The following is a 136,698-nucleotide window of genomic DNA, read 5'->3' as shown; positions in this document are numbered from 1 at the left end:
CACACACACACACACACACACACACGCTTCACTGTATATTTTCTGCATAGATTATAAAACAACTCGTTGCTTTACACCAGAACACTTCGACATGTGGTGGGGGAAACTGAACTCAAACTCACAATCTGCTGATTACTCATCTCACAGAGCCACAGCTGTCCTGCATGAAAGCTCTGTCTAATGAAGGAACAGGAGGATTCCCTGCTGTAACTGGAGTTTCCCTCAATCCTGAACTGACCAGCTTCCCTCCCTGGCCTTTCTTCACACTTAGATTCTCACTCTGCCCTTGTTAGCCAACAAGTATTTCTTTGAAAACATTTTTCTGAACAGGGGAGCAGAAAAATTCCTGATTTGTGACGCAGCATTCTTGAAAACCCCCCCAGGAATTTGTGAAAAATAAATTCCCAATATAAAATGTCTATCCACCCACAAGTGAAACACATTGATAAATATTACACATTTTTTTCTTACAAGTTTTTAATATGTTGGAAAAATTCTCTTAAAGACTGTGCTTCACATGTACAAACTGCAAACACATGCATCACCATATGGCAATTGCTTTATGTTGTAACATGTGAAACTAATGTGGAAAATATTCCACATATTTTGTCCCATGTGGAATTTATGTCATGCAGTAACATCTAAAACACATGTGGAATAAATCCCACATATAAAACGCTTTCCCACAAATTACACATGTGAAAATTATAAGGTAATGTATTTATGATGCTCATGAATGATACAGCATATTAATAACATAAAAAAATTTTCATGTGAAACATTTTCCCATGTTTCACAATTATATTGTGAAGTCACAAAGTGTTTTGCATGTGGCAGCTACGTGTTGCACATGTGAATCATATGTCAAACTCATCCCACATGCAAAATGTTTTCAAGATGTTTCACATGTGGAATGTCATCTTCAAAAGAAAAATTATGTTTCACATACAGAATTTTTTTTTGACAATGTGAAGAAACATGTTTTATAATCACGTGTGGAACACGCGGATGCATTTTTATATTTTCATGAAATCATGACGAGGCGTGAGCCTCCTGTGTTTTATTCATAAGGGTGAATAGGGTGCAAGAAAGTTTTATTTAACTCCAAACTAAAACTTTAATTATATAACAAACTCTACTATCAACATTTGCTCACTTCTATCTCCTTTATATAACATTTAGCTTCAAACTGCTGGGGAAAAAAAATTCCCATGTCATCATTTTTGTGGACTTCCAGGATAGGACCGTAAAGAACGACCTTTTCCACTTCACTGAAAAGCAAACGTCGGCTCTATAGAAAAGGATCTAATGATCCTGCGCCTGTCATAGCTGTTCTTTCAGACAATGCAAACCTGCTCTTGAATGGGTTGAATGGAAAAAAACTTTTTATCCAATTACAATTCAATCTTAAATGATGATGAAAGTCCGTACTCAAAGTGCATACTACTGTAAGAGGCATTTATCTAAATGATACAGACTGCATTCTAATAGCAGAGTCGTACTGGAAGCAGGAGACTTTTAGCAGGGCAGTATGATGTGATCGTCAAGCATAAAGAGCACAGCAGTGCACCAGAGAGCATAAATGAATACCTCTGAGTTGCTGTTCGCAATCGCAAAACTTTAATAATGATGCAACAGCCTCACAATAAAACTTGCAACTAAAACAATAAATGCATCCTTTATATAGAAGACAATATTCAGCCCTGCTTCAGAACAATATTGCACAGTGAGAATAGATTTCTCTCAGATTTAAAGCTGAAGCTAGCACTCGGTTCTTTCGCTTCTTACATCATAAAGTGGGAAATTACAAACACCCCAGAGGCATTTAAAGTTATGTTATTTATGGTGATGCTGTAGCTTCAGAGGGGGAGAGGATATTTATACACAGATATGTGACAATATAATGTAAACATATGATTTCCGAGGATTTATTTTCGTGGATCCAACATCCATCACGGTTTATGTCATCTAGAGACCTGCTTTACGACGCTTTTCCTGATTCCATACATGACCGCGCTATTAGTGACTCAATAACCGGCCATCCAGCGAGGAGACAGTAATATCCCCGACACAAACCGGACTGGAGAACACTCCCCTCTACAGCACACAGGTGAGTTCAAAAGGGCTTTATGGCTGTGGTATCGGTGATAAGATGTCCCCAAAGACACACTGGCTTTCTATGAGCTGAAGTGATGGCATCATCAAAAAGAGGCAATAAACAAGAGCAGCCTCTGCCGTTTCATTGGTGGTGGAGCTCCAGCGCTCAGGGGGGAAACCCTCGGCACTCAGACTCAATCAATACAAAATGCTGCACTCCACAGCCATGCACTCACGTCCTCTGGCCCACCGTCACGCTCAGAGTTTAACACAGAAACACAATGGCTACAGCGAGCACATTCAGTCATGGTTTAAAAAAAGTACACCCTCCATTTTATTTCAAAGATCAGGAGAAAAAGGTGGGGGTCCTTTCAAGGTTTGCTTTAAAGGTGACCTATTATGCCTCTTTGAAAATGTTAGTGTACCAAATAATTTAGATAATGAGGCTCAGTTCTGCCTATGTTAGCCTTTTTTATGGCCTCTTGTCACTTTAAATCCAAATAAACTGCTGCTGGCCACAACCCTCAACTCAACATTTACTCTCGCATGTGAAAATAGCTACAAACAGATGCACATTTATGCAATTGTACATCTTTGAAAAGCAGAAGTAGAGCCTCCTGCACAACAAACAAGAATCCAGTAAGTGTTTTCTCTATGGTAAGTCAACAGCAACCTCAATGGCTGTCTTTTTCAGCAGCCATTGAGGTTGTATGATGAGGGGAAGTGAATGGTGATTTGAGACGTTACATTCTGGAGGTTTTTGAAACGACTCATTTTCCAGACGCCAAAGAATATTAATGTTGTTCCAAAAACTGTCTGGGTGTTTTGTTTAAAGCGTTTGGGCTGTTTTTCAGAAGCAGTAGAACCCTAAACACAAGGAGAAAAATGTGAAAAGTGTAAACTTTGCATAATAGGTTCCCTTTAAGTATTCAGAAGCTTAAAACTGATTCACTACTGTCAATAACGCTTTTCCTGATTCAACAAAAAAGTCCAAATTTAAAAGCCATGAGTGAAAAACTGAGCGCACTCCATGGTTCATGGAGTGCGCTCAGTCTACTTTGAACGAAAGTAGTCCTTATTTACTCCACTTATCTTTGTTTAACATTGTTTCTTTGTTAATCTTTTATGACTGATCAGATCAGATCAGGCCAGACAGATGGAGTCACATTTGACTGTGGAATATTTGAGTATTCAGACTAGATCAGGGTCAGATCAATGACTCCAAGGCGTCCAGGTACTGTTGCTAAAACAAAGTCATTTTTCCTTCCCCACTGTTTTTGATTACTAAATTAGGTCTTTGGGCTTCTTCAAAGATTTCTAGATCATTAATGGACTTTTCTCTAGTGATGGCTTTCTCTAGGTCTGTGGTTCAATCACATGCAACTCTTCTTATTGTGATGCCATACTCTTTTTAGAGGGAAGGACATTTGTTCTGGCCACTCTTTTAAACAAAGACTTGGCACTTTAACATTTAACATGCTCACTGAATCCTCCAGAGACTAACATGGATTCCTAGATGTTTCCACAGCTTGTTAGAGTTTTGCATTATCTGGCATTGTAGTGAATTGCTGCAAGGTTCACTTTCTTTCCATCTTGACATTTTACTAAAAAATTATCATTTTATTATTGAGGTGGTCAAAACTTGGCATCCTACTTTGTTTTGTACAACTCAAGCTTTGTCTTCTTTTTTTTTCTTGAAAAAATAATGAAGGTGGAGAATCTGCTCATTTGCTTTGATTTAAATTTTCACATAAATTAGAAACTCTGAAATATTATTTTTATTATGTCTCCCGGAAACAGTCCCAAAATGAATAGAAGGTGAACTTTCTTTTAAGTATGACTACACGCCTTCTCAGAGAGAAGGTCCTTGATCTGACCAGCTGCATCAGCAACAGAAATGGTAATTTCCGTCTCAACGGCAATCAATTAAATCACTCCCACAGAGAATTACAGGAGATAGAATATGACATTTGGAGGTAGAGTTGAGGGGGATTTGAAAGAGTGCAACCTGATCAAGAAGAGAAGCCAACTGAGAGCAAAAACAAGAATTCTAGTTGAAAAAGAGGCGATTTAATGTATTTCAAAGCTGGCGTTTTTGTTTGGGTTTGTTTAATCCACTGCGTCTTTAAGAAGTGATGGCTTAAAGCCGACACTTTGCTAAATGCAGGACCCCTAATTTTCTCGACCCTGAGCTGCTGCAGCGTGATTTGTCTCCTAATAGCACCTGAGAGGTAGCAGAGTCTGTTAACATTTTGTAAAATCTCAAGAGCCCTTCTCTCTTACAGTCTCTAAATGGCTTTTGCTATTATTATGACGGTAGCGAGCGAGATTGATCTGTCCTGATGTAATCTCACAATGGTTGAATGGGTCTGGGTGGGTGTGAGCTTCCTCAAATTGACAAGGTAAGATGGAGTCTTCAGACACTCTTGACACCTCTACAATCTGACTGCCTCACATTTAGTTGGGCAAAATATTTCTTATAAACACTTGCATCTTGTGATCCTGTTGCAATTCTGTAGTAACTAACTCCTGCGTTCAACTATCACAACTTTCACCTCATTCTTCTAATACCTGGTTTTCCAAATTTTACGTTTTTTAAAAGCTTAACTTTTTACTGATATTTTTTTTCCATAGAAAATAAATGGGGAGTTTTTAAATCAGGTCTAAACTTGGACAAATGAAATGGGGTTTTTTGGAACATAAAATTCTCTCACATTTTTGAAGTATCTGTGTTGCTTTTATCACCCATCACAACAAAAACCACACTTGGGTTCAATTAGCCACCTTGGATTGATTTTCTTATGATTTATTAGTTCCCCAAGTGCTCAGGATATTATTAGCCAACTTAATCACAACTTATGACATCAATTCCCCATTCAGATTCAGGCATCTAGCATCCTGAGCTGAGTAAATCTTCACCACAGCAGTCAGAACATTTGCATAGACTTGGAATAGACTTATTTTTATTTTCAGACTAACATTTGCTGGGTGAGTCACCTTTGTTTAATGTTTTGTTTGAAAGCTATCAGCTGTATCAGACATTATTACATGAGAATAAACCTCAACTACAGTAATTATACATGCTTAGCTAAGAATTCTTGGATGAACATTTACAAAATGTTTTTCCTTATCTTGAGCACAGCTGTCATCCTCAAATGTAATAAACATTTTGTGGTAGGACAAAGTTTGTATTCCCAAAGTAGTAACGAAAGTGGTCACTTATGGAGTAATCTGTATACATAAACGCAGAGATAAAGTTCAGTTTGTCATCTTCATATTTCACCATATCTTCATAAGCATAAATAACATTTTTATTTAATAACTGTAAAGTTGAAAAAGTCCATGAAAAGTATTAACTTAAGCGGAGCCATTGTATTTTTTTGGAATGTATTTAGAAGTTCTTAGCAAAATCTGAAATTATTTTGTACAATTCAACTGTCATTTCATGTTCTTAAGTTAATGCAGGCTCATTATTTTACCTCACAGCTTTCACAACGCATTTTTGCAGAAAATGCAATTTTTCTAGTGAAGCTTTCAGTTTCCCCTTTTTTATGCCTACCGGCAGCTCTGTAAATCTATGACGACGGTGTGGAGACACACTAGTGGGTGTAAGGCGAGATGAAAATCCTCCCAAGGGCCCTGGCGCCCATGGCTGGAGCTTTGTTAGAAGTTTAATCAATCAGCCACAGTGCCTTAATTAATCGGCATGATGAACAGGAGAAATAATTGGGTTTCTGCCAGACGGGAATCTGTTGCAATCTAATGTCGGCCAATCGGGATCCAATTTGTTATTACAAAGCTGATCTGGACGACAAAACACTTGCGGGATCAAAGTAGGATAAAAGCACAAGACAACGGATGTAATGTGCCTTTAAAGGTAAACTTTTGACAGGAAACACGAGGTCTGAACCTCTCCAGCAAAGTACTCAATGTGTTTAAGATACTTAATTGGATCTAAACAATATCAGAAGGCTCATCAGTCTTAATAAAACCCAGGATATAGGCTGGAATATGCTACTGAAGCATAGTGGTGGAAGAAGAATTAAATCTGCTCATCCCCAGATGTTTCTGAATCAGGAGAAAGCTAATGAGGGGTGTCTAGTTTTCCAATAACGCAGCAGATGCCATTAACTGTAGCCCGCTCTGACAATACTGATCAGCCCAGACTCAGTTCAGACCAGGTAAGCAGTGTCTGCAACAAATGGAAGAACACTACAGCCTCTAAATAGCCAAGAAGAAGCCAAAATAGTTGAGTCTACACCACTGGAGCCAAATGGAAAAATAGCTTAGGCCTCTTATTAATGTCACAGTGGCTAGGCGGCAATTCCCCCAGGCTCTGTGTACCTCAGCTTGTTAATGAGTCACTGCTTATCAGTCAGCCTTGTTAACAGGCAGAGGCCTCTCATCCAAACCGCCTACCGCTATTGTGTGCTAGCTGTAAAGCGTATTAGCCAAATATTCCCCCATCTTGGCACACAGGAAGTCAACAGCAAATAACAGCAGTGCACACAGGAAGTGGGCTTTGAGCCAATGAGAAAGGCCTGGTCCAATGGGGAAGGAACCCATTTTGTCTGAGGATAAAGTGAACCGCTGGCAGACATGCAGTGTCTTCCCGCCTGTAAATCTTAGCACACAAACAACAAGTCCACACAGCTCCCATCCTTTAATCTTTATTCATTACCGGCCTCAGCTGGAGACATCAGGAGTCATTCAGTGGCTCCGACCAGCAGAACTCGTAGAGTAAATAAACAATTAGGCATGTTTCTGGTTACAAAAGCAAACTTCCTGCTGGGGTATGCCGTGGATTCTAAGAGCCAGGTGGCTGATGGGAGGTCGCGGCACGTCACTCTGCTTGTTGTCGACTGAACCGACCCTCTGCTCTCCACCACAGCCCCGGGGTAATTGGGTCAACATTACAGAACCAGGGCACAGCCCGGCCAATTGCATGCCTAATCTGTGCCCTTCTGAGAGGCACTTTCCATCCACATCGCATGGCTGCACATCCAGCTGTGGAAATGGATATGTCAAATGGCATGCAATTAGTGTCTCCCCGATTTGTTCGGTTGCTCTAAGGAAGCCCGCTCGCAGATGAGTCGAGAAAAAGACTCAACTGTCCTTTTCATGACTTGACATTCATATGAGAAAGAGATGAGGAACTTGGGAGTGAGCGGTTGGTCAGGAGTCATGACACAGATTCAATGGAATGCTTTAAAGGGGCAGTATTACGTGAAATAGACCTTTTTGAGTTTTGCATTATTCCCTTATCAAAAACATATCTGGAGTGTTGGCTTGATTCTTTAATCGCATGTTTGAGAAATCTTTAAATTTCCCATGGCAGCCATTCAACTGTGCAAAACACCTGCCTGGACCTACCTCCTCCTTGGACATGCAGTTTCTGAGGTTCCAAGTTTCCACCTCATGGTGCAACCCAACCCTGCAACTCCCCCACTCCGCTTCTTCAGACTAGTGGCAGCAATTAGCAAACACCTGATTAAACTGCACATCTGCAACGTTAGTAAAAATGCTTAGGGGTTAATAGAAGAGCGCTGTTGTGATAACTTCCTAAAGGCGCATGATTTGTTTTAAATCATAATATTTAGTAAATACGTAGCTCTTTTATAACAACTGACAGCAGCGTAGCTATTTGATTGTGCTATAAAATTACACTATGTGAATAAAATAACATTTTCAGATTTTTTGCTCGTGTTTGTTTGAGACAAAAGAGTCCTCGTAAATTTAATTTACTGAAGGCTCAAGCAGCCAAGCAGTAATGGGCTCCCCTGCTTTCAGAAGGCTCATCTGCTCCAACATTGATTGCTGAGCTAATCATTTTTCCTCTCTGATACATAATGCTGAATTATTTATGTTAAGTAGACCATTCTGTTCCAGGTCCTCCTTGCGTGGACTTCTCCATAATGAAGACCCATTATCTGACTACTCAACCACTCTAATCCATCTTCTACTTAACGGCTCTGCCGCAGTGCCACAACAACACCAATCAGACTGATCGGAGCAGATGTGAGCGATGGACACGTGCTCAAAGCTTACGCTTCCTGCTTAAAGTTCAGCCCGGCTGTTTGGGCATTACTCACATGTCAACTGCAAAACTGCGCACACAAGATTAGCATACAGTGGCTTTGAGAAGGATTCATCCATCTTGAACTTTTTTCACATCTATTAATGCTGCACCCACAAACTTCAGTGTATTTTAATCCTGTTTTAGGTGACAGACTCAGGAAGTAGATCATCTGTGAAATAGAAGGAAGTAGAGAAATAGTTTCAAGAGTTTTTAGAAATAAAAACTGACAGCGTTTAGTCTGAAACCGTTAGATGAAATCTGAAGCGGTGTAAAACAGTAAGCCGTCACTCTGCGAGAGGCAGAGGACACCTTGGACAGACCACCAGTCCATCACAGGCCAAGAAAATAATCATCCAATAACACACTCATCCCTACAGGCAATTTATAGTGGCTAATTATGCTAACATGCATATTTTGCATCATAGGAGGAAGCTAAAGTACCTGAAAGGAACCCACACAATCACCTAGGAGATCAGCTGAAGTTATGGGTAAGGCTGGGCGTGATAATTACTGTCACTGACTACTTCTCTCACACATTTTACAAAAGCTCAACAGACACAACCTAACAACCCATTTCCAGGGCGCCCAGCCCTTCAGGTAGAAAAGAGAAACTCCCCAAGGCTCTCAGCAGTTTCTCCAGGTTCATCAGTGTTACCGCACCTGATGTTTTGCAGCACCTTACTCAACTAAATCAGGTTTGTGGATTTGAAATGCTCCCTTAAGATTTATTGAGGGCAATTACCTTTGTTGTCACATGCATCTATGAAAACCCGTTGCAGAAAGGCCCTGAAAACAGAGCTAGCAAATGCACCACTGTGCAGCCATTCTGATACCTATAAAAAATAAACAGTACAATCCGATTCATTCAGAAGCCTCCAAATAATTATTTATTATTTCAAACTAATGTTTATTGAGAACATTAGTGACCAATCAATACTATGAAGACCAAGGAATACAGCAAACAGGTCAGGGGTTAAGATTTGAGAATGTGCTAGAAAAATGTTAAGTCCCGTTGAGAAAATAAAAACGTCTGGCTCAACTGTAAACCTACCGAGGTTAGGCCAAGGAAGTGGCTGAGTCAGTAGGAGAATCAGCCAAAATGCCTCTGTAACTCTGTGCGTCTTAGGATGGGAATGTGTAACCAGGGCAACTTTTAGTCACACAGTTTGCCTTCAATGAAAAGAGAAGCACAAAGAAATCTATAATATGTTGCATTTATAAGACACCACATACCATCTAAGAGACACAAAAAATATGTAAAAAAAGATTCTCAGATCAGATGTTTGCAAAATCATTTGGTCCATCCCATAAGATCTCTGTTGTGAAACATGGTGTTGGTAGCATCATGCTGGGGGATGTTTTCTCTAGCAGGGACAGAGAAACTGATTGAGGTTGTGATGGGAAGAGGAAATATAGAGTAATTCTGGAAGAAACCCTGTGAGAGGTTCAGGGGCAGGAATACTTCTGCAAGGCGCTGTAAGCGTGTATAATTTTTTATCCATAACTAAGTTTGCCATTTCATTTTGTATTCAAAACACTGAGACATTGTTCACTTTGTGAAATATTGTGATTCTATTGTCTAACTTATTCTAAGTGATTCTGACTTATTTCAAAGTAATTGTATTAAGTGAATTTGATTTTAATTAAAGTTTTATACAAGAAAAAATTTCTGCTGCACTTTAGATTAAAACATGCAGATTAAAGCCGCAGTAGAGGCCAGCGCTCCATCCCTCATCCCGCGTTTCACTTTCACTCTTTGACGTGTTTTCTCATCTCCTAAATGCTGTCAGACGTCTCAGGCTTAATTACTCTCGTTGACTGACATGATAATGTAAAACAGTGCTCAGGTGAAACTAAAGCAAGAATTGGTCATGCATGGTCAGGCCTCCCTGTGGGCACACCTTAATCAAATGTGACACGCTTCTGAACGGGAGCCAGAATCATTTTGGGGCCCAAATAATGAACATCTACCTGGGTTTCAATGACGAGCTACACGTGTCTGGGTCAGCAAACTGACAAGAGTTTGATATTTCATCATCAGAGGCTCAGTCTGGGGTGGCCATTTCTCCTCTCCTCACCGCGCTCCGAATTTCTTACTCATCTTAGCACAGCCGGATTGTCCACAGGAGGAACACATTAATAATCTTAGCACAGAAACTAAACAGCATTTAATTCAAAAGAAATTAAAACATTGCTCATATGGATAAATGATGTCAAAAGAATCTCAAAGATGTGCGGGTGTGCGTATCGTACTCATTTATGGTGTGATTGCAAAAAGTGTGTAGGCGAGATCAGCTGAATGCAGAGGGCCCTTAAGAGCATATATTCCAAATGCAAATCAGGGAATATCTCTTAGAAGGCTCCTTGCTTGCTGAAATCTCTCTGTTCTGTGCCAAACACTCTGTGCAATTAAAACTCCAACTGTAATGAGAAAATGGCAGCAACATTCTACCTGTGTCAATCAATTTTCAACGGCTCGAGGGCCAATCACTGCTCGCCATTTTCTGTCGGGTACAAGCTGCCCTCTGAAGGTTGTGTTACCGGCAGGCAGTCACTTGAGAGTTATGTAATTGGGAAGCACATTGGACAGTGTATTCCTGCTCACTTGGTACTCGCAGCGGGGATGATATCATTACAAAGTGCTTCTCTCATCAAATCCTCTCTTACCATCCGCCTCAGCCGCAGTTACAGTTTTAGCCATGACGAGTGCTCTGTATCGGAGCTGCACAGTGTGTGGAAACATGTTTGGCTGCAATCTGAGAAAGCACAAGATGACCGCCTTGTTTTTCCAGGCTATATGAAGCTTCAACAACACAGACGGTTTACAGAGCATCAGAAACAATATTGCGAGATACTGAGAACTAAAGACATAAACTCAGACTTTGTTTGCTTTCTCTTTGCTTTCTCGTCTCTTTGGAAAATTCATTCCTTTTGAGCTTTTTCATATTTTGTCACTTTACAACTCCAAATAATTTTCATGTATTTTATTGGGATTTTGTTAATATAAATTAGAAATGTATTCAGTGCATTTTTTTCTGCCCATTTACTCTGTAACCTCCATATAAAATCCAGCAAAACCAATTGCAGGTTCATAGTGGAGGTGGGCAAATCTGTTGTCCTTTACCGAAGAGTGGCAAAAATAGTTCTTTTTATCTCTAAAACACATGTTCCCAAAGGTCTTTTCACACCTCATAGTTGATTGGGGACCAAAATTGCACAGAAACCTCAGAATAAGGCATGAGTGCAACTTCCTTTTCCATAAAATGTAAACACAAATGGAGTTTAGATTTCTCTTTTGTTTTTGTCATAAGACCACAAACCATTTCTCCCACTAGAACCAGGCTTGTATTCTGGTTCTAGTGGGACCAGAATACAAGCCTGGTCCCACTAAATGAGGTAAATACAACCTCATTTAGGTTGTATTTACCCAGAATGCCCTGTGCTAAATACACAGGGCATTCTGAGTGAACTGCAGTAGTTTCCAGGCCACTTGCATTCACATATGCATTGGAACCGCACCAGAGTTTCACTTCAATCTCTGAACCAGAGTTTGCTTTTTGGACCACATCAAAGTTTGATTATGCATTCACACCTCCCCAAACAACTGTCTAGTTAAACAAACTAGAGTTTGATTAAAGTGGACCAAACAGGGCTGCTGTGAATGCACACTGAGTCACCACCAAGCTACATGTTTCAGATGGGTGCCTGCTCCAGCACACATGATTCACTTTCCAAGCAAGTTCTACAAAAGCCTTTAATATGGAATCAAGAAGAAAACGCCAAGTCAGAAAGGATAGTGAGCTCTAAGGACAAGCTTTGCATCATTCAATGAGAATCTTTTCTCCAGGAGAGACAGTGAAGCTGATGGGAATATTGGAATAAAACCTGCAAACAGCTTGAGACTAGATTCCACATCAGCAAGAACAAACCTACAGCCAGACTTACAATGAAATGGTTAAGATCAAAGTACATTCATTCAGTCAAAGCCCGGACTCAAAGCCAACCAACAATCAGGCAACACTTGAAACTTGATCTTCACAAACACTCTTTGTCCAGTTTAGCTAACACTGTTTTGCAAAGCAGAAAGAGGAAAAACATCACTTTATAGACGCGGTGATAAAATAAGACCAAATCAGAACTTTCTGATCAACGAGCAAACTAACCCTGCACTTTACCCTTCACACATCCTCCCACAGATAAACACGGTGGAGGCAGCATGATGCTTTGTGAAAGTTGTCCATAAAATCTAAATGACAATATTTGGCGAGACACAAAAATGTACTTTTAGCTTGAGCTGTTTCACAAAGACAAAAAAAAAACCTCTCTAAATTGGATTTGCTGATGCAACAGCAGTGAATATTAGTTCAACAAAGTACTTACAGAGTTTCACCATTAAGGTTAGTGAAACAAAATTTATGCCACACATTTTTCAAGTTTTGCGTGGCACTGTATTTGTGAAAAACAAGCTTAGGTGAAACTGTACCACTCCTGCAATGAGCTTGCATGCAGGCTGAACTCCAGCTCCATGTGGAAGTCATACACACGTTCCTCAAAAAAAAACACAACTGCACAAAATTCCACTGAGAGTCTGGGAGTGTCCCATGTGCTTAATAACGGTCCTCTGCTTCCCTTTTCATAATACAGGAAACAACAAGTGGACAGTGAGGCAGCTCCACCAGAGGCAGAAGGAGAGGGTCAGAGAGGTCAGAGGCCAAAGGAGAGACACTGCGAGAATACAAGACAGACAGATGAAGAGGAAGAGAGAGATGTGCTTACCACTGACAATGTTGCTGTGAACCGCAGCTGCGAATAGTGCAGTCAATAAGCTGACAATCCATAGAGCAGAAGGGGCTGATGGGAAGGCCATGGTCCGGCACGCAGATCCGCCTGTCTCACTGAAAGCTCAGGAGGGCAGAGGGGCTCTGGAGTGTCTCCTGCAGGAGGGGGGACACAATGGAGATGCTAAAAACAACAGGCAGACCGGGCAGGCCAACTGACCACTAATTGCGTCCCCAGCCGCTGAGTGAATAAACGCTTGGCCCACCCGTTACTCACGCGTCGCTCCGGGTAGCCATCGATCTGCTTTTGTCATAACAAACTGAGAGAGAGGGAGACTGAGAGAGCAGGAGGAGGAGGGGAGGGGGTGATGAAGCCAAGCTGCAAGAAAGGGATGGAGATGGAGAAGGGGCGAGTGGTGTAAGGAGAGGAGGAAGAAGAAGATGTCTTATCCTCTTATGTTGGGAATTTATTGCGCCTTAACGAGCTCATGCGCGCAACTGGAAGTGAGAGATTTGCGTGTTTCTGGATAGCTCATGGCCGAACCCCCACTAATTAAATGTAACGCAAAAAGGAAGCGCTGCCTCGGTCAACAAACAGGAGAGAAGAGAGAGGAGGATAGCAGAGATGCACCTGCTGCCCGCTGAGAATTAGCGGTGTGCTCGGTGCGCTCTGCTCGGCGTTGGACACGAATGTCGGGCATAAAATCAGCTCCGGCGCTGCTCCTTTCCCTTCCCGCTCTCTTCCTCACATATGAAAGCACACACACACACGCACCTTCAGCTTCCCCTTTCTCACATTTCTTAAAAATAGCTGCAGCCCCGCGCGGAGGTGAGCCCTCTGTCCATCTGCGGCGCGCTCACCGCTGAGAGCGAACCGCGGCGGTACTTAGAGCCAGCGGGACGGGCGCGGAGAGAGGAGAGAGGGTGGGGTGCGGGGTGGTGCATACATGTGTGCGCCTGTGTGTGTGTGCGTGTGTTTGTGTGTGTATCGGGGGGCGCCCAGCATTTTCCACGGAGTGGGATGTGTGGGAATGGAAGGAGGAGGGAGGGAGGGGTTGTGGGTTATGTTTATTGTTACTCCAGCCCTTCCTGTTGAGTGATGGCGAAAAATAAAAACAAAACTCAAGTGAATGCATGGGAAATGACCCACACGCTCTCTCTCTCTCTCTCTCTCTCTCTCTCTCTGTATATATGGGCGTGCTGAACTCAAGTTCTCGCTGGGCACTTGTGTTGAAAGTAATAACAGAGGCGATAATTATCATAACAATAGCTGACATTGGCAGCTACCTGCATTGTTGCGACGAGTACCACACAAATGTTTCCAACATCTTCTTCCGTACTTGGAGAAGGAAATATAAACCCTCCAGTCTGCCGCCGCCGCCGCCGCCGTGATGAGATTCACTCCCAGCGAGTTGTGATGCTTATTTTTTTTCCCACAGAACATCGTAGCCAAAACAACCGAGGAGCGCGCAAGAAAACGCACATTTTTGGAGTAAATTACCAAGACACGCAGAGACTCTTCGGATCTGGCTCTGCGTAATGCGCGCGTACACATACACACACACATAGACACACACAAAGAGAGACATTCCTGGAGACGGAAAAGCGTCAGCACTGACAGGTGTCTCCTGTCCGCCCAAACATGCAGTCAACAACAGCCAAACCCCCGAACCACAACACAAACTGAAGCAGCGCACGGTTTGAACGCACACACCGTTATATTCCTCCTCCGGAGTCCGGTTCTGTTGCTGGTTTCCAGTAAGGTCCCTTCCAATAATGACTCTCCTTCTGATGCGCAGCTTTCTTTAATTTTTTTTTTCTCTCCCCCACCGCTGTGCCTTCTCTCTTTTTATTTTCTTGGAATAATCTCCCAGCTTCTTCTAGTTTCTCCTGCTTTGTTCCTTCGCTCTTTCCCCACTGTTTGTAGGCTATCTCTGCCTCTCCACGGTTACCGTTCACTGCAGCAAAAACAGACTGTCTGAAAGACGGAGCGGGAGGGGAGGGGACAAGGAGGGAGGGGGAGAGCTGGAGAGGGGGAGGGAGGGAGCGAGGGAGGGGATTATAATACGATTTGGCCCACACCGCCGGGATAACAGGCCCAGAGCAGGGGCCTACTGGCTGAGAGCAACATGAAGGAGATGGAGCAGATATGGGAAGCGTGATCTCAACGCAGCGAAATATCACCATAACGTCCCTGTAAACACTCCACAGTGACTTTATAGTGACCTTATCAGGCTTTGAGGAATTTTATCACTGCTGTAGAACAACACTGTGACACCGACGCTCACTTTATCTACAGTTTGGATACAGAGTACACTGGAGAAAATGAACTGGTAGAATTTAGCTACTAAAACTGATGTAACAGTTTAAACAGAGTCAAGGTCTTTGGAAAGGGTCAGTAAAGCTCAAGGTTTGAGAATGGATGTTTTATAAACACTACGTAAGTTTCAAAAATGAAAATGATTAAGCTTTATTTTATTGGTTGTATTTTTTTCTGAACAAAACCTACAAGCATCTGTTAAAAAGGATGATGTCATAGCTAGTCTCTAGCTTAAAGATATCCAGCTATGTGTTTTTTTTTTTCAACACAACACAAAAATAAAACATTACAATGAGCAAATACCTACGGTTTGTATGACTTTTGACAAAGATAAGAATAACACACTCATCTCCGTCTTATAATATGGAAAATCACAGCCAGATGTAACATTGCAAACAAAGCCAGATGTTTGGATGGGTTGTCAATTTTCTTTTTCATTTGCATACCTAAAAAAAACATGTTTTATCCTCGTTTGTTTTGTTTGAAATATGCCAAAAACATTGCCCCTCTACGTTTTGTAGGAACGATAAACAACAGTGTGAAGATACACAAACTGATCAGTATCTCTCACATCTGCTGGTGGTGAACATCCCTCTGCTCCGGGGTTGAGTCCAGATCAGCTGGGAGATGCTCAGTCTTAATAAAATAAACAATGAAGGACGATAATCATTCTCAGCTCATTCCTGTTCAATTGTTAGTCATAAAGGACAGAGTGTAGAATCAACTCTGCTCAAGGAGACCCCATGCCAGTTTTTTTTTTTTTTTTTTTTTTTTTACATATTTTATGTAGATGAATAGAATTCCACCAATGGTGTTCTTTGTGATAGAAAACAAAAAAACTATATTGAAAAAGGTGTCATTGTAAGACACTGAATTCATAAAAAAAAACAGTTATTAGTAATTAGCACCACACCTGCTTGGTTTGCAGTTGATGTGTCGTCCATTGGCTACACTGAAGTAGCTTTAAGCTCAATGAAAACTTTCATTTTTGTTCAACACATGTTTCGTCATCACAAAACTTCACTTTAAATAAGTTGATATATTCATTCAGAACCCATATAAACATATCCTCAGTCTTTCCATCCCTGCTGGATAAGAAGAGCAATGATTGACTGAACCAACATCTTCAGCTAAATGCTAATCTAAATGTTCAGGTTTCTTTCACACCAATAGTTAATGCTATTAGAAGTTGTCCCTGCCAAATAAATAATAAACTTTACTGAATATTACGTTTACAAACTCGTATGATTAAAATCTCAAGGATTTCAAGGGCAAATATTAATTTAGCCCAATTCGCTAGTAATTGTTATAGTGTAGACACCTATCTGATGGATTTAAGCCTACACAGTGGTTCATTTCCTAAAATGAAGAGGTCATCTGCTGCATATTGTCATGGCTCTCAGTGGGGGTATGATGTTTCTTATCAGCTGATATAGAGCCATTACCCATTTCTGGTAGATAGGCTCCTTATTATCTCCCACAGGCTTCATAATTTGCAATATGGTAATCATGCCACTCAGTCTTTAGCCTTGGGGGTCTGTCCTTAAAAATGCATAAAAAGTCATGTCAAAAAAACTGAATGATTCTCAAATATGCCGCTGAATGATTTTATGTTTACTTACTTTATTTATTTATTTTTTACCAGCAACAACTTGTTTGCACATTTATTTAACAAAGGGAACTCCTTGGAGATCTGACGTTTCATAGGCTACTGACATTTCATGCATGTGGCCCGTTAGGGAATCAGGAGCTATAACAGGGGTGGAGGGACGGAGGGGAGGCAGGGTTGTTCAACTTGCCAGAGAGGGATTAAGGATTAGTTTTACTGGCGGATTAGGTTTTGCATGTGGGGAGGCATGATGGGGTTAAACGTGGATGGTGGCGGCTGCAGAAAAAAAAAAAAGGAATCCTTGAGGGGGAGGGAGGGGGAAGGGGGGTTTCAGGAAAATACAAAATAAGACGCAACAAAAGGCGAGCCAGAACGAGAGATCTTTAAGGAACCAGCCGTTTTCCACAATGTAGAAAAATAAAAGAAAATGAAACGCAGATGCAGATTCTAGATTTTGGCAATGTGCTGTTCTAAAGATAAAATCCACCTTTTTACTCTTGTTTTAATACATTCCACAGAGGTCAGCCCTTTGATTCCGCTAAATTAACACAACATTTCTATTCGACAATCTTAAAACGGCACCATTTCCTGTCACAGTGACACTTCATCTCTCTCTCTCTGCGCAGTTACACCATATTTGAGAACAGAAACGCAGCATCTGGCATCATTAAGCACTTGTTATGAGGGCGGAAAAGGCTTTAAATGCTTTGTTGCTGGCGCTGCACATGAGGAGCGGACAGCTCCAGGTGCTGAAACGGTGACTTTGCCTCGGTGAGGCTGCACTAAACTGACTTGTCCTGTTGTGTTTGTGTGATGACTGAGTGCAGTTGAGCATGCAGCCCCAGGAGCACGAAAAGGTGTGCTGTACTGGTACACTAAAAGCCGTATTGTAAGGCTTTTTGTCATCTGCGTACAAGCTTTTTTTAATTTGATATGATTCATAGACCGCGTTGAATCTTCCTTCATCTTCTGTTTCCAGCAGACTGAAAAACCTTTTACAATACATCACAGATGCAGAGGCTAAACGACACATTTGCCTTGATTCAAATTCATCACTCTACCTCGTCCTAAAAAATTCTGTACCAACACATACACATCTCTGCCGGGACTCGAACCCGGAGCCTCTGGATTAGAAGTCCAGCGCGCTATTCCATTGCGCCACAGAGACTGAGGCACATTTTTTTCTTCATCAAAACCTGCTTTATGCTCCCCCACCCATCGCTGTGCAGCATCCGCTCCATCCCTCAGCATCAGGACCGCAGCCCTGCACATTTTCCGCTACCCGCCGGTAGGGGGTGCTGCTGCAGCCACATTTCCACAATGCCGTCATGAAACAAGCCTCTACTGCTTGAAGACATGTCATCTCTTTGAAATATCATAATACTTAAATTACTGGAGTCTAGATGAAGCATTGTACGTCTATCAATGGTTATAAGCCAGTGAGTTATTTTCTTGAAGTGAATAAAAAGACTGCTTATAAGCTTAGTTTTAGATTTATACAAAAACATTTTAAGCATTTATATTTCAAACGAGCCGTTTTAAACTCTAACCGGCACCTCATAAAAGTATTCATAACATCAGAGTAACATTATGTCTTAGAAGTTCTCTTAGCTCTGATTGCAGGGTGTCGGACATGTAAATGGCTTCCTACATGAAATCTAATCAAAGCTACAGGCAGTTTTCAACCTGAGCTGGAAATCCACTGGGACTACAAATTACTTTTGACATACAACAGGAAATTACTTAAGACCTACAGCTCCCTGCTAAAGTATTCATATCTCTTCTTCCAGTTTCGTCTAGAAATCATCCCCCCCCCCACTATTATTTCCAAAATGGCTCAAAGCTCCATCAGACTGAATGGAGAACATCTGTGAACATCTATTTTTAAGTCATGTCCCAGATTTTAAGTTGGATGTCTGGACTTTAAATTGTCTATTCTAACATATGATCCTGCTTTGGATGGAGTCTGGTTTGACTCCATCCATCTTCTCCTCAACTCTGACCAGCATTGCTGTCGCTCCTGAAGGCAAACATTCCCACAGCATGATGATGCCACCACTTTATCTCATTTGGTCCGAAGCCTTTCCTCCGTATTTGCAGTGTCCACTCCACTAAACTGCAAAGGAGATTTTATTATTCCTTCCTTTCATCAACAACTTTCTATTTATGTTATTTACAGGGACAATGTACATTTCATTTATTTTTTTAATCATGCATTAATGGTACCTGTGCAGCCAAAACTGCTAATTTCCATCTGCAGTTCTTGGACAGGTTGATGTAGTCAGTTGTGGTTTGACAGACCATAAATTGGTGAAAAGCCAGTATAATTATTAATTGCATACATGTCTTATAATTCATTATTCAGATCTCACTAAAACCAAACAAACAAACCAAACTACAAACAGATAATTCATAAAATAATTTCATTGTCATTGTCTTCATCAATAATGAGTAAAAATTCCGCTTCCTCTATAAAAACAACATTTGAGGATAAAAAATAAATAAGTTGTCCACACAACAGATTTCACTGGATCACTGTAGCTCCTCCAGAGTCAACATGAGACTTTCTGGGTGTTTTCAATTCCTGTCATACTAGGTGGATGACTGTGTATACAGATATGTTTTCTGTTGTGTACTTTACACTCTTCATTTTCTTTAACCTAACATGGTGTTAACTTCTTCACAAATATATTCCTAACCTGTCTGCTGCGTTAATCTGCCAACGTCTACAGCCTTTATAATGGCAGATGCATGTATCCCGAGATTAAATTACACATATTTGTGTTTCTACCAATGACCTCAGAGAGTAACTGGACACAAACACGTCTCAGTTTAGATTTGATACAAAAATAAATAAATAAAATACCTTCATCTTCAGAGATGTGGACTTTTATTTCTTAAACCACATAAAAATCAGATACACACCTTTAATTTTTTTAGGTTGCAAGATGACAGAATGCAACAAATCTAGAGATATAAATACTTCTGCTGTGTACTGTCGTTCATAAGTAATTTTCCATTGCATATTAATAGTAATTTGTAGTCTCGGTGGATCTCCAGCGGAGGTCAAAAAGTGCCCGTAGCTTTGATTAGACTCCATGTAGGAAGTCATTTACATGCCAAACTCGCTGCAATCAGACCACACATACAGGAAGATCTTCAAGCGATAGCGTTACACAGATAATTATTTTAAGCTGGCAGCGGTTAAATATAGACACGTTTGGCCAATTATGGAGGTGACATGAATCTGAAGGGAATTCAGCACCATCAAAAGCACAAACACTTGAGCTTTACAAACTCTGACAGTCACTGCAGAAACGCTCTGGTTTGCTGCGATAAATACGTTCAGATCAAGAAGAGTTTTCCAACAGGAAACCTAAACTACATCCAAGGTGACATGTATTCAATTTGAGTCAACAATAATAGGTTGTTAAACCAATTCTGCTGGACTAACTAGACATCTTCCTTCTGTTTCTTTAGAATTTTTGTTGATCTAAACAGATTTTTGAGCCAGCTTGTGCTTTGCTCGCCTCAGAATCGTCACTTTTACTTATTATTCCCCCCCCCACCCCCCCCATCTGCACTTTTTACTGTTTACTTCATAAATGGGGTTTGGATCTGACATAACATCAGAACTCTCTTTCATTCTCACTGCAGGACAAAAGCTGTTCAGCTCCTGTGCTGCTCAGAGGGAGGTAGAGCCAGAGGCAAGCTGCTGGTGAGGAGCAGGTTCACACTCACAGCTTCCACCACTGGCTCAACACTCCTCTTCCTCTTCCCTGATGTTTGAAAAATGCATCCGAGCATCTTTAGGCTGTGGAGAGGCAATAAACCGCTCTTCAGACGCAAATATTACAGGGCTCACCCTGCACAGACTGGCAACGTCGCAGCTCTTCGGGCAGGGAGAAGTGATTAATGAATTTGACGTCACAGAGTGATTAGACAAATTACATAAGGAGATAACATGTAGGGCACGTATAATTTTAGCTCGTGGTTGTTATTCACACCCAGACCAAGTGTGAGGTAAACTGGGTCATATTTGCATGCACGCTGCCTTATGTCACTCTGGATGACCCAAAGGTTTTCGGCACAATTAAATGCAAGAAAAAAATACTCAGCTTCTGGCTACAGCATAATATTATCCTTTATTTTTGATGAAAAAAGGTTAATAGCAGGCCACAATGTATAAACAAAACTTTTACACTTCATCTAGTCCATGATCCCTTCACATCAAAATCAAAGCTAAGGAGGTGATGACAGACAGGCCGATGACTGTGTAGCCGGTGCGGTAGACCTCAGGAATTTTGAAGCCTTTCCCGATATCCCAACACTGTAAAAAAAAATAAAATAAATAAACGCATATAAAGCAAGTCATAACGGAAAAAAGCATCACCAGGTTGTATATCAGAATATGCAATCAGCTTTCTATCAAAGGAAAATTAGATCTCCATTTAGACTGAATGAGAAATCATGACAAAATGCAAAAACAAAACAATTACAGCGTTTTATCAGCTAAAGAATCTGAAACAGAATGAAAATGGTAAAGGAGTATATCAGGAGGAATCAAAGTCCAATATTTGTCGTCTCACCAGGTGGCGGATGCCGTTGTAGGTGTGATAAGACAAGGGAAAGGCAATGCCGAATTTTGCCAGCCCAATTAGGAACGGACCGACGGACAACGAGTGGATCAGGTCCAAGTAGTGGGTGTAGTTTCCAGGCAGGATCAACGCTGCCATGGCAAAGGCTGAAATGGCTGGAAACAGACAGAAGTGAAGAAGAATAAAAATATAGGAGCTTAAAAATAAAAATAAAAAAAAGGCAATGTGCAGCGTTTCAACACATTTCTCATGTCAATTTTACAGCTCAGGCTTCAAATATGTAACATGTAAAAATCATTGAAAGGAAGGGAAGACGGATGGACAGCAGACATGTATATCTGGATGATGAGAAATGGGTGAAATAAAAACTGGTTGGAAGTGTCATTCAGAGAAACATGCAAAAATAAATCGGCAGCATTCTGTTATCATTCCCCTTCCATGCGAGGAATGAGGATGTGTTCCAGTTAAATACCCGTCAGCACATTTACAGGTGAAAAACCAACACACACACACACACACACACACACACACACACAGAAAACAACTCAGCCAATCAGAAACAGATCATGCACACAACCCCAAAAAACATGGATGAAAAGATGGAGGACTGATGGATGAATGTAGGGATGACTACAGAGGTGGACAGAGGAATGAATGGACAAATGCAGATAATGGATGTATGGCTAAGCGTAAGAGCGTAATGCTATTTACAGAAAGGCAGACGGAAGAATAGATGTATGAATGGATGAGAGGAAGGACAGAGAGATAAATGAATCACTGGATGCACGGATGGTAAAACAAAAGGACAGATTGTAAAATGAATTTATAAAAAGCAGGCTAGCAATTATTAATTGATAGACTAATGTAAGGAGGGATGAATGGATGCTGAATCAATGAAAGGATGCATGTATTAATGCATCTACAGGATAAACAGAAGGATGGATGGAGAGAAGGGCAGATTGGTGATGATTAATAGATAGATGGAAATGATGGTAGATTCATTCATGAATTATATTTCTATGTATATCCTTTATAATATAATCAAGGGTTAAAAAACATTTATAAAGTTGGCATCCGTACCAGGAATAAACTATAGAAACAAACCCCCCCATACTCTTATTTTCTTTCCATAATTTTCCACACTGGCTCATTAGTCCTACATTGTTTTATTTCACATGACTATGAATGAGTCAGACGGCCGGCCTGTGATTTCCTAACGCACAGAGTTCCTCAATTCTGGTTTCTTTATCACTAAACTTCAAAATGAAAACCAAACAGAGGCTCTGAATCTGACCATCTACACACTGCCAGTCTATTACAAAACACTGAATGCAAATTTGCCCCTTGGCTTCTATTGGTTGTGTCTGAATAAATAAAAACTAAATATCTTTCCATTTCCTTTCTGAAAGAAAAAAATAATAGAATGGATATTAAAGTAAACACAAAGCAGAGCTCTGAACGAAGGAAGGAAAACAACAACAAAACAAATTAAAAGCAAGACCCTTCACTCAACTCTGCCACAGTAAAATAACGGCTGGAATATGTAAAGTAAGTACAGTTAAAGCAAAGAAATACAGCGTATAGAGCTGATCCACAGTTGGTGACAGTTTTAGTTTGCTGGCACATATGATATGTTGACAGAAGGTTGAATGGAATAAGTGAGTGATAGGGTGTGCCACTGCAAGTGGCAGCCCAGAGAACTGACCTTTATTGAATACATAAACATGCAAAACAAAACTTAACTCTGCTTTTACAGCGCCTTTCATCAATGTCAGTGGCTCTTTTGTGCAGCATCACCGCCATTCACGTTTAACGCTTTAGAGCAGGGATGAGACTAAGAGCCGCTAAACTGCCTTTTCACATCCACAGGTTTAATTGAACAACATTTGCCTTTTTTATTCTAGTAAATGCTCTTAAGAGAAATCAATAGCGATGGGAGTAAAATGCCCTGAAGAGATTTTCAGGGTCAATCAGGAGTGACTGCAAAGCACAGCCTCACTTTGATATTAGATTTACAGCAGAACAGACTCAAACTGGATAGGAAGCAGTCTGTGTGTGTGTATAATAATTTCTTTATGGTAAAAACCAAGCACCACTTAGAGGAAACAAGCTTTACCTCCACTGAGTCCCACTCCGGTTCCTCTGTGTGTGATGGACATCATCATGGGAATGGACCATCTGTAACAAACACAGGAGCCACATGTTTACCATAGCTGGCAGGTAAAAATGTGTATCGATACAATAGAAATTCACTAAAAAGTTATTTTACTGCAGAACATGTTAGAACATGTCAAAATGTTAAACCTTTTTATGACAGAGATCCCTACAGATGGTGATAGATTTCAAATGAATATTTCTAAAAAATGTTGATCAATATTGCTCACAGCTAATGGAAAAATTCATTTTGAACATACAATATTTTTAAAGGGGGTTTAAAAAGCCAAAGTTCCATTAAATGGGCGGTATTGTGTATTTTAAAGCACAATCACATAACTATGTTACCTTCTGTTATAAAGATGCTGTATATCTCAAACATGACTGAAAAGAAATTTGACGCCTTGAAATTGGGCTCAGTGTCTTTAAGAAGCTGCTACTCTTTCCAACATTCGGCCTTCAGTACGTCATCACAACAATGCTTCTCCATTAGGCTGTTTAAGACTGTTCTTAGGAGAACTGGACATATACCAGGCTCCACCAGGTGCTATCTATTTGCTGCTGCCACTAGTTTGTAGGAGCTGAGTGGGGCTGGTGGTGCTTTGTGAGACTCACACAGGGGATAAAAGAGTCAAAGCAACACTCCAGATATGCTTTTGAACATAGGAATAACATAATAAATATAGTGTAAAGACTAAAAAGTGGATTTTCCAGAATACACCTCCTTTAACAGTAACTTTGATACTGCTTTTGATGCTCTCTATTGTTCCTCCAAACCCTGGGAACTTGATTCCCAAATGAAGTGAAAATATACTTTTATCTGAAGACAAGATTTAAACCTTAAATAGGTTTTAATTCACTATTATCTAATGTCTGTAGTCTTCCCTGTTGCTTGTGCAACTTCTTTCATCACATTTTCTCCTTCTACTAAACTTTCTATGAATACATTTAGATGCAGCATGTTGTGAACAGACAGATTGTTTAGAAATGACAATTGTCCAGTCAGTAGTCTCTCCCATGATTGTGTTAGTCAAACATTGTCAGAATACACAAATTCTTAAATCAATATCCTTTTTGTATTGGATGTAAAAAGGTAATATTGTAATTTTCTGAGAAATATATGTTGGGTTTTTATTAGTTATCAGAGTTAACTTCTTCAAATGCATCTCTCTATGTGTGTAAAAAAATCCACGTGTTTCACTTTTTAACAACAAAAGTAAATGAACTTTTTGATATATTTGCAGTTTATTGTGATGAGCTTGTAGGTGGGAGTGAAACAAACACCAAACAAAATCTCAACTGACCTTCACAGATATTAAAGGTGAAACACCAAAACAATGACAGGAGTTGTACAACAAAACTAAAAGCCATGACAGCAACTTTCTCCACAGGCACATATACAAGTGAATGACAGATAAAACTTCTCTATAATTATCTACATATATTTATTATGTTTGTGCCAAAGGCGGTGAAGGAATCTGAATCCAACTATTAGACCACAGCAGGTAACAACAATACATTTTTATAAATGTCAGTGCAGGTGATAAATGTCTCTCTTCATTAAAATGAAAACAGTGAAAATAAATCCAGAAAAAGAGCTTTGTGAAAACTTACAAAACACTTATTAAAAGTTTTCTTAACTGCAGATTTTATTATGCTAGCGACTGGCTATTAATACATTAAGATGTTTATTGCTCTAAACATACAGCAATGCTGCCGCCTCCTGCTGTTTAATTGGCATTAAAGACAGAAAATGCTGCTGAAAACCAAAATGAACCTAATGGTGTTATTATTTTTGCCTTATTCTTGGTTTGCACAAGATCTGCAGTGCGTAAGGAAATAAAGATTGCGATACATTATTTAAGCAGCACTAATGAGGTCAGTCTGACACCTTGGTAATCTTAATCTGTTTGGTTTTCTGAGCAGCCCACACAACACAAAGATTAGGTTGTACGTACTTGTAAATTGTGATGTGTGGAGACATGGGTCTGTTTAATCTGGAGTTTTTGGCCCAAAACTTGTTCATCTCCTCTTTAGCTGTGGTTCCCATTGGAGCAGCACTGAAACAAAGAACAGATGATTTAAACAGAGGCTTGCAGCTGCTTATTTCACACTTTTCATGTGTGGACACCGGATTGTGTACTGGTCATTTTGGCCCGTCTTCATTTCATTACTTTAACTTTTGGTGAATTTGTACTTGAATATTCCGGGTATGAAATGGAGCAATCTACTGCTCTGACTGTGAGCCAGTTTATATCTGCCAGGATGATTATTCATACCGGCTTTATATCAATATCAGACAAGAATGTGGTCACTTTGTGTTATTCTGGTTGTATTTGAGATCACAAGCAGTCATGAGCCATTTCATATCGGTCAACAAGCCCAAATAAATGGTATTTAAGCGCAACATAAAGTCCTTATAAAGTAATTTAAAGCAATCAAGTTTATTTGTGCATTCACATTTTAGCAACAAGGCAGTTCAAAGTGCTTTACATTATAAAAAACACAAAAATAGAAAGTCATAAAAGACACCAAAGTCAATAACTGAGAAACCAGTAAATATTAAATTTTCTTAAGTGTCATTGTTACATAAATTTGTTGGTCAATGTTTTATTTATTATATTTCAAAGTATAAACATGTGGAGTTTAAGTCAAGGTTTAGTTATACGATGTCATTCTAAATTATATCATATAATTCATGTGCTTTAAACATTTTTATGATCATTATTCTCCTTAAGGTTTTTTGGGGGGTTTTTTTGTTTGTTTGTTTGTTTTACTGGCTTTAAAAAAAAAAAACCCACTAATCTCAAGCCAAAAGAAAGAGTTCCAGAGTTTGGAGCCACTAAGCAGATCCTCAGTCTCATTTTGTTTTCATCTTAGCTGCTCCAGGTCTCAGGACCTCAGGGAGCCGCTAGGAATACACAGTTGCAGAAAGCCTTTGATAGAACCTGAAACCTGTCTGTGAACAGCTCTCCAAGTCAGGAAAATCATCTTAAAGTGCACTCTAAAATGAACTGGGAGCCAGTGTAGCTGCATCTAGATTGGAGTCACATGTGAAAACTAAAAGGATTTTGTCATCTTTTGTCATTTTGAAAAACTTGCAACTGTTCGAGGGAGGTTTTGCCAAGAAGTGTTTATAATGCATCGCTATGAAAAGATGAAAAATAAAGCATGAGTGATCATCTCAATCGCAGGGTGCGAGTATAAACGAAGCTTCATTTGTAAACATTTTTCAGATGATAAAAACAGGAACGAACCACAGACTCAAAATGTATCTAAAGAAAAACAAGAACCAATGGTTAAGCCAAGATTCCTAAAAAAAAGAATTGGCTGAAAAGGCCAATTCAAGACTCAAACTGAAAAGCAGCTCAGTGGTTTGCTTGGATCAGTAGATCTTTTCACAAAACATTTTAAGATGGACTTGAGACAAATTTGTATAAGTTGTGATGTGTTTGAAATAGGAGAAATGACCGATTAATCTAAACATACCTGACAGGTAGTGACAATGCCATTTGTGGTGATTAATCAAAGGAAAAGCCAGTGTTGTGGCTCGAGGATGTGATGCAATTATAGTGTATGGTTCATTGTCTCAGCCAGCTGTGGGATTTGAAGTTATAAACAACAGAACTGTTTGAGGGAAATAGGAGGAAGGATTTTGAAGCAAGAGAAACTCTTTTGTTATTGTTTCAAAAACAATAGTACATGGAAACACTTCACATCCACAGTTCCACCTCATGCCTCCTTTGGTTCCATAATGTCAAACTTCTTTATAAAATATGAACCCAGCAATTTATACCAGACAGAGGCATCTCAAAGAGAAGTGACATCCAGGAACTGCTTTAGTGAAAGAGGCTACTGTAAGAAATGAAAGATTATTCAAGTGGATTTTCACACAAGCTCAGAACTTACTGTCTATACAGGACATGGTAGTGAGGTTTAGAGAGACAGACACCCTGTCGGCCCAAAGTCCTGCAAATAAAAAAAAGAGGACAATGTTAGGAGTCACAGTAGGAACAGGAGGATCAGAGCTGCTTTCAGTTATACACTGCAAATGAAAATGAACACACCATGTAATACATATTTATAGGACAACATAATGTAAAGCAGCTTAATGCTTTACATTGCAAAACTGTTCTTTTTAATGTCCATCTGCGTGACTCGTCCTATATGTTTAAATTGTACTTTCTTTCAAAACATTTGACTGAAATAACAAGCGCAGCTCACTTCTTACTCAGATCAGAAGGAGACGAAGTAGTTTAAAAGTATGAGCATGTTTTAAAGTTAAACACTGATTATCTCATATCACTTTCCTCTGTTCACAAAAAGATTTTAGAGGACATCCTCTTCAGAAAAGCCTCCAGCCAGCAGGCGCATAGCTTCACACACAAGGAAACAAACCCATTAAAAGCATGTGGATAAACTCCAGCGGACTAAACGTGCATCTAATCGCACAATCAGCCAGTTATTGTATTCAAAGTCCACTAGAATGCTTCTGGAAACATGTAACATTATCCAGTTAGCTAGCTATATCGCATAGCATTCTTAAAAAACGTTCCATTACGACCGGGAATTTGAAGTCACACTGCAGCAAATGTCCTCACCCTTAACGAATTTACGTCCTGTGCAAGTTATTGTGACAAGCTACCCAGGGAAAACTATGAAAAAAGCTGTCCCCGAGCCCATAGTTACAAATGACAGACGTACTGACCTTAGAAGTAGCGCCATGTTGGTCAGGCAGTGAGCGGAAGTGACGATGCGGATGTTATTGTTCCGACCGGGGTGTTTAAAACAGGAGGCAGTTTAAGATAAAACGAAAACAGTTTCTTTATGCATGTGAGCTTGTACTTTTTAAAACTGCATAATAGTCGTATCTAGACAATTAAAATGGATAACATTTTAAAATATTCATTTAAAAATATCAATATGCATGTATTTTATTTTTCAATATGTATTTTATTTTTGACCACAGTTTAATCCAAAAGATTCCAGAAAAAAAATTATTTGCAACCGTTACAGAAACTGTATTAAATTCCAAAATATAAGAACAAAAAAGTAAATAAAATTTTGGTGCATTTTTTTACTGTATAAAACATTGTCAAGTTTTAAAGAATAGTAAAACTGATGTTCTATTAAAAGGATATTAGCAGTTAATATTTTACCTTCAATGCATAGCTGTCATAGCATTGCTGCTTCTTATGAATACAGATTAGTTGGACCCACCAGATTAAGAAGCTCTAAGGGGCAAAACCAAAAGGAAACTTCTACCATTTGGGAGATGTCCTGCAACTTTTAGTCCTGCCAACCTCATTATTTCACTCAGGTGTGCTGAAGCAAAGACACATCTAAAAGTTGCAGGACACTGTACCCAGAGGCTTAGATTCGATGAAATTAAATATGAATAGGAAATTGGAATATGTCCAAATGTTGCAGGACACAGGAAAAGACTAGATTTTTATACTCCTATTTTAAACAAAGTAACATTTGGACATTTAGTCATTACTAAGGAGATGATTATTTAGATGCTAAATGGAGTTAGGAGGTGGCATGCACACAATAATCGTTATGTTTGACAGAAACGCTAAAAATGTAATATGTAAAGCATTTCTGGTCTGAGTAGATACCCAACAGTCATCTAGAGCAGGTTAAAATGAGCAAAAATGTTTAATAAAATAGTGTTAACTTAAATCACTCAGTTTTGCATGCTTCCTTACTTTTCTATGACGTTCGTTCTTAGTCGGATCTTTTTATTCTCATCATTGGTGGTGTACAGTCTTCATTTCCTTTATAAGTAACAATCAATAGCACACAAGATGAAAGCTTAGAGGTTGATAAAATATTTTTCTGAGAAACCATTTGATGCTTTTGAAACTGGAGTGGTTTTAAGACAGTCTAAATCAGCTTCCAGCGCCTCTCAGTCTAATCATCATCCGCTAATCTGGAAGAAATCAAGAGAGTTATGTGCTGCTGGTTGGGTACTAACAGTTTCTAACATTTTTATAGGAACCACACTTCAAAGATTTTAAAGATCCACACTTTTAGAAAATAAAATAATAAATTGAATGTAAAATTTTTTAATATTTTATGTACACTGAATGTTTTAAAAGGGTAATCAAGTTGCAGCAAGTTAAACTGGATCCAGCCAGCATGTGTATGTGGGCCCCATCTGGGTTTATTGCAGGTTGAATAGGGTATTAAATGGACCTTGAGGAGGACAACGATTTCAAACAGATGTATTCCTCTTTTATTGAAAACAGACTGCTAATTAGATTGATCAAGCTGCAATTGTCCATAGCTTCAGCATTGCAAATTTAATAAAAATAGTGAAAGTTCGTTGATTATCTTTCAAATATGGGTTTTTGTTTTGAATAATTTCAAGTTAGTGATGTTATAAAAAGGTTGTGATTAAAATAAATAAAGCTAAAGTTAAAACAGACAACATAAATGCCTGTGCTATGCCTCACTGTATAGATTTGAGCTTTAATTTGTATAATCTGTAGTTAAATATGTTTCTTGAGCAGTTTTTACTATTTGTGTCCCTGTGCACATACAGACCCACATGAAGGACAGTCTTGGCGTTTCAATATAAAAGTTTTCTCCTAGAGAATTCCCTGAATTTTTTTAATAATTGGAAATATTTCAAGCATGATTGCTCATATGAAAAAAGAGCAGCCTAAAGAGGATGAGTCTTGGGATGGTTTGAAGCTCCAAGAAAGTCTTTGTTGGAAATATCCACCAAGGAATATTTTTTCCTTTTTTAACTTTTAAAGAGTTATTTGTAACGTGAAAAAAATATATATTGATGAAAATAAAATAGGAGAGGTCATTGTAACACGAATATGCCCCGGACCTACATGTTTTTGTATTTTGCAGCATTTAAACTAATAAGACTTCTACTTTATTTGATGCGTTGTTCTTGGAAATATTTGGAAGTGAACACAATCTTTAAATAAAATGCAAACAGGTCTATAAAGTGGGGGGCTGGGGGATTCTATACTGTTTTTTACATTCATATCTTACCAGTTTTTAGAATAAGGAGCATGAAGACGTACATGTTGTATTTCAAGTAGAGCTCAGTACAACTGCAAAAAAGTGAAGACCAGGAAAAAATCATCACTTTCCACAAATGACCTTCATTTGTTGGTAGGTATTGTAAAAGTGGTCCTCTATAAAAGTGTTCACACACACACACACACACACACACACACACACACACACACACACACACACACACACACACACACACACACACACACACACACACACACACNACACACACACACACACACACACACACACACACACAGAAAACAACTCAGCCAATCAGAAACAGATCATGCACACAACCCCAAAAAACATGGATGAAAAGATGGAGGACTGATGGATGAATGTAGGGATGACTACAGAGGTGGACAGAGGAATGAATGGACAAATGCAGATAATGGATGTATGGCTAAGCGTAAGAGCGTAATGCTATTTACAGAAAGGCAGACGGAAGAATAGATGTATGAATGGATGAGAGGAAGGACAGAGAGATAAATGAATCACTGGATGCACGGATGGTAAAACAAAAGGACAGATTGTAAAATGAATTTATAAAAAGCAGGCTAGCAATTATTAATTGATAGACTAATGTAAGGAGGGATGAATGGATGCTGAATCAATGAAAGGATGCATGTATTAATGCATCTACAGGATAAACAGAAGGATGGATGGAGAGAAGGGCAGATTGGTGATGATTAATAGATAGATGGAAATGATGGTAGATTCATTCATGAATTATATTTCTATGTATATCCTTTATAATATAATCAAGGGTTAAAAAACATTTATAAAGTTGGCATCCGTACCAGGAATAAACTATAGAAACAAACCCCCCCATACTCTTATTTTCTTTCCATAATTTTCCACACTGGCTCATTAGTCCTACATTGTTTTATTTCACATGACTATGAATGAGTCAGACGGCCGGCCTGTGATTTCCTAACGCACAGAGTTCCTCAATTCTGGTTTCTTTATCACTAAACTTCAAAATGAAAACCAAACAGAGGCTCTGAATCTGACCATCTACACACTGCCAGTCTATTACAAAACACTGAATGCAAATTTGCCCCTTGGCTTCTATTGGTTGTGTCTGAATAAATAAAAACTAAATATCTTTCCATTTCCTTTCTGAAAGAAAAAAAATAATAGAATGGATATTAAAGTAAACACAAAGCAGAGCTCTGAACGAAGGAAGGAAAACAACAACAAAACAAATTAAAAGCAAGACCCTTCACTCAACTCTGCCACAGTAAAATAACGGCTGGAATATGTAAAGTAAGTACAGTTAAAGCAAAGAAATACAGCGTATAGAGCTGATCCACAGTTGGTGACAGTTTTAGTTTGCTGGCACATATGATATGTTGACAGAAGGTTGAATGGAATAAGTGAGTGATAGGGTGTGCCACTGCAAGTGGCAGCCCAGAGAACTGACCTTTATTGAATACATAAACATGCAAAACAAAACTTAACTCTGCTTTTACAGCGCCTTTCATCAATGTCAGTGGCTCTTTTGTGCAGCATCACCGCCATTCACGTTTAACGCTTTAGAGCAGGGATGAGACTAAGAGCCGCTAAACTGCCTTTTCACATCCACAGGTTTAATTGAACAACATTTGCCTTTTTTATTCTAGTAAATGCTCTTAAGAGAAATCAATAGCGATGGGAGTAAAATGCCCTGAAGAGATTTTCAGGGTCAATCAGGAGTGACTGCAAAGCACAGCCTCACTTTGATATTAGATTTACAGCAGAACAGACTCAAACTGGATAGGAAGCAGTCTGTGTGTGTGTATAATAATTTCTTTATGGTAAAAACCAAGCACCACTTAGAGGAAACAAGCTTTACCTCCACTGAGTCCCACTCCGGTTCCTCTGTGTGTGATGGACATCATCATGGGAATGGACCATCTGTAACAAACACAGGAGCCACATGTTTACCATAGCTGGCAGGTAAAAATGTGTATCGATACAATAGAAATTCACTAAAAAGTTATTTTACTGCAGAACATGTTAGAACATGTCAAAATGTTAAACCTTTTTATGACAGAGATCCCTACAGATGGTGATAGATTTCAAATGAATATTTCTAAAAAATGTTGATCAATATTGCTCACAGCTAATGGAAAAATTCATTTTGAACATACAATATTTTTAAAGGGGGTTTAAAAAGCCAAAGTTCCATTAAATGGGCGGTATTGTGTATTTTAAAGCACAATCACATAACTATGTTACCTTCTGTTATAAAGATGCTGTATATCTCAAACATGACTGAAAAGAAATTTGACGCCTTGAAATTGGGCTCAGTGTCTTTAAGAAGCTGCTACTCTTTCCAACATTCGGCCTTCAGTACGTCATCACAACAATGCTTCTCCATTAGGCTGTTTAAGACTGTTCTTAGGAGAACTGGACATATACCAGGCTCCACCAGGTGCTATCTATTTGCTGCTGCCACTAGTTTGTAGGAGCTGAGTGGGGCTGGTGGTGCTTTGTGAGACTCACACAGGGGATAAAAGAGTCAAAGCAACACTCCAGATATGCTTTTGAACATAGGAATAACATAATAAATATAGTGTAAAGACTAAAAAGTGGATTTTCCAGAATACACCTCCTTTAACAGTAACTTTGATACTGCTTTTGATGCTCTCTATTGTTCCTCCAAACCCTGGGAACTTGATTCCCAAATGAAGTGAAAATATACTTTTATCTGAAGACAAGATTTAAACCTTAAATAGGTTTTAATTCACTATTATCTAATGTCTGTAGTCTTCCCTGTTGCTTGTGCAACTTCTTTCATCACATTTTCTCCTTCTACTAAACTTTCTATGAATACATTTAGATGCAGCATGTTGTGAACAGACAGATTGTTTAGAAATGACAATTGTCCAGTCAGTAGTCTCTCCCATGATTGTGTTAGTCAAACATTGTCAGAATACACAAATTCTTAAATCAATATCCTTTTTGTATTGGATGTAAAAAGGTAATATTGTAATTTTCTGAGAAATATATGTTGGGTTTTTATTAGTTATCAGAGTTAACTTCTTCAAATGCATCTCTCTATGTGTGTAAAAAAATCCACGTGTTTCACTTTTTAACAACAAAAGTAAATGAACTTTTTGATATATTTGCAGTTTATTGTGATGAGCTTGTAGGTGGGAGTGAAACAAACACCAAACAAAATCTCAACTGACCTTCACAGATATTAAAGGTGAAACACCAAAACAATGACAGGAGTTGTACAACAAAACTAAAAGCCATGACAGCAACTTTCTCCACAGGCACATATACAAGTGAATGACAGATAAAACTTCTCTATAATTATCTACATATATTTATTATGTTTGTGCCAAAGGCGGTGAAGGAATCTGAATCCAACTATTAGACCACAGCAGGTAACAACAATACATTTTTATAAATGTCAGTGCAGGTGATAAATGTCTCTCTTCATTAAAATGAAAACAGTGAAAATAAATCCAGAAAAAGAGCTTTGTGAAAACTTACAAAACACTTATTAAAAGTTTTCTTAACTGCAGATTTTATTATGCTAGCGACTGGCTATTAATACATTAAGATGTTTATTGCTCTAAACATACAGCAATGCTGCCGCCTCCTGCTGTTTAATTGGCATTAAAGACAGAAAATGCTGCTGAAAACCAAAATGAACCTAATGGTGTTATTATTTTTGCCTTATTCTTGGTTTGCACAAGATCTGCAGTGCGTAAGGAAATAAAGATTGCGATACATTATTTAAGCAGCACTAATGAGGTCAGTCTGACACCTTGGTAATCTTAATCTGTTTGGTTTTCTGAGCAGCCCACACAACACAAAGATTAGGTTGTACGTACTTGTAAATTGTGATGTGTGGAGACATGGGTCTGTTTAATCTGGAGTTTTTGGCCCAAAACTTGTTCATCTCCTCTTTAGCTGTGGTTCCCATTGGAGCAGCACTGAAACAAAGAACAGATGATTTAAACAGAGGCTTGCAGCTGCTTATTTCACACTTTTCATGTGTGGACACCGGATTGTGTACTGGTCATTTTGGCCCGTCTTCATTTCATTACTTTAACTTTTGGTGAATTTGTACTTGAATATTCCGGGTATGAAATGGAGCAATCTACTGCTCTGACTGTGAGCCAGTTTATATCTGCCAGGATGATTATTCATACCGGCTTTATATCAATATCAGACAAGAATGTGGTCACTTTGTGTTATTCTGGTTGTATTTGAGATCACAAGCAGTCATGAGCCATTTCATATCGGTCAACAAGCCCAAATAAATGGTATTTAAGCGCAACATAAAGTCCTTATAAAGTAATTTAAAGCAATCAAGTTTATTTGTGCATTCACATTTTAGCAACAAGGCAGTTCAAAGTGCTTTACATTATAAAAAACACAAAAATAGAAAGTCATAAAAGACACCAAAGTCAATAACTGAGAAACCAGTAAATATTAAATTTTCTTAAGTGTCATTGTTACATAAATTTGTTGGTCAATGTTTTATTTATTATATTTCAAAGTATAAACATGTGGAGTTTAAGTCAAGGTTTAGTTATACGATGTCATTCTAAATTATATCATATAATTCATGTGCTTTAAACATTTTTATGATCATTATTCTCCTTAAGGTTTTTTGGGGGGTTTTTTTGTTTGTTTGTTTGTTTTACTGGCTTTAAAAAAAAAAAACCCACTAATCTCAAGCCAAAAGAAAGAGTTCCAGAGTTTGGAGCCACTAAGCAGATCCTCAGTCTCATTTTGTTTTCATCTTAGCTGCTCCAGGTCTCAGGACCTCAGGGAGCCGCTAGGAATACACAGTTGCAGAAAGCCTTTGATAGAACCTGAAACCTGTCTGTGAACAGCTCTCCAAGTCAGGAAAATCATCTTAAAGTGCACTCTAAAATGAACTGGGAGCCAGTGTAGCTGCATCTAGATTGGAGTCACATGTGAAAACTAAAAGGATTTTGTCATCTTTTGTCATTTTGAAAAACTTGCAACTGTTCGAGGGAGGTTTTGCCAAGAAGTGTTTATAATGCATCGCTATGAAAAGATGAAAAATAAAGCATGAGTGATCATCTCAATCGCAGGGTGCGAGTATAAACGAAGCTTCATTTGTAAACATTTTTCAGATGATAAAAACAGGAACGAACCACAGACTCAAAATGTATCTAAAGAAAAACAAGAACCAATGGTTAAGCCAAGATTCCTAAAAAAAAGAATTGGCTGAAAAGGCCAATTCAAGACTCAAACTGAAAAGCAGCTCAGTGGTTTGCTTGGATCAGTAGATCTTTTCACAAAACATTTTAAGATGGACTTGAGACAAATTTGTATAAGTTGTGATGTGTTTGAAATAGGAGAAATGACCGATTAATCTAAACATACCTGACAGGTAGTGACAATGCCATTTGTGGTGATTAATCAAAGGAAAAGCCAGTGTTGTGGCTCGAGGATGTGATGCAATTATAGTGTATGGTTCATTGTCTCAGCCAGCTGTGGGATTTGAAGTTATAAACAACAGAACTGTTTGAGGGAAATAGGAGGAAGGATTTTGAAGCAAGAGAAACTCTTTTGTTATTGTTTCAAAAACAATAGTACATGGAAACACTTCACATCCACAGTTCCACCTCATGCCTCCTTTGGTTCCATAATGTCAAACTTCTTTATAAAATATGAACCCAGCAATTTATACCAGACAGAGGCATCTCAAAGAGAAGTGACATCCAGGAACTGCTTTAGTGAAAGAGGCTACTGTAAGAAATGAAAGATTATTCAAGTGGATTTTCACACAAGCTCAGAACTTACTGTCTATACAGGACATGGTAGTGAGGTTTAGAGAGACAGACACCCTGTCGGCCCAAAGTCCTGCAAATAAAAAAAAGAGGACAATGTTAGGAGTCACAGTAGGAACAGGAGGATCAGAGCTGCTTTCAGTTATACACTGCAAATGAAAATGAACACACCATGTAATACATATTTATAGGACAACATAATGTAAAGCAGCTTAATGCTTTACATTGCAAAACTGTTCTTTTTAATGTCCATCTGCGTGACTCGTCCTATATGTTTAAATTGTACTTTCTTTCAAAACATTTGACTGAAATAACAAGCGCAGCTCACTTCTTACTCAGATCAGAAGGAGACGAAGTAGTTTAAAAGTATGAGCATGTTTTAAAGTTAAACACTGATTATCTCATATCACTTTCCTCTGTTCACAAAAAGATTTTAGAGGACATCCTCTTCAGAAAAGCCTCCAGCCAGCAGGCGCATAGCTTCACACACAAGGAAACAAACCCATTAAAAGCATGTGGATAAACTCCAGCGGACTAAACGTGCATCTAATCGCACAATCAGCCAGTTATTGTATTCAAAGTCCACTAGAATGCTTCTGGAAACATGTAACATTATCCAGTTAGCTAGCTATATCGCATAGCATTCTTAAAAAACGTTCCATTACGACCGGGAATTTGAAGTCACACTGCAGCAAATGTCCTCACCCTTAACGAATTTACGTCCTGTGCAAGTTATTGTGACAAGCTACCCAGGGAAAACTATGAAAAAAGCTGTCCCCGAGCCCATAGTTACAAATGACAGACGTACTGACCTTAGAAGTAGCGCCATGTTGGTCAGGCAGTGAGCGGAAGTGACGATGCGGATGTTATTGTTCCGACCGGGGTGTTTAAAACAGGAGGCAGTTTAAGATAAAACGAAAACAGTTTCTTTATGCATGTGAGCTTGTACTTTTTAAAACTGCATAATAGTCGTATCTAGACAATTAAAATGGATAACATTTTAAAATATTCATTTAAAAATATCAATATGCATGTATTTTATTTTTCAATATGTATTTTATTTTTGACCACAGTTTAATCCAAAAGATTCCAGAAAAAAAATTATTTGCAACCGTTACAGAAACTGTATTAAATTCCAAAATATAAGAACAAAAAAGTAAATAAAATTTTGGTGCATTTTTTTACTGTATAAAACATTGTCAAGTTTTAAAGAATAGTAAAACTGATGTTCTATTAAAAGGATATTAGCAGTTAATATTTTACCTTCAATGCATAGCTGTCATAGCATTGCTGCTTCTTATGAATACAGATTAGTTGGACCCACCAGATTAAGAAGCTCTAAGGGGCAAAACCAAAAGGAAACTTCTACCATTTGGGAGATGTCCTGCAACTTTTAGTCCTGCCAACCTCATTATTTCACTCAGGTGTGCTGAAGCAAAGACACATCTAAAAGTTGCAGGACACTGTACCCAGAGGCTTAGATTCGATGAAATTAAATATGAATAGGAAATTGGAATATGTCCAAATGTTGCAGGACACAGGAAAAGACTAGATTTTTATACTCCTATTTTAAACAAAGTAACATTTGGACATTTAGTCATTACTAAGGAGATGATTATTTAGATGCTAAATGGAGTTAGGAGGTGGCATGCACACAATAATCGTTATGTTTGACAGAAACGCTAAAAATGTAATATGTAAAGCATTTCTGGTCTGAGTAGATACCCAACAGTCATCTAGAGCAGGTTAAAATGAGCAAAAATGTTTAATAAAATAGTGTTAACTTAAATCACTCAGTTTTGCATGCTTCCTTACTTTTCTATGACGTTCGTTCTTAGTCGGATCTTTTTATTCTCATCATTGGTGGTGTACAGTCTTCATTTCCTTTATAAGTAACAATCAATAGCACACAAGATGAAAGCTTAGAGGTTGATAAAATATTTTTCTGAGAAACCATTTGATGCTTTTGAAACTGGAGTGGTTTTAAGACAGTCTAAATCAGCTTCCAGCGCCTCTCAGTCTAATCATCATCCGCTAATCTGGAAGAAATCAAGAGAGTTATGTGCTGCTGGTTGGGTACTAACAGTTTCTAACATTTTTATAGGAACCACACTTCAAAGATTTTAAAGATCCACACTTTTAGAAAATAAAATAATAAATTGAATGTAAAATTTTTTAATATTTTATGTACACTGAATGTTTTAAAAGGGTAATCAAGTTGCAGCAAGTTAAACTGGATCCAGCCAGCATGTGTATGTGGGCCCCATCTGGGTTTATTGCAGGTTGAATAGGGTATTAAATGGACCTTGAGGAGGACAACGATTTCAAACAGATGTATTCCTCTTTTATTGAAAACAGACTGCTAATTAGATTGATCAAGCTGCAATTGTCCATAGCTTCAGCATTGCAAATTTAATAAAAATAGTGAAAGTTCGTTGATTATCTTTCAAATATGGGTTTTTGTTTTGAATAATTTCAAGTTAGTGATGTTATAAAAAGGTTGTGATTAAAATAAATAAAGCTAAAGTTAAAACAGACAACATAAATGCCTGTGCTATGCCTCACTGTATAGATTTGAGCTTTAATTTGTATAATCTGTAGTTAAATATGTTTCTTGAGCAGTTTTTACTATTTGTGTCCCTGTGCACATACAGACCCACATGAAGGACAGTCTTGGCGTTTCAATATAAAAGTTTTCTCCTAGAGAATTCCCTGAATTTTTTTAATAATTGGAAATATTTCAAGCATGATTGCTCATATGAAAAAAGAGCAGCCTAAAGAGGATGAGTCTTGGGATGGTTTGAAGCTCCAAGAAAGTCTTTGTTGGAAATATCCACCAAGGAATATTTTTTCCTTTTTTAACTTTTAAAGAGTTATTTGTAACGTGAAAAAAATATATATTGATGAAAATAAAATAGGAGAGGTCATTGTAACACGAATATGCCCCGGACCTACATGTTTTTGTATTTTGCAGCATTTAAACTAATAAGACTTCTACTTTATTTGATGCGTTGTTCTTGGAAATATTTGGAAGTGAACACAATCTTTAAATAAAATGCAAACAGGTCTATAAAGTGGGGGGCTGGGGGATTCTATACTGTTTTTTACATTCATATCTTACCAGTTTTTAGAATAAGGAGCATGAAGACGTACATGTTGTATTTCAAGTAGAGCTCAGTACAACTGCAAAAAAGTGAAGACCAGGAAAAAATCATCACTTTCCACAAATGACCTTCATTTGTTGGTAGGTATTGTAAAAGTGGTCCTCTATAAAAGTGTTCACACACACACACACACACACACACACACACACACACACACACACACGCGCACACACACACACACACGCACACACACGCGCACACACGCACACACGCACACACTATACTAAGCAACACTTACTGTCCAAAGTTAATAATGCCCAGGAGCAATATTACATTGAATGTTTAATATAAACAGCACAATACTTATAGTAGGTGAAAAATTGCACTGTTAATAAGCGACTTTGATCTATGTTAATGTACATTAAAAATGTGTTGTATGATCAATCCCATGGCCAACCAAACATTAGTTTAGAAAATGGTCCATGAGAGGGAACCCTGCTTCCATCGCTATTACTCATAAAGGGACAAAAGGTCGTTGTGGATAAATTTAAGAGATCCACAGGGACTTTCTGGAGTGACCTGGAGGAAGCAATTCATGCATGTGAAAGGAGAAAGCTGATGTGTTCTGTGCAATGTACTTGCAAAAAAAATGAATGATAGTCAACAACAAGGAATCATAGACAGTAATCCATTTTATTTGAAAACTTTCAAACTGATGAAAATCATTCAGTTGCTTTTCACTCAAAGGCCACAATACATCACTTCAGGAAGAGTTTACGTAAGGCACAAAGGTGCACAAGAACATCATCTTGTTGTAAATGTTTTCTGATGAAACAGGAGAAAGGAACAACTCACAAGCCTTTTTTCAGCAGTATTTTATGATAATCGGATTTGTGAACTGATCCATGCAGTATTACATCTGACAGACACACACGCAGTTTCACCCTCACAAAGCCCGGAAGTAAAACACACACACACACGATGCAAACTGACATTTTCAGAATGTTAATAATACGTCTCCTGCTCCACCCAACCTGGAAGAAACCAAGAGAGACAGAGAGAGAGGAAAAAACAGAGGAAAAGTGTCAGGGCACAAAAAAAATGACAGGTTTCATAATAACCCATTGTATCGCTCTATTTGTATTCATCTCATTGCCTTTCTCTTCGTACATTTCCAAATGAATCCCCTTATAACTCAGCGTCTGATCAGCAGCCCGTGACACACAGATTAACAGAAATGATTAACTGTCAGCATGGATTGTATTTGTCTGCCCACGTCTTGCCCCTCATCAGCTGAGACGCTCTGGCAGAGAGCAGATTTCTAGCCATTGTAAGGTTTCCATATCGTATGGATGATCTTCGGGGCATATCTCAAGAGTCTTCATCAGCCTGCTTTAATTTCCTCTCCAATCATTTAGCATTGGCTCTGTTGATGGGTGATCAGGTATGTTTATTTCCTGGCCTGAGTTTGACATATTGGATATTAGCTTGTTGGCAAACAGGATAACCAGTGCGCTGTGCTTCAACCCAGAATACAGCCGGAAGATCAAATTGGCTTGCCAGAAAAAGATTGTTCATGTCAAAGTCTGGGCTTTAAACTTCGACTTGTTTAAATGAGTAGCTGTGTTTCCACAACAAATCTGCAAAAAGCTTTGACAATATTTCGCTGGTGTCGAAAAAATGCAATTTTGGTGTTTCATTTAAATAAGAGCTGCAGTTAAAATCACACGTGAATAAGTTTGGTTACACAATAACTTTGAAATAAACCCGTTTTGATAAAGAGTCATGACTTGAAGCTGCTAAAGAAAATCTATGAAGCTACTAAAAAAATAGGGTATTCGCAAGAGGACCTTCCACTCATAACTTTATCAATGATACAAATGGAAACATGCAAAAAAAAAAAGGTCAGCAATCACAATAATATATCATTTAATTTTAGTGACCAAATTTGTTGAAAAATGTCATTGTTTTATTTTATTTTTAAAAATGTCCCTATCAGAACCAGACTTCTCAAGGAGAGAGCGAGAGAGGAATTATAAATTCAAACGTTTATACCAAGTGGTTGTTTTGAAACTTTATTGGTTGTATATTGTACAATCATCCCATCCTGAAAAGCAGAACAGTTCAATAAAATAATAAAAAAATATATTCTTGCTCAGGATGAGCGTTTCCTTCTCACCAGAACCTTCCAGCAATTGGCAAACCTCTGTGGGGCAAAACAGATTCTTCAGTTGTAGGGGCAAACAAAGAGGAGCTGAAATAATTTCTGCCTGACCCAAAAAGCCTTGACATCCATCAAAAAGGCTTAATGACCAGAGACATTGTAGGACAGGGGTCAGCATTCTGCGACCCCTGTCCTAGATGGAGATGGAGAAGTGCAAGAGGAAAGAAAAATCTAAACCTGGCCAATTTTCCGTTGAAAGGTCTGAATTCAGCTCAAGATTTCAACTGGGCTAGACAACTATGTGTTTTGTTTTTATTTTACTTACATTTCTTTATTCTCAAGACCGCAAACAGTGATCTAAAAAGTTATTTAAAACTCTTATCACAATCTGGTGCCAGTTGTCTCGAGCTTGAGATCAAATTAAATTTCAGCCATCAAGAGGATGTTTGAATTTCACCAACAGAGACTTTCTCGTTTATAAGCTGTGCTTTTATGCTCCTTTTATTAAACAGGATTCCTGAGCAAACTGTCCTGACACAACAGTACATTCAAATGCTATTTTGTTAGAAATCAAACTTGAGAGACAAACAATAATCATTCCAGTGTTGCACAGGCAGCAGCTTTTATAGCCTAGGAATTGTTCAGGATTGAATCGATTGCCTTCTGCTCGACTCCTGGTGGTTTTCAGTTGCATTTACCAACCATCAGGCTTCTGGGTTTTTTTTTTCTTACTACAGCTTGGATTGATAGAAACTTTTAAATGGAAAATGAGTGCAGATCCTGTTTCACAATGCATCCTACAATTAACAATGATGCCATTCATTCATGTCAGAGACTAAAGGTAGGTTACTCCCTTTGCTTTATTCACGCAATGGGACTTTTCAATAAGACAGCTGCAACCGGTGCTGAATGTTCCTGCATCCCAACCAGTTATCTTTTGCATTTCACCAAAATAAAAGCTGACAGTAATCATCAATAATTGTGACTAATTTCTCAGCAATTCATCACTCAGTTACATCATATTTGTTATTCATTCTGGTTCAAACTGAGAAACAATGACACAAGAACAAACTGCAGCAATTTTTGCTTGATTGACTGATGATTTGTTTCTGCTATAGACGCCAAAAGAAAACATGACAAATTCAGTGCAGAGAATAAGTATTTGATTCCTTGCTTATTTTCTACATTTGCTCACTTGCAAAAAAAAGCATGTTATAGTGGTTTTATTTTATTTTAAAAAGACAGTATTAACATACATTTCTGACAAGAATGCATTACATAAAAATGGGTTTGCATATAATCGAGGGAATAACAAAACCAGAGTTATGCCACCCAGAGATTGGTTATGTTACCATGTTACACACAGATGAATCAGCTATTTATTAGCATATATGCAGCACACAAGTGCACAGAATCAGTTTCTTTAACTCCAATCACCATGGACAGATAGAGGAGCTGTTGAAGGTAGATGGGTACCGTGAACATCAGCCAGAGTTTCTTGAGAAGGTGAGAGCTTTTAAGACAATTGGCTCACTTTAAATGGACCAAAGTTTGTTTCACCCATTGGGCCAGACCTTTAGTGCAGGTGAGAATGCAATAATGCAAATCCTCAATCAACCAAACCAAGACTCACATTTTGAGGCGGTCTTTGTTTCCAAACAAACTTTGGTACGGTTTGCCAAAAATTTATTTATAACATGGGAAAAATGTGGTGTTATAAGTGAAATAGATGCCAGTGGTTTTAAGGAATTGTTTACTTAAAACAAGCTCATGTATCTTGCTAAAAAGTTGCTTGTACGTTAGTTTTTCTCATTTGAAGTGTACTAAGATATTTTCACTAAAAACTAGATCAAAAGTACTTGGTAAGATTTTGTGTTTTTGCAGTGCCTTGATAAGACCCAACAGCAGGAAATATACGTTTCTTTGGACTTCATGATTCACTGATGGGCATTTTGGTCAAAGCAAGCTCTTCCTTGTTGCTAATGCTACTACTGGTTGTACAAGTTGTGATAAAATCGCACCATTTTCTGCTTAGTGATGCTGCTGCCAGCATGTTATGGGTCAGGACACACAGAGGATCTCCCTGATTCAGCTTGCAGCAGCATATACCGACTCTGTTCCAAAACAAGAAATACCCCCACTGCGATATCCGTGGTTAATGAGCTGCTCATTCAAAGTGGTATTGCAGTTATGCAGGACTTCCATATTTTTTTTTTTTTTTTTGTCCAGTGGGAGCAATGATCGTCACCAGTGTTTGCAAATTATAGTCCACTTTCAAATAAGCACAATGTGAAACCAAACCATGCAAAATGAAAAAAAAATTAAAAGTCTGCTTTCGGTCCAGACAAAACAAAAGAACCAAAGGACTTTTCTGGTGTGAATACACCCTAAAACGACCACCAGTCACCCTCGGTCTATATCTCCATGCGAGGAGGTCAAGGGGTGACAATATTCATAAGAAAGGTAATGGGTGCTGCAGCTATATGGAAAGTTACAGGACCACAGTGACCAAGAACACCGCAGGTAAAACATGGTAATGGACTGAAAATTTGCATCCTATTCATGAAGAAGGCAAGTACAGACATTTCTTTGGTTTACCTGTGAACTTCTTAATGATTCAGAGAAGAAAGAATCTGCTGTGGTCAGATGAGACCAAAGTCCAGCTATTTTGCATCATCTCAACTTGCCGTGTTTGGAGGAAATGAGTTGATATGACCTCATGGAAACATTGTTCTCTGACTGTTTTTCTGCTAGTAGCATATGATGACTTCCCCACATCTATTGAACAGTGTGATTTATAATGAAGTCTGGGAGGAGAACACCAAAGATGGGTCATGGATCAGTGTTCCAGCATGACAGTATAACCTGAGATACACTGCTAGGAAAGTAAAGATGGAGCCAGAGAGGAGCCACTCTACCGTTATGGAGTGTATGTTCAGTTGGTGGGGTAAAAAAAAAAACTTCAGTCTAACAGAAAATCAATGATGTGAGTAGAAGCTTCCAGTTGCCAAGCAGCAGGCAAGTAACCTAAAGGATTTAGAGAGTTTCTGTACAGAGTAGTTGGTTAAAATCCCTCCTGAGATGCATAAAAACCTGGTGACCACCTACAGAAAATGCCTGAGTGCTGTGCTCACCACTGAGTTCAGATTGGACAAGAAATTAAATATATTTCAATCAATAACATACAAACACTAATAACTTTTATGTGATGTACTTTCTCATAATTTCTGTTGATATTCTGTACATGAAACAACCATATTATGTCCTGATAGTTTTTTGTTCCTAAGTGAGCAACCTTGTATATCAACAGGGAATCAAATACTTATTTCCTTCACTATAAATCATGGTTTGCCATCTTTGTAAGCATTTTGATATGTGAATTCCTTATGGAACGGTGTGCAGTGTTTTCTCAGAAAGGATAAATGATTACCTTAAATTAGAAAAGCAGACTAATCTGTCCAAGATTATCAATGGCTTTAAATATATAAATCTTTGAATGGATGCTAAAATTAAAGTTTTTGTACATGTTAACAAGTAGGTGACCATTTCATAAAGTTTCAGATTTATATTGATTTCAGCACTACATTCACACAGAGGTGAGCATAACTGCATGCTGCTGTAACCCCCACCAGTATATTTATGTATGTTTCATTTCATTCTGTTTTTTAGTTGTGCCTGATTTCCTGGGATGTTTCTCATCATCCAGCTGAAAATAAGATCTAAAATCCAGTCTTGTAATTTGTCAAAGTGTCCTTGAGCAAGACATTGAAAGCTATTGCTGCCTCCAAGAAGCTTACAGGTGGATAAATGAGGATTTGAACATTTTAATTATTGGCTGAAAATACTTTCATAACAAAGTGCTGTGTCTGTTTAATCACATCTTCTAGAAAGTACTTGATAAATTGCATAGCAGCATACACAGCACAACATCTGCTGCAGAGGGGATTTATGTGCATGGAGACTTTAGGACTTTAATGCCAAACCGAGCAGCCATGACAGTTTCAAATTAAAAGAGGAAAGTCTTATTTGGGGCATATTACACAGACAGTTTGGAAAGCTGAGACACGAGCAGTAGACAAGGGCCACAGTTTTAGTGGAAAATAGCAAATGGGCAAAAGGGATGTTAAACTGTTGTTTCCTTACTTAATTTTTCATCCAATAAAAACAAACGAGCTGAAAACCTTTTCATCCTTAAAACTGCTTACCTCCTGGGCGCCTCCGCAGAATGAATTTACGGACTTCATCGTAAACAAAAATGAGCAGGCTGTAGGGAAAGGCACAGAACCACCACAGAATCCTGAGAGCAACAGGAAAAATGGAGTCAGGGAGGAGGGAGGCGTACGCAGACAGCGACGAGTCAGAGGCACAGTGCAAATTGTTAAACTCACTGCAGTCATTTTTGAATATTAAGGGGCTAACAAGGTGGTGTTTAAAAAGACCAGAGACTTCATTTGAAGTTGAGAGTAACAGGCTAATGGCAAGCTATTAGGTCTTCAAGGGGTTATTTTTCGGTTCAGTGGAGATGCGTGTATACGGTGCATACTTTATGGGGTACATGCGCAGGGCCACGTCCATCCCAGGGCAGTAAGAGAGGAAGGCAGCCAGGGACGTCTCTACAAACAGGCCGAAGATCAGGATCCTGTTCCTGTTGCACACACATCAGGAAATGTGTTGGAAGTAGAAAAGACAAAATGTACGTACCACTAAGAACACGGCCTGAAATAAAGAAACAAGAATTTGGCATAAAATTAACTTTTTTTCCTGGGTTCATTACTTTTTTTCTTTTTGCATAGTGAAGAAACATTTGCTTGCTTATTTTCCATCCTGTATTTTTACATCAAGCACATTCAATTGTGTCAATTGCCCTATAAATTATTCTAGTAATAATATTCTCATTATGTTTTGTTATTATTACTTATGTGCATGAATTCCTTGTAAGACAAAACTAACTTACAAGCAACTTTTCTGCACAAAGTAGGAGCCTGTTTTATGTATACAATTCCTTAATATTTATGAAAAAGTGTTAGTTATAAGTGAAATAATCTGCTGGTGTAACAAGCCATTTTTCCCATATTGTATGTGTTTTGTTCCACTGGATTATTACCTTTTCATCAAAATTAAGGCATTACTGATTTAAAACAAGCTCCTACATTTTGCTGAAAAATAACTTCCAAGCTAGTTTTGTCTGATTTCAAGTGTACGAAGATATTTGCGTGAGAAACTAGACCAAGAAAACTTGATAAGATTTTGTGTTTTTGCAGTGCGATATTGGTCCAATTAGTAAAACCAGGTTGATGATATTGATTTCAATCTATTTCCCATTTATGTGTCAGGCAGTGGATGTCCAATTTTGGTCATGTGACAAGCACAGAAGCAATGTCATTGGGATGACCATTTCCCAATGTTGGAAGGGTGGGGAAAGTGATATAATATAAAAACATATTGATTATTGACCATAACAGCAATACTGATACATTTCAGCCCATATTTTTATATCGTTACATCCCCACCAATAATAAAAAGGAGACTACACAATGAAACCAACATCCAGATCATTAAGATCCCCAAAAGTCAGTACTTTCCATTATTTAAACATTTGTGCTTCACATGCTCTGCTTCTTTCATCACAATAAAACCGATAACAGCTCTGATGATTACTTACTTCATGCCTTGCTGAATGAGTGAATTCCTCCTGGTCTTGCAGATGATCAGATCAGCCCACTGGACAACCACAATGCTGGCAAAGAAGGCTGTGTGGCAGGTGAATTCAATGATCTTCCTCTGTTCATACGTCTGCAAAGTTGGAAAAGCAGGTTTTATTTGTTTTATATGAGCAAATATTCATAAAGCCATGCTGGCGACTATGTGCTCCTGCTCCTTACCCACTGCTGCCCATAGCTGTCCTCCAGGTCATTGAATTCACGGTCATCCCAGCTGATGCGGATGCCCACCAGGTCTTTAGGGAGGAAGCCGTTTTCAGCCAAGATCACAAAGTAGGTGAAAAATCCGGCCAGAGCCTGGATCATACCTAGAGGGAAGAATAACCACTTCTTAATAAGGCACCAACACTAATATATTTTAGTTACAACTAGCTAAAACTATAGTATTTCTTTTTTTTACCAGTATTTCATGTTCTGGGTACATATGATAATTTTGCAAATATAAATCTGTGTTTAATGCCCCTTTACAGCAACAGATAGACTGTAATGTAAAGAAAATAGAGACAAATGTCATGTCATGTTAGCATAGAAAATTCATTTATTGTCCATTAGTTGCTCCAAACACAATTCATCATGATTAATATGGTTGTCTCCAGGTTTCTCACAAGTCTGTCAGAAATTAAAATCATTTATTTCTATTCACAATTATATTCTGTCAGGTTGTATTGACCTGTATGGAAAACACTGGAGGAAATCTGCAGAAATGTCTTTTGCACTGTTTGTACAATCATTTTTGTTCTGCTGTGGCTTAAAGGTGCCAACTGATTGAAGTTATTTTTTAATTACTCTTCAACTGCACTTACACCAGCTGGCATATTTACAATATTTACATATAAACTCTGCAGTATTCAAACTACTTACATTTTGTCACATTGGAATCAAAATCTCCTTTTATTAGGATTTTATGTGATAAACCAACACAAACTTCTTAATTGTGTCGCGATAACCAAATTTTTGCAAGTAAAAATATAAAAAATGTGGTGTGTGTTTGCATGTAGCCCCCTCAGGCAGTGCTAAGGGGGCTACAGAGCCCATTTTAAATTGCAACTGCAGCTGGGAGCCTTTTTGGGTTATTCCTCGACCAGCTTTCTACATTTAGAGTCTTTTCCCATGTTCCTCTTTGCGAAATAGCTCAAGCTTTGGCAGGAGGGAGAATGTCTGTGAACATTAAATTTCAAGTCCTGTCAAAAGTTCTCAACTAGATCTGTTCTGGGCCAGAGGTTCCCAACTCTGACAAGAAAAGCCCACAGATTGTGCAATGGCTACATTTTCATGCACTGAGTTTACATCTCGCTGCGTGAGAAAGCTTATGCTTACAATCCTGCTGTGATGATCAGTTAATGACTCAAACTGATTAAATGCTGCTGATTTGGTTAAATACTTTCAAACCTGGAACAACAGGAGGTTGGAGGTGTGAGCTCCTCAGTTATGCTGCACAACTAAATTCAGGACCCATTTCAATTTATGTTCCACAGTTGTCTCACATTACTGTACTTTGACTCACAAATAAAGGAGTCAAAAATACAAAGCATGAGAAATTTGGAAGAAAATTGAGTCCCTGGAAAAGGAGTATTGGAACAAGCAGTGCAGGAAAATCCAGCATTTAATGTGAGTTAATTTATTCTGAGTCTTATGGTAAGAAATAAATTATTCTCACAAAAACACCAGTGCTGCTATAATTGTCACCTCAACTAAATGTGATCAATGAAAGGTAATTTATTTGAAAATAATATTTTTATTGGTAATCCACTGTGTTCTGTTTCCTTCTGGTGTAAATTATATATGACAGAAGATTATTTTCATTAGCCACTTTTTAAAATGGAGCAGACAATCCGACAACTGTTAGGTATGATAAAGGTCTTATTATGCTGTGGGCATGTTTCTCTGTCAAAGTCATGACATCTCTGAAGGACAGTTCAAATAAAAATCTGTTGGTTTCTGTCATAAACTGATGATCATTGGCTTCCAAAGCAGGATAATTATCCAAACATCTGGACAGATCAGTTGAAACAACCGTCTTTCATAACCATCTCAGTTTCCCAGATCTAAATCGTGTAGAAAACCTGAATCATGCAAGAGCCTTCCCTCTATGTAGCCCAAATTTGTGGTATTTTATAGAAAACTACGGGGTTTCCCTTTTCAATGTCATAGACTACTAACTCGTACGCTTGATTTTATTTGAAATTATATTTCTTAACACTTGTTTTTCCCCATCAGAATAAATGTAAATATATTTAAATTTTTCAGTTTGAGATTAAGCTGCTTACGCTTTTTCTACCAACGTTGCAAAGAGAACAGATGATGCAGTAAGTTATTTTATTACAAATAATACCAACAAAACTAGTTATCTGGGGAGACAGGACTCTGGTGTTGACTCTTTGTTGACTAAGCTGGAATTCAATAATATGAGTATCGGGTCTTTATATCATAATGTTTTTATCTAGCTCACATTGTTTGACAGAGATAAAAGTGACATCAAACACTAAAAAAAAGGCTGTGTAAAGTTTTAAGATTCCAAAAGCTGCTTTATCACTGTCAAATCCATATTGAGCCATTAATCACTCCAGACAATCATGTAAATCATTTCCCATCTGTCGTATGACAGCACAGTATAACAACTGAGCCGGTGTTATTAAGGAGCATTTAGGAGAAGAAACATGCCAAACAGGCCTGTACAAAAAGACTCGGATCTCTAAACAGTTTATATTTTTAGGCTGTAATGGTTGTGAACATCTCTGCCTTCAGCCTCTAAATGTTGCTTTTTGGGGGGAGTAATGCTGAATCAGACAGCTGACGACTGCAATATTAGGAGATAAGCTGTTATATTTTCAACGTGATGCCTTGACATCGTATTTCAGAGACTGAACCTAACTGACTGGCTGTCTGACAGAGAGCTGAGATGATGGTTATTAATCTGTGTTCGATATGTGGGTAAATAACTCCCTGCATAAGGGCTGTTTCTGAAAAGCAAGTTGCTTTTAATATTTCCAATTTTTTTGTGTGTCCTGCATCTTGACAGCTTCGTCAACTGGCTGCCTTGCTGTGTCAGTGACAGATTTGTTTTGAAAAGAGAAAATATATCATTTTCCAAACATTGCTAAATTAATGGTACAACGCTGGACTGAATGGTGGCGCAGACATTAGAACTGTGGCCATTCAGCAAGAATGTCGTTGATCTCTGCTGGAGACAGTAAATAATCAATGGATGGATAGTCAATAATTGTAAGACATTCTGAACTGTCTCCAAACAAAGTATTAAACAATGCTACATGCACATTTAATCACCTGTTAAGTCAAGCTGACACAGATTTCAGATGTAAAATTTTGCCACATGTGAACTGCACAGGCACACACACGTGTTGCACACTTAAATATTGCAGCAATAACCCAATAATAACATTACTTCCTTACTCTGGCACTATGCTGTCTAGAGACTTCACTCATGTCGGTATGCTGGATGCTTGAAAAGTGAATGGAAACTGAAGACATTTGATTTGTAATCATGACAGAAGTTACAGAAGCTCATAGAGCAGCTGTGTGCAACCTTTACAGTGCAAAGAGACACTTTTTACCCTCACTGCAGCTAAAAGATCTCGTTTACATGACCTTTTAAAAATGACAACTTCTCATTTTTGATGGATACCAACTTTAAAAACTTGGTGTTATATTTGAAAAGTCAACATTTTAGTTCTATTAAAAATACCAACATAAGCCGTTTAGGAACATAAGACAGATTCATTGTCTTCCGAAGGATGTTGATATTTGTAGAAATTTTGTAAGAAAGAAATTTTTTTTTAAAAAGTACATAGTTTCCAAGTTGTGCCAATAAAAGTTGCATGTTTTGGCAAATTCAAAACCTTAATGTTGTTGTTATTGTATCCATATTTGACTTTGTTGATTTTTTTATCATCTTAGTCAGTTATAAAGAGCCATTGTAAAGGATTCAAAAAACAACTTGCAGGTTGCAGACCCCTGCCACAGAGCATTAAAACTTAATCAGATAATCCCTCAGCAATTATAAGAAATAATTTAAAAAGATGGTAACGTTACAGCAAAAGCAGCGTAGTCAGTCATGATGTTAACAAATATCGTAAACTCCAAATATTGGTCCCAAATACAGTATTCAGAAGAAGTGCATCAATAGAGACTCATTTCTAAGACACAACTAGATGATTCACAAACATCACTTCATTTCTTCATTCTCAGACCCATGAAACTGTCCTTTCAAAAGACCCGCCTCCTGGATTTGATTGGTTGTTTCTAGTAAGTACTGGGAGCACTGGGAGAAGGCAGAGGACTATCTGTCTCACACCACCATACTGCCACTACATAGCGACAACAAATGTGTTATAAAAGTTGCAAATTGCAGCTTTAAATGCCCTACATAAAAAAGTTAGATTTGATTTGGTAGATTCTGATAATGTTCATTTTGTTAATTCTGCTTATGTACTTGTTAGGTGTCACCTTCGCGTCGCCTCTTCAGTTAAACATTTAAATCCGCCTGTCCTCCAGCTACAGAGGTCTTTAATAAATGTGATCTGCTGTGTCTTGCAAACCTTTCCACCTTCATTTTACGGGAATTAATGCCCAGAATTGATGCTCGTTGTCGGCTGTTCTGAGCTCATTCAGTTTTAAGTGAAGCCCTGTCATATTTTTGCCCTATTTAACAGCGTATGAAATTGGGCCAGCCTTTGATCCTTCACAATTCCCAAACCAAATAAAACCAGAGATAAGAAGCACGTGTTCAAGAGAGGCTCCAACCAGTAAAACATGGCCAAGATTAAGTTGTGCTAATAGCTGCACTTGCCTCTCTCAATTTGCTGTAAATGTCACAAGAATTACAAGAAACCCAAGGAAACGTCTGCTCACCTCTGGTTCTATTTCTGTAACTGCACCTACCTAAACATTTACAGGCGCCAGAATTTATGATAAATGTCAGTATTTAAGTTTTTATGACAGAAATGTTTATTATCTCTATAAAGTCAATACAAGAGGCCTGTCACAGTGATTTAAGTTTAAGATCTGCTGGTGAGAAGGCTTATAGATTCGGGAGAACAGACCTATCTGTCCGTACGCCATGCTGATGAGGCGTTCATTGACCAGCTTGTCTGTTTTCGGATTTCTTGGTTGTCGCTTCATAATGTCACTTTCAGCCGACTCATAAGCTAAGGAGATAGCAGGGACCTGCAGGAACAAGGGAGAAAAGAGCTTACTTTACATCAGAACAATAAACATGTAGGGATTTGCTTTTGCTGCATCCTTAAAAAGGCAGGTTGGACCAGACTTATTGCTGATATGATCATGCAATCACTGTGCAGCGGGAGAGGAAGAGAGAGGGCGAAAGCAGAGGAAAGAGGAAGCGACGACAATTACAGAGGGAGGTTTGGATGAGATGAATTTCGGGACATTCATAAAACAAAAGGGTAAAAAGGTTCCTGTAATAAAGATCTCATATTGGCTGGGTTTACTAGGTGAGCAACAGAGCAATATGTTTGACTTAGGGAAGGAAATCTCCAGGATTTAGGTGGGATTTGAGGTGGGGACTTGGCAGTGCTCGAAACTGCGCACACGTCCTGTGTTGTCTGCAAATCCAGTTTGCTTTGGTGTTGCTCTCCTCTGACCTGCAGCAGTGGAGGAAGCTGGAACAAAATGTCTGACAGATATTTTTCTAATGTCTATATATGCTTTTGAAAGTGCACATGAAACGATGTTCAGTCTTCAAATGTCTCTCATGCGGCGTCCCTAAGCATGAAGACAAACATCCTGATTCGGCCGCTCTTTCCCTTGCTGGCTAAAAATAATCAGAGCAGACTCCATGTGCTGGTCGCCGCTGCAAAATCTCTGCAGAGTCCTTGAGCCTGTAGCCAGGAGTTGCTCTGAGCTGTAAACAAGCTGTAACACTATTACTGGCAGACACGGGAAATCAGTGATTTTAACTGTGTGCTTCAGCATGAACACTTTTTCAACTCTTCTGCATGAAGATGTTCTTTTTCTTGTGTTGCTTCAAAATATTCAGATGTTCATTCTCTATTACTTAGAGATGTCAATGTAAATGTTTTTTGTTTTTTTTATGTAATAATGTTGATTATATTAACAGTATCCAGTATCCATTATCCCACGCCTAAAGGAAAATTAGAGCAATGGGAAGACAGCAAACTTTGCAAGATAATTAATATCTCTCGGATCTTTTTCTCATTTTATCATAATGAGAAAATTCAATATATCTTATTAGGGTTTTATGTGCACAAAGTAGCACACAAACAAAATACAGCTTTTATCTTTTTACAAGTAAAAATCTAAAATAAATTGGGCACTCACTCCTCCCCTTTATTCTGTTACTCCTTAATAAAATCCAGTGACCCAATTACTTCCAGATCACATCTGGTAAGAAAATGGAGACCACTTGTGTGTAATTAGATTAAATTCCATCCATCCATCCATTTTCTAACACCCTTGTCCCTCAGTGGGGTCAGGAGGGTTGCTGGTGCCTCTCCAGCTAACGTTCCGTGCGAGAGGCGGGTTCACCCTGGACAGGTCGCCAGTCTGTCGCAGGGCAACACAGAGACACACAGGACACACAACCATGCACACACACACTCACACCTAGGGACAATTTAGACAGACCAATTAACCTGACAGTCATGTTTTTGGACTGTGGGAGGAAACCGGAGTACCCGGAGAAAACCCACCATGCACAGGGAGAACATGCAAACTCCATGCAGAAAGACTGGGGCTGGGAATCAAACCCAGAACCTTCTTGCTGCAAGGCAACAGCTCTACCAACTGCTCCACCATGCAGCCCTTAGATTTAATTCCCTTTTGGATAAATTAAATAATTTTGAACTGAATTAATTCAGATTTTATGTGAAAACGAGGTTTGTTAGAGAACATTAAGGAACAAAGAGCTTCCAAACAAATCTGGGATATTCATTGCTACATTATGAAACAAATAAACTAACAAAGTGGTTTAGGTCAATGCAATGGTAGAGTTATAATCCAAAAAACCTGCAGCTGTAACTACAGCAATACTTGGCTTAACTAACTACACCTTTTCTATATTTGCAAACAAAATTTTGTAAAATCATGTATCGTTACTCCAAGATTATGCTCCACAATGTGTTTGTCTATTATATAAAATCTAAAAAATAATGAGAAGACATCTCAAGTTATCACTGTGGATAGGTACCAACTCCTCCTGAAGGATGCAGACACTTTTTAGAAATGTGACAAAATATGAAAAAGTAAAAAAAAAAAAAAAAAAAAGGATTATTTTCCAAGATGAAAGCTTGTCTTCAGTTTACCGGGAGAAACTATAAAACATCTACCTACTGACTTTTAACTCCAGCCTTATAGGATGCACCATTTTCTACTGCCTACTGGTGTTTTGATGGCTGACAAAATGCAAAAATTAAAGTAATGCGCAGAAAAGTCCCTCTGAATTTTTCATTCTGCGATTCCTTTCTTTCTGTAATGATGGATTACGCCCCTCAGGCAAGCAGCATGCCAGCAACTCTTTTTGTTGCAACTGGAAATACAAAGCAGAGACTGGCATCTGAAAATGGCAGGCATGTGAAATGTAAATCTGCATGTGAGTGTCACCCGGCCTTTGTTCTGCTCGAACAAATGGACGTCGGCAAAAAGCCAAAAGCAAATTTCCCCCACTGATAGAAAGAGCAAATTAAACCAAACAGTTGCTCTTTTTGTACCTCCAGGCTCTCATATTTGACACTAGTAACACAATTTCCCTTAATGTCACCTTTACCTTGCCTGTAGCTATGCAACACGCTTACAATTAGCACCCTTTCAATGAGGAGAACTACTAAAATTAAGCAAAAATTACAGGATAATTTAGTAAAAAGAGATAAATATGAAACATTATACTGGTTGTAGTTTTGTGTTAGAGCAATAAAATTGCAATAAAGCCACAGTGAATGTAAAAAAAAAAAAGGAGAACATTACAAAGGCAAAACTAGAGAGAAAAAATGAAAAGTGTCAAACTTTCAGACTTAAACACCAGAGCAAAAAAAAAATTATTACTGGCATCACCGCACAAGAATTTTTTCCTTTGTTGCACTGCTCACCATGTCAGTGCCCAGGTCGATGCAGAGGATGGTGACGGTTCCCAGAGGAAGAGGAACACTGGCGATGATGAAGAGGAGGAAGGGCGAGATCTCTGGGATGTTGCTGGTTAATGTGTAAGCGATGGACTTCTTCAAGTTATCAAAGATGAGACGACCTGTGCACAAGCAGAGGGAGAAAGGCTTTTTTCTTTTTTCATCCAGAAATTATTTTAAAAAAAATGTTTTGATGTGTTAATATTAATAATGAAAATTCTTATGGGGATTCATGAAAGACAAAACATGTAAAATGGTTCTCCAAACTTTACACATCCACGTTAAAATACCAGTTTTTTTTGTGACAAAAATATTAGAAACCTTTTCTACCTTCACATGTCCGACACAATTCAAAAATAAACAAATCTGTTTTCACATGAATGAAAAAGAGGAACAATCTGCATACTGTGTGCTTTTCTCAACTTCACATCTTCCTTCAAATACAGTGAATCTGATGCAGCTGAAACAAATTCACCCATTATGCTCAGATCTTTCTTGCACCTGCATATTTTGTTACCAGTTAGCAAATTACAACCCTGGCCAACTGACTGAAAGAATCTCACAGTATCAATCATAAAAGGAGTGCAGATGAGACATTAAGGGACATAATAAAAACATCCAACGTTGATTAGAAATAGGATGAAATAACGTCTTCATACTTTTAAGACTGCCATCCGAAAAATTGATGTAAAAGATGCATCAAAAAGCTGCCAGAGAGGCTGGCAAAGACAAACAGGAGCTGCAGGAATTTCTGTGAGAACAATCTGCTGTATTTTCCATCTCTGGACTACGGATTAGGACATGCAAACATTTCACATTGAGGCTATAATAAGTCTTGAAATGATTTATCTTTCTAGATGTGTCTTTTTAACAACGAAATATAGTGAATATTCTGAGCCATCTTTCCCCAGTTTTCCTCTCCTTATTAAGGATAGAAATTCTACATACTTAACAATTCCCTTTTACTGTTTTATCAGCATAACCTCATTAGAAACAGATTTTCCTAGACCATATCAGGCAACCCAAGTTCAATTAAACGGCTGTCACCCGAGGCAAGTCTCCAGTCCCATCTCATGGCTGTCAGTGTAACTCTCAAGTGAAATCCCAGAGTGCAGTGCTATGTCACATTACATCCTCTGAATACTGTTCAAATTACACACAACCAGAAAGGCTTCTTTTTTATTCCATACTAAAAAGGTTTCTTTATTTACAACCCATCTTGGAGGATGTTTTATGTTTTCACAAAAATAAGTAACATTTAAAAGTGTAAAGCCACGAATAAAACATGAGAGTTATTTAAAAAGCTCAACATTTGACTGAAAAATGAAAACAAAACAAACAGTTGAATCACTGCCATTTATTTTTGAGTGGAGGTTGATTTATTTGTGTCATATTTGTTGCTGGATTCCTTTGAAAAAGTGGTTTTTAATCTGAATTAGTTTTTAAAAAGATAAAAACGTGTATTAAATTCTTAAGTTTTGATATAATAAGACTATTTGAACAATTTGGGAATGCCTGAATGATGTCTTGGCTTTTCAAGCTTCTTAATTCACAACATTTAGGTTAACACAGGCACACCCGTAGATGTATTTCGAGTCAAAACCTCAAATGCACTGTTTCCCGTTAAAAAATAAAAAAATCAAAAACGTACAGGTCTACGATCAAATTTTGTGTTAAACTTCTCAGCAAGCTTTTCCTTGATCTTTGTGGTGTGTTGCTTGGTCTTTATGAGGTCGTTTGCTCCCTAATATTCTCTAATAAACCTCTGAGGCCCTTACAGAAGTGAATTTAAACATCAGTGAACAATTAACTCTCTTGTTGTGACAGATGTCCATGTACAGTAATCCAGGTTCTGCTGGAGGTTTCTTCCTGTTAAAGGGAAGTTTTTCTCTCCACTGTTGCTACATGCATGCTTGATTTGAGGGTCACATGCAGAGTCAATGTGATTTTCTGCTGTTCTCATCCAGCAGGAATAAACGATGCAAATCATTGACTTGATGCAATCTATTGAAACTAATTTAAATAATTAACTGAGTTTACTGTATTTCTTGATATGTAGTATTAATTGACATGTATGTGTGATTGAACTGAAATTATTTTTCTTTTGTAAAGAGACTCAAGACAACATTTGTTGTGAATTGGTGCTGTATACACACACTAGACTGAATTTTATTTAATTGGTTCCATTGGATGATTTTTCAGGCCATTAGGTTAAAGGGAGCTAAATATAAACTCTTTCTTCTTTTTTTGTACAAGCAAATGTTTCTCTTCTAAATTATAAGTCTCCACAATGTTTTCCCGCTCTGTAAACCTAAATACGTTTAGGTTTGTAGTAGTAACATGAAACAATGAAATATGAATATCAAAGTTATAGATAGCGGTACCATTCACTGTATGTGCAGCCTCGATATGTAAAGTTTGTTATTCAGCATAGTCAAGACTCTAATCCTCCAATTTTTGATGTTTCTGGTCCAGCAAACTTGATTCAAAATGTTTATATTGCTTTTCCAGCATGCATTAAAATTCTGCAGAGTCCTGCTGATGACCTAATTCTCTAAGTTAGGTGTGTTGAAGTACAGACACAGTTAAAAGTTGGAGGACACTGACTCACAAGGCCGAGAGCTTATATATAGAACATATACTGTAAATTCTACTAGAAATCAGAATAATTTCCATCCATAAAACCTTTTATGGTTAGAAAAAAATGATCTGATGACGCATGGCTCTTTCTTTCCAAGTGTTTTCTGCCCGACTTTTCTTTTGTCTGCCATCTTTGTTTTGTTTTGTTTTGTTTTTGTATTCTTTCATCGTCTCACCGCCTCACACTCACCCTCCTCCACTCCGGTAACGATGGAGGCAAAGTTGTCATCCAGCAGGATCATGTCAGCTGCCTGCTTGGACACATCAGAACCGGCAATCCCCATGGCAACGCCGATGTCTGCCTTCTTCAAAGCCGGTGAGTCGTTCACTCCATCCCCCGTCACAGCCACGATGGCCCCCTGTGCCCGTAAGAAAAAACAAAAACTGTCAAGAGGAGGAAGATAAGTACTGTGATTTAAGTTTCCCCCCCTCCCGTCACCAGCTGCACTGCCCTTCCCCCTCTGTCTTAATAATGTCTTTTCACAGCAGCTCTGGGGAGATTAATAAAATAAATTTAAATAGAGTAGCAATCATTCAGTCACATGGCGCCAGAATGAGTGAGTCGGGGTGAATTGTTGCATGACCTCAATACATGAGTGCAATACAGAGATCTAATATTCTTTTTGAGCATAAAAGCAGAGATTTATCTGGGAGTTTAAGATACTGGTTATAATAAACGCTACAGAGGCACACTTGTTTTTAAGCCATATGCTCACAAACAAGCCCCTGTTGCAGGAACTCTCACATACATGCAGAGGCACGCACAAAACCGCGCATTCATCCATTGAACCACCTGCACAAACAAAAAGCTCAAGAACACTCAAACAAACACACATAGAAAGCCGCATTCAGCAGTAAATGGCAGGGACACACAAACACTCTCACTTACACACACCTTTATTCAAGCACAGCGCCACACTTAGACGTCAACGGCAACATTCATGCGCCCGTCCTCTTCTGGGTTTATCACAAGACACACATGCTTGCATTCAGCCACATGAACCAGCTTACTAAATTCCAGATGAATGCTTCCTGAAAAAGAGCCGATCACACGCTCACACACACTTCTGACCCACTGACCTGTCTCTGGCAGCCCTCCACGATGATGAGCTTCTGCTGGGGAGAGGTGCGGGCGAAAACAATCTCAGTGTGGTTCCTTAGCAGGTCGTCCAGATACTCGGAGCTCATGTCCTTTAAGTCTGAGCCGTGCACCACACAAGCCTTGGCATCCCTGTGAATAGCATGAACAAAAACACCATGGAGTCACGATACCAAGCTAGGAAGGGGGCGATCTGACATTTTCTTGCCTGGCCATTGAATGTGTCAACTAACACACACACACACGCACACACACGCTATGTCTACAGGATTTTCTCTGAAAAGACAGAATTTAAAATGGTGGTTTTATGTAAAATAGCCGTTTTTCAGTTTTATATCATGTTACAATGTTATTCAGTCATCAAAAACATATCTGGAGTTTTGTCTTGATTCCTTCATACACTCTTGAGAAATCCTTTAATCTCCCATGGCAACCATTTGGGTGTGTAAAACGCTTGGGAGAGCCAAGCACTGCCCCTCTCAGTCAGCTCCTTCAGACTAGCAGCAGCAATTAGCAAACACCTGGCAGCATCTGTGAAGCTCATTATATGAACTATTTCTCCGTCCAACGCTCCAGCAGATGTTTGTAAACACTTATTAGAGGAATGTTGATATGAAGGCAGATTGTTGGAAAAGCAGGGATTTCTTAAAGAGACAGAAGCCCAATTTCAAGGCGCTAAATTACAAAGTCAAGTTTCTTTTTAGCCATATTCCATATATAAAACATTTTTGTAACAACTGAAGGTAACATAATTACTTGATTGGGCTGTGAAATTCTACCATGTGGTTGGAAAACACACAATACTTCTCCTTAAAGCATTTAGTCATTTCAAAAGCAGAATGCCTGCATCGCAGCCAGAACTTAGTGTTTATTTCCTGGCTGATGAAGGAATCAAAAAGAATTACCATTAATAATGCTTAACACTATACAGCAGGCTACATACAGTAAACATTTATAATAAGGTAAAAACTTAATTACAAATTTGATTTTCAGTTTCATAACTTGAAATATTTTCTGTAATGTCTAGTCTTCCAGTAAGAGTAGATGTGTGTGTGTTCAGTTTATATCCCAGTCCTGACAAAAACATGTAGAAGTTTCTCTCCCACATAAATCAAAACGATTCCTATAGAACAAAACGCCCCCATTTTCATTAACATTTCATAATTACTTAGTTTAATCCCTTCTTTGTACAAAAACCAAAGGAATAAGACAAGGAGCTCAGTGTTATAATTATTTTCTTGACAGACCATATAGACCTCTCTGCAGGAGTCTTTTAATCAACTTTATTGTCATTTTAACATTGTTTCCACATCAAATGCATGTCTATACAGCCTGAGATTGACAAGTTTCACTTTTGTCCCCCGAATTAGTTTTTTTCTCCCACTCATATAAACAAAACCAGATTTTTTTCAATCCAGCTTACTAGCATCTAACTTGAAGAGTCTTCCCATCTGACTCTTGAATGATAATATTTGCCGGCCGGTTCTTTGAGCACACACTCCGTCCTGGACACACATCCCGGGGACAGTCCGCTGCTCACATCCTGAGCGGCTCAAACAATCTCACAGCGGGTTGCCCCTCGACGCTTGAGCACGCAACCACAACCTGCCCTGACACACAGACACACCTGGGGTTAACCTGGCTCAGAGGGATGTTCAGTCTCTCAGCGATGTCCTCAACCGTCTCGTTGCCCTCAGAGATGATGCCCACCCCTTTGGCAATGGCCTTGGCTGTGATGGGGTGGTCCCCGGTTACCATGATGACCTGTTTAAAGACAGAAAGCCCCATAAATCGGGAATCTTACTGCTCTGGATCATCATATGGGTGTCATGTGTCACAGCAGCATGGCTGAGCTGCATCATAACATGGACAATATTTTACACAGATGTGCTTACACTAAAAAAGAACGATGCTATTAAATGTAATGATTAATATAATGCAAAAACAACAAGAAACAAATCCATCAAGCAGAACAAATGGGGCTTTTGGTCATTGAACTCTGCAGAGGTCAAGCTGGTAGATTCAGAAATACTTAGTTATAGTTTTGGGTTTACCCAGTGTGATTTCAGCTGTTCTCTAAAAAGAAAGTGACTCCAGGAGAATAAAAGTAACATTTTAATTGGTCTAATTATTGTTTGGACTCCAGTGTGATGGAAATGTTGTTGAAGAACCTGCAGTGAAAAGGAAATGTTGCAAGACTAATGACCTTTTACCCCAAATGTTGAGTTGCAATTATTCCTGCACAGCAAAAACAGTTTACTACATACTAAACTTACATGAGAATTATTTTAACTTTTACTCATAACATCTGGAAAGTAAATGAATCACATGTGCATATTTATTTAGAACCATGAACAGACACAGGACTAACCATATTTTTAAAAAGCCTCAGTCAGTACAAAGCTGACATTTTACAATAAAGGTTAAAACTCTTTTGCTGAATGAACTCCAGCTACTTTCACCTTCACATTCTTCTGCCTCCAGTTAGTATTTTTTAAGACAATTATCGTGTGTCTTTCAAAAATTCATTATCGAGAGGAAGCACGATAAGCACCTAAAATTAAATATGTGAAATCCCTTTTCCGCATCTGTAGTTGTTGCCTTGAATTAGAACAGCTTTTTCTGCTCGTTATCCAATTTCTATCTCTGCTGGCAGTTTGTTAACCTTCCTTTGGCCGAGCTTATTATTTTTCTCACAAAGCATTTCCTCTGTGTGTATTTTCTGCTGATTAAAAATGCCATTAATCTGCACTTTACCAGATAGAGATTTTCACAAACTGCTTTCGTAATAAAATTATTCCTTTTCTTTATTACCTTTCATGCTTTTAATTTGTACATGAGAAAATACATATTTGGTTATTTTGTAATTTCTAAACCTTATCTCACTCATTGCCCCCATAAAACTAAGATTTTTTTCCTATGGCTTGTTCTCTAAAGAAGGAAAAATGGGCAAAAGCGTTTTAATGCCACTGTTATGGCATGAGCTTTTTCTATACAACGAACTTTGTTTGTCCACAGGTCATCATCGATCGTGGCCCTGGAGGCGATCTCTTGTCATTTGAAGTACACGCTGTGATGTGAAAAGACATTTGATGTGCAGTATTCCTTTCTAAAAAGCTTGATATCTAAAGCCACAGGAAAGGGCTTCGCAGGAACAACAATGACAGCTGAAAACTGTGCAACCAATTACCTTGATGCCAGCGGAGCGGCATTTACCCACAGCGTCGGGCACAGCGGCACGCGGCGGATCAATCATGGAGATGAGACCCAGAAAGCAGAGCTGCTCCGTGGGGAAGTTTGTGTCGTCGCAGTCGAAGGTGAATCCTCGAGGAAACTGGGATGGAGACAGATTCAAGTGGCAGAATCCTGCAGGAGAAGGGGGATCAGGGAGCTGATTGCACATCATGGACTGAATTTACTGCAGCTCTTTAAAAAAAAAAAAAAAAGTCTTCCTGTAAAGAAGAAGATTTTTATGGCTGCCTTCACTCTTATTTTCTCCAGAAGCGCTAAGAAAATTACCAATATTAACACTGGTTTTATGATCAATACAAAAAAAAAATCTACCTGAAGGATCAAGTCTACATTTCCAAAATTAAATTGGAAATGAAAAAGACTGAACAATCTTTTTTTGGCACTTTTACAAGCTCTTGTCATTGCATAGATTAGAAAAGGCAATGATTTCCTTCAGTCATTTGGCAAAAAACGTCTTAAATGAATGTGAAAGTATGGAGAGTTGAAAGCACCATAAGTTCCAGTCTGTTCTCTGCTTATTCTAAAGACCAATTTCCTCAAACTTTAACAAATCATGTTTCATCATCTGACCCACCCACAGGTGGAAACCAACCAACCATGATGATGAGACGTCTCTCTCCAATCTACAATGACCTCTACTTTCAAAAAGCAGGTCTTATTGATAACATCAAATCCTCATTTTTAACATAAATTATTTACATTTCTTTACAAAGCAAACGAAAAAAAAAGTAAATTTCTGCTGTGGAAGTGAAAGTTGTAAAGTTGCCCATTTGTATTAGAAAAGACTATGATTTTTAAAATACAATCTTTTCCAATTATCATCTCATTTCTCCAAAACATCAAGGCGAAACAAATTGGTTCTGATGTGAAGCCAAAACATTTTGTATTTATTTTTTTTGTCTTGAAACACACAACCCATGATCATCGTCACCCCAGGTATTACCAAGACACAATAATTTACGATTCCCTGAGTCTTGCTCTAAAAGAGGCAACGCTCCACATTCAGCTGCGGTGACATCTACTCTTACAAAATGATGATAGCACATAATTATTACCTATGGCACTTTTTAAAAGATACGCCAAGGTTTTTCCTCTGCTGTCAAAATGCTGACATTTACTGAGTCAGAGCAGAGAACATGCTGGAGACAGTTAAGGTAATGACTTTTTACCCAAAAAGGTGTCTGACATTTTACAAGAGAAAATATAATTTTACAGCATTACGTTAAATCTTAGACTTGAATTTGACCCGGGTTGACTTGCATAACCCAATGTCTAGCGCAGCTCTTCCAACACTTCCTAGTAAATCTGCAAAAAAAATCATTTCACAAACGAATCTGGAAGGAAGTTTAAGAAACGCAGGTCATTTTTGTCCTGTTTCCTGCTGCCTTTCTGTGCCAGACTGCAGTGCCATTTTCTTTGTTGCAAGGATAGAAGTCTGCACTTTTATGGGGACATTTTCAGCAAACTACCCTGTTTACCAAGAAGATAATAAAAAGTAAGTGCTGTGTCCAACTGCTGCTCCTCTCCACCTATTACCAGACACACATCCCCTAATGCCGTGCGGCACACACACCCAGCACTCTCTCTCCCAGTCCGCCCAGCTCCAGGTAGGCGTTCTGGAAGGCATCTCTCCAGTTTTCATCAAGCGGTTCCTCCTGGCCGTGCATCAGGATGGTGCTGCACCTGCAACATTTAATGGCAGACTTAGCGCCACTCCCACGTACAGAAAAGTCCAGTTGGGAAAAATGTGTCAACTATTTTTCAGACGGCATTAAAATAGGAATGTCCATCCATTTTCTTTACACCCTCGTCCCTTATTTTGGTCGGGAGGTGCTGGTGCCTCTCCAGCCAACGTTCCGTGCGAGAGGCGGGGTCACCCTGGACAGGTCGCCAGTCTGTCGCAGGTCAACACAGAGACACACAGGACACACAACCATGCACACACACTCACACCTAGGGAGATTTGGAGAGGCCAATTAACTTGACAGTCATGTTTTTGGACTGTGGGAGGAAACCGGAGTACCCGGAGAAAACCCATGCATGCACAGGGAGAACATGMMAACTCCATGCAGAAAGACTGGGGCCGGGAATCGAACCCAGAGCCTTCTTGCTGCAAGGCAACAGCTCTACCAACTGCGCCACTGTGCAGCCCAAAAGAATAGGAATGTACACCTTCAGAAATTATGATTCTGAGTTTTTTTAACATTCTAAAACACTATATAAAAAACACACAATTTATAGTATGCAATCTTTTTTTGTTATTATATAAGAATAAAAATGTCAGAGATATGTCACCTAATAACGAAATCTTGACAACAATGTGTGAAATAGCTAATTATTATACTTGATTAGTTAATTGCCACCAATACTTTGCATTATTTAAATAGCTAATACAGTGGAGCCCATCTATCCACAGTTCAGTATTTATGGTTTAACTACTGGAAGATTTGTTTTGTGTAAAAACGTCACTATTCTCAGTTTTTATTTCTAATAGAGCGTTATTGTAACTTGGTAAGCTGAAATATCCAGATTCGATGCTACCTGACAGTGAAGTTTCCAAGAAGGGACAGAACTAAGTAACACATGGCTACTTAAATGCAACATGAAATAAATGTTTAATTAAAAGTTCTGATAATTTATTCAATAGGGAGTTGATTTATTAAATACGTCATTAAACTGTTAGAATTCAAACTTGTAATAGCCGGTGCAGATAAATAATTAAATGTGTATTTAATTATTTTATGGTTTCTGTTCCTGCAGCTTCACTATGAAATAATTTTTTTTTTGTCAAACTCGCCCAACAAAGTCGCTGATCTGCTGAACTCCACTGGTTTACGTCCCAGTTTGTGAAACTTCAATCAAATGTGATTTCAATGCTTTTTATGCATCTGGACACACTGGAACATATATAAGTCTGCATTTTAATTATTTAATATCATATAACAAATAAACTGTCCATTAAGTAAATTATTGAAAGATTTATTTTATTGATCTATTCATTTACTTAATACTTGACATACTGTGAATTTGCATTTGCCTTTTGTGCATATTAATGCATATTAATGTATATTCAGTATTTGAATAATCAAAATAAGCAGTTATAAACATTTTTAGAGGGGGCTCAAATAGCAGAAGACCTCTGGAGTATGGCATGGTGATAATTAATTAGATAGACATTGTTAAGTTAACAGTTAATTACCTACTGCTTGATTAGATTTAATGTAATTGCTAGTTATTACTTTTGGCCATTTAGTCAGAACATATGTTGTTGGATAGCAAACATTAGGATAATGGTTAATTGACCATGAATTAGTTAAAATGTAATGCAAAAAAGACAGAAAAGTAAAACTGTTTATTTAATGGTCACCTCACCACTAACTGATCAAATCAATAGATATAATGTTTGGATAATAATTAGTAAATATCTTAAGGGGTAGCCTTATACGCAAACTAATTTCTCATTACTTTGTGCGTAAATTTGGTTTAAACTTTTAATTCGAACGAGTTTTAAAAAACTCTGTAGCATAACAATAATTCAATGTGATATGATAAACTCATTTATGAAGATTGGTATCATTATTTAGTCTTAGATTAGTGACAGACAGCTGCTGGTTGGACCTGTGCAGCCCAAGCTGTAGGAGGTGGGGTGATATTTCACTTTAGTATGAGGGCGTGTTGCATTTGCTGTGGATCACTTCCACCAGCAGATTAATTTACATCTGTTGCTGCTGTGACACTTTACAGCGGCCCGGATGGTGTGTGTAAGATTAAATCTGAAAAAACTGTGGAGTGTGTGCCAATGTTGATGAAGGACCGTGTCGCTGTATTCAACAGAGGAGCCGCCTGGCCTTGTTTTAATACGTTCAGACAACACCGGAAGCTTAAAGCTCCAGTGACTTCTATATATGAAGGTGCATTTTTACAAGAATTCTTTCATTTTTTTGTTCACCTACACAAGAAATGAAAATGATCAAGTATCTGCCATGCACAACGAAATGGTAAACAAAACACTATTTCCATTACTATTAAATTATTGGTAAGCAAACCTGTCCAGGATTCTCTCCGGCGCTCCCTTCATCACCAGAAGATGACCAGAGGGATTGTCCTCCACTTCGTGGATGGAGAGCTTAAGGAAAGATAAGGATAACGATGTGATGTTTCAGAGAGAAACAGCTCTAGTCAGACATCATCTCCCTTTTCCTGTTGGGGAGCTGGTGTCGCAGTCTTCCACCTGATTTAAATGAAAGTGACATTGAAGCTGACTTGACAGAACGAACATTGAAAGTCTCCTCTGTTCACGCTGCGTCTGTTCAATCAGACTCTCACATGCGTTGTTGTGATATACCTTCCTATTACCTTTTCTCCAACAGGACCCACCGCACAGTCCCCCAGATCATTTGTATCTGAGTCACAACAGATTTTGCTCCTTCCTAACACGTCTTATCTGCAGCCTGACAACAGGTGTAATAAAGCATGCAGGAAGTCCTTCCTTTGGTAAGACATCGCTGCTGTTCACACGCCGGCTCAGATCTTCTAGTGCTCTGGTTATTGGTGCAGTGACAGACAAATCCACGAGCTGTAATTGCTACCATGCCCTTGAGCAAAACATAAAAAAGTCATTGTGTTTACTTTATTCAACATATTATTGACTATTTGCTACCTTGCTTGAATTTAACATGTCACATAATTGGGTATCTGGTCAAACTTGTTCTAATCTTCGTTAAAATAGACATAAAAAAACTCATTTTGTTTTAAGAAGTGAATAAATGCATTATACTGCAAAAACAATCACAAGAGATTAATGTTTTTGAATAAACTGAAGTGATTTCTTTTAAAGTAAAGCATTTGATTTCATTTTTTGTTTCATATGTTTTGAAATATAAAATTTTTAAAACTACCGCTGTGCAGGTTTAAAGAAGGTACTTGGTTGATTACTAATAAGATAAGTTTTTATATTTTAATGTAAAATAAGCCTGTACTAACAAGTCTGGATAGAAAATGAAGGGATGGTCTTCCAGGGAACAGAGTTTCTTTCTCATCATTTTTGCAAGTTGTGTGATTCCTGAGGGAATCGTTCACACCGAATTAAGACAATAAACTTCAGCCAGGACGGATCTCAGTGAGGCTTTCTGCCATATATAAAGACTGCAATGGGCTCCTGTTTGAAATAAGCAACTAATAACCCAAGAGCGTGTTAGTTATAAAACAACCCTGATGAGACGCGACTGAAAATAATCAATTAACTTCTCAGGTTGTATTGTCCGTCTGCAGCACTTTGATTTGAGCAAAGTTGCATTGCTTTTCTTACTTTTTGGATAATTTTCCTTTGTATTAATTTTCATCTGTATCTGCACTCGGATGAAGGATTAAGGCCACCGAAAAAGAAAAGAAGAATTTGACTTTTTTACTCAGAATTCTCATTTCAAAATCTAAACAATTTTCTCAGGATTATCAGGATATCAGAAATGGATTTTAATGTCAGAATTCTGACTTTATTCTCAATTTGACTTTTTTCTTATAATTGTCAGATATCTGACACTTTTAGTTGTCAGAATCTCAGAGTTTTGAGATCAAAGTCAGAATTCTTCTTTTCTTTTTTCAAAAATTCTCTTCCATACAAACCCACATTTCACAATTTTTTTAAACTTGTAAGCATTTGGAAAATATTTTCAAAAATTTACATTTCAGAAATACCTATGGAAGTCTTACAAATGCAAACAAATAAGTTTTCGCAAAAGACAGGATTAGTCTCTCTACATTTAATGTACCTGAAAAATAAATAATAGTATCTGCAAGGGACCAATTTTAATAACTTTTAAAGAGTTGGGGTATGTTTGGTGGAGGAGGACCTTAAATATGTGTTTTAAAGTTTAGAGGTTACACAAAATGACATGAATGTGTTCTCAATTTACCTAAAATTTAAATACAATGCAAAGTCCAAAGTGACAAACTGCCAACGGGATTTCCCAGCAGAAATCCTCGACTCGCCGTTGATGTTTACCTGGTACTTGTTGGTGGAGTTGAAGGGGATCTCAGCCACTTTGGGATTTCTGGCTCTCATGTCACGAACACTGCCTGAACACACCTCGATGCATTTCAGCAGGGCTGACTCTGACGCGTCCCCCACTGTGTCCCTCTGGGGGAACACACAGGATCACATTAGCGCAGTCACTCATATCCGCATATTAAAAAATGACTCACGGTTTGTGTTTGTGGCAAAGCGGCGGAGGGAAACTTTCCATAGTGTCTTATTTAATGGTTTAAATGAGCTACCTTTGAAAACTTTGCTCATTTCCATTATGGCTCTCATCAACGATGCAGGCAGCGAAGCTACATCGACAACAATGATTTGGCCACAGGCTTTGTTTTTAAAGATATAGCAAAATGTTCACAATAAACCTAGTTCTGAAAATGCAGACAAAATAATAAACTGACTAAAAAAGGTCCACAGATAAAACATAATGTATGATATTTTATGTCTCTCTCAAGCTCAGTTTTTAATATTTTGGATATTAGAAAGGCTTGGATTTAATATGTTCCGATGATGGATAAATGCTGCTTGAGTAATGAGTCAGATCATTATTACAAACAGCTGAGTTATTAACAGTCGTGACCTGAAGGAATTGGAATCCCATCAGTTTTTCTTTGTCCTCCAAATGTCATGCCTCGCTAAAGTACACTCCTTTAACATTTTCACATTTTGACACGTTACGACCACAAACAGGTATACATGTTTTATTTGGAGTTGGAGTTTTTCTTTTCAAAAATATACCAACATAAAGTAGTCAGTAACTGTGATTTGGAAGGAAAATAACACATGGAGATCATTTCAAATTTTTATCGTTTTATCGCTTTTTAATCTGTTAGTAGTGACAAATTTTTTCATTTAGCGCTTTAGCTAATTGTGAAAACATTTAAAACATTTAGGACAATTAGCTTCCCATAAATTAATCTTTTCAAAAATGTATATACAACAGGCTAATTTACTTGCCCGTTTAGTAATTTTTCAGGTGAATAAAGTTTAAAGTCTTGATTTTCAGCTGTTTCATTCTCTTATTTTGAAGTGCGTGAAGACTGTTTTACGCAGCAGTTAAATGTTTTCTCTTCACCCCCAATAACTTTATTTCAAGCAAAAGCATACAGGAATGAAATAAGCAAAAGACAGTAGAGAAAAAAAGTTATAAACATTGATACAAAAGGCTTTACAGATAGAACAGGTAAACTATGTTAACATTAAATTGGTGGTGCAGTTTTTCAAAGGCATTATGTAATTTGAATCAAAGTTACTGTTAGCATTACTTTAGCATTAGCTTCTGCTAAATACCGTGTTGGTGTTAATGATCCTATTAGTGCTTTAGAGTTACTGCAACTAACTTCCAGACTTAAATCCAATTAAGAATCTGTGGCTGGACTTAAAATTGTTAAATTAAATCTAAATGCTTTAGTCTGGACATACCTGAAAACTCACAGATGTAATTTTTGTGAGCTTTATGAATTATTGACACAAGAGGGCTGAATAGAAATGCTTGCCGTACTTTACAGAATTTTGAAAACCCAAGTATCATTTTTACTTTCACCTCTCCATTCAGATTTTAGATGTTATAAACACCAGCAGGGAACCGTAGAGGCAAGCAGCAGTACCAAGCGTCCATAGACTGTTCAATCTCCACAAGGCTAAAATTAATCTGAGTAACATCGTTACTTCTGTGCATCTAAAGCTGACCTGCAAAAATTATTCTTTTTAAGGAAATATTATAAATGTTATCTACTTGCACCAACATCCCTGCAGTGAGTCACACAAACACAAATGTCAATACATGCTACTTCACAAAACACTTAATGGATTCATTTTGCTTAATTTTTTTGTGCTTTTGTGACAAGGTTGAATTAGTTTTGTCACCAATTTTTAACTAACTCTCTTTTGATAAACCACTCGTATCGGCTTTTATGAAAATTCCAGGAGGATAATAGCAATCCTTGACGCCGGATTATTAAAATCAGAGCAAAAGTGATGACCTGACGCCCCAAAAGCCCAAGAGGGAGCTCGACGGGGACAAGAAATTCCTCTTTGTTTCTGTTTATTCATTCATGAACAGCCGTGAAACAAGGACGAGCGCTCCGCGAGATTTGTCCTTGTTTGTGCCTTTTCATGAATGAATAAATAGATCAAGGGAAATTCCATTTCTCTGTCTTCACAAGTGCAGATGGGGACTTGTTTTAGTAACGGTGCCGGCGCCTGCACTGCTGTGTTTGACTGCTGTCAGGAGACACATCTGTTACTCTGCGCCGGGAGGAAGCCGGGCACCACCAGGGACAGACAGGCTTCAGCAGAGGCGTTTGTCCTCACACAGAAGAAGTTGTAATCCAATAACTGCGAGCCACACTGAGAATTCCTTCAGGTCAATGAAGCACAGGCTGGAGGAAAGCGGCTGTTAGAACATTGGGATAATATTGACTTACCTACTCAGCAGTGTGTGTTTCTTTGTCGGTGTGGGTGAGTTATTTCTCAGGGCGTACTGAGTGATTCTCTGTGTGTGTTTACACGTGAGGTTAAGCGTGTCAGTGTGAAATGAAACTTCTGTTAGGTACTTTTCTTACTGTTGGTCTGTCAAGGAAAGCGCCTTCCAAACTAACATGCATATTTATGTTTTTTTCTCAGTATCTCCTACGGATAATTTTAGAATAATTCAACCTCTCAGTATATTTAAACATGTAGAAATTCTACCTTGTTACTTGCTTTTTTATTATTATTATTATTTAAAAAAGCTCAGGTGAATATTCTGACTTTTGATCACAGAAAATTAAAGTTTAAAGAATTCTGAGATTAATTCTTTTTTTTTTATTCTCTTCTGCAGGTTGAGATGAGAGGCGAGATAACTTCAAGGAACAAGTCAAACTCTCTTTTATTTATGTGTCTTTAAACAAAACTCAGGTTACAACACAGAAGGATCAGTGGTTTGCTAAAATAAACATTTAAACTGACACTGTAACATGGATCTGAAGTAGTTTTCAGGTTGACGTAAACCAGTAAAGGCACTGAAACCATTCAGCCCAAAGTGATGTTGTTTGTTACTGTAGAAACAGATTTAAATACTTGTTTGGTTCTTGAGTCCAGATATTTGTCTGGCATGTATTTTAGCACCCACAGCAGAGTATCACTGAAATATACATGAATAGGCTGTGTATATTTAATAAGTTTTGTGGTTAGAAATAAAAAAAACAAGTTGTAGTGTGAAAAAGAATTTGCTTCCAACAGATTTGCTTTCTTTTTTTCCCCCCCTCATATCTAAATGTTTTTGGTTCATTAAACACATTTTAATATCAAGCAAAGAAAACCTGAATAAATACAAGCAGCAGTTTTCAAATTCTGGTTTTCATTTATCAGTAAAAAGAAGAAATCTCGATTAGAAACTGTCTGAAAACAAAAAGTAGGCTAAGCAGTCTCGAAATCCAAAACAAACTAAATCTAAAGTGCTGCAAGCCTCACTTCCCTCAGGTAAGGTCAGAGTTCATGGTTTCAGAGTAAGAAAAGGACTTGGAAAAAAAAAAACAGCCTCCATGGGATAAATTCACACAGGACACCGATAACCTTCCTCAAGTTTCCTCAAAACAACTAGGTGATCTACCAACTGAACAGAAACTGACAAACTATTGGAATGTGCACATTGTATTACATCAGGTAAAAAACAAGATAAGAAAAGAAAAACATTTCACATAAACTATTTTATTCCTACAGTCAGTGATGGTGGTGGTATTGTGATGGTATGTGGCTGTTTTATTATTGCCGCATGTCTTAAATTTTATGAAATTGATGAAATCATGGATGCTGTATACTACCAGAAAACCCTAAAGGAAAAAGTCTAGTCATTAATTTGTTACTTTACATTAAATGGTCTTGGGTCACGGAGCAGAACAAGAGTTCAACATGTCAACATCTCACTGACAAAAACTGAAGGTTTTGTTATAAATCATGACTTAAATCTGACTCAGATGTTATGGCATAACTTTGTAAATGTTTGAAACCCTCCGATGTCACAGAATCCAAATACAGTTGTTAGACTGTAATTACATTTGTTTTTACATATTGCCAAAGTGCTACATTATTACCTTAATAACTGAACTCATCAATTGAAAAACTGTTTCCTAATCTTGTTTTCTTTGTCCGATATCTGTCCATCCATCCATCCATCCATTTTCTTGCACCCTTGTCCCTTAGTGGGGTCGGGAGGGTTGCTGGTGCCTCTCCAGCTAACGTTCCGGGCAAGAGGTGGGGTCACCCTGGACAGGTCGCCAGTCTGTCGCAGGGCAACACAGAGACACACAGGACACACAACCATGCACACACACACTCACACCTAGGGGCAATTTGGAGAGGCCAAGTAACCTGACAGTCATGTTTTTGAACTGTGGGAGGAAACCGGAGTACCCGGAGAAAACCCACGCATGCACAGGGAGAACATGCAAACTCCATGCAGAAAGACCGGGGCCGGGAATCGAACCCAGAACCTTCTTGCTGCAAGGCAACAGCTCTACCAGCTGCGCCACTATGCAGCCCTGTCCGATATCTAAATTTATTTATTTTTTTAAATTGGAGTGAAGGTTTATGAGGTAACACTGCAGCTAAAGTTACAAATAATATTTATAAAAATAGCATTGATTGGTATTGATATTACTCCTGTTTTGTTGAGAAGCTGCAAATCAAACAAATTTGTTTTACAGTGCAGTGGATATTTACCACCTGCTAAAGTGAAAAATCACTGAGTGTCACAAGCAGCAGCAAAGTAACAATAAGAGGTAATATTTGTGGAAATGAAGCATTGGTTGGTTTATTAAAAAACATCTAGAACTCTTAGTAACCCTCTGAGGACCAGAATCAATTACTAGAATATAGAAAGTACATGACAGCAAGAAAAACCTGCCAAGAAAGAGAGAGACTACTAAAATACACAGCAAGATATGTTCATGAAAAAGACTCAAGATTCCACATCAGTGATAGAAAATGCATGTGGTGAATTTTATTTGACTTCTTTTTTTTTTCTTTTTTTTTTTTACTTTCTTGTTGCTTCATTTCTATAAATGCTGTAAACACTGAAATTGGTACCATGATGTGTTGATCCTTCTCTGAAATTAATTTTATTTACTAGCTGGAGGGAAAGCAGTAAGAAAATTGGCTGTTGGATGAAAGCGTTTTCAGTCCAGTAATGTTCAAAAAGTCTTAGAAGTTCAAAAGAGTCTACTCTTGTCTTCATATTGTACCTGCATATTTATGCCGTACTTCTTTAACTTATAGGGATCAAATACTTATTCTAACAAGGCTTCTTTCTGAGCGACAGCTCACCTGACGCTTCCCTTATGTTGTTAACTTCACCCTACTGGCAAAGCAGTAGGCAAAATCATGTCTCATGAATTATGTGCATGCATTAGTTGATCCACATAAAAAAAAGCCGGCTCATAATGGCCTTGCATTAAACCAAATGGGTTGTGTGCCACTGCTGTAGAGAGTCAAGATAATTCATGAGCCTGCAGCTTGATGTGGAACATTTGGAAAACTTGTGCTGTAGCGCGTGTCAGACTGTGTGTGGACTGCGTGTACCATCAGGATGGGTAAGTTCTCCGCTCCGGGTTTGAAAACGGCTCGGTTGCACAGACCAGCCACGCGGGACAGGGATACCCAAGTACCAGAGCTCTTGTCAAAACCAGAACCTGGAAGCAGTGGAGAGGGACCTGCGTTAGACTGTATTTAAACAGAGCTCATTCAGAATTTATTCAACTGACTCAACTCTGGGTTCACACAGTGGCACTGGATATAAATAACACGTTTCGAGGTCACTTAAGTTAAGAAAACAGTTTTTATTTGATGGAAAAGATTTTTCAGCTCCCCAGTCTGGAAAATGAGACACTTTTTCTGTTTTTTTTTTACCTGGAATGTCTCCAAAATAAGAGCTAGTAGAAAATAGTTTGTATGAAAATTTGAGGCCTAGCCACCCAATCGAATTGAAAATGACCTGCATTCATTTTTCATATTTGCCTGCATGTCGGAGCACTCGCTGTCAGTGCTGCTGTGTAAACAGACAGGCAGTTTGTGGCTGGAGTTGTTGAGAGTGACAAACATGGGAGGAGAAGCCTCATAAAATCTGCAGCAGTTGCAAAAACAAAATCCAGCATGTCGTTTTCTTCTCTCAAATCCGCCGGCTACTCAATGAAAGATGGCAGAGTAGTCAGTGCTCATTATTATGCATGGAACACCTGCTCCTTTTCTGCCCAACCTTTTGGTTAATGCTGGAGGCTTCTTGATGAATTTTGGCTTGATATATCCTTCAGTGGCAGGAGGCAGGAATCCGATTGGCTGCGCGGCGGCAGTCCTGCCGAGGAAGAGCTGTGGGTTGTGCCACCCACTGCACACTTCTTCTCAATTAATGAAACCAGCAGAGTGAACGGTCATGTTTGCTGGCAGTGGAAATATTGGCCAGATGAATTTTGGCAGGTGGTCCCTTTCCTCCATCCTGCATTCCCTCACACTCTATAAATTGAACTTCCTTAATTTGCAGCAGGGGAACTAACAGTGGAACACATCAACATTTTTCTCTGTAAATGTGTTTCTAAAATGCTTGCAATAATGAAACTGACAGCAGATTTTGGATACATTTCAAGAAATCTAAATAAATAAATAGAATGATGCAAAAGAGGTCCAACAAGGCATGAACATTTCAGAAACCAGCGAAAATATGTCAGAATATTTATCAGCCTATCAGTCTCACTAGTTTCACTCCTAATTGATGACCTTTAAAAACGTTACTGAGTGACAAGGTAACCTTTTTCAACACAGTTAAGATCATAATCCAATAATCCAGTGAGTAGAAATTAAGAAAATTTCACCATCAACTGGAGTTGAATCTCATGAAGTTAAAATAAACATTTAAAAATCTGATCAAGTGCTACGGACCAGTAACAAGGGATTCCTCAGAGACTGAATTTGCAGGAACACATTATCCATGAAAAGAACAAATAGCTCAAAAAACTGAAATTTCTGCTTTCAGACTCACTGCACAAGACTCCACTGTTGAAGAAAATGCATGTTCGGGTGTTTTCATACCTGATAGTTCGGTAGACTCGGTTCGATTGGGAACCAAAACAGCAACATTTGATCCATTTTCAGCTGCTGGAGTTTGCTTTCACACTGCAATGTGTCAAACAATGCAAACTCCTAGGAAACCCTGTCCACTCCCTTCCATGTGGGGGCGCTGCACCAAAAAACCACTGAATGAAACAACATAAAAATCTCTGAAGAAGACATGAGCACTACTTCCTTCTTTGTAAAATGTAAACAAAAATGGATCATCATCAGATTTAAGGAGTTGTAGGATAAAAGACCACAAGCCATTTCTCCAGCTAAAGGTAGACTTCAGTGTTTGCTTTGGTTGTATCTACCCAGAATGCCTTGCACTGTAGTCTATTTCCTGCTTTTGGTGTGGTCTCCACACTTGGCATCCACATACCCATTCAAACTGCACCAGAGTTCACTTCTACTGAACTGAGACAAATTACAACACTGATCACTCCAAAAATATAACAGCCTCAGTGAAGTTTGGGAGTGGGAACGTCAAGGTGTGAGATATTTTCTATGGTTATTATACTGGCAAACTTCATACAATTAAAGAAAGGATGAGTGGAGAAAAAGATTCGGAAATTTCTTTCAAGAATTTGTAGATGAAAACAGGGTGGGCCTTTGATCCAAGAAAACATTTTGGCTTCAGAGAAACTAAATAAAGCTGCTAGATTTGAGTAAACGTGTAATTTGTAGACTAATTTCCAACTTGCTGATCTTTTTGTGTTGCTCACTTGGAAACATTTACTGAGAAAAATGTCGATGTCATTTTTCCAGATCTCTCTTACTCCTCTCCTGTTTGAACTCGTTTCCGTCTTACCACTCTGGTCCTCGGTGGTGTCCGCCTCGTGGATCTCATCGTCAAACCACATGTGGGCCACGGTCATGCGGTTCTGGGTCAGCGTGCCCGTCTTGTCGGAGCAGATGGTGGAGGTGGAGCCGAGAGTCTCTACGGCCTCCAGGTTCTTCACCAAGCAGTTCTTCTTGGCCATTCGCTTGGCAGTGAGCGTCAGGCACACCTGGGAGGAAGAGGAGGAGATTGGAGGACGGTTGATTATTAGTCGACGAGCGCAGAGAGCATACGAACGCAGTGGTGCATTCAAGCGCTTGTGCTTGTGAAACCATGCGTGGTGAAGGTGCCTGGTAAGAGAATGAGAGTGTGTGTGTGGGTGTGTGTTTGATTGGTAAACAGCCAGTTAAGAGTCACATACAGGATAAAAAGACTGGATGAACACACACACCATGAGCTCCAATAGATTCTTCAACACAAACGAACTCAAACTGATGGCAGCATTCCACCAAATATATAAGAGATGCAGATTTAAATTTATAATTAGTGCGTTTAAAGAGAAGGATGCTAAAAGAAACCAGTCGCTCAAAGTTAATTCATTTCCTGTGACCAGTGAAATGTCGATTGATGGCATTTCAAACGACATTACCATCAGTCTCAGCTCATCCTCCTTATTGTCAAAGGAAAACTACATTTCAACAGTGAAAATGTTTCAACTTTTCATTATGAATCACTTCAGAGACGCTTTAGGATCCATCGTAACTTACTGCCAGGAAAGCCTCAGGTGTAATCAACAACTATGAATAATGATGGCTTAGTTCTATTTCCATGTTTTGCAAACTGAACTAATGAACCAAAAACACAATATCAGGACTGTGGAAGTGATGTTACCTCCAAAAAAGTTTGTGTTTTAATGTTTCTAGCAGATCAAATGGCAGCGCATGGGACTGCTTAGCAACAGAAATGTACAACTGGAAATACCCTACACCAGTTCCAAGAGTCAAACCAGGCCAATCAAGGCCAGTTTTAGAGATAAGTATCAGAGATATCGGCTAAAACTTGCATGGCCTGGATTTACACTGTAAATCACTGCCTACTTTTGTGCACTGGTAGCATAATACTAATTCAACATATTATTACTCCAGTAAAAGTAAGTGGTTACTACCCACTTCTGTGCTTGTAAAGCTCTATAATTGATATTAATCATGCATATTATTGAGTCCATAAATGAAACTGGGTATTCCTTATCATGTTAACTATCTTTCCCCATTTATGAGGCTGGTTAGATAGAGGGCTGATTTTTTTGGATGCTGCAGCTCCCTGTCAGACACAGCTGTTCCTGTGGGCGAGACCAAAGCTCAAACCCTAATTTTACAAGTTCATGAAGCTACAAAAAAATTACTAACAATAATTCTCTACTATCTAACAACTAAAAGTAATCTTTACCTCATTGTTTTCTATTTTCTTTTGGCACTACTGCTCAGTAAACATGATGATTAGGGTAAGTTTAGCTATTTAAAGCACTGACAGTTTTGGTAAATACATACACTTGTATTTAACACTTCCTTTCTCTGAGGCTTTTGACTTTTGAGAGTGTACTTTTACATGTTTAAATTCTTTATCCCACTTACTTTAATAAATAACGATGTGGTGAAATCTGTGGTGAGTGTGGAGATCAGATTTAAATCATTTTAGCACCTGGTAGAGATCCCCGAATTTCCACAACAAAATGAAATAATTAATGGTGGGTGCTTTTTTTGTTTGTTTGTTTTAAACCATGATTGCATTGGGTTTAAACTGTATGATTTACACTGGCTAAACCAAAGTCAGACTCAGGTAAGAGGTTTCATCTTGAGCTAAACCTTTCCATAGAATGAACCTGACATGCTGGATAATGAAAATCAAAGACAGGATGTGTTGTAACTCATCTGACTTAAGCTGACACTAAACACTTTTTTCACTCTGCACTGGATTGCCGAGGGGTTCTGCAAAATGTGACGTAATCTGACAGAAAACAGGGAGCTTTTTGCAGCTTGTCACCGTACCTCTAATCTCAGTATAAACGTATCTGCATATAAATATGTCTGCATATAAATTTGCATCCAATCTGCATACAAATATGAAGGTGTGTAGGCAAGAAGCAAGATAAGCATCAGAAACATAGTTTATCTTGCCAGGCTGAACATCATCAGCTAATACTGAATAACAAGCGGTCTTTGGTTGAAAGCAAGAGCAACATCTGTGTGGAGGAAAGGATGTAAGAACATTGGACAGATGACGATCTCCAAATCTACAACAATTTTCCATACATTAACTTTTCTTTTTATTATCATTTCTCCATGTTCAAACAGTAACTGTAGCTCTGAAAAGGAAGTTATTTCCCCGACAGCCAATATGTCTTTTATTTTTAGACATCAACTGACTGCACTGACACACAGAGAGAGAAAATGAGTCACCAGACTTCATTCAGCGTAGTTTGAATTGCTTTGCTCCAAATAGCAAAGTAATCTGACAAACAGCTTTAAATGCTAATCATACTGTGTGTAACCAAAAACTATTCGGTTGAGTTCACAAAAATAAATCAAACATCACATTTAATCTACCATAAAGTTCAACTTTTATGTACTAATTTTTTTCTTGCATCTTTTTGGTTCTTCTTAGAAAATATAACTAAAGTAAAAGGCTTGTGGCAAAACAGCCAGATTTGTCTCAGAGGGTTTATACTATCATTATTTCTTTGAAAACCTAATATTGAGTTTCTTTCAATAGCTTAAAAATAGGAAATCAAGAAGGGAGATGAATGAATGTACATACACTCATTGATATTTGGGTAGATCTCCCATGAGAAGTGAACAACTTAACTACTGATTTCTTTAAGTATCCATCAACAAGCTTCTGACATGATTCTGTCTGGAGATTTGACCACTCATCTTGGCAGAAGTTCATTTTAATTGGTTTATTTAAAATGGCTTGTTTCCTGGCATGGGCCCAGCTTTTTAGCATTAATTTTTAATGCGGAGCTTTGGGAAGGTCATTCCAGAAGATTGACATTATTACCCTACTGCATTTTATCCACGACCAGTTTTGGTATTTGTTTGTTTGGCATCACTTTGCTCTAGAAACAAAACAAAAAAAAAAAAAACGTGTCCATGTTTCAGCTATCTGGACCAGGTTGCCACATGAGCTGAAGTGAAACTGGGTTAAGATGTTCAAGAACAACCCAAGAACCACAAACGCTCAAACCTGCAGCTGGAAAAGCGACACCAACAAACTCAACTGAAAATGTATATCTGGCTGCATGTCGGACAATAAATAACCTATTTAGGGAAAAGATAAGACAAAGAATGATTAAAAGAGCCAGAATGAGGTTTTCAAAACTAAAAATTGTCTAACATGGTGGTGGCAGCATCTTCCACTGAGAACCTCACCCAAAATGTGCACATCAAACCCAGTTTAACTTCAAATTTAACCCTTTTAAAAAATGTGTGTATTAAGCAAACTGATGCATGGGATTTTTTGCAACATTAACAAGAAGAGCAGTGAAGTATTCAATTAGATTTATGCCATATGCTTTAGAAGGCATCTAAAAATATTTTTTGTTAAAATGCAACACACTAATGGACATTTTGCCAAACAATAAGAAAGGCATAAATTCACATTTTTACTGTAAATGTTTGATTATCATGAAATCTCTCCACCCTGAAAAAAAAACTGTTAAAATATCTGATGAAAAGGTCAGAAATATTTAATTCAGTTATATGATTAATGTAAACCCAAAGCATATTTTTGACAGCAGATACTTTAATCTGAACTAAATGGAACATTACAAAATATCACCAATAATTTTTGTCTTTTTAGTGTAAATATTTTAGTACATTTGAATTAAGTATATTCAAGTATATTTAAGTGTAACTTTTCAGCTAGTTTAATAAGTTTGTTTTAAGTTAATAATGCTTGGATGTAGATGCAAACGCTAAACGTTCCACTGAGATTTTTTTTTACTTAAAACAGGAAAAATGTCTTGTTATAAGCACTTGTTATAAGTGTTTATAAGGGTTTTTTTTATGTTTTTAATCTATATTCAAGAATTATTTACTTAAAACATTTGACTATATCTTGCTGAAAAGTTACTTTTTTTTGGTCTTATTTCAAGTATACTAAGATATTTGCACTAAAAACTAGACAAAAATACTTGGTGAGATTTTGTGTTTTTGCAGTGTAGAACAGTGGTTTTCTAAGTGCGGATTGGGGGCCATTTCTGGCCCTTGAAATGATTCTGTTTGGTCCCAGACCACATGTCAAAAATGGTAAAACTTTGGCCAACAAGAAAACAAGAAAACAATTGATGACCCAAAAAATATGGAATTTGTTGTTTTTTTTCTGATATAAAGATTTTTTATTATTTAATGTGTTGTTTAGCCGGTGAAAAGTTTTGCCAGTTTTGGCCTCCCGGGCAAAAGGTTGGGTCACCTCTGTTCTAGAATAAAATGTGTTTGTTCAGAAGAAACTCCTCTAATCAGAAAACTTCTCCACTCCCATTAAAGCGAATAAAGCGAACCTTCTGCCCTCCTCACCGTGACTGTGGCCAGCAGGCCTTCAGGCACGTTGGCCACTATGATGCCGATGAGGAAGATGACGGCCTCCAGCCAGGTGTAGCCCAGGATGAGCGACAGGATGAAGAAGCTCACGCCCAGGAAGACGGCCACACCGGTGATGAGGTGGATGAAATGTTCGATTTCGATGCTGATGGGCGTCTGGCGCACCTCCAGTTCAGACGCCAGGGTGGCGATGCGGCCCATCACAGTCCGGTCACCAGTGGCTATCACGATGCCACGAGCGGTGCCTGATGGGAGGCAGAAGCTCTGAGTTAGTTTTACACTAAAAGTTGGATAAATAAAACTTCCTGACAAAGTAATCTATAACTTCACATCAAAATAAAGAGGGAAGCCTGAAATAATTGGTCAAATCTGTATTTCAATTGGAAGCCGCAAAGAAACTAAATATTCTTAACATATTTTTCTTTGTAATGGCAGCTCTCTAAAGTAAACTCATGGTAGAGCACAAAGTGTCAGTAGCAGCTTTCAGACAGGTGGCCTGATCTGAACCGTCTCTGTGAGGAACATGAAAAGGGAATAATGAGTGTTCATAGTGAGGAAGTCATGACAGAAGGTAAATAATGTATATTGTGAAGGTGAAGGAGGCCTGATGCTGTAGATGATGGCTGAATGCAGAGCTCTGATAGATGGAGGTGAATTATAGGTTCCTGCTGGAGAATGATGACTGGCCGACTAAACAGATGCTGAACTTAGTGTTTGAGGAAAGCATCCATCCAGCCAGCTTGTACCTATCCACCACGGCATTATAATCACTGACAGCTGAAGGGCTTTCATTGATTATCCTGATGCAATGTTTCTGTGGGCGGTACAAAACGTCTGAAACCACAGAGGTACAGAAAGATGAAAGGGCGAAATCAGCATCGGAAATTGATTAGTTCCTTTTTCTGTTGTCAAGTTTTAACAAGCCAACAATTACAGTTAGAGCATATTTAAAATCATTTAAAAAGCTTCAATTAACTCCATATTCATTCAAGAATTCACAGTAATTGCACCATAAAGCAAAATAATAACTTAACTTAGTCCTCCCTTCTTGACTATTGGTTTTGAATAAAAACTATACACTAAACATGACTGCAGCAGAAAATGAATAATCCAGGAAAATAACTCATTCTTCACTATTTATCTGCAGCAATCACCTTCTGAGATCATCTATTTATCTGTTTTCATTAAATAATTAATGTAAATTGACAAGACTGCTAAACATTAAATTATGTGTTGATTACTGACATTTTAACGTTTGAACAGAGTGATGCTCTGGCGGCTGATGTTAGGCAGTCAGCATGCTAGGCTGATTTATCCTTAATGTTTATGAAAAGTGAAGTTACAGTGTGAGTGATGGTATCCAACCAGACTGGACTTTTTTGAGGGATTTTAAAATTATACATGTCTCACAATTACATTGTTCTTAAAGCACAAAGTGAAGAACATCTTTCTGTTCTGACCAAAACATTTTCATATCTATTAATGTCAAAGTATTTCAGAGAAAACTTTCAATATGCCACATCGTTTCATCTCTGCAGCACATCTGCTGCAGAGATGAATGGGAAAAATTTAGAGGGATCTGGTAAACCTAACCAGTTAATTTTAAATACAGTATAAGCCTCACTGCCAAACTTTTTGCAATAAATATCAGATTCTTCACTGATATTTAGTAAAGAATGCATGTGAGGAATCCATGTGTGCATTCCTCCATGCACACATGGAGGGATGGTGGCCTATATCATTATTGCACTGAAACACGTTGGATAGAGTCATAATGATGTTTTGCACCAAATGGTTTGAAGACGGGCTTCCTGAGGAGATAAGAGGCAATCTTGGTTGGATTTGGCCTACTGACCCTCGACACAGTTGGTGGAAAAGAAACAGATGTTTCGGGTCTCCAGAGGATTTTCATGCGTTAACTCAGAGGAGCGAGTCTGAGGTTCAGATTCTCCCGTCAGAGACGAGTTGTCCACCTTTACAGGAAAAAAGAGGAAAGATGGAGAAATGTTATCCAGTGACACAGACGTACTCAAACGAGATAAAGGTGGAGAGAATTACTGGAAAGACAATGAGAAGAGATAGTTTTTTAAATCTCTGACTTTTAGTCAACTCAATTTCAGATCTGAAGAAAGTTTAGCAATTAAATGCAATTTAATATTAAAATTTTGATCAGTAATACACCGTTCATCATCTTCTCTAGTTATAGGTAAATATCTATATGGAAACATTTTATGAAATTGTATTGAAGTTACGCAAATTTATTTTTTTCCCCCACCTTCTTTTATCTCTTCCCCTTCCTGTGTGCTGTCTAGATAAACTGGGTCCAATCCCAGATTATATTTTTGGTACCATAGTTGCAGTTATTATTACTGACCACTTCTAAACTGCCAATTTAATAAGGAAACAATTTTTGTTTTTTGAACACACATCTGCTCTGTTATGTTTTGACGTTTCATCCATGTTTAAGGGGCAACTAAGAGATATAAACCCCTAAATTATATCCTATTTATATTCAGGTCAAACAGAAGGTCGTAGATCAATATACTGATTGATATAAAAAAAAAAACATTACAAAGAAAAAAATATTAGAGTAAAGGAACATTTTTATTGTGATATTTCTAAAGAGAAACTCAAAAGTGCCTCACAGATGAGAGTGGATTTTGTCCTTTGGATTTGACCCAGTTTTGCTAATAAAAAGATCAGAACTTCAGACTTAAAAGTAGCTTTGGAATAATGAGAATTTAAAAAAACTGGTCTGTCTGTAAAACTATAGATCATCAATGGGGTAAAAGTTAGAAGACCTACTTAAGAAATCTCCAGTTGAAAAGAAAAATGAATATTTTTGACAAAACAATTGAAAAAGGCTCAAATATTTCATTATAAAACACTTAAGCAGTGACGTTCCAATCCCAGTTACCCAAAAGCAATAAAACAGAGCATTGGTATGTTAATAACAATAATCTAATGACAGTGTTTCAGCAGATCATCATAAAATCTTTGACTCCTATAATTTTCATGTTACTGGATTTACAACCAGACTTTTGGTTTATGATCAAATATGAGAGAAACTAATAAAACTACTAATATTGCCAGCAGAGCGTGGGAATCATTTGCAGTAAAGATGCTGAGGAAGTGTCAAAATCAGTTTGCGAAAAAGTTTATGTTGTATCTTTTTCTTGTTAAAACTGTTCACAAATGCAAAGCAAAAATATAGAAAACGTCTCCATGGTAACAAGACAAAGTAATAATGCCACGACTTTAGTTTGTGAACTAACTTTGTAAAGTTATTTACATTTCTTTTGTCTTGAAATAACTTAGGATACTGAACTGAAGCCTTTTTCATTCCTGACATATTTTAAAGATTTTTTTCTTAAAGGTAAATAAAATGTAGCTAAAAAGTCATAAATGTTTAAGTTGCCACTATTTGAAAGAAATAGCTGGTGATGCATTGCTATTTCTTTCATAGCTACTTCTATGTTGTACCTGTTAGTACCATTTTTACCCATGCAATAACATTTGGCTAGAAGTGTGTGAAATATTTTTGATGAATTACTGAGAAAAAGATCAGATTTAAAAAATATATTCAACCATACATTTTTTTTTTTTTTTTTAATTTCATACATCATGTTTCTGTTTTACTCTTCTCTTTGATTAATAAAAGAGTGAATCAGAACAATGTCTTTGGTTGTCAAAGTCAGTATGAAACGACCCAAAAGAAGGCAAAAACAGACACATGTCAGGTACCAAAAACCTGCAAGGGTACAAAAAAAAAACAAAGAGCAGAGAGGGAATGAAGTTCAACCATCTTTTCCACCAATCACAATGAGCCGGGATCATAACCCCGACTCAAACGGCTCTCAGTTTTCTAATCAAATGACCCAACAAAGGTTTAAAGAAGAGCAGTAAAAGCAAATGAGGTGGATTAGGTGTCATCCAGGGACTGTTATTGTGAAATGTCAATTCTGCTGGCCATAAATTGAGCTGTTAGCATGTCATGACAGTCCTGACACTATCATACAGTCTTCAGTCAGAGGCCTCTTCAGATGTGTTGTAAGACTGTCAGCTACTGGAGATCTTTCCAGCCCACGACTATGACAAGTACAGTAGTTTTGAATTGAATTGAATGGAAGAAATCAATTATCCTTTAGAGTAAACTGTACCAAATCATAATGCTTTAAACTCTTGCATAACTAATGTGACACATTTTTCCCTTCCTAATTAGTTACTCTGAGCTTATAACTGAAATTCCACATGGTTTCCTTAAATATCTTCAAAGAATAATATTTGGAAAATGTCTGACTTCACTTCAGGTGAAGAGCTAATTGGATAAACCATCTAGATTTTAAAATCCTTTATTCTTTATGTTTCTTTATGATCTTTTGTCCATGCCAGGGTCTTTTGAGTCAATGCTTGACCCAAATACGTTTCCTTTTGTATCATCATTAGGCCACAATCACTGTGCTTTTGGCAAATTATTAAATCCGAGCAAAAATACATTATATTATTTCTTTTATACCTTTTTTTTCTCAAGTGCTCAGTAGGAAGGCTTTTAAAACACCAGATAACATACATCACTGCCCAAAGGTAATTTGTGCTCAAGGTTGCCAGCATGTATATATTAAGGAGAGAAAAAACAAGGATGCAATCATTTCAAAAGCTTATTGATTTGTAAACTAGCAGAACAAAGCATCGTCCGCGGGGTCAGATAGATTACTTCAGCTAAGTTGTCATGGTAAAGGCCATCTGAAAAGGTGAAATTTCTGCTTATAAGTCCATATCGCTTATTATAAAATTTTATGTCCAATTCCAATTTTTTGTTGAAATTGATGTTTTGTGTGTGTGGTCGTTCTTCCTGCTAATTAAACCCAACCACAACGAGGCTTCAGTGTGAACAGTTTACAACCCCAACGCGACCTGAATGTGAGGAAGAAGAACGTTGACGTCACAGAGCAGCTCTGTTTATGATGGAACCGTTTGTGAGTTGATTTTAAATCTTATCCAGCAACGGGAGCCAACAGTGTTGTTAAATGATAATAAGATGAAGAAAGCTAATGAAAAGAACTAACAAATAAAAGCAACGGCTTTTGGTGGAGCATTGACTGCAACTTCTGTAGAGACGTTTGTTTGCTAGTCAGAGCTGGAAATGTCTGACTTTGATATAAAGCTTTAGTTCATAATCATAATTTTTATCCACTTGTTTAAGTCCTGATTTTCCACATCTGGCTTCTGCAGAATTATGACATTTCTCTTATCAATGAAATAAAAGTCAGGTAAAATAGAAGAGATTGAGATTAGAGCGTTCAGACTGCCTTGATAAAGTCAGAAATAGATCACATGTAGATTAAAACAAAGCGGATTTGGGTTGTATTATCCTTATACTCAAGGTTATCAAACTATGAGATTGTCAAACTGCTCCCTCACTAAATATGTTGAAACATAAACTGAACTTAAACCGTCAAACCTTGAAGTTTCTCAAATTAAACCTTAAACAACAGACCCAGTTTAAGTGTAATGTCACTATCGCACCACTAGGACTACCTGTGAGACCTGACCTTCGTTCCAATACCTTACATCCGCTAGACGAAATCACCCGAAGGTCAGCAGGAACCCGGTCTCCACCTTTAACCTCCACCAGGTCTCCCAAGACAACAAGTTCTGCGTTGATCTGCAACTTCTCACCCTCGCGAATAACCATCGCTTGCTGGCATGAAGATAAAGACGAAGAAAAACTGTCAGGAGGACACAGGGAATCTCGCACAGAGAGAGGATTTAGTAAGATGAGGAGAGAGATGTTAAAAAAAGAGCTGCCAGAGGGGGTAGTAGTATATTAAAAGCTGATATGGAAGAAAAGGGGGAAGACGGAAAAGATAGGTAAGGGAAAGAGGCAAAGGAAAGGGAGGAAAAAGAGCATAAATAGATTAAAGAATTAGGCAATCGAAGAGCTGGAGGTGGATAACGAGAGGGGAGTTTTTATGCAAACACACTCACAATCCAGAGTTGGCTCAAACATTTATTTTCCTTTGTGCAAGCTTATTAGGTTTCCACTCAAGTGAGTGTGTAAGCCCTACTTGAGGGATAGCTTATTGATTCAGAAAGCTGTGAGACTACACCAGCCACCTAATGCATCACCGTACCTGTGGCACCATTTTCTTGAACGAGTCCATGATGCGAGAGCTCTTGGCCTCTTGGAAGTAGGAGAAGCACCCGGTGATGATCACCACGGCAGCCAGCACCACGCCCAGATACAGCTGGAAGAAAACGGAGGCGATCCACAGGGGACGCAGCGTCATTACACGCTTAATGGACTTCATTTCAGCCATGTTGGAGCACAGAAAGCATCTTTAAATTGCTCAGAACTTAATGCTAAAGAGAAATCTAATCCTTGCAAAAGTATTCATAACCTTTGGCCACCACCAGAGTTTGTCACATTAACACCCCAAACTTATTAGGATTTTAGACAGACACAGCATTGTGCACAAGAATGAAGTGAAGTAAATGTTTTTTTTAACAAATAAAACTCTGAAAAGTGTTTTGTCCATTCAGTTTCAACCCCCCTGAGAGACACAGAACCACCTTTTGTTGCAGCTGCAGGTCTTTTGAAGGATGTCTTAACCTGTTTTATCCTGGAGTATGAATTTTTCCCCACTATTCTTGTCAAAAGAGCTTAAGCTCAGTCAGATTGAATGTTTTTTTCTGGATTTAGATGTGGACTCTGGGTCATTCTTACACATGAATGTACCTCTAAGTTGCTCTATTGTAACTCTGGTTGAATGTTTGGGATTGTTGTCCTGCTGAAAGGTTATGGGGTGCTCCAAAACACAGATGTTCTGCTGGGTTTTACTGATTTTACTCTTAGAATTTTGTCTCCTGCTGAAGAAAAACATTTCCACAGCATGATGTTCCCACCAAACCAGCACAGGTATGGTGCTTTGCCTTGTTATATTTTTAAAAATTGTCCCACCTGATCTGTGGTTCTCTTGGCTTCTTCTAAGTGTAATGTTTTCCTTTATCAGCCTGTTTGTTTAGGCAGATGGTCATGTTTTAGTAGGTTTGCAGTCGTGTCACTCTGTTCAGTTTCAGGTGAGGGATTAAACATTGCTCTGTAATGTTCAAATCTTGGGATATTGTTCTATAACTTATCTAAAACTTCATCCCTGACCTGACTGGTGCGACTTCATGATGCTTCTTATTCACAATGTTCTCTAAGTTTTAAGGCCACCACAGAACAGCTGCACTTTGCAACATTTGTTGCATATTCAGTTGGTGCGGTTTGCTTTCACACTGCAGTGTGAAAGCAGTTAGATTTCTCTTTGGTCTTTGGCAAATGACCTCAAGCTATTTCTCCTAGTCCTAGACGTTCACATTTGTTTTACTGGCATTTACCCAGGATGCCATGCGTTGTAGTCTGCTTCCTGCTTTTGGAGGAATCTTTGGTCAGCTTGGCGTTCACATACACATTCGAACCGCACCAGAGTTCACTTCGACCAAACAGAAGTTTGGGTTTTATCAGAGTTCAATTATGCATCCACACACCTTTTCTGAGTAAAATAACAAAAGTTTATTCAGGGAACTTTTGAATTGAATTGGTTCAATTTCAAAGTAAGATCAAGGGGGATCGAATAGATTTTTTATGAAAATTGTGATCATCATTTTCCTTTCACTTCAGAATTATCCACATATTTATGTTTGGTTGTCAAATGAAATCCCAGAAAAAAACATTTTAGTTCAAAGGGATATCAATATTTATACAAGTCGCTGCAGCTACAGAAGTTCACAAGCATCTGTAGAACTGAATTTTTGTCATCTTGACATTCAGCTTTAGTCCAAGAGAGCATCTGTCTGAAACTGTGATCCATTGGGCCACCAAGAGAGTGACTGTTGCTTTGTAGTCTTGTATCATTTTCAGAGATATGTTCTGGCATATTGTTGTTTTGCTTTTGGTATCTATTTTCAGCAATGCAGCGAAAAAGCTTCTACGGGTTCATCTCTCACTGATGCAAACAAGACAGCCAGTCAGTCTGGATAAAAGCGTCTCCAGCTGGTGCACTCTCTGCCTTGGACTGCTGGAAAATAAAAGTCTTAAACCATGAGAAGTTTGCTTTTTTTCCATGGTTCTGCTTTTATTTGAGTGCAATAACAGAACATTCTTGCTGTTTCCCCCTTGAAAGACTTTTTTTTCTTTTACTGTGGATGTGCAAATGTTCTGAACCAGGAAATAAATCTGTATCCTCAGAAAATCCCCTGTCACAGTTAGCATTTGCCACAAACATAGTGTTTTCTTTGTAGCTTCTGCTTCTGTTTTGTCCCTCATGGTATTTGCAGATTTTTCCCTCTACTTGCTACGGACGAAAGCTGCTTTCGCTCACCTGCTGTGCAGAAACGTAGGTGCTACATCTGTCCCAGCAGGTGAGTTTGAACATTTTAGGCATGAAACAGCCGATATGCAAACATCTAAACATGAAACGTAAAACTGTGCAAATAATTATCCAATTTAAGGACAATTTTAAACACCGGAAAATGTCAGAACACTTTCATCACTAGATAATAAGCTCTTATCCGACAATAGGCATATGCGAGGCTCTGTGGGAGATGATTTTAATCTTAAATAACTGTCTGAATTTTACAAAGTGTCAAAGTGCAGTCAGTGAGGGCTTTGAAGCAGCTCACCAGAGCATCCAGCTTTACACACTCAGAACTGAACGGGGAGATTTAATCACAGGGAGATAAAGGTTATCGTGAGCGTGCACGGCTACTACTACTACTGTATGTTATGCAAGGGTTTAATGCTGACTGGAGAATAGTCAGAGCTGAATGATGATTGCATTATGACTCAGAGCCATAAGGTGTAGAATGAGTGGCAATTACTTTATTTGCTCCATGGTTGGCATGAGTAATTTTCCAAGGGTGTGCCAGGAATTTGTTTTTTGTTTTTTTTTACATGACACTCATTGGGGAATGGGGAGGAATCAGGGACAGTTTTCACACTACAGGCAGGCAAAACCAGGAAAAATTTTAAAGCAGGGGCACCATGATGAGGTTCCTTTGGGTTTAAAGCTTCGGCCCGTTTGATGCGTATTGTCTAATTCTCGTTCTGTTCAGTATACTGTTCAGTAAAGGCCTCCAGTTATTATAAAACCTTTAAATAACAACAAAAGAAATCCAAGAGGCAATCCTTATTGAGAGATGCAGGAAAAAGTGAAGCTGCTGAATGTATGTATGTTATTTTGTAATCATTAGAAGAGAAGAGCTACCCATCACACTCTGCTTTAAGTTAATATTGGATATTTACATCTTTTATTCATAATGATGTAATTTTCCTGGGGTATCATATTGCCAGCTTATGTTGAGTCAAAGTCACATCAACATGTTTTTATTAGTCTCCTGTGAGAGGAGTGTGTGTTGAACAGAGGGCAGTGCTGCAACACAGAATGTAAAGAAAAACAAACTTAGATATACTACAAAAATAAAATGGTGTGCATTACAATTTTGTGCTAATCCTGAAGACAAAAAACATAATCTATAAATTTACTATAAAAAGTAAATAATCTGTCCATTCGTGTCTGTGGTTGTTTATGTCCTGTTTGTTTTAAGCCATTAATAGTTATTGTATATCAAAATACAAACATAAATAAAGATCTTTTTAGCTGATATGCTGTCAAAATTCATGTTTCATGTGTTCAATAATACGAAATCTTCCACAACACAGAAGAAAGTCACTTAATTTAGTTTTTTACTCCTTCCTAGATTTGTCTGAAAGTTACTAAATAGATAAGGTCATTAAGTTGACAACAGCTTAATCCCTTCTGCTCATCCAACACTTGACCACCCTCCTCCATGAATCTAGGCTCCGCCCACTTTTGGGGGACGTTTTCGAAAATTGGTCTGGGGGCGGGGCTATGCATTTGTATCTGGCACCACGCCAGATGTAAAAACCCATTAATTGCCCCTTTTTGCCTTCAAATATTCAAATAGGTAGAATAATGAAGCATCATAAACCAATTTCATTTTAAGATGAATCATGAAATGTTCAGTTATTGTGGTTGTTTTTTAATAGTTTACTTTTGATTGTTTTTCTCTTTTTAATGCCACTTAAAATACTTTAAAAAATACAAAAACATGTAATTTGGTATATAACTGATGGTAACAGAAGCAACTTTAAAAAGCACTGTTGAGGTTTTCTGCCAATTTGCCAATTTTATTTATAGCCACACTGAATGAGCTCTCTTCTAAAAACTTTTTAGGATGGTCAAGCATAGCAAAATATGTTATTTTCTGCAAACTAATAGAGAGCGCTCATTTGCAGATGGATTTTGGAGACTGCAAAGCTCACACGTTTGCTCTCACTAACCCAGCAGCATATAGAAAACATCATACACCCAGGAGCTGCACCTCATGAATGGAGAGCTAAAAATGTTGCATTTAATGGGAGAAACCTTCCACAAGTGAAGGCATTATGGTATATTGTTATAATTGTCAAGCGATTTTGCTCCATAATCCTCTAAATATGTTGACTAAGTGATGGTTCCTGACAGCAGGGAGGCTTGTTTAATAACCAAACTATTTTAGTGCAAAGTTATTCTATTGTATTATATTTTGACGAACAGCATCTTGCTGATATAAGCATTTGTGTCATTAATAAACTAAATTATCCTGGGATAATTTAGCTCATGCTGGAGCTACAGTTTCTTCACTTAAGATGGCAGAACAAAACACTACTGGAAAGAAATATAGTGCTTCGTTTTTTTTTTTTACTAGATTTATGGTGTTGTTCATCCAAGTTCATTAGTTTTAGACAGAAAAAGCTTCGTAAGCCTCAGGGTTGGACTAGACTGATACGTTTGTGCAGAAAATGTAACGGTCTGATTTTGTATATGAATGTTTAATGTCTGGTAGTTTTATTGTTCATAAAAGTGAGCAGAAACTATAACTACAGCCATGTGCATTCATGCAACTTTGAGCAATTTATTTGAGTAGATTTATGATTTTTTTTTTTTAGGAAATTAAACAAGAAATAACATCTCAGAAGATAATTTATCATTTTATAAATAAAAAACCCTGTAATTTTTAAAAAATAAAACCAGATTGTTAAAACTAAACTCAAAGTTGATAGTTTTGCCTTCAAGCTTCACATCGCCTGTCTAGTGGTGTGTTGGTCCCTGTTTTGCTAAACAGCCTCCACATGTTAAACCATCCACTCCCTAAACCTGTGGCGATATGAGCTACGGCAGCAACAAGATGTTAGCATGAGATAGTTTTCGCCGTAGAAGTTGTAAGGTGAGCCTGGGTAAGTCGATCAGATTCTTTATGTCATCGAGGTCTGGGTCATTTGGAGGTAAAGTCAACACCTCAAACCCGTTGTTGAGATATTTTTATTCTGTATCAGGATCTTTTATTCAGCTAAAAGTGGCCCCAGCCATCAGGGAATATTGTTTAAATGGCCCACAACAATGCTTAGGTAGGTGGTTTGCAAGTATGGTAAGTGTGATACATAACTCAAGCTTTTCCCAGCAGAACGAGCCTCTGTATTGCCTCTGCAGGCGAGTTTTCCTTCCCATGCATCCTGTGTTCCCGGGTAAGCGGTGCACATGCATCCAGCCGCTCACATGATGTCAAATAAAACCTAATTCGTCACAATCAAACCAGACCACCTTCTTGCTTTCCTTTCTGGACTGATTCAAATGTTCAGATGCCCACTGTTGGTGGGCAGAGGTTGACATGGAAACCCAGACTGGTCTGTGACCATACAGCCTCACGGAAACAGTAATGTGTTGTGTTTGGAGCACTGACTTCGAGCTCATTTGTTTTACTGCACAGGCCAGCCTTTGGTCTCTGTGTGCATCGGTGACCCACCGTTTCTTCCTTGAACTGCTTGACAGATGTAAACCCTGCAGACCAATAACAGCCCACAAGAGCAGCAGTTTTGGAGATGCGCTGACTCGGTTGTCTGTTCTTTTTGCAATCTGGCTGTTGTCGAATGTAACAAATATATTTCACCCACAGACAGCTGCTGTGATGAGGAGATAATTAGTGTTTTTCAGTTCACCTGACTGCAGCCATAATGTGTATAGCATGTTATCGCTGCACAGTGAGAATAGTTTCTAATCCTTGAAAACTTCAATAAAACACAACTTGCACGGATATGTCTGAACAAGATGAATACAGCTTGGAGAAAAAGAATGTATCCATTAATAGGGATATGCTGATCCGATCACGTGGTTCAGACTGGATCAGGCATTAAATACCAATACAGGCTCAAATATATATGTATATTTATTCTAAAAATACTGTTATTCCAAATAGGAACAGTATCTGCAGTTATGTGAGGTTATAATCAGACTTGTCTCAAAACAACACACCTGACTAAAACAGGTGTATACAGATATATATATATATATACATATATATACGTATATATCTGTATATATATATATATCTGTATATATATATATAGATATACAGATATATATATATATATATATAGATATATCTGTATATCTACATATATATAGATATACAGATATACATATCTGTCTGTGTGATATGTATATATATACATATATATACATATATGTATATATGTATATATATATATATATATACATATAAACATATATGTATATATGTTGATTTACACAACCTTTTTGATAATAAATAATAGGCTGTTAAATGATAAATAACAGGCTGTGTAATGAGGTGGATAAAATAAAATAAAAAATAAGAGATGCCAAATCTCTTTCTTCACTTTTTAAATGTGTTTTTGAAACATCAGGTCAGGACGTATAATGGTTAATACTCAAAATTACAATGGTGAAGTAGAACCATCACAGACAGAAAAAAATGAGGTCATTTCAGCTAAAAAAGTCAAAAAATTTTAAATTAATCTCAGAATATTTTTAGGAAAAAAACATGGAAATGTCTGGGTTTCAAAAGTTGAAAATTATTTGCGTCTCAAAAGTTGGAGATTTTTTGAGTTTCAAAAGTCAAAGATTATCTACTTTTGGAAATTTTTTTCACTTTTTCTTGAAAATTCCTGTATTTTTTAAAACAAATTTTTGAGTTTTAAAACTCAGACATTTCCTTGTTTTATTTCTAGATTTTATTTTTTGTGGATGTTTACTCCTTTTTTTTCTGTCTGTGTGACGCATGGTATGCGTCATACAAAATCTCGGATCTCTGATGGGGATGCCCCTAAATTAGAGGATGAAACAGGCATCAGTACATGTGTAAACAGGACGTATGCTTTGGCAGAGCTGCCTCTCCAGCAGTGTGAATAATGTGCTAAATGCTTTTACATGCATTTTCTCACGTTGTCATTGACCGGCTCGTCCTCCACAGCTGCCTGGATGCTGTAAGCCAGGAAACAGAGGATAGCGCCGATCCACAGCAGGATGGAGAAGCCGCCGAACAGCTGACGACAGAACTTGACCCACTCTGGGGTGGTGGGAGGCGGAGTAAGCGCATTCGGACCGTCCCTGGCCAGAACTTCTGCAGCTCTGGCATTGGGCAGGCCCTGAGGGACAGCAATTTTTAGGGATGAATGTCCTTCTGCTTGCAGTGGATATCTTTTTACAACACAACGGCCCAGTTTTTACCATGGCTTAAAGGCAATTTTACTGCTTCAGCTGCAGAACATCAAGTATTCCTGCCTGGCCTATTTAACACAATAAGCACAATAAACTGGGTGACTCTGCCTGTAAGAGTTCCTTAGCTGGGACTTTAATGAACATTTTACTCAGATGTCATGGTCTGATTTACATAAAATCTCTTTATATACTGTAAATACCTGGAATACAAAGATGCTATTAGACTTTCTAGGAACTCGCACTGAATTCATTTGTGCTGCCTGAACCTTTACCTGCGCTCCCAGTGACTATTTTTCCATAATCTAACCAAGATAAAATCTGCTTCACTTCACCTGCAAAGCCACAATATCAACCCTAACGGCAAGCAGCAAATGTGGCTACAGCAAAAAGGCTTTGTGATGTGTTTGTATCTGTCCGTGTATGTGATAGTAGGATTTTTATTTTTTTATTTTTTTTTTGCATCAAAGAATGCAAGTTTGTTTGTGTGTGTGAGGGATTAAAGATGAAGGAGAGCCCAGGTGAGCCGGGCGCGCCGCAGTGGGTCGAAATCAACCAAAGATGCGCTTGGTCTCAGTTTGCATGTTGCCTTCCAGGGAAGGCGAGCACAGATTACATCTTTATGTGGGATATTATAGCAACTCTTTATTGTGTGCTTGTGTGCAAGTGAAAATACAGGCGATCTGTGTGTGTGTGTGCCGTTACCCGTGTCAGGTCCACTCCATAGCGTTTTCCCACTTCATCCACAGATATTTTATGGTCATCCTGCAAGGATAAAATATTTCTTTGTAACTTGTGCTTCGGCTGAACACAAACACAGTCCGTATTTGGCAAAGCATGAAATGAAAACTAGTTATGATTCTATAAGGAGCCATTCAGTGTTATATACTATGTGATCTGAAGCTGTATGGCTGCTGCAGAAAAAGCAAAGCCCCACTGCTGCCCCGTCTTACTGAAAAATGCTTTATTCTCAGTTTCCAACCGGAGCCGGAGGATTCAAATAAATGATTCATGTCTCATGACAGATCAGAGAGGTCAAAGATGTCCGACCCCACCGCATCTCATTGTGCAGAATGCATGAGCTATGTTTTCTGTAAATGTATGTCTGCTGCATTCAAGAACGGCAGCTTATGATATTATGCACAAGGCAAGCTCTCCAAATGTACAGAAATGCACGCTCCTGTAAAATGATTGTGTTTTGTGAATGTATTCTAATCCAGAATGAGTCACATGTTTACAAAGTCAAAGGGACAATTTTGTTTATCTGAAAGCGCAGCTGGAGAACGGGTCAAAGTGACATTTTGTTCTTGCCAGTATATTGCTGTTTTTCACTGATTGTTATCATTTCTGGAAATAATTTAAATCCTGTCCTCTGTTGATGAAAAGAATGTTTGTGTCCAGGCTGAGTGAGAGAGTGACTGACAATGAAAATGAGAACTTATTTTGTAGAATTTGGTCAAAGAACGCTGGTTTCAGCTTAATAACAGCTGTGAATATCAGATTAAACAGGAAAATATGGCTGTCTGAACAGGGTTGAAAACACCTAACATCAACATTTTCTGTGCACACTGAAGTGAACATCTGGCTCAATCTGGGGTAAAAAGTTATCATGTTTACATCTAGAAAAAAAATATAATTATTTGCATCATCCATTGCTGAATTGAACCTAAAATTTGGATTTCACACAGCGAGATACAATTTACACAAACTTTAACACATAGCTGGGAGGATTGTTTTCCTCCTATAGAAGAACTTAAACAGAGCACAAACTCACTCTGGCGACATTTAATCACTTACCATTTAAGTACAAATGGCTGCTGTAAAGAAAACCCTCCTGACAAATATTAGCCATTTTCTGCAGGAATTTGCAGAATGTTTCTTCTTCCATCTGGTGAAATGATGTGCAGGCAATCAGGTTTTATTACACACTCAGGTTTTTATGAGGGCCTTTTGTTGATAAAATGCAACTCCCATTGTTTAAAACCAAACATAGGCAGAAGGTCAGTGGCGCAACTAAAGGTAGGCATAAAGATGTTTTACCAAACTTGGATAAATTTAAGGAAAATTTAAGAAATCTTGCTGCTTCAAACTTTTTTCCTCACATTAGGAAAGTTGAGGAAAAAATTGTAAGTAAATGAAACTTTAACAGTCAATAGAGCAGATGTCTGTAAATTACTTAAAGCGTTCAAACACGTTAAAGAGTTTTGAAAACAGAGAAACTTCTGCAGCTGAAGTCGTTACAGAAACATAATTTTAAAAACCACCTGTTAAAACTTAAAACTGTGTATTTGAAAAATGAGAAAGCATAAAACATGATCAAATGTTCATTTAGCGTGACTCAACAACAAGACGTTCCTTTGATTTTCCAACCTCGGAACATCATGACTGATTGTTAACCTGACTAGACAATAACCGTGGACAAATTAGCAATTACTGAAACTCAATTACTCAATTACTGTTGTGTTCTAAGTTCACCAGAAGCTACTATGTACTCTCAAGAACTTCCCAGGTACTTTTGTTCCAAAACTTTCTGCTTATGTACCAGCATATGGTACGGAAAAGCCCTATTCATAAAAAGTTCCATAAAATTTACCTCTAAGTTTCAGGGAATGCACCTTAATGTAAATCACCTTGTGCTGCAGTTTGGTTCTTTAAAGTATGTAGTCAGTTCTGGGAAAGTAACCAGTAAGTAATAACCTATATGTTCCAGGAACTTTTTCTAGTGTTAGCCACCTGAAGGCACAGCCTGACTCCTGAATGTGACTAGCAAGTAGTGACCAGGAAAGTAACCAGACATTTGCAGAAAAGCTCAAAGAAAGTGTCTTTGGAGTTCCATTAATTACCATAATTATCCTTCTGGTAAGACAGCCAGTGGGTTTTATGAAAGTGCTCAGTAAGCTCCAGAAAATACCTCGTTATTTCTGGAACGTAGCCTCTAAGTTCCAGGAAAGTATGGGCTGTATAATGGCGTACGGCCAAACATTAAGGCAGACTCAAAATGTTAGGATAATTTTCAGCTATTTTAGATACAAAAGAAAATCTATATTGAACAGTTTCTGTTCTTAGAGACTTTTAGCTTGACTCCTTTATAAGAACTTCTCTGTGTTTCTCCAAACTGGAATCTCCCTGATTGCCGTTTCTGGCGTGTGATATACTGGCTGTCCATAAGTACTCCTAACAGCTGCACTGTCTCATAAAAACGCTCTAAGGAACCAGTTTGGTTTTCCACAACCCAGAAACTCAGCTTGGTGCCTTGTCACTACATCAATAAAAAAAAAAAAAAGCCTCTTCCGGTAAATGGATAATCCATTTCTCTATAGGTAGGATTTGATGGTTTTGCAACGGAACAGTTTTGCTGGTAATATTCCACAAATAACCCGTAATCATGTCATGTTTGGGGGTCTTTTGAATTTAGAAGTTCGCAGTAAGACATTAATCAGCAATCATCTCTGGGAATTGCGTCAATCTTACAAAATAAACAGAGTTTGTTTTTTCTTACCCAGCTTTTAAAAAAAAAAATCTCTCACTTTCTTTACTAACAGAAACCTCAGTCGGCAGGAAGTAATTTGGCCAAAACTCATCTGAACGACCTTGTGTTCTCAAAACATTTAGCTGTTATTTATATTGGGCTATAGCCAGTATTGATCCACCAGCAAGAGAGAAAGTGATTAAAGGGATTTACTGTGTAAAAACAACGGAAACGGGAAGAACTAAATGAAGGAGTATATGAAGCAGAGTGATGAATGTGACAATCACAAAACTCACTGTTGACAGTTTCAAAGGGATTTCCCCCTTTAATCAGGTGCAGGCCTACTTTATTATTGACAGGAGTTACTTTATCACACGTGGTGCAAGAAGTAAAACTTAACCCAGTTTTCATGGGCATCGCTTGGTGGCTTTTTGACAGCACCTCAAAGAACTGCGGCTCTGCAAACGGCAGAAACCCGGCGCCAGGCTGCTGGTGGCCCACAAATTATTCAGAGTCTTTCTGAGTACAAAGCGGAGCAGCCAGAGGGAGGCTGAGCAGATAGAGGAGAAACAGGCCGGCGTTGCAGCTCATCTGCAGCCGACTGCACAGCGCAAGTTGGATTGCCATTTTGTTTACGGGCCACCGTTTTCATTTATAGCCTTGTTAAATAATCTGGTGTCTGTGGCGTAGCACTATTTGGAGATCATTTGGGAGCAGCGGAGATGAAATCAATCACGGCACACGGACGGCATGTTTTCTCACCAAGGCCACCTCCTTCTTCAGCTCGTCCAGGTCCTTATCCTTCTTCTTCCTCTTCCCTCCACTTTCTGTCCCCCACTGTGGAAAAACACAGATGCAACAAACAGCAGCCTAAACCAAGGACATTTACATTCATGGCAGTATATTACAAGCACAATGAACTTGTGTATGCCGTTTCATTTCAATCTCCCTGCACTATTGGCAAACCATTCACGGAATATGGAGAAGATTTTTTTTTTTTTTGCCACAGTGGAAGTTCCTCATTTGCGAGCGTGTGTGCGTTTGTGTGTGTGTGTGTGTGCGTGTGCGTGTGCGTGTGCGTGTGTGTGTGTGTGTGTGTGTGCGTGTGTGTGCGTGTGTGTGTGTGTGTGTGTGTGTGTGTGAGTGAGAGTTGGGAACAGTTGGAAGAATGGCGCATCATGGAAATCATCTGCCGCTGTCAGTCTCCTCTTAGCAAGCACGTGTGCATGTCAGTGCAGCAGTGAAGGAGGGATACGGCGGGAGAATGTGAGGGCAGAGCGTGCACGTGAGTGACACGGTGAAAAACTAATCAAAAAAAGAGCCAAAGAGGTAGCGCCGAGCCGGTGGAGAGCCTGAAATGTGTCTGGCATAGCAATTTCCCCCCACTGTGCACGAGGAAGATTACCAGGCTGTCCTCCCATAAAGCTAAATGGAATGAGGCCTGATGGAGAGAATACAGGGAAAATTACAAAATAACGCAGATAAACAGCAAGCGAGGAGGAACAAAACTTATTGGGGAGGAGGGCCATCATCCTGAGATGGGGGCTTTTGTTGCTAAAGAATGCTCACGGACTTCATTCCCCTTAAACATGTTGGGAGCACAACATACAAACAGGGCCTTGTAAAAGTATTTTGCCATGCCACAACCACAAACTTGCATCTCTATTTACTACAGTGGTTCCCAGACTTTTTCTCCTGGACCCCCCTAATGGTTTCTAAACATTTTCTGCCCCCCCTCCTATGGATTACAAATGGCTGTCTAGTTGAACGACTTGTGCGAGCGGGGGGGCAAAATGAATGTATGTAGCTGAACTTAAACATCAGTAGCCTACAGACTACTTGTTAAGCTTAAGGTGCTGTATTGATATTAGCTAGTCATCTTTTAGCTAACTTTACCTGCATCCAGCAGCTTTACTCAACAGTCTGTTTCTTTGGGGGGGAAACTGTGAAAAGTTCTTTGCGTTTTGCTGGTTTGCTGCCATGATTCTAACACATCTGTGTAGCTCCGCACAGCAGCAGCAGCAGCAGCAGGTCTCCTTCACTGCCGCACAGGTCTAAACCCAGCGAGCGTCGTAGCGCTCATGTTGCGGAAAAACAGGTTACCACATTTTAACAACGGATTAAACAGTTTTAACTGCAGATAAAAGTGACAGAGGACACAGATATGGCAAGTGTGGAAGCCCCTACCGTATCAAAATGACATAGGAATAACAGAGTTGGCCATTCTAACGTAAAAACCCAGCGCATACAGCGTTAAGTTCTTTTTTTTCTTCATCCAAACGACTTTCCCCCTTTCGCCCCCTGCAATGGCACGGCGCCCCCCAGTTTGGGAACCTCTGATTTACTACAACTAAATAAAGCTAGAGGACAAACAACAACAAGAAGGTTAACAAAGCTGATCCACTGCTCAGGTTAGAGAATCTGGGACAGGAAAATAAAGCTTACTTTGGTCAAATAAGATCAAAACTTCACCTTATTTTGCATATTTTTAAAATCTTGACCTGAACTGTGTTTGAACTTCACCCTGAACACACCACATGCATGGGAAGACATGGTGGTGACGGCATCATGTTGCGGGGATTTATATCTTTCAATTCAGGGTGAGTAAGCGCTACAAAAACACAAGTACAAGTATTTTTGGTCTAGTTTTGGTAAAATATCTTAGAACAGTTAAAGTAAGACAAAGCTAATTTATAAGTAAAGTTTCAAGAAATAGGAGCTTGTTTTAGGTCAGTCATTTTAAAAAGTACTAAAAATAAGCTCCTATGTAATTTTAAAAGATATTTGTAAATTAGTTTTATCTTATTTCAAGCGTACCAAGATATTTGCACTAGAATAAATCTAAGTTTGAAGCGCTTCATTTTTTAATTTACAGCTGTTCTTCATCTAATCTGACTGAGATTAATCTCTTTTCAAAAAATGTAAAAAAAATGTTAGTCTTTAGATGTAGAATGGTTGTAAAACAGTTGCAACAGTTGCAACAAAGTATTGACTGAAAGCACATGCTACATTTTTTTAAGTTTTATTTTTTAAAACCAGCATCTTGAATTTTACATGTCCTTCATTTTGTTGGTTTATGACCCAAAAATATCCTATTAAAATATAGAAATTTGCAGTATAAGTTTGAAATTATGTGAAAATACTGAATTGGTGTGGATCCTTTTTCACTGGTTCACCATTTCTGCTCCGTCTGGTTCAAAAGCCATTGCTTTATCACATTAAAACTTACAGATATTTTAAAAAGTGCTTTTAATCTTGGGGGTTTTATGTTGAAAAAAGGTTATGAACTTACCCCTCTGCCCATGCTTGGTGTCCAGACGTCAGCAGGTTAAACTGTAAAGGACGAGCTCAGCGGTGTGGGATCTGCTGGGATCTCCCACCAACATGTGCAGAAGACACTGCTGCTGGCTTTTTTTGGGCCTGGCACCCTGCACCACACCAAATATCCCATTCCCCCCCTCAATGTTCCCTTCTCTCTGGGTAACCTGAGCTACACATCCCCCGCCCCACACCATTCCCAGGGTTTCTCTCCCCTCTCAACCCCGCCATCAGCAATGCTTTCCCACCTGCTTAATATTCCCACATGTGGCTCTTCGGTTAACAACAGCTCATCAATCACTGCTGTCAGCGCTACAAATGAAACCTTGCTCTCTACATAACGCATACAGTATTTACAATAAACATGATAATGAGGGATCGATAAGAGGCCTCGAGGTTTATAATGAGGAAGCAGCAGAGTGTTCAGCTGTTGGGATTCTGAGGCAGTCCTGGTGTCTGTTGTCCAAATAGATGAGCGAAGCAGTGAGCTGTGCCGCTGAATCCAGTTTTCATTGAGTCTTCAGCTTGATTCAAAGCCAATGCAACGCCTCGGTTCTCTCAAAGTCTGCCGTCTTTTCCGACATACGGCAGGTCAACCGCTGGGCTCGCACAACAGATGCGGCAAACGATCCTGTGTCAAATAAGCTCCAAATATCTCCTAACTAATTGCCAATTACTTTGAGGCTTGATTTTATGCTTGAGTTCTTCCCACACTGCAATATGACTAATCCCCTGTAAAGTGTCTACTTCAGTATCCTGTGCCACTCTCCTCACACAGGTTTCTGGTCTCTCAACATTTTCCAGAATCTCATCCAGGCTGAAAGAAAAGGTTAAACATGTCATGGAGAGCTCTGTAAAACTAAATGGTACGCACTGCATCACCAAAAGTATTGGGTCACTTACAGTCACACTCATGAACTTGAGGGTCTTCTGTGTGTGTAACAGATCCAACACTGGAAAACACACAAAATCCTACCAAGTATTTTTGGTCTAGTTTCTTGTGTAGTCATCTTAGTACACTTAAAATATGACAAAACTAATCTACAAGGTTTTTTTTAGCAAGAAATAGAAGCTTGTTTTCAGTCAATAATTCCTTAATATTGATTAAAAGTTCTTGTTCCATTGACAGATTATTTCATAACAAGACATTTACCCTGTGTTATGAATGAAATAATCTGCCAATGGAAATAGTACTTTAATTTAGTAAGCAAGGTTGGTGGCATCAACTAACTCTCTCATTCTTTGGTTGCCTAGCAACAACCTGTTTAGTAACTGGCGCGGCAGCCTTTTAAGGTTTCACTAATGTGCCTCATACCTCCTTAAGAAACATCGTGGAGTGAAAACTGTGGAAAGGTCATGTCACTGATTTGGCAGTATTTTGGATATTTAAAGCAAAAAGTTAATCAATAATTATAGATGGACTGAAATAAGCCACAGGGCCTTCCTCAGAAGCTTCTTCGAATATTTTAGATGTTCTCTGACAAACTGAGACGAGTCCTTCGTATGTCCTTTCTATTGCAGGTTCATTCTGTGTCACCACTTTTGATCTCTGTAAGTCCTTTACCTCATGAACAACCTGAGGGCTGATATCTGACCTTATTTGTAATTATAATACATTAACCTTAAAGCTGAGGGCAATTCCCTATTCCTATCTTTTGCCAATAACTGAGCCACCAGCTGTCAACTTCTCACACAACTTAGTGCGGATGGTTGTTGTATCCTGTTCCAGTTTTGTGCAGACCTAGTATCTTGTCCCTGACAACCTTTGACAGCTCTCTGGTTGCGGCCGTGGAGGAGGGGAGGCTGGAAAGGAAGAAATTGATTTGGTGGAGATATGTGCTTAATGAACATAATGAGTTCAGCTCAGGAGGATCTCTAATTGATTGACTGATTGATCGTGCCACATGTGCACACAACCAATCTGTGGGAGCCAGAATGCTGACTCGCTTATTGAGGATCAAACACTCATTATCCCCAGCGACAGAAGGCGAAAGCGTTCAAAATTTTAAATTTTTATTTGATGCCAACAGCAACTGTTGTATGTTTAGCTTTGTAAAGATTATTATCATTAAGCTGTAAAGATCTTAAAGTAAGTCATTATTTCATCTTCGCTTTCAACCCCTACCATATTAGTGACTCAGCGGCCCAACACAACAAAAGTCTGATATTTGGGACAGTGATGTCTTAATTATCTTCTGCTACTTGACAGAGACAAGATCTAAAAAGCGTGCAAAGTGAAAGCCTTCTGTGAAATCATTGTTAATTGATCACATTTAACAGAAAATGTAATCATAGACGATTAGTTTACAACATAAGCAAGGACTTAATCACTTTGTGGTCAGCTTTAGGAAATATCACCTCATCTTTAATGTGAGAGGTTCATAGAAGAGAAGGAACTTTGGAAACAGCACGAATAAGCTAAAGACCGTTTTCATCCACATGGCAGTGAAAGCCTGAAATTACCTGGGAAAAAATAAATAAAAAGCAACAGAACACATTTACCTTCTCGGTAAAACTTAATTCCTTCAACATTTGCAGCAACATGTTGTATATCTTCAGTAAGTAGTGCCATTTTCTTTGAAGCCATCTGCTGGAGCGAACACATCAGAGCCAGTGACTTAAAGAAACGGAATAAGCAGATTAAGAAGACTGGCTCTGTTTTAGAGGCTCCCATAAAAGCCCTGCAGCTTACTGGAGAAAGAATAATGTTCCACAAGCTGCTCAACATAACAGACAACACAGCAAACCTCCATGTATCACGCTAATCAAACAACAAAGCACCTTCAGTCATGCTTGTTTGGTTCTTTTGTCATAACGATTGGTACAGGATGTCACTTATGCTTGCATAATAACTCTTCAATCATTATTATTGTTTGTTCATGTTCTTTGTTTGCTGCATACAGCACATTCAGCCTCAGCACACCTGTGGAATTGCCTGTTAATGCAAATAGCACATCGACCAATCAGAGCTGCAACTCAGTGTAGTTGGGCATTTATAGTAAAGATGAATTGCTGAAGTCGAAATGGGAAAGAAATGAGAGTCTCACATCGGAAACTCCTGATACATGGGACTTTAGCACATAAATATCTTGAATTTAAAGAGAAAATGTTTTGTGTATCCTCACAACATCCTTCAGCCTGAATGCACAGAACTCCAGCACAATGTTTAATACATTTACAAAAAAAAAAAAAGTGGGATATAGTAGAAAGGGGGATTTATATAAAGATATGCAGACAATAAATTTGCTGCAAATGTATGGTGCTATCATCTGAATTTAGACCAATTTCTCCGAGGAATGTTTCCAACTCTTCTGAGTCTACTTTATGCCATGAAGAATTATCTTCTGAAAGCATCAGGGAGTTCTGCTGGCAGTGTGCACCTAATAAAACGGTGGTGAGTGCATGCACTTTATTCAAATCATGTTTTTAAGCAGGTGAGACGACACAGGTTGTCTCCTCAATAAAATAACATATGCTGATTAGGGCTTTACATTCTGGAAGTAGGTTCATTGGAATAAAAAAATAGCATTTATGTTTTCTTCCACTAACTGAACATATTAAAATCAAGACAAATATTCTGCAGACTGCAAAATCCATTAAGTTATGTATTCAGTTGTGCAAAAGGGCTGGGCATGGCCAAAGAAAAAGAACATGTTGAAGGTGAGAAGGTGGATGTTGAGTGAACATTTACCTGATTAACTTCTGCTCAGCTTTTCAGTAAAGCTTGGACCAGTTCAGATGAAATGTGCTCCAAATTTCTTCCAAACCAGATCTTTTCAAATATATTTCATCAGATTCGACCCACAAAATGCATTTTCCACGTAGGAAAAACATAAATAAAATCTAATAATCTTACCATTTGTAGAAATTACATTTGCAGAACAAATAATAGACTGCATCCTCAGTTTTTTTGCAGGTTAACATAATTTCCGTCGGATGTGGTTAAGCCGTAAAGGGCAGGAAATTATTCTGATTAAACTCTATATGTTTTTTTTTTTTCATTATTTCATTAAAAGCAAACCACCTGGTGGTTCTTGTTCACTATTTAAAAAACAGATTTTGTCCCCTTAAGTGTTCCTGTCGCTGCAAGCAAGAAGTACTAAGACTGCTAATAAAGTCAGGGCTATTTTCTAATGAGTTTTCTTCTCCTGCCAGCTGCAACAACATTCACATAAAACCACCGCCTTCAAAGTGCTTTAATTGAATAGTTTGTGATATAAGACCAACACAGCACAGGGCATCATGATGTCATCATTGTGAAATGTTTTCTGTTCACAAAAACAAATCTGAAAAGTGTAGCATGCATGTGTAATCCTCCTCCTCTCCTCTCATTTCCTAAATACAATCCGGTGCAAAAAAATCGCCTACAAAATTCACCAAATGTGCAAGCAGTCTACCTGTGTGTGATTTAATGTGGGAATAGAAACGGCTGTTCTGTGAATGCTTCAAGCATCTGGAAGACCAAGGAACTCAGCAGACAGATTGTTGATAAAGTTGTTGAAAAGTGTAAAAAAAAAAAGGTTTAGATTAAAAACAATATAGTACAATAGATTATCTGAAAATGAAATGACTGAGTGTAAGACAGCTGCAAATCCATCAAGACATTTCTGTTTGCCTTGAATGACGGGCTGGGAAAGATAAGGAATCCATCAGAGAAGCAGAAAAATCTTATTTCTGAAGGAGCTTCAGAGCCGTTTGGGGCAAACAGTTCAGTTTGGGAGAAAGGATGTGATCTGGTCAATTTAAACCAGAATTTAAGTTTTTTTAAATACACGCAAAAAGTGAAGTGGTAAACTAACGCTGAATGTCTTCATAAGCACACACTATCATCATCCTGTGGAAACGCTTTTATTTACCCGAATCCTCCAGGAGAAATTCAACCTTAAATCTAGTTAGCACTACAACTGGATCAGAGCTTATTAATGGGTTAAACGTGTTCACAGATGTCCTCTTTTCAATTTGACAAATGCTCTTTTTTTTCTTACTGATACTCTTGGAAAGACAATTTTGGTTACTTATGACATTTTTGTTTTGATATAAAATACAGAAATGATTTATGACTGAAAAAAATAAGTAGCTCTTTGTGGCACCTTATGATTTTTATGAAAGCCTGAATTCTTTGAATCGTGGTCTTTAGACCTCGCCTGTGATCAGACTGTTTTTTTCCTTGCGTATAAACATATCTCCCTTGTCAATAGAGCTATTTATAATTTTTTTTCCACTATTGTTTTGTCTTTTTATCATCTCAACAATCATATGGTAATTGTAACCAAATATTCACACACACACATAAAAAGACAACTTTCTTTCACTCAGACATTAAAACAGAATAAAATTGGTCACTTGGGCTTATTGAAATTATTTCTATTTGTTAAAATAATGAGTGAGGTATGATTTTTATCCAAACTCAGATTTATCACTTGCCATAGTGTTTTGCCTTTTAAACAGCACAACTGGGGATAAATATTTATGTCCCTCCACAAGCTTTTTACAATAGTTTGCTAGAATTGTGGTCCTTTATTCCCAAGAAAAATTGTGTGGCTGAATTTAAAAAACTTCAGCAGGAACTGGGAAGTTGCTCGAAGTTTATAGAAATGTGGATGAATGTAAAACTTGAGGCAATCCTGGAAGAAAACCTGGACAGAGGATCAACGTCCAGCAAGACGACGCCTCCAGGCAGGAGCATTTGTACCGACTCTCTCCCCGTCTCCATTTCTTCATGGAAGAATTTCCTCTTTTCAACAGATCCACAGACATTATTTCAGAGAAAAAAAATAAAAAAAATAAACAATAGATATTTTCAGCTGGGTTTACTGCTCAACAGCTGTGCTTATGGCTTTTATTCTTGTGTTCTCTTTACAACATACATAGTCAAAAAGATGTTAGTGTCCTTAAATTATTATGAGCACTGAAAAAAATCTAAGAAGCTCCAGTGGTTTCAAATCAAAATGTTAATCAGAGTCTATAGCTAAAACAGTTTACATCGCATATAAATCATTTTACAAGGCATGTAAATATCATTCATGTTATGTCAGGCATCTGTGTGGCTTTGCTTTAAAACAAGAAAACATTCTAACGAATCCATTTGACTGGATAAAAAACAGCGACGAGTGAAAGAGATGGATGTGTGGATTTCAACACCACCTATTCCTGTTATGAATTTTCAGGGAAAAGTTCAAGTCTGCACTATCTGTCCTGCATATCAAGCCCGCAGATTACGATCCATCTTTGGCTCAGGGTTGGGATGGAGCACCTTTAAAAGAAAAGCTCTGGGGGGAAGAGCAGACTATCTGTAGTGATACATACAGATTTCTTTGGCAGGGCTTAACAGGCCAGATAAGTCTCTTCCTGCAAAGCTTTGCTTCCACAGCAAGCACCTTCCTCTGTGGTTTTTCTTTCCTCCCCAGCCGTGGAATGATGAATCTAAGGCTATCCGCTCTCACTCTCTGCACCACAACCTCAATTTTCTTCCATCTCCGAATAAAATTCACCCAAGAGAGAGCCACACAGTACCTGCCATAACACACACGAGGCCAGAAATATAACGGCATTTTCTATAGAGCACTATTACATTTCTTCCCTGCTTTGGTGAACACGCTCTCCATGTGTGTACACATGTAAAAACTGTCCCAGAAAACATTATTTGCTTCACTTACTGCCACTGTTTGGAATTATAACAAATCTATTTTTTAAACACTCTGTAACACGAAACGCATATACATAAAACACGGGCATTTGCGACCGGAAGAGAGCTTGCTTGAAGGGTAAGTTTCTGGCGTCTTGAGTGCAGGAGTGTTCCTCAGCCAGTAGGGGGCGTTGGAAGGTGTTTGGCTTTCAAACCAGCAAAAAAGGAGGGCAAAATGGGGTCAGGGGCAAAGAGGAAGTAGTTGGTGATCATTTAGTACCTTTGCCATTTTGTAGCTTTGCAGTTTGGGTCGTTTCGGACCAGATGGACCCAAAAGGACCCGTCTGGTACAGAACGGCAAATTATCAAGGGACGTGTCACACCTACTTTCACAACTGATAATTTGAAGTAGTTTACTGTCGGGGTGAGCATTTATTGTATTATTTATCATTAATCGTGATCCATTTTTTATTATGGTAATAATTTGGATTTATCACCATAATAAATTCCAGTTAATGATGTCTGAAACTTTAAAATTGTTTATCTTATTGGGATTGTTGACTTTAAATTTTTTTCCCCCCAAAGTTTATTCGCTGAAAGCCTGAATAAAAATCAATAAATTTGAATTTGTGATTATGTGCTGTGACGATTTGCAGTTTATTGACATAAATCTTTATGTGACTGGTGACCTAAAGAAGCATTTTACAAATGGGAATGTTTTTGAGGCATCATATGTTTGGATTTGTTTGTGGGACTATAGTTGCTGTGTCACTCAAGTCACAGCCATATCTAAAAAAAGGGGAGTGTATTTATCTTAGCGTTAACGATACAATAAATACCGTAAAACAAATCAATAAATAGTTCTTATTGTCACTTTTGTTGTAATAATATTACCACGAAAAATTGTGATAAAACTTTAAATCCATTTCGCCAACTCTGATTTTACTATAAGATTTTATGATTCCAATAAATAACAAATAACAGCAAAATGTCAGTGAGAGTAATCTCAGTTCAATCAGGGTTCATAATATGAGATATTTCATAAAAGTCTGCAGTACCATTGATATAAAGGTTGAAATATGAAGTCATCTGCAAATGATAAAATACATTATATATAAAATTCCGTGTTTTGAATTAATGCTAAACCTTGAAATGGTTTGTTTACAGGTACTAAATGACAATAGGTACAGAATCCAGGTGTTTCACTGAGACCCAGACTTAGGGGAAAGTCTTGCCTCCGGCGTGTTTGAAGGGCAAAGCGGGAGGGCGTTTTTCGTCAATCACTGGCAAAGATGGAGGACGGCGCAAACGAAGTGCCTGCCTCCGAGTTTGGAAAAGAGAGTAACGAAGACGCAGAAGAGGAGGAAGGACGGATGAGAGTGAAGCATTGAGCTGTAGGCCTGCCAGTCAGATAAGGAGCGGCTTAAAGAGTAGATTGGATTGTGTATAGACCTTTTCAGTGGGGGAATAATGCGGCGCGGACTCGGTAGACAGCAGGACGGGGAAGAGATAAAGGGAAGCCAAAGACATTGAGGACAGAGACAGCGAAACTGGGGGAGATGATTCCCAAGATGGGGGCAGAGATGAAGTGGAGACGGCGGAGGAGGCAGGGGGGAGATGCGGTGAGAGATATCATGTTACCGGCACACACAAAAAATAATTAGGAGAAACGTGCGAGTGGATTAACTGGACCTAAAATAACTCGGGAGCTGCACCTCTTCCCGGTAAGACTCCTGAGAGCATCCATCCGCCGGCCGCTGGAGGCCGTGACGTCATTCCAGTTCGTCAGTCACTGGCCGCTGAGCCGGCCGCGGACATCTCTCAGGCGCAAACGGGAAAGAGAAAAAAAAATCACCTCCACCTCCAACCTCCCCCGCTTGTTGGTTGAAAAATGTGCAGCTGTTACTGTAAGCCTGTGCTCTCTTATAGAGAGGCCAGAAATAGCCCCCCTTCAGCCTGGGCAGGGGCACAGCGACAACCTCCATTAGCTCAAATGTGAGAGGATTGAATCACCTCCGAGCTCCGGGGCTTGAACTTCTATCTGCGTCGGCTGAGAGCAGGAATCATATTTCTCTCTGGCTATCACGCTCTGTTTTTCCTCTACGTGAAGTCCAGTGCGCGCTGGCAGCTCCGCTCGGTGGACGTGATTGAGTCGTAAACATTAAAGTGAAGGGGGAAGATTCTAAACACATGAGGGGTGGTCTGTCGAGTTATGTGCATAGCTAGGCCTTAAAGACTTTTACAGTTAGCCCAGTGATCGCAAACGCCGTCTTCGATGAGGCGTTGTAAAAATTATTTGACACTGTTGCTCAGTGAAATACGGGGGGGCTATTCTTACAGCCAGTGCTGTCTTGAGAGAGCACAGATAATGGGAAAAAATGGGGGTTGCATCAGGCTGGGCAGAAAAAGAGGGAGCAGACTAGAGGAGTGGAGGCAGTCATGGAGAAGTCAGACCTTTATCTACAGGAGCAAGAACAGAGGGGAAGGAAGAGAAAGAACAGGACAGAGTGGTTAGCATATAAATCATTTCTGTAATTTGAATTAACAAGAAAGTCCAGAAATTTATTGGAATAGGAGGAAGAAATGGGAAGGGACAGGGGTGGGTGGGAGAAAATCAGAAATCAGCGTAAGGAGAGAAAGCTGGAGTTTGACACATCGCTTCTGGAAAGAGAAGAAAAAAAGGAGCAAATTGGCTTGTCCCCGCAGCCAGGGATTTGTGATGCGTATCGGACGCACTCAGAGAAAAAGCTTTTTTCAGTGGATAGGATCACAATGAAAGGAACCAGAGAGGCAAAACCCAGGGAGCAGCCTTTTTAGATTTTGTTATCAAGCCCGGGCCGTCTCGGGGTCTCGCTTCAAATGGCATATCTTATGACCTAACAAAAGCAGTCAGGGAGCCGGGCCGGTGTTAGAGATTATCGTGACATCTGGGCCCACGTACAGTAGTAGCGTCTACATTCTGTGACAAGAGCAGATATGATTTAATATATTTATTCAGAGACTCAGGTGCTGTAGTGCTGGATGTAAAGTAGGTTTGTGGTTTAACTCTCTTGTTATTTGAAGGTGAACCGTTCGGAAAGGCGGGAGAGGAGGCCCGGCGGCGCCGACCTCCCGGTCCCTGCCTCACCACTGGAACCTTCCTTCCCGTTTTGCCGGGTGAGCTCCAGCTCAATGGTCATGAGCACCCGACCAGATCCCTCTCCGCCAGCCCCTTCCCCCTCCGCCCCCTTGATGATGGTTTGCTGCTGCTTCTGTTTGGGTCGGACCTTCGCCGCCAGTACCTGGCGCAGGGGCTGGAGCAGCCCGCCCCAGGCCCGCCCCGTATCCTATTTCTTATCCTTGCGAGACTCCTGCTTCTTCTTTTCCGAGGCGGCCGCCTTCACCTTGGAGGGGTCAGCGGGAGGCGCGGGGCCCTGTGGGCGGAGGGGGAAGAGGGGGGGAGGAAACAAGGGGAGGAGAGTCACTTCAGGAGGAAAGGAAGGCAGCAGGAGAGGACGTGAGAGAGGTGAGAAGATGAGAGATGGAGTTAAACTGGACGGGCGGAGCTGTGTGAAGAGAGGAGAAAAACACATTTAGAGAAGGGAGAGATATGGGTGGTCGAGGTGGGGGGTGGGGGAGACGCAGTCCTTTTAGGGGAGGGGGTAGCAAGTGAGAGGGGGCGGTGTCCAGAGCTGTAAGGGGGTGACAAAACAGGTAACCATGCGTTAGGATGGGACACAGTGGCAGGCAGACTCCATACACCTGTGACAACTGAGTGACATTTGATCAATAACACACAATCATCTCCACCCACACACACAGCCAGAGTGGGTTTTCCCAGCCAAGTCATCAAAAAGTTGACTTTGAATCTCAGAAATTTAGGGATTATATCCAAGGAGATTTTTTTAAATGCGTTGGAGAGCAGCTGGATTCTTCCAATACAAGATAGCAATCCTGTTTCTGGCTGCAGACGATTGTTTCCAATCTAACATCCGGGTCCAAAACACCAGTTTTAATGGACGTTAGGATGCATTGAAATTGGTTCAGAAAACTGCAATGGAAACGAGGACATGAGTCCACGAGGACATGAGTACTCATGTCCACTTCCATCATACTCATGTCCACGAGGACATGAGTATGATGGCTGATCTTACTGCTGGAACAAACAAAGAAGAAGACGACAGGAAGTAGTTAGAGGATGATGGTGGGGCAAGTGTTTTGACTTTTCTAATGTGAGATTTGAATCCATCTCCATTTTTAATTTAAAAAATATTGGGGTTAGATCCCGATAAAGATCATGCAATCATGTTTATGTCTAGACCATTTTATTTCTAACCAATTAGCATCCTTCTTTAGGATTCCTAGTTTTAAAACAATCAGCATCAGTTATATTAGCATTAGTAATATCAAGAGAGTATGTTTTTATTTTTTTAAAAAGGGCAAAGAATAGAAGAGAAAGGATGTTTTCAATTTTCTAAAACAAGATTCATCTGATTGGCTGATTGAGAGATTCAGCCAATTCTCTGCCATGTTTTCACTTATTTTCTTTTCTTTAAATTGCTTGCACTTTGTCAAATGTCTTAGACATCCCAGATGGTTGAATGTGTAAAACCATCTGCTTCCTCTGATTGGGGGAATAGAAATCTCCAGTGTGTAGGAACATGTTTACAAATGTCTGAATTTCCATTGCCTTTGGTCTTCTGTTGTTTATGGTGAATATTTCAATGTGTAATTTGGATTCAAAAGCCTGAGCGACCGCAGCAGACACTAGCGCTATGTTGCAGGTTACTTATTTTAAAGTTAAAAGTTTTGCATTCTTAAATTCAGAGTGAAGCAATTAAGATGTTGTTCTGTAAATAAATGATTAGCCAAGTACGTTTGTTGGCATCCCTAGAAAGATGTGCAAAAATCCTTACACATCCTGAAAACTGTAGAAAAACAACTTTAATCAGTGGGTGAGAAATCCCATCTTCAAAATACATATATATTTCTAACAAAATAATGGAGGAATTATGGATACCCACAACAATTCCTGTAAAAATACATTTTACTGAATGTAATTTCTGACAGGGCTGCACAGTGGCGCAGTTGGTAGAGCTGTTGTCTCACAGCAAGTAGGTTCTGGGTTCGAATCCCGGCCCCGGTCTTTCTGCATGGAGTTTGCATGTTCTCCCTGTGCATGCGTGGGTTTTCTCCGGGTACTCTGGTTTCCTCCCACAGTCCAAAAACATGACTGTCAGGTTAATTGGCCTGTCTAAATTGTCCCTAGGTGTGAATGTGTGTGCATGATTGTTTGTCCTGTGTGTCTCTGTGTTGCCCTGCGACAGACTGGTGACCTGTCCAGGGTGACCCTGCCTCTCGCCCGGAACGTGAGCTGGAGAGGAACCAGCAACCCTCCCGAGCCCACTGAGGGACAAGGGTGTTAGAAAATGGATGGATGGTCATTTCTGACATTTTATACTGTAGAGTAATCAAAATTAGTGATACCAATCAGATTTTTTTGTTTAGAATATGTGGAAATGTATATAAGAAAAAAGCCACTCATTCATATTTGCCCATAAGTGTTTAAAAAACTAGAAGCGTGCAAAGCAAAGTTGTAATTATTTTGACACTAAAAACAATGATGATGGTTAGGAAGGATAAAAAAAACACACAAAACCATCAAGTCTCCATAACAAAACATGTTAACTGACTGTTTAGATTCCAGAAAAAGTAAATGTGGCATTCATTACATTCTTTTCATACACTGGATTTTATCATTTTAAGTTGTGTTTTTTTTACATCTTTACTTCAATAAATGCCACAAGTTCAAGTCTGTTTAATATAATTGAACATTCCTGTTATTCTAAATCCAGATTTTGGTTTCACTTACGAAATGTTTACATGGAACGTAAAAACTCCTGGTTATCCAGACATGACTAGAAATCCCAACATTAATTTATCTCAACTTCTGAGACACATATTTTAAGTTTTAATGTTCCAAAAGCCTTGATAATAACTGATTCCAGTTCTGAGAACCCAGGATATTACTGGGTCATTGTCGAATACAAACTGGTTTCTCATTCTTTAGTGGAGGTTAGCATAATTTACATCATGATGATGATCACTTGAACACAATGACAGATACTTGATCTTAAGTCATCCATTATTTATTTGTCTTTGCCTCACAAGAAACCAGATTTCACAAGTGGATTTGGTCGAGTTTCGATGAAGTTTATTTAGACCTGAAATTTCTTGTGTCGTGTGCATGCTCACTTTAAACACTTTGTTAAAGCCACACTGCACAATTTTCTGTAAATGTAGCTGAGAATGAATGAAAAATCACCCAAAGTAGTGACAAAAAGGCCCTCAGAAATCTGGGAGAACTTTAATAAGGGTTTCTAAAGTGGAGTGCAGGATAGTGCGGCTCTTGGAAAGCCAAATAAATATATAAGTTAAGGATGCAAAGATGCATATCAATGCATACATTTTTAATGCATATATGCTGTAGAATGAAATATCAAGAGGTTTATATTCTATGTAAACACCATATCTGGAATTTGATTCAAACTTGGACAGGACTCCAACCAGCATTCTGACTGTCTCTTCATATTCAGATCAAAGTTGGAGGAAAAAAAAGAAACTGCAGTATATTTGATTAGGGAACCATTTGCTTACTCAGCTTTGCATTGATTTCTGTTGTTCTTCCAAACCCATATTATCTTTAAATATTAATGGGACCTTTACTTTTGTAATACCACAATTCACTCCCACTCGCTCCGCAAATTGTCTGTGCAATATATGAGCGTTGTCTGAAACCATCTGCAGGAAAAGAAAATCTATAAAAGGAAGCGCCAGAAGGTGGAAAACTCAAACGCTGCGTCACTTCAGCACAACAAATCCATCAGGAAGGACTGAACCAGGAGGAGATAAGGTCAGGGCTACACTTAACCCCACAATAGCTGTATTCCAGTGCATTAACCTGTCAGTTAACCTATTGAAAAGTATCACAAGTGTGCAATAATGCTCTAATGGAGCTTAATGAAACTTCACACGCGTGTAATAGTTTTACAGTATTGTGCTTCTTTAGATGCTCTTCCACAGGTTGAACTGTGGGCCGCTCCATTGTTGTGTTTGCACAGTAAACAGAGTGAATAGGAATGGATCTGAAGCTCCGAGACTGAAATAATTTGGCTCTAATACATCAGCTTAGTCAACGGTGGAAAGCCCACTTGAGGCTGTTTCCACCCACTGAAGCTTCAACTAATAATACCCCACTGATTGCATTACAGAATTTATCATTTTTAATTATCCGCCCTGCAAAGGCAGCACACGATTGAAGGCGCCTGCTGCAGCAGACACCCAGCTCAGCGGGGGAGCGGCGCAGGCCCAGCCGGTGTCATTATCTCCGATTATACTTACATTCTCTCATACATCACTGCATTGTTTACCATTATGCCTCCTGCAACAGGCTCCAGCATTTTGTTCTGCAGAGCTCCCACGCTAACGACGGGCCTGCTTTGTAAAGACACACCCCAGGCTGCTCACGCAGAATGCAGCACCACCTTGGTTACAGGGTGGGGAGGAGGCGGAGAGCGCACTTCAAAGGAAACGTAAGGTACAGTGGAGAAATACGGAGAGGACGGCGGCATGGGAGGGAAAGAGGCTGCGTCCCCTGCTGCATGCTAAAGAGAGAGGAGGTGACAGGTGAGGAGGGAGATTGAGAGGTAGATGAGGAGTGAGAGGTAGTGATTTCCTGTCCGGCAGGAAAGTGGATCAGAACCCCGAGGACCTGAAGGAGGGAGGAAGGGAGAGAACTGGAGAGGGAGGAGTATCGAGGAGGAAATTGAAGGGGAATCAACAGAGTGATGGGGGGGGAATTAGCTTACAGATAGACGGATGCTTCCCATGGTCAGCAAGGAAGCCAAAGGAAAGGAAGACAGGAGGAGAGGATGAAAGGAATCTGAATGAGAGAAAGAGAGTGCTGGTGGGAGTGAACTGAAGTGGGAGGCAATAGGGAGACGGAGAGAGAAGAATGGGTGGGTTATATATAAGTGTGTGCGTGTGTGTGAGCTCAGATCGATACCAAGTGCACTCAATTATCATTCCAGAACAGTGTGTGTGCTTATTGTAGGGAACTTTTCCCTGAGTGGGGCTGCAGGAGTAAAGTCTTCTTCCAAAACACCCTCTAATGGGGGGAGTGTGACGGCACGCACCACCCGGCTCCACAATCCCGTTTCCACTTCCTCACACAGCGCCTGGGTTTGCAGCGCAAGCAGCGCAAACCGTTAAAGCTGCAGTATGTAACTTTTATTAAAAAATGTATTTATTTTTTTTACAAATTTGTTGAAACTGCCACAATGTCGGGATAATCTATGAAAAAAATGTAGCTCTCAGAGCTAACTAGAAACAACCAATCAGAACCAGGAGGCGGGTCTTAGCGCTGTCAATCACAATCTCATGTGGCTCGTCTTCCCCTTTGCTCTCTGCTACGCTGCAGCTAGCATAGCCTGTTGTCATGGCTACCATGACCACTGTTTATCTGCCATTAGCACATTTAACAGCATGTACGTGACATTGATTGACAGCGCTAAGACCCTCCTCCTGGTTCTGACCGGTTGGTTTTGGTCGGGATCGGTGCATTTTTCAGACAGCAATAGCAGCTCAGGGACGAGGTGGACGAGATTGATCCTTTCATAGATTTTCTGTCTCATAGCAAACTGTCACAACATGGTGAAAGTTTTAACAAACCTGTAAAAAATCTATTCTTTACACAAGTTACATGCTGCAACTTTAAACAAAGACAGTAAGGTTGATAAAATAATAATAATAAAGAAACTTGAGTGTCAGCAGAGCCTCCTAATCAGGACTATTTGATCAAACAGTCGTTTATAAGCGGGCCATACAATCCCAACGGTCCGACTGCGTGTGGCGTAGCAACAAAAACCAAATCATCTCAGAGGAGATGGGGTGGAGGGGAAATAAATAAACTGAAATATAAAGCAGAGCGAGCTCAGATAGAATATCTGCTTTTGCTCTGTGTTTCTCATCCGAGCACAGGCTTGCAGGAGAGTAACTGTAAATGACAGCGTTGTCAAATATCCCAGTGTCCTCTTGGCGGCGAGTTATTTATTCATATATGCACTGTCACACGCTGCAGGCACTTGAGAGCAGCTCAAGAAAAACCTGACAATCACACGACAGTAGAAAGGAGAGCGGAAGACAGGGGGGAGAAAGAGGGGCTCCGCAGAGATGAGGGAACTTGTTTAAGGCAGGATGCAGAGTTGTGGGCCCTCAACGTTCCTGCTATATGGCTGCAAGGAGACACACGTGTGTAGCAGATATTTACTATTAAGACGTGATCTTCAAAGCAAATATTAAGTGTTCATCATGTGTCTGGCTTTATACTGACTGCTGATTATCACTATGTTCAAGGAACTATGTTAAAAAACAGGAGAACATTATTTCTGTAAGTTTAGTTTGCCAATAATTAACTGGAACTACTCTGAAATATGTTATGAAGTGAATTATTTGCAAAAACAGACGGAAACACGCTAACATTAGCTTAGCATGTCGGAAAACTGCTCCACTTTAAGAATGATAACAATAATCAGTTTGTTCATGGTTTGTTTGGCTATTTTATTCAGTCTAAAGACTGAATCTACTTCTTCAAAAACAAACTTCCCAGTGTGCTTTTGTCACATCACATGTAGCACGAGGCAGGAAATTCCTGCTACAGGTCAGAGACAATGACCTGCAACTTTTAAATGCACAGATCATTATCAGAACTCCATGACAAGCTGAAATCATTTTATAAAGTTTCAGGCTTGTACTCTGTTTGAACTCCCATACATATTCCAAAATTACTCCAAAAAAATCCCTATCCCAAACCTAACTTTCCTGGAACACACTTAAATAAGTTCCTCATTTTACTTGTAGCAATAATATTGTAGATTAATGTAATTCAGTCTCTCTGAGGAAAGCTATTAGTGCTATCTAAAAAGAGTAATTAGAGATAGGTGTGTGGTTTGATTATATGTTACAATGTGTTGCCATAATCCCGCCTCGATCTACCTGCGGCTGAATGACAAAGCTGTCACAGCAGCACCTTTGATTTCCCGACTCGGGTATCTGCGCGCGTCTCCATTTTCAAAGCTGAGTTTTAATTGACAAAAATGCCTTGAACTCAAATCCCTTGACGTACTTTTCTCCCCCCCTCATTATCAGCACGCTGCTTCCAGTCGATTACAATACTCCCACGCAACCCTGCAGCCCACCACATCACCGCAGAGTAATCAAACACAACTTGCCCTGGTGGCTTGTTTTCACAAAAGCATACAAGCCACAAAAAAAAAAAAAGTCTGATTAATCCACCTCTTGAGGCGATCGAACTCCCACAAGGAAGAGAAGGGGACAAAAAAAAAACATGGCTGTTACGTAGCAGCTGCGTAAAAAACACTGATAACAGCCCGGACCATAATAGGCCCAGTGATTTTTTTATTTGACTCCCAGTGAGCGAAATCAGCAGCTCCTGTCTGTCTCCCCACTGCGAGCAAATCACAGCTCTATTCAGTCCGCAGCGCCGGCATTAGTCCTCGTAACCCAGACTGGGTCATTTCACAGCCGCTGCTTTGATTCTTTGGCCCGGGGCTGTTTGGGACCCCCCACCCACCCGGAGGGAAATGCAGGAAAGGGCGAGGGCCACAGCATAGAAAGGCGGGTTGAACGCTGAGGCAGCAAGAGGATTTTACCAGCTTGAATGCGGTTATTAGAGCTGGAGGGGGCGCAGGGTTTGAATGGCACGTTATTTTGTTGTTGTAACGTTGCTGTGCTGAGTGTGAGGCCAAACTGGAGATGCCTGGACTGCCATTAGGGAGAATGCGATTATAACAGAGTGCTGCTATGCACCGTCATGTCAGCTGCGCCGCCATGCAGAGGAGATGAATATTCCCTTTGACAACACGCTTCCTCATCCCAAATTCTCTCAACAATCGCTGAATGCTGTTGTAATCTCTCCAAATCGTCATGTGATGATGACAGCGAGCCAATCTGTTGCGTTTGTCGCTGCAGACGGGATGCATGTGTGGGAGCGGAGGGAGGAGGGGAGGAGGATACTGAAGGAGAGGGAGGAGGAAGAGGAAGAAGAGGAGGAGGAGGAAACTTGCCTGTCTCTGCTGTGATCCCTCTTTCTTTTTCTTGCCATGTTTGCTGGAGGGGACAAAAGAAAGACAATGTCAGGATGTCAAATCTATCTCTCCCTCCAGTGGTCACAGGGCAGCACTGCCTGCCAGCTATCATAAAGAGACCATCATCTTAATCTACTGGTCTGTCTCAGACACAGCCCCCAGGTGCCAGATGTGTTACGATGGGAAGGGAATTTGCAAGCCGATGGATCCATCATCGTCATGATCTTGTGGATTATCCACTCAGAAAATGTCGCCTCACAACTTTTAATCCTCCTACTTTGGACCTATGCTTGCCGTTTTGCAGATTATATCCAATTGAAAGCTTGTTATCAACTTCCAGTTTCAAAGCTTCAAAAAAACAAAAATAAAAATACAAAGTAAGGTTGAATCCCATTTTGTAAGGTTATCCAGACTCCAGCCACTTGTAGAAAACAAACAAAAGTTTGTTAAGGAAGAATAGAAATGTGGTACTAAAGGTACCATAGCTTAAAGGAGAAATACTTTAATTTATGAAAAGGTTTTTATTTATTTAGATAATGCATCCCTAGTCTGATAGCCAAAGATCTTATAGTTGTACATGCAGTAGACTTTAAGCTTCTGCACTGCATGTCTAAACATAAGAAAATGACAGGAATTTTGTGTAATATCGAGCCCGTGAAGCGAAGTGTGATGGGGTGTTAAGATAAAAATGTTAAGACTTACTTGAGGCACTATATTAGTTAAATCATCTTTGTACATTGTAGATTTATTTTCCACCAATGTCAGAATACATCTAGAGAGTCATTACACTGATTTTTTTCATGTTGCCAGCGATGTTCTGCTATTTAGTCAATTTCTCGCCTATTTGGAATCAACCATAACTAAATTAATTGCTATGCATCAAACAGTTCATCCGACTTAAATGCAAATGCAGATATTACACATTTGTTTTAAAATGCGGCCCTGAAAAAACAACGTTTTTAAGTCCTTATCTGGTCCAAAGACACATCTTAGACTACAAGTATGCCAGGCACAGGGGGAAATGGGATTCAGCCTTGCTCAGAGGGCCTTGGCCAGACATGTGTCGGTGCCAGGGATGGGCTCCGGCCTCTGCTCCCGCCCCCTGCAGAGACCCCACAGGCTGGGCACTGACCTGACGCTAAGGCTGAAGACGCGACGCGCCACCAGGAACCTCATTAGGTAGTAGATGACCACAATCAGCACCAGCAGGCCCAGCACCACACCGATGATGGCCCCCGTGATCACACCCGCTTGGATGGGCACTAAGACGGGAGGAGAGGAGGCGGAAGACGGGATAGATGGACAGAGAGAATCAGATCAATACAGATAATATGTGAATAATCAGAGAGGAGATATGGAGCAGTTAGGATGAAAAGGAGGAGGAACAAAGTAACATATTACATTAGAACAGAGGAGGAAGAAAGGCTGACTAAAAGATGAAAACATTTAAATACAGCCAAGGTAAAAGGAAAAGGGATAGAAGAAGAGAGAGAATATGGTGAAGATGGGAAAAATTGGAGAAAGTGAGAATGAGAAGGCAGACTGTGACAGCAGCCTAAAATAAAGACTGAGATAAAATTGTAATCGATTTCATTTAATGGTGCGACAACTTCTCTGATAAATATTCACTTGCTTTCACTGAGATCAATTTCAAAGTTTGGGACGATTACACCGATCTAAAAATATTTGCTTTCCGTTAGGACAAAAATTACTGGGAGGTATAAGATGAAATAAGCTCTTCAAAAGTTTCCACAGAGGACTTGATTCCTTTCACAACTCGGTTTTGTTACAACCACAAACTTCAACATATTCAATTATGATTTTATGTGATAGACCACGAGTTAAAACTAAAACTAAAAGTTTACTAATTTGTAAACTTCCAAATTACATCAATAAGTCAATGTATAAATTCCTGCAAAATCAACAAATCCTCACATTTTTTGGGGGCTAACTCATAATTGTGGGTTTATTGAAAAAAATGGTCCAAAACATTGGGGTTAAGTGATGCTAACATCCACCTAAGTGGGAGTATTTCTTACTTGCACTACAATGACGCCCCAGTCTTAATGTCAAATTATGATCAATAAGGAGAGTAACAAAAAGTCACATTTACTGTCATTGACAAGCACAAATACTGCAAAATTTCTTGTAAATATAAAATGAGTACAAAATCAATGATTTTGAGTTTTAAAAAGTCGCAAAAACAGTCATGAAATCCTGGAGGGACTGATCAATATGAAGAGATTTTCAATATTACTTAATTTTAAGAAGTACCTATCTAATGCAGAGACATCAGTTTATTCATATTTTTATAGTTTGTTAATGGATTTTATCAATACATTATAAGAAGATTCATGATCTTGATGTGATCCAAAATGAAAATGAGCTTGATACGCCTGATAGACCAAAACAAAGTTTAAGTATTTCGCTCTGAACTTTATCTATACCATCTTCATAAACATCATTTCATCCAACATGTCCCTTAGGAACAGATAAGAGTTTGTGGTTGTGATGGGATGAAATGTGAAAAAAGATCAATTTGCAAGGCACTATGCTGGGATCAGAGCAGCTAACTCACAGGTCTCAAAGACCAGCAGCCGGACGCTGGAGGGGCGCCCCACGATGTCAGGGGGGTTCTTGGCGTCGCAGGTGAAGGTGCCGTTGTCGCTGAAATCCAAGTTTTTGATCAGGATGGAGCCGTCACGACGCTTCGGGTTCCCCACGAACTCCACCCTGTCCTTGAACGCGCCTTTGTTGTCAGTGTAGGGCTCACCACCGGCGTAGTGGGCGATCTGGGGACGACAGAGGAGGAAACACTGACCAATAGTACTCAAGAGTAGATGGATCTCTGGAGTGGAAGTAATGAGGAATCATTCTATGCTGCTTTGATTGAGTTTGCAGTTTGTTTGTTTTTTTTTTTGAAAATGCATTTAAAAGCTCCAGATTTAAACCTTCAGACAATGGATATTCAGGCCCACTGGCAGCAGCTGAGCCTGCTGCAAAAGCTTAACAAGGTCAGCATGTATGCATGCATTAAAATGTGAGTTTAACTATTTGCAATTGAAAGTTTTATCAAAATACAGCACTTAAAAATGTACACTGCACCCAAAAACATGATGCATTTTCATCAAAAGGTGTAGCTTTTGAGTGATTTTAAATTATTTTATTCTTGATGTTAATTGTTAAATACTGAAAGATGATCATTGTCTCCCAATATTTCCAATATTTCTGACTAGTGGAAAAGATTTGTGATCCGAACTATTGGTAACAAAATGTTATTAAAATGAAGCTAAGCAAAAATAGATCTTACAAAATTCAAAATAGAAAAATATTAAGTATCAAAAAAGTTTGTTTATTTGCAAAGAACCACTTTGGGCATCTGACTACAAATTACAGCCATATTATTCAATAAATTAGAATATGTGTTTCAATGTGTCAGATTGACAGTACCTCTTGAAAAGTGACAATCTTAAACTGTTATTAATCATACTTTTCAAGCTACATGTCTATATTGGGGATTTTTTTCATGGTCTGATGTAATATTGTAATTTTAAATGCCATGTTTTCATTAGCTATAAGTGGAAAATCATAAGAGCTTTCAAAGATCCATCTATGTGTGGAAATCTACATATTGTGTTCCGCATACTGATAACGTTCCTGGAATAAATGGACTTTTCAATAATATTCTAATTTATTAAATGGGTCTGCATGAGCCATTGGTATTAGGAAATATTCAGGATTTAAACCATAGACATAATAAAGATTTAGATTTATTATGTCTATGGTTTAAACACTTAAGCTTCACAACCCCCCCCCCCACACACACACACACACACACACACGCACACACACCCCCACACGTAGAGTGTGTGTGCGTGTGAGTTAGAGAAATTCCTGTAATGACCAACATTTTTCTAACACAGAGAGAGTGCAACCCTTCCTCTACCTGTCAATGTGCACTGCCAGCCAGCTGGCTGAAAGAAGGACATGACAAGTTTCAGTCCGTGAAAATCACTGGCAGTAGAAAATATTCACTCTTATTAAAACTACAGCTGACAATCAGAGTTTATTTAGCAGGCGACTGTAACCTTTACTCTAGAAGCTAAGCAATTAAATGTTGCTAATTAATCTGCTAATAGCAGCTTGTTTTATTTATGTTGCTCTATTAAAAGAGGAATAGCATAAAGGAACAATTATCTTGTGAAAACAACCTCAAACATTCAATTTCTTTGCTGAACGCTAGCAAAATCAAAAATATAATCTCTTCTAGTTTATATCATTGTTTCGTTACTGCAAATACAGTGGTTATGAACCACAGCCACCTACAAATCTTTAATATCTGCGAATACTTGAGACCCCCTCCAAAAACATTTATGACTGCCTGTTTGTAATAGTTCGTATATCAAATATATCTTAAGAAGAATTAATACATACTGGAAATCATCTTAGCCCCATTAGCAGAAGCTAACAGCCACAATCTTCCTTATTTCTGCTCTTCGGGTTCAGCCAATCGGCAGCGGCAAGGAAAATAATGGCGCCCCTGGATTGGCTGATTTACAAATACTAGCCAATAGCGTCTCGAGTAGCATTGTGCCGAGGTGTTTGAACTTCTGAAGCTGCATTTTCTTTCAAATATTTTAGATATGCTTTAAGGAAAAATGTATGGTGGATTTTCTGCAGTTAATTTCACACCTCCCAGAAAAATCTGTGAACATGAAACTGTGAATAGGTGGTTCACTGTAATCAATATTACACTCTTATTAAGAGTAGTGGGATTAATGATTGCTTTTTAGTTTTATATAAACAAATAATTTGAATACAGAACACATTTCTGTTTAAATTTTTGTGTACACATGTCTAGTAGTTTTGTTTTGTTTAACTTCTTTTCGCAAATGCTCGTTTCAACAAAACTTTTAAACAAAATCTCTGGTTGAAAAACCAAAAACAGAACTGTTTATTGGGAACTTGGTTTTGCTTTCCATTTCAGTTCCCAATATTTGTAGAATCATTCCTGGACTTAAGGTCAATCTGATGTTAAACTTCCGGACCATTGTGATTGACATCAATGTCTCTAAAAAATCAATTACCACACTTTGAAAAGACAAACACAGCATGGAAAAAGAAAGATTTGTGAAACAGGTAATCTTTCAAGGTGGGGAAAGAAATGAGTGACTGAAGATAGGATGGTAAATAAAATGAAAACTCAGTTTCAAAGTGAAGACTCTGCAGGGGGGACAGATGAAGGCGAAGGAGGAGAGGGGAGGACGTAATGAGAGAGGACAGAGGGACAAAGACTGCAGGGCTGGAGAGGAGGAGATTAGGTGAGGTGGACAGAGGGAGGCATGGTCAGGATGGGGAGATAGAGAGATTAGAGAGATAGAGCGATAAGACCAGGGAGAGTGAAATTAAACTACAGCAGGCTGCTGCAAGAGAGGCAAAAAGTTTCTTCAATGCATGTTGGAGAAAATCAAACTCTCAGCTCTCAGTTTTTATTTTAAAATCCTAGAAGAAAGAGCCCTTCAGAAAAGCTCAACATTTTTTTGCTCCTCTTTGTGCCTGGCAGAGGCACACAAAACAAAACAGAGCTTTGACAGAAAATGTAATCATTGTTTGCAAGTCTAGATGCCTGTTAATGGTTCTCATTGTGACCAAAATTTGGCCTCAAGTGGTGAGTAGGAAACACACAAGGCTCTTATTTAAGCAGAAAAGAGAAAATGGGAGCGCAGGCTCTTTCTGCAGCTCTCTGTAAGAGGTGTTTTCAGCCAGTAAATGCTCTGTTATTTCGCAAATTGTTGCCATCTTTTGTTTGTCTGCCTTTGGCTCGTGGACATGTAGTGCACAGTGATTTATCGGAGCTTCTTTGCTGAAACAGCTGCAGCCATAAACAGCTCTGATGAGGATGGAGAGAGCAACTCGCACATCAATGTTTCAAGAAGTTTAAAGAGTTTCTGTTGAGAGAGTTCTGAGCATGACTTTTCTTCTTTTTTTTTAAACTCCTACGAGCACACCTGTGCAGCAGCAGCAGCTGTGGGTTTTGTGTAACGTCATGTGTGTAAATGTAAATGTTTGCATTACAGAGACGCTGTCCCGCGAGCCGTCTGGTCTGTATCTCCAGGTGAAGGAAACATCCTCGGAAACAAAGCGCCAGGAGAAGAAGGAGCAGGACAGCCTGACGTCTGAGCCCACCAGGGCGTGGCGCTCCCAGCTGGTGTAAACAGTAATGGCCTGGGATGCCTGGGGTGCTGCAAGACACAAAGAAGATGCAAAAATGTATTCTTTCTTATCAAATCAAAGGGATATAAAAAAAAATCTTATTGTACACATTTTCATACTTCCATTTGGGTTTCTAAAAACTACTCAAGGGTTTTAGAAAACACAAATCCATTTTTGACAGTAAGTTATTGTTTTTTGGTGTGTGTAAAATTCAATGGGCACCTCGTTACCTAGCAACCCAAGTGGAACTCAAGCGCTATTCATCAGCTGGTTTTACCGCTGTTTGTGCTGCACAATGGCTGCTGAAAAAGACAAGTGTCAAACTGATGGCTTACTATTTAGAAACCACTTGCTGCATTCGTGCTGGGTGTGCAGGAGACTCTACTTCTGCTTATCAAATATGTACGTTTGTATAATTGCATATCTGTTTGCAGCCATTGTCACATGTGAGTGTAAGCTTTGAGTTGGGGGCGTGGCCAGCAGCAGCTTATTCGGATTTAAAGTGACAAGACGCCCTAAAACAGTTTGTTCTGAAAGAAATTCAAAACAGGCAGAACTGACAAGATTAAAATCTCATTATCAAATAATGATTTTGTGCAAAATGTGTAAATAACATGTTTTTTACAAGTCATAAACATTTCCTAACTCTTTGACGGAAGCATAATACATCACCTTAAAGAAAGAAATTTTAAAAATCTGTTTTACCAAAGATGTCTACACGCAAACAGAAAATTGGGGGTTTTTTGGCTGTTTTTGGTTAATTTTACCAATAACATAGAACCACATTCATTAGTAGGATCTTAAATCGATATTGTGATTCACAAATAATTAAATATGCACTCAGATTGACTAACTGTACTTTTAGTGGTGCCTCCGTTGATTCACCAAGTAACTGCTGAAATAAGGTTTGAGTTTCTAAAAGTCAAAGGCGACAATAATTTTCCCCATTAATTTGGGTAAAGTTGATTAACTGTCTGCACTGCTTATGCTTGAATAACATTTAATAATCAATGCTAATTTGGTTTTAGATGAAAAAATACAAATATAAAAAAAGCAAATACTGAATTTACTAGACAAACACTTCACTCAGCATCTCAAACAACTTGCAAAACTTCCAGCCAAGTGTGCCGTTCAACAGCGTTCACGTCTGCATGTGGAAGATCCTCTGCAGGTCACAGCATCCTCACAGCCGCAGTATATAAGCTCTGAAGTCACACAGAGCGTTCTGCCTGTTTCAACACCCACAGAGTAAAGTTCACAGCTTTCGCTGCGAGCGTCCTCCAGCGAGATAAAAAAGCCCCCGCACTGCTCGTCAATGAAATCAGACTTGACATTTTTAATTAAAATTCTGACAAAAAACATATATGTCTACAAATAGCTGACAGGAAGGAGTCGGATGGGGAGGAGGGTTGAGTTTGACAGCCAAACCGCAGTTTAAAAGTCATAATATTAGTACACCGTTGCTTTTCAAACCAGGAGACACCTGCTATGGCGAAGTAACACAGATGGATGATGCTAGCCAATTAACTGCACTGTAGTGCATGTAAAAATGAGCAGATAGGCAAGTTTATTAGCATGGTACCTTTCACACGTCAGCTAGATTAAAGTGCTTTTAAGAAACAGATGTAACGAAAAATATATTAAAATAAAAATTGAAAATATACTTTCAGAAAAAAGGCATTACATTAAAGAAACAGTAAAAAAATAAATGCAACAAATGAAGACAATTCAAAATGAATTCATATAATATGGCATTTAAGGGAAACAGCAATGTTTTCAGTCTTCATACGAAGGAGCCAACAGTTTTTTTTGCATTTCATTTTTTCTACAGCGTAGAAACTAAAGACTGCTTCCATTTGTTAAGTTTATTACTTGGAGCACTAAGTGAAGAGGTCTTTAATAACCTGAGGGGTCTAGATGGATTATTTTAGCAGAAGCAACTCTGAGATGTATATACATCTACTGCTGGCCAAATAGTAAAAACAATCCGTTTATAAACAGGAAGCCAGTGCAGAGATGTAAGGACGGGTTGTATACATCCCATTTCCTTAGTGTTGACCATCAACATAACCTTCTGAAAATATAAGCTTTCACCAGCTTTTCTGTTTTAACAGGAAACCTTTTATCCTGGCCGTGTATTTAAGCTGGCAGATAGCTGATATATTGATAGACTAATTAAGGATGGTCATATTTAGCTCAGAGCCCAAAACAAACAACACCCATGTTTCTTTCATTATCTTTCATTTTTAGAAAGAAAAGCTAAAAACTAACCAAAATCAATAACTTCTGGAGTTTTTTTCTGCATCAAGATAATCATGCATCTTCTTAATAATCCACTAATTGGGTGACTAAAGAACAGTGGTCATGTGGTGACACTGAATAATTAGGTTTAGTACCATTAACATATGGTAGTAATACTTTTTCAAACATTCTAAAACCTAAGATAGCAAGATTACATAGATGTTTAATAAAAAAGCGGGCTGAGAATGGAGCCTAGTGGAACGCCATTTGCAATTATTGTGCATTTTTCCTCAGATTTGTGACTTCCAAATGAGACAGTATGGAATAAAGCTATCAAGGAAAAATTGGACCAGTTGAGCTCAGTACTTAGCCAATCCCACCCACTGTTACATTCTAGCAATCAGTTTGCTATGATCAACTCTGTGGAGATTTTAATGAACTGCAGTTCAAATCAATGCAACACAATTCCAGAAAGCAACTGGAATGCCTCAGTTAAGGACTAATTCAGTGCAAAGAGGTTTAATTCAATGCTAAGGCATTTATTATCCCCTTATTTCCATCAGATTCATTAGTTTTCAAGTAAGCAATCAAGAGAAACGCTTCTTCCATTTAACCTTTGACCTCCCATCAATTGGAAAATAATTTCAACACCTTCGCTTTTAACAGGTGAAATTCAGGGCAAGCTTTTTAGTCAACTCATCAAAATAAAATTAGAAAAAGTGAAAAGATTTTGTTTTTCATTTATTACCTATTCCCAGGAGGACCACTGACGCCAGCGCCAAAACTCTCAGCATGGTTTTCTGGCTTCTGTTGGAGCTCCCCCCCAAAACAACGGATGGACGCTGCGAACCTGACAGGACTCTGCCGAGGAAGAGTCCCAACTCCACCGGGAGCGTGAGTGGAAGGAGGAGAAGGGAAAAACCAGAAAAAAAGGAGAGTGGATGAAGGGGAGCAGGACGCCAGGAGAGACAGGACAACAACAGAAACCCCACTGTCCCCTGGTTTATACCCAACCACACCCCTCATCCCAGGCCCGGCCCGGCCCATTCCTCCTCCCTTCCATCCTCCATCGCTTCGCGTTTTCCTCCCTGGAACAAATTAACACACATTATCCGTTGAAGTGGGAGAAAAAAAGGCACCTGCGCCGTACAGTAGCTGAATTAATTGTGTGAACAATGGGCGACTTGGGGCGAATTTGCAAACTCTGAGCAGCGTTTCAGCATGATGGATGCAACATGTTAAATTAAACCCTCGTCATCCTGTGATTGAGTGCTGATTAACACTTGGAGTGTAGGTGAGAGGGAAGCACGGCCATCTGCAGTCGATCTGGGCTGCTCATGATTAAACGTCACTAAGGGAATAATGGGAAGTTTGGTTTCTGTTTACTGGGAGGATGAAGGAGATCCTCAGTCTAGTGCTCTCTCCTCCATCTCCATGTCTCACCCCTGTTTCTCCTCTGCGTGCACTTTCACCGGGTCTGAGGCCAGCCGGCCAAACAAAGCCACGACTCTTAGCTCGCTGTCCTCCCTCTCTTCAGATTCTCGTCCTTCGCTGGCGTCTAGCACTCGGAGACAATGGGGCCTGAGGGGGACAGGGGCTGACTCGTGTTTGCCTGTCTGTCAATGGCGCTTTCTTCATCCAGTTTTCTCTTTCTCTTCAGCCTCCTCCTGCTCAGACAAAGCTGCTTATTCAGATTGCAGTGCCCACTCCTCACTTTTTCAGTAATGCAGACAGAGAAGGAGAGCCCTGCTATATATAGAGGGGTTGATATGAGGACAGGATGCAAAGATGGGAGAGAGATTTCAGTTTACATTTTTACTTACTAAAGTGATCGGATGTGGTCTTAGCCAGGTTTTACTTGGGATAATTGGTGGGTTGCCACTTTGATTCCTGCTCCGTCTGCCTCTATCAAGACACTTCACCCGCCTTGCCATTAGTTTTGTCTGTTTGCTTCTCTGGGGCGAACATATTAATCCCAAGGTGGAAAGACCCCATCAGTGACCGTTGAGGCTTAGAAGTTGACGCCTGTCAACCTGGGAGGGACGTTAAGGCCATTTTCCAAATAATCTGAGTCCATTTCTCTACAGAAAAAAAAATTATTCGCAGGTGTAAAACATTTAAGTCAGCTGCCAATCTTCTTAGTCATTGACATTGCCGCAAATTCCCCTCAAGGTCAGAACATAAATGTTCAGAGAAATTGTAAAAGCCCCAAGAGTTTCCACTCCGACAGAAAGTAAATGTTAAAGTTTGTCTCATAAGAAAAATAGAAAAAGAATAGTTGCAGGGTTTTAGGAGAAGGCCACCTCTTTATAAAAATATAAAGGCACCATAACATAAAACTGGTATGAAAAGTTGCATCTGAATAAACCAACACTGTGTCAAACACAGTGGAGGAGGGGTGATGATCTGGGCTCTTCCTGCCTCCGCTTTCTTCTTCTTCTTTATTATTTATTTGCATCGAGACAAGTGTAATTATGAGCAAATTGTGAAAACTATAACATTTATAGCCTCAGCTATTTTGCAAGCCACATCTCCAGATGGCTTTTCACAACATAAAACAGTTTAAAAGACAGTGAAGCAGCACAGAAAGATAAAACACTTATGACGTACGTTTTACAATTACCTTAAAATGAACCACAATGAAACGGGTACCATCATGAATCCATCGGCATGATTCTGGCTGTAAAACATGACGCCTCTTCTTTAAAAATCCGCTCCCTCATGTTTGGGGTTTTGTTTTGAATGTCGGAAATTTTGATTGGATTTCCATCTATTCAGTGACTGTAAAATGACAAACTATTTTGGTCTTAATCTGAAGATTTGAAGTCTTGAGTAAAAATGTAAAACTCAGAATATGGGGACCAAACTGAGTCAGACAGAAAATAAAGGAATATTAAAAAAAGAAGAGCTGGGAAAAAGAGAACCAGTACAGATGTAGTAGTTTTCTGTATGTTTTCTTCATTTTTGCATAATGATACACAACTGTTTTAGGATTGTGAATATTATAGGTTGATAAAAGGAGCTGTTAACAGATTATTTTTAACATTTTTCTCACATGTAAAAATGAAGCAACTAAAATATTACACTTCTGCATGTCTTCTTTTATTATACATCAAAACAGTGTTTTCTCTTAGCTGCTAGCATGACTACAGAAAACCTGCAAAAATCGTCCTTAAAAGCAGGAAGTGATTCAGAAGTCCATGTCTGATCCGAGTGAGAGGAGGGGATTTAAATAAAGATGTCCACTCCATCCCCTTCAGCTAATTTTATTCAAGTTCAACATTCAGAGCTAAAACTCAATGATCTCTTAGGTCATAAGCCCTTAGCCAAGACGGCGGCACATCATTAAGCAACAAGTCGGTGTAAAACCGAGGCATACTTTAATTTATTTATTTTTGCCACTTGTGACAAATCCTAACCGCTCGTTCATCTCAACACCTCAAACGGCCCGCTGATGGGATCAGCCGAACAAAACGGACCATCTGCCAAGTTGTTGGCGCCGTTGACAGTCAAAGCTTCGGCTTGAATGTCTAAATCGCAACGTCCTTAACAGTTGTGGCAGGCTCTGCCCTGAGGCTCCCGCAGGAACAGGGGGATTCTTTATGAGTCTGGCAGGTGCAGAAAGTGGCTGGGACCCAAACTCGTCAGCAGCCGAATGATGGCGGCGGAGGCTGGGCTTGGCAGGGAGGAACTGTATCACATATAGAAGGAAGGGCCCCCCATTCCTCTATCTGGCAGTGATATAGCACACTAATGTAAGGGAGCGAGAGCGGGAGCTTATCTGCTGCTAAATAATACAGAAGAACCAACAGGCAAGAGACTTGAACTGTGGAGCCTTTTTACTTTATTTTATTTTTTTTGTGAAATTATACACGAGTCCTTTGCGGTGGTTTTTCTGGTATCAGTGCAGACAAGGCTTCAGATCAGCTGTCAGGATTGGAGGGTGTAACGTCACATTAAAATATACCTGTGAGGGTGGGTTGGTGTGACAGCACATTAAAGCTATTGTAGACAGAAAGAAAAGGTGTTAATATCCCCCAAACATCTCAGAAATTTTCTACCTACAAGGAACAAACAAAGGAGGAAATTTCTGAGTTTGAAAAGTCACAAATTTGCTAGACAAACCCAGAAAAGATTATGAGAATATAGTCTGCTCAGTTCTGCTTATTTTGAGATGTTTTAGGGCGTCTTGTCCCTTTGAATCCAAATAAGCTGCTGTTGGCCACGCCCTCAACTAAACGTTTACACTCACATGTGAAAATGACTGCAAACAGATGCGCATTTACGCAACCATACATCTTTGAAAAATAGAAGTGGAGTCTCCTGCACAATCAATGAGAATGCAGCAAGTGTTTTCTGGATTATAAGTTAGGGTTAGAAGTCATCGTACAGCATATACATCGGTAAAACCGAATCTAACAGGTGAGGCGCAGTACCTGCTGATTTGTGACATTACACATTCAGAAGGTTTTTGAAACTGCTCATTTTCTAGACACCAAAAAAGCATCAACTTATTACCAAAAATTGGCTGGGTGTGTTTGGGTTTATTTAAGACTCAAATGGAAGGACACACATGTGCAAAGTGTAAACTTGCATAATAGTTCTCCTCTGAAGTAGCCAAACCAACATGCTACACACCAACATGCTAACGGACTAGCAAGAAGGTCACAGCTGACGTGTGCAGCTGGGCCAGGAAGGCAATTTCTGAACTGGGCCAGCTTGAGGCTTGGCTGAGAGTCAAAACGAAGGGAAAAAACAAAACAAAGAGCGACAGAGGAGATGCTCACCACAGAGGCTGGCTCAAACAAAGGTCATAAGACCAATGAGGGGCTAACAATGATCCAATGAAGTGCAGTGTGCAATGTGCCTCTCTGCCCTCCCCTCTTAAACACGAGTCTCTCAGCGTGGGCCTGAGAAGTAAGGAACAACAAGCACTGCCATCATCATAAACCCATCATAAAGCGGTTATGACTAAATCAACAGTTATGCTGCAGGGCCCGAATAATCAAGTGAGACGTTTTCGTACTCAAACAAAGCAAATGAGCCATGCAGAGCAATTGGCCAGAAACCTGTTAAAAGTCAAGGCTGGGAGCCAGGATTAAACATAAATAAAGAAGTGCCATCTAGGTTTCCTAATTGGACACAGGTTGACAACCCACCGAGTGGAGACAGGAAGAAAGGGCTGATGACAGAAATATGACTGAAAAGTGCATCATCTCAGTGCAGCAACCTGAAACGCACAGTGTGCCAAATCGACAGCGGCTGCAGCATACAGCAGCACCAACTGTGTTTATGTCAAGTTCTGAAACCTTTGAAGTTGACTTCACCTAAAAGAAAATGCAGATAGTGGATCCTATGGAAGAAATGATTAATGAGTGGAGGCACCGTGTCTCCAAGCGCTGAGGAAAAATAAATTGAATCCGCTATTAAGAGCAGTTAGCGGGGAAGCAACACAACTATTGGCAAAAAGTGGCAACATAGAGGCGTTAAGACTGATCGAGCTGAAATCAATGGCTAAACAGTAAATAACGTCATGTTGACTGATGATAGGGGCTTAAGAGTTGAGAAACTGTGATGAAGATAACTTTGGAAGAGGATTAGAGCCACTGGAAATAGAACAGATTTTTTTGTCAGAATTCAGGGAGTAATTCCAGAATTCTGAGGAGAAAAATTCAAAATTCTGAGAAAAAAGTCAAGATGTGAAATTAAAGTCAATTCTGAGAGTAAAGTTAGAATTCTAAAAAAAAAAAAACGAATTCTGAAGTCAAATGAAAGTTAGCATTCTGGGTTTTTTCCAGCGGCCGCAACCCTCATGCGTAGATAAGTCATCTGCATAAACTCCCTGACATTTAGCAGCTTGCTTGTTGTTTAGGACGCATCGGAGAGCAACTTGTGAGTATTTTTGTTTCGCTTGTCACTGCTGAAGCAACCGACAACATCAGCCGCACATAAATGACTCATATTTGCTTCCCAAGTGATGTAATCTGCAACAGCAGTAGAAAACCTTTTTTCATAGTTCAGAGACAAGGCAAGTCTTTGTTTTCTTTAATCAAACAGGATCGGTGTGCATAGCTTGAAAAGCTGTAATTATTTCCCCTATGTGACAAATTGACAAATTATTTGCAGAAGTTAACTTTTTTGTTGAAACAGCCTATAAATGAAGCATCGGGCTCAGTTTAGCTTCATCTTTCACATTTAGGACCGACATCATACAAAGAACGTAGCAAACAGGAGGAGGTCTGACATCATGAAATCCAAAAGGTTACTGGCCAACGCTCCTGCTCAAGAAACAAAAACTACTGATATGCCGTGGGCTCGGCTGCAGACAATGGAAGGGCCTGTCCCACCTTCTCTCCCTCATGGCCTGGCATGGCAGAGATGTCACAGAGAGCACCAAACAAATGGATGGAGGGATAGGAAGGGAAAGAAAGGACGGGGAGGCGGTGGAGGAGAACAAACGCATTGTTCTCGGGGTGGAGAAAGCGGTATTGTGAGGAAGACGGATAGCTTATGTGGGAGAATGGAGTGAGGGAGGAGGGCGGGGCGCAAATAAGGACAGAAAGGTGAAACCTTTCTCCTGCTATTTATTAATAGCTGCCCTCTTTTTCTTTTTGCAGTCGGAGATAATCCATAATGCCGCTTTAAGGGGACACATCCTAAAACAGAGACACTTTCAGCACAGCTTCGCCTTTCATCTCCTTCAGCAGCAGATCAAAGATCAATTCAGGAGCATTTTCTGTCTGGGAACGCCACAGAGCCTCCAGTGAGTGCCTAACAAGTGGAAAAAAACCACAGGCGCTGAGCAGGCAGGTTTGAAGCAGCCTCCCCCTGCAGGTGCAGGCCTGGCCGGGTGACTTGATGTGAACTAACAGCACAGCTGTTTGAACACGGGCAGGAGCCTCGGTGGGAACGGAGGCTGGTGCGCAGCAGCGTCCCGCAGGCGAGCCGCGTGCGCCAGCTGCCCCCCTCTGTAAACATCAGTGACACAAACATGTCGGGCGCACACACACTTTCACTCTGTCTTGCAAAAAATAATCCGTCTTCAAGGAATTTTAACCCAAAGTTGACCACTGAAGTTAAAGAAATGTAATAATAATCTGAAAAGTGAGCATTGTAAAAAAAAAATATCAGTGATAAATAGTAAAAGTGTGACAGAAAACTAAAACTAAAAACAATTTCAAACTGTCAATTTGAAGTGAAAGTAATCGGTATAATGTACAAATTTTACTTTAGTACATTGATTTTATAAGCTGTTTTTATTCCAGAATTTTTTTTTATTTTTCTTAAGTTACAATATTTTCATGAACAATTGCAAAGACATCTAACCATGAAAGAAAAACATGTTGTACCCAGAATTTTACAGTTTTCTGGCAACTACAGTTTCCAGCGTTTTACCGCAGAATTTCCTTTCTTTTATTTTCAAGTGTGTCAAGAAACACTTCTTTTATTCTACCATCTTACTGCATCAAGAGTGAAATGTTTGCCTAATCTTAGGTACCCAGATCCAGTCAGGATGAATGCAGACCAAATGTGAACATCAATTTCCAAATCTTGCTTGGATTTAGCTGTAAACTTTGACAGGGCCAGTCGAAAGTCATTTGAAGCCTCGAACGCGTTTTCCATTGTATTTAATAGAGGTGTGCCGATCGATCGGTCACCGATCATAATTGGGCGACTTTTGTGAAAAAGTGCATGATCGTAATCGGCGATCATTGGCTCTTGTTGCTGATAACCATCACCTGCATCTCATTTCGTAGCCTGCCTGTGCAGCTGGTCTCCTCTTTCCTTCACTCTGCGCAAACGCGCAGTAACAAATCCTAAGCGATGTGGAACTATAGAGCACTGAGTGAATGGGGAAGTTTGTGTGTTGCGGCGGAAAATTGAAGCAGGTCAAAATGCATCAACACAACGAAGCTAATACGACATAAAAACAAAGCCATACTTGACGGAGTTTGGCTACATCGAGGCTCACTGCAGTAAAAATGACATATGGAGGATCAGATAGCAGGTAAAGCAGCGCACAGCTACAAACACTCTCCCGGATTAACAGCTCAAAGACTTACTAATTTAAGTCTTTGAGCTGCGATGTAAGACACTGGTTCTGCTCTCGCTGTTGAACCGCTGATACGCTACAGGTAGTAATATTTCACAGATGTAGCGCCGCTTCTGCTCCACCTGGTAGTGACTCTCACACCGAACCTCTGCTTAAAGCTGCAGCATCTAACTTAAAAAATACATTTTACATATGTATTAAAACTTTCGCTGTCCTAACATGAGACAGATAATCTCTGAAAAAATAATCGATCTCCTCCCTGCTCTGCATAATTACTCCGCTCAGTCAGAAACAGCCACTCAGCACTAGCAGTAATCAGCTAGCCGTCATGCTAACAGTAAGTTTTCATTCAGTAACTCAGGATTGTTTATTGTAATGGATCCTGTATTTGTCTTTGAATGTTAAGATGTATACTTGAATTTTTTTGGCAATGTTGAGAGGTTTTATTTTGGCTCTTTGCATTATTTAGCCTCTTCTGTTATCAGTCTGATAACAGTAAACTGACTGTTATCAGTCAGTTAACAGACTGATATGTCAGTCTGTTAACATATCATTAAGAGACTGATATGTTATCAGTCTGTTAATGATAGTATTACCGTTAGCAGTACAATTTGCACAATGCCTGTTTTGTTTAGTTTTCTTCTTGGAAAAAGTTATTAAAAACAAGTTTTTGTCTAAATTATGGTGAATTCATGGTCCCTTTATCCACATAATGTAACCGGTAGTGTTTATGATAAAAAAATTAAAAAAATAACTAGAACATTTCTGAAGAAATTTAAATGGGGCCTGCCAAAGTGTGCCCGTCTGATGATACAAATTAGCATCAATGCTAAAGTAAGCTGCAATGTACTCAATAGCATGCGGAGAGTCACAAACATGTTCAGTAACATGGATTTTCTCCATTCTGTATGTTAAAATTAGTTTACAAGTTAAAATGAGCCAAATTGCTAACATTAGCCTAAATGCTGTCACTAGCATGTTGTTTTACATTTTCTTCCTCCATTCAGTATACTAAG

At 38.9% G+C, this 136,698-nt stretch overlaps 5 protein-coding genes and 1 non-coding gene across 13 annotated transcripts in view; all 6 read right to left on the bottom strand.

The window, feature by feature from the left end:
* cadm3 (cell adhesion molecule 3) overlaps positions 1-14,937 on the bottom strand; it is a 142,063-nt gene extending 127,126 nt beyond the window's left edge. For 4 of the 8 annotated variants that reach the window (XM_008433970.2, XM_008433974.2, XM_008433975.2 and 1 more), the window contains exons 1-2: positions 14,669-14,937; positions 12,953-13,110 (exon numbers count right to left, since the gene is read on the bottom strand). In XM_008433970.2, the coding sequence (XP_008432192.1) occupies positions 12,953-13,043 (91 nt within the window). In that variant the 5' untranslated portion in view covers positions 13,044-13,110; positions 14,669-14,937. Of the gene's footprint in view, positions 1-12,952; positions 13,111-13,231; positions 13,339-13,585; positions 13,697-13,729; positions 13,845-14,241; positions 14,346-14,668 lie in introns of those variants that run through there. The other 4 variants (XM_017310129.1, XM_008433971.2, XM_017310130.1 and 1 more) reach the window with 4 other exon arrangements.
* Positions 14,938-17,977: 3,040 nt separating this feature from the next.
* Positions 17,978-18,051, bottom strand: trnar-ucu (transfer RNA arginine (anticodon UCU)). The gene has a single exon. It is a non-coding gene; the product is annotated as a tRNA-Arg (tRNA).
* A 2,958-nt stretch (positions 18,052-21,009) lies between these two features.
* On the bottom strand, positions 21,010-28,395 carry LOC103479501 (succinate dehydrogenase cytochrome b560 subunit, mitochondrial-like). The gene is made up of 6 exons (XM_008433968.1): positions 28,344-28,395; positions 27,545-27,604; positions 25,594-25,695; positions 23,598-23,659; positions 21,473-21,636; positions 21,010-21,213 (listed from the first exon to the last, which is right to left on the bottom strand). Exons 1-6 carry the CDS (start codon positions 28,358-28,360, stop codon positions 21,109-21,111), a joined length of 510 nt encoding a protein of 169 aa, XP_008432190.1. The 5' UTR covers positions 28,361-28,395; the 3' UTR covers positions 21,010-21,108.
* Positions 28,396-32,479: 4,084 nt separating this feature from the next.
* On the bottom strand, positions 32,480-37,317 carry LOC103479500 (succinate dehydrogenase cytochrome b560 subunit, mitochondrial-like). The gene is made up of 4 exons (XM_008433967.1): positions 37,266-37,317; positions 36,467-36,526; positions 34,516-34,617; positions 32,480-32,581 (listed from the first exon to the last, which is right to left on the bottom strand). Exons 1-4 carry the CDS (start codon positions 37,280-37,282, stop codon positions 32,500-32,502), a joined length of 261 nt encoding a protein of 86 aa, XP_008432189.1. The 5' UTR covers positions 37,283-37,317; the 3' UTR covers positions 32,480-32,499.
* Positions 37,318-40,231: 2,914 nt separating this feature from the next.
* atp1a2a (ATPase Na+/K+ transporting subunit alpha 2a) lies at positions 40,232-101,489 on the bottom strand. The gene is made up of 24 exons (XM_008433966.1): positions 101,381-101,489; positions 98,851-98,925; positions 95,325-95,384; positions 94,346-94,549; positions 87,174-87,287; positions 86,606-86,740; positions 82,895-83,012; positions 81,016-81,284; positions 76,472-76,670; positions 74,140-74,249; positions 68,548-68,682; positions 66,593-66,672; positions 64,120-64,229; positions 62,485-62,660; positions 60,922-61,058; positions 59,276-59,426; positions 58,386-58,554; positions 55,523-55,677; positions 52,502-52,625; positions 47,604-47,749; positions 47,384-47,514; positions 46,265-46,366; positions 45,927-46,018; positions 40,232-40,591 (listed from the first exon to the last, which is right to left on the bottom strand). The coding sequence occupies exons 1-24, from the start codon at positions 101,390-101,392 to the stop codon at positions 40,563-40,565; spliced, it is 3,033 nt and encodes a 1,010-aa protein (XP_008432188.1). The 5' UTR covers positions 101,393-101,489; the 3' UTR covers positions 40,232-40,562.
* A 5,710-nt stretch (positions 101,490-107,199) lies between these two features.
* mpz (myelin protein zero) lies at positions 107,200-129,165 on the bottom strand. The gene is given in 8 exon segments (XM_008433963.2): positions 107,200-110,491; positions 111,313-111,444; positions 119,155-119,197; positions 120,308-120,437; positions 121,754-121,967; positions 125,251-125,417; positions 128,378-128,453; positions 128,455-129,165. Coding segments are annotated over 7 exon segments (939 nt in total). The 5' UTR covers positions 128,677-129,165; the 3' UTR covers positions 107,200-110,491; positions 111,313-111,357.
* Positions 129,166-136,698: the final 7,533 nt, after the last annotated feature.

This window comes from Poecilia reticulata, linkage group LG17 (assembly GCF_000633615.1).
Source record: "Poecilia reticulata strain Guanapo linkage group LG17, Guppy_female_1.0+MT, whole genome shotgun sequence".
NCBI classification, from domain to species: domain Eukaryota; kingdom Metazoa; phylum Chordata; class Actinopteri; order Cyprinodontiformes; family Poeciliidae; genus Poecilia; species Poecilia reticulata.
Note: the sequence above shows the minus strand (reverse complement) of the source record. Positions and strands in the feature narration are given on the sequence as shown.

What these genes read in the sequence shown, in the direction of transcription:
- LOC103479501 (XM_008433968.1), bottom strand. An exon ending in TACCATGTCCTGTATAGACA is followed by an intron (nt 25,696 to 27,544) that starts GTAAGTTCTGAG and finishes TCTTTGTTTCAG; the next exon opens with TGCTGCTCCAATGGGAACCA. An exon ending in CCACACATCACAATTTACAA is followed by an intron (nt 23,660 to 25,593) that starts GTACGTACAACC and finishes TGTTTGTTACAG; the next exon opens with ATGGTCCATTCCCATGATGA.
- LOC103479500 (XM_008433967.1), bottom strand. An exon ending in TACCATGTCCTGTATAGACA is followed by an intron (nt 34,618 to 36,466) that starts GTAAGTTCTGAG and finishes TCTTTGTTTCAG; the next exon opens with TGCTGCTCCAATGGGAACCA. An exon ending in CCACACATCACAATTTACAA is followed by an intron (nt 32,582 to 34,515) that starts GTACGTACAACC and finishes TGTTTGTTACAG; the next exon opens with ATGGTCCATTCCCATGATGA.
- atp1a2a (XM_008433966.1), bottom strand. An exon ending in ATGGAGTGGACCTGACACGG is followed by an intron (nt 94,550 to 95,324) that starts GTAACGGCACAC and finishes GCTGTCCCTCAG; the next exon opens with GGCCTGCCCAATGCCAGAGC. An exon ending in GCCTGCTGGCCACAGTCACG is followed by an intron (nt 76,671 to 81,015) that starts GTGAGGAGGGCA and finishes TCTTCCTCCCAG; the next exon opens with GTGTGCCTGACGCTCACTGC.